General features: G+C 43.5%; 1 protein-coding gene across 2 annotated transcripts; it reads right to left on the reverse strand.

Annotated features, from left to right (window-relative positions):
* Nucleotides 1-32,771: 32,771 nt before the first annotated feature.
* On the reverse strand, nucleotides 32,772-90,926 carry LOC147455656 (glutamate receptor 3.1-like). Of its 2 annotated transcripts, XM_086514385.1 has the most exons (7): nucleotides 89,905-90,926; nucleotides 88,135-89,534; nucleotides 87,673-87,953; nucleotides 81,095-81,126; nucleotides 80,595-81,001; nucleotides 33,687-33,827; nucleotides 33,268-33,404 (listed from the first exon to the last, which is right to left on the reverse strand). In XM_086514385.1, the coding sequence occupies exons 1-6, from the start codon at nucleotides 90,188-90,190 to the stop codon at nucleotides 33,714-33,716; spliced, it is 2,520 nt and encodes an 839-aa protein (XP_086370511.1). In that variant the 5' UTR covers nucleotides 90,191-90,926; the 3' UTR covers nucleotides 33,268-33,404; nucleotides 33,687-33,713. The 2 variants fall into 2 exon arrangements, with proteins under 2 accessions (XP_086370510.1, XP_086370511.1); XM_086514384.1 differs by lacking the exon at nucleotides 33,687-33,827 and having other exon boundaries at nucleotides 32,772-33,404; nucleotides 89,905-90,916.
* Between the last annotated feature and the right edge of the window lie 53,253 nt (nucleotides 90,927-144,179).

Genomic DNA, 144,179 nt, shown 5'->3' on the forward strand with positions numbered 1-144,179 from the left:
TCCATTCCACCTCTTCCACTAGCCCCACCACCTGATCGCCCTGTAAACATCATAAGGCTAGAAGAGAAAGGAAAAGCCGTAGTAGTGGATCCACCCAGAGCAAAGGAGAGGGACAAGGGTAAGGAGAAGGTAACCTTTTTAGAACCACTTGAAGCCATGACTGTGAAAAGAGCTAGGAGGGAGAAAGCTACACAATCAGATGATGAGAGAATCATGAGAGGAGAAACTAGCAAGAGGCCATCCAGGCCACGACAGAAATTGGGCATCACCGACTTCCAGCTAGGGGAAAGTTCTAAGCCCTATGATCTAACATTGGATGTGGCAGAGCAAGGACCGAAGATTACATGGCCACAGCTGCTACATCTTGCACCAAAAGTAAGGCGACAATGGTCTAAAATGGTAAGTACAAGACGCTCCAAAACAAAGGTAGCCGGAGCAATTTCGGGATGCAACATGGATGACATACTTCCAATTGTCGACGTAAACATAAAAGGAAAGAGGGTTGGAAACACCTACATTGATGGAGGTGCACAAATCTGTGTAATGAGCGAAGCTATGATGCTTTGATTAGGGCTCGAGGTTGACAGGCCTTCTCCATGCAAGGCAAAGATGGCAAACAACGCAAAAGTAAAGTGTGTGGGTGTGGTAAGTGCCGTGAAAATCAAAGCTTTCAACACTGAGGTAGAGGTAGATGTTTTTGTAATGCCTACTAAGGGGGAGGGCTATCCACTAATTTTGGGAAGGCCATGGTTGATGGCCATGAAGGCAAAACAGGACTGGGGTACTGGCCTTCTACGCATGACCGGTAAGAAAGGGGAGACAATCTCCTACGACATGAGGATTGGCAAGCAGAAGCAAATGAATCTGGAAACATCGGCAGATGAAACCACTAGCGAATCTTCCAGTTCTGAGGAGGAGACCACATCCACCGACGAAAGTGACAGTTCCATTGATGTGATGGGTATCATTATGAAGGATCCACCAAGGGTAAGCACAATTGGTGATCCATCACCAAAAGGGAAACCCAATGAAGAGGAGAGAAAATCACCTGGCCTAGGAGGAAGTAGGTTGAAGGGTATGTTGTCTACGGAATTAACACTTGAGGAGAAAGATAGTTTTTTGCAAATGTTGATGGGATTTCCTAACCTGTTCATTGACAACTATGAAAGAATCACAGGCATTACAGTGGTGGAACATCATATTAAGCTGAAGGAAGGGGTAAAACCAGTTGTGCAAAAGCTACGACGATTGGGGGTCATACAAGAAAAGGCACTCTTGGCCGAGGTAAGGAAACTGCTGGAGGCGGGATTCATCTATCATGTAGAAAACTCAGAATGGGTGTCACCCGTAGTGGTGACGCCTAAAAAGAATGGTAAGTGGAGGGTCTGTGTTGACTACAAACCACTAAATGCAGCTACAAAGAGAGACCACTTTCCTCTCCCTTTCTTGGATGAAATTCTGAATGAAGTAGCGGGTTTTGAATGCTATACCGTCTGTGATGGTTATTCTGGATACTTTCAAATACGCATAGCCTTGGAAGATCAGCTAAAAAAAACTTTTATCACGCCATGGGGTTGTTTTGCATACAGGGTTATGCCATTTGGTCTCACAAATGCACCTGCCACATTCCAAAGATATATCACATATGTTTTTCAACCGTTCTTTGGAACATCCATAAGAGTGTTCATTGATGATTTTTGTATATATAGCTCCCGTATTTCACATTTAGAAAAGGTAACTGAAGGTTTGGCCAGGTTGCAGAGCCTAGGTGGGCAATTAAATGTGGATAAATGCCACATTGGGGAGAGTAAAGTCATTCTACTAGGCCATGAAATTTCAGCAAAAGGTATCAACGCCGATCCAAGTAAGGTGTCTGCACTCATAGCCCTACCTTCACCAACGACCGCACGTCAACTGGTCTCTTTTCTACAGAAGGTGAGGTACTTAAGTAGATTCATACATCTACTATCACAACTTGTTCTACCACTGCAACAACTCACTCAAAGATCAACTTTCACTTGGGACGAGGAAAGCGAACATCACTACAACAAGGTAAAGGAGGTCTTAGCCACTCTGCCAACTATCTCACCACCTAAGTGGGATGAAAAATTCTATGTCACCTCAAGTGTTGGTGATGACTCATTGGGGGCTGTGCTACTCCAAAAGGATACGACGACATCTTTCATGAGGCCAATCTACTTCTCTAGTCGAATGATGACAGCAGGAGAGAAAGGTTTCACCCATGTGGAACACTGAGTCCTAGCTCTTAGATTTGCAACTACAAAGTTTAGGTCATATTTGCTGCCTAAGCAATTTGTGATTCTAACCAAGGATGAAATATTTCCCTATGTTGTACAACACATGGATGTGTCTGCTAGAATTACTAAATGGCTAGTTTGTCTGCAAGAGTTTGACTACACGGTACAGGTAGAAAGCACGACAAGGGAAAGTTTGGGGGGACTCATGACCTACCAAGTCTTTGAAAGGAAGGAGAAGCAATCTAAGGAAGGAGAAGTCCGATTACCTCCGGTACCACCGATGGTAGAAGGGGCATACTCTCTCTACTTTGATGGAGCCTACAAGAGAGCGTCCGACAAAGCAGCTGCAGGCATAGTGGTCTTTCATGACAAAGGGACAAAGGTATTTTCGTTGGGCCAATTGTTAGATTCACATTCTAACAATGAAGCTAAGTATGCAGCACTAACCAAGGGTCTACAATGGTGCGTCTCACAAGGTGTACAATGCCTTAATGTATTTGGGGATGCTCTACTTCTGGTAAGGCAAGTAAATGGAGCATGGACATGCAAGAATCCTAGTTTAAGGACTCACTTAAGTGGTCTAAAAACCTTGTTGGGTAAGTTTGAAGAAGTTCAAATACACCATATCCCAAGGGCTCAAAACCAAGAAGCAGATGCCCTAGCAAGTGAAAGACTACAGGAAGTGGTGGTTGGAGCAATAAAACTAAAGCTCCCTCTATTTCAAGGAAGTGATGCCTTGCCTGACATCATGCATTTTTTGGAAACAGGGGAATGCCCATCAGATTTAACAAAGGGACAGAAACAATGGTTGACGCGGAAGGCCACAAGCTATCGACTCATCAATGACGGTTTGTACTGTAAGGGTAAGGACCAAATACTCAGGAAGGTCCCTCTCTCTCAGGAAATCACGGGAGTAATTGCTAGCTGTCACGACGGGGTTTGTGGTGGTCACTTTGCCCTAGACATAACAAGTAGGAAAATCTTGCAGCAGGCTTCATATGGCCTAGCCTCAACCGTGATGTATTACCACTGGTGCAAAACATGTAAGTTGTGTCAAAAGGCCGGCACTAGGTCACTTATGCCTGAACCACAGACACCTATTCTCTCATATGGCCCATTTGAAAAATGGGGTATCGATGCCATTGGGCCATTACCTAGGGCCGACTCAGGAAAATTCTACATTATCATGGGGGTCGACTACATGACTAGATGGGCACAGGCTACAGCCACCACTAGAATCACAGCGGTAGAGGTAGCTAAATTTATCTACGAGCACATATGCTGTAGGTTTGGCACACCTTTAGAGATCATCTCTGATACAAGGCCAGGTTTCAGAGCAGACTTGGTAGGAGAATTAATGCAAAAACTGGGCATTACAAGGAGGCACTCTTCACCATATTACCCTCAATGTAATGGCTTAGTTGAAAAGGTAAATGGAATGGTTTCTAAAATTATTACCAAGCAGGTAAACAATCATCCTGGAGACTGGGATAAGTATCTACTACCAGCTTTATGGGCCTACAGAACTTCATTTCGTACATCCTTGGGATTCACACCGTATCATCTAGTATTTGGTAAGGAAGCAATCTTGCCCATTGAAGTGCAACTACAAAGTCTCAGAGTAATGGCAAGCCAGCTTCAACAGCCCAACATGCATTTGAGAGATCACATCATCAACTTGGAAAGACTGCAGCTGGACAGAGAAGAAGCAATAAATTATTATGCAGCACAAGCAGAGCATAGACGGCTTAGCTTTAACGAGCATCTCCGGAAAAAAGAATTGAAGAAAGGAATGTTGGTGCTCCGCTACGACAATCGCTTCGACATGCGAAAGGATAAGAAACTCCTACTCCGATGGGAAGGTCCTTTCATCGTCAGGAAAAAGTATGCCAATGGAAGCTACCAGCTTATGGAGGCTGATGGAAAACTTCATAAAACCAGGGTAAATGGTTGGTGACTTAAACCTTATTTTCTTCGATTTGACCAGGCTCCACCTATTGACATTCCAGATGAGGACACACCATCAGCCGCCACCTCCGACGATAATGATCAAACAGATGAGCTAGAGACATGAATGCCTCTAGCCAAAAGGGGAGGGCTAATGATGGGGGCTTTTCACAAGCCAAGCTCCCATACCCCTCTTCTCTCGTCCCCACCCCATGAAAACCCCCTCTTATGGAGGGAGTGATAAAAGGCATTGGAAAAAGTAAGAAAAAAATAAAGTATGATTATGTAAATATATGAGAAAGGTAAAATAGGCCACCTCATGCCTGCGGGGCAGCCCATCCCCACCTTGCCTCCTTTTTCTTCATTGTTGCCCCGCCGTGTGTCCCTTTTCCTCTCCTCCACTCAAAAGGTCAACCCCCTCTCTCTTCCCCTTGTCCTTTCTCCTTTCTCTCTCCCCTCAAGCTACCCCACCTCTCACCAATAATGCATTCTAACTCACCAATAATGCACCCTAACTCACATGCAACTTACCCTATCTTCCAAAATAGTATACCCCACCCCAGCTTTCTCTCTCCTATCATATCCCATGACCCAAATACCCCCCCCCCTCTCTCTCTAAAGGGCGCCATGTCTCTTGTCTTGTAGCTAACTAACCTCCCCCACACTCACACACACTCGGTTTCACTAAAAAAGGTGCCCACAGACCCATCCCCACCCGGTGGTTACCTGATTTTTCTTGTGTTCACACACATCTGCACACAGATTCACCTCTGAACACACTCCTCTCTCTCCCCTCTTGTAATTACTTTATTCTCCATGTCACCTCTCACTTTTTTTCATCAACCCATCTCTCTCTCTTAGTCTCTCTCTCATGAGACTGCTGTTCTGGCACATATACACACAGCCAGACAAGTGGGGCCCACAGTCACATGGCCTATGTAGATAATGATTTCTTCATTTCTAAATTCTAGAATTTCTCCCCCCCCTCCTCCCCTATATAAAGAGGGGTCAAAATCACACAAAACACACACAACATCACCAAAGAACACACTATGCACTGTGTGTGCCTAGTGCACACACACACACACACCCACACCATCACCATCACCGCAATCACCATGCTTGTCTTGAGCATGACCTCTACACCCTTGGCTATGGAAGATGAAGGGCAACTAAATGAAGGATGATGTCCATAATCCTCGTGCGAGTCTTCGCCATCAACTCCCACCTATCCGCCATGTGCTCTACCACTCTCTCCCTTCTCATTCCCCTACCCTATGCTCCCCATTTCATCGCCTAATTCTCTAAATAAAGCTTGAGGTTTTGTGAGTATGTTTTCTTGCAATGTTTTGCCCATGTGAGGTGTGTGGAATCGCCACCTAGTCTTGTGTTTTGGAGTGAGCTTGTGTATGTGTGAAGGGTGTGCGGATTCGCCATTCTTTTGTGATGCCTAAGTACTAAGCCGCTATACCCCCTCCCTCACTCTCTCTCTCTCTCTCTCTCTCTCTCTCTCTCTCTCTCTCTCTCTCTCACTTGATCTCATTCCCTTTCCTTTTCATCATTACTCCCAAGCATCCATCTCTCTTGGATGAAAACTTTGTTATGGTGGTGTGTTGTTTGCGTCCTAGCCGCCCCGCTGAAGCTAGGTGGTGCCCCCCTGTTTGCTTTACCATGACAGGCTCGAGGCGCGCCATTCGGTCCCCGGTGTTTTAGAGGCCGTCGGGGTTCGGGGTTCGCTTTGCTCCCGTCACTCCCATACTCATGATTATGTCTCCTAAAATTGATTGCATTTCTTTATTGATGTGGGAAGATTGAAATACTACTTTATCTCCATCTCTCTCAAAATAATATAAGCTTCCCAGTGGCCTATGTTTTCGTGCATCAAAAGGTAACTCCTCAATATGAATGTCTACTTGTGGCATACTTGAGCTATGATTTTGAATGTTAGTTACACCTGCAAACACAATGTCATGGAATTTTTGGATTATCTTCCACAAAGGGACATATCCTAGAATAATCACATTGGAAATGTTTTTCTCACCACATTCAGTCCCTTGCTCTCTTCCTTTAGCTTCCAAAAAGGGCCACATCCTTCATTGATCACGTTGGAAAAATATGTACCTTTTCTTCTCACCACCTTCAGTCCCTTGCTTCCTTCCTTAAATGATTTTGGATTAGCTTCCAAAAAGGGCCATATCCTACGCCATATCCTACACTCATTACATCGAAAAAATATGTCATCTTCCAAGTGGCCTATATTTTTGTGCATCAAAACATAACTCCTCAAAGCGGATGTCTACTTGGCACACTTGATCCATGATTTTGAATGTTAAATACACCTTCAAACACAATGTCATAGAATTTTTGGATTAGCTTTCAAAAAGGGCCATATCCTACATTGGAAAAATGTGTACCTTTGTTTTTCTCACCACACCTTCAGTCCTTCCTCCCTTCCTTGAATGCTAAATTGTATTAACTTAAAAAAGGGCCACATTTTACATTGATCACATTGGAAAAATATGTACCTTTGTTTTTTGCACCACCTTCATTCCCTTGCTCTCTTCTTTAAATGCTTTTGCACTAACTTCCAAAAAGGGCCACATCCTACACTAGTCACATTGGAAAAATATGTACCTTTGTTTTTCTCACCACCTTCAGTCCCTTGTTTCCTTCCTTGAATGCTTAGGCCTTTGTTTGTATTCTGTGTAGCTTCTCCTATCCCTTTGTCAACTTTGTCTTCTACCTGCTTGGTTGCAGCAATATCTTGGAGCTCTTCGTTGGCTTCATCTTTCTTCTCACTACCCTCTACATCCTCATCTCTTAAAGGCATATTGTTAGTGTCTTTAATCATGTCATTTTAAGATTTTGGAGAATTTTACCCAACAAGATCACTTTGATGCTCTATCACCACCATCTCCTCTTGATTATTCCTAGTGTTTCTTTCATGAACCTGGGCAGGGATTTAATATTTACATAATTACCAAAAAATTTGTCTGATCACAAGGTCTTGTTGACATATTTACATAATCACAGTTAACATGATCACAAACAAGCCAGTTCAAAGCAACCTGGAAACCCACAAAAAGCCCGCCGGGCTTTTACATTTTCCCTACGGGCCCGTCGGGAAAACCCTAAAGCCCGGTGGCCTACAACTTAATATATAGAGGTCCCTAATCAGGCTCATTGGGTGTTTTTTGTTGAGCCACACACACACACACACACACACACACACATAAAGAGAGAGAGAGAGAGAGAGAGAGAGAGAGAGAGAGAGAGAGAGAGAGAGAGAGAGAGAGAGAGAGAGATCAATGACTACCTTTGTTGTGGGAGCTACCTAGTGTCGCCACAATTATAATGACTACTTGCACGCAAAAAAAAAGACATCATTTGATACACTTACAACCACAAATAGCTCGTAGATGCGTTAGCACACGTGCTCGGGTTTGCAAGGATTGCTTGGCATTGTTGTGTAGCTCTCTCTGAGCCAATTGTGATGGTGCAGTTGAATCTCCAATGCGATGAGCAAGCAAGAAGTAGCGTCAGAATGAAGCTCACACTCTCTCTCTTTCTCTCTCACACGATCAATGACAGCTTAAAACTTTGATTATGATTAAGTTCTCTTTACTAAATGACCTAGATACCTTATATACTAAGACTACCATAGGTTAAATCAAAATAGAGTTCAAGGGGTCAAATGGCTTTGTATTTACAATCTGGAAGTGCCATTGCACCCCGGCTTCTACAACTAGAATAACTACTCATTATAAATGATGTTTTTAATCATAATCCGTATCATTTCATAACTATCAAAAAAATAAGACTTTGGTATGGAAATTCAGTTATGTCATGTTGTTGGCCCATGGGTCAACACTCCCCCCCTCCGAATTCATGTCGTCCCTGATATGACCTCATTGTCAATGTCGGTGCGGTCTTTGTTGTCATTTTTCTTTCTTGTGCTTTATGTCCTTCACTTTGCTTCCATCCATCATTCACTTCAGTAAATCTGGCAATTTTGAGTATTTCTCATTCTCAAAAACAACTTCTACAATCTGTAGAATTGAATGATTGTCTTTCAGAGCTTATGAACCAATGACAACTTTGTAAGGATTTGGAAGAAATTGTCTAGCTAAACCTTCAACTTGTTTAGGCCAAGTTGTACTCCAATACTAAGTCTGTTTGTCAGGCCAAATCTGGGAGATAATTCTTTTGATTTGAGATTCAAAACCCATGTTTGCTAGGGGCTTTTTAATTTTTTGCCTACTTCGTATCACTTGTGCCGACATTTTTCTCCATTGCTTTCAATTTAATACTGCAGACGTAAGAACTAGATGTTTAATTAAAATAAATAAAAAACTTTGCAATATATATTAAAAAAACAATCACTAAAAAACAGTCAATCTACACAATATGAGATTTGCAATGCACTCTAGTCAATTCCACATATCGAACACATATGTTCTGAGCGAACATACACATCGCAATGCACTCTCTACATGGCATTATGTGAAAGGATAGGGGAACTGAACATGCTCATCACCACCCAGCCATGCCCTATATAGGCCCTTGGCCTTCTAAATATAGGGACCCCCTTGACTGCATGTCTGTCCTTGCCCTTGGCCCGGGCTGGTCCTACCCTTGTCCTGACATTACTCCCTTCTTGGAGAAGCGTTTTCGTTCGCAAAAACACAAGTGATGGTATCTTCATAATAACACTAATGTTTTCTACTGTAACATCCCACATGAATCCAACGGTTCATTTGAGAGGAACCCGGTTCATTAGGAGGTTCAATGAAACCAAGAGTAACATCTTGATTTTCTACATTGTTGTCCATTTGTAACCATCTGATGGTACCGGTTCCTATCCAAACATAGTGTGTAGACTCCATTTAGAACGCTCATGAGCATGGTAAACGAGTTTATCACAAGTGTACCAAAAGAGTACCTCTTGTCACTTTCCATGAAAGTAACTTGCTGACATAACTCATCGGCCAATTTTAAGTCCTTGACTTGGTCCCAATTTTCGTCGTCAGTAAACAATCCCACCCTAACGAGTGTGCAAGGTTGAGAACCTGAGTTATACATGAAGAGACTACCTAGTCGCAACATGTGTTAACTGATAGTAAGTAAACTCCAAAAAGAGCAATAAATGCTTATGAATTTGATTGGTTGGTGCTAATGTACGCATTTTGCATATCCTTTAGCCCAAGATTACACTTTGTAATCTGTCAATCCCCTTGGATACTGACAGTACTGAGGTGTGTTTCCCCCACGGTTTACAGAGTCTTCCCAGACGATTGGTAAACGGGAAAATCACAATAGCGTATAACATTGTTGAGGAATCAACAATGTGCGAAATAACCATCGTGGTAAACTTAAAAAATCCACAAACACCCAAACCGAGCCATGACCTCTATTGGTGATTAGTAGACTCAAAAGTAATCTCATAGAGATAGTGCACATAGAGTGCAAAATGCTTCATAAGCAACAACCTAAGGAATATGCATGCCGTTCCAAATCAGCCTTTGCTAAACACTAGGGCCCATAACACCTAGTGTGCATGCATTTAGCAAAAAACAGATCCGAACCTGTATTTCCATGATGATCCTTGCCAATATTTATGGCAAATGTGATGCGCCTAGCACACATTAAAAAGGAATGTAAATAGTTCTGAAAAGAAACAAAATACTTTCAGTTGCAATCTTTTGCAAGCCTTGCTGAAACGTCTGAATCACAATAGAAGGTGAAACATTGATCACTTCTAGATACAGACAATGAAACTTTTTCATTAAGAATTTATACCCTTGCTATATGTATAAACAACCATCTGGAATGTTGTTTAGCAATACTTGTACCTGGACAAGTCATTCTAAGTATCCGACAATTTCTGGCCACGAAAGGGCTCCTGATACGTCGTGCTGAAAATGGTCTAGAACCCATATTTGACCAGCACCTAGTTGGACTTTTTCATGACACATAATTGAAATAATGGCGCCAGTGTCAGTCCAGAGACTCATATTCTCCACATGTGGAATATGTCTCATGTAAGGATGTGTAAAAAAGAACATCCTTCAAGTACAAGATGTACTTGTGTGTGGAGGTAACTCTAAATACTCTACGACAAGGGTGAGAGGGACCCTCATTCATTCCTCCACACTGGCTAAACCAAACTCCTTGAGTCCCTAGACCATGTTGTATCCCATGTGACAACATGTGCCAAATTGAACCCTACAAGTAGGTTCGTAACAGCATAAGGCCGAAAGATAGATTGGCCACTGGGCCCAAAATACTTTGTGCCGACATGCCCTTGGCATGGTTCTGTAACATTCAAGCGTACTTAGACGTCTTGAAAAACCAAGCAAAGCATACTAAAAATGGAATAACACCAAATCAATATATGCGTACCTGGAGATTTGAACGTAATGTTCACTTACCCGTATTCAAATGGAGAGGAGCACGTCCCCTACCTGAAAAACAAACACCAGTGCTTGCAATCCCAGCCCTTGGATTAGAATCTACGTAGTCAAATGCCTTGGTAATACCCGTTGTAGAACTGCACAACTAGCAGGTAACGGTAACCAACCGTGTACAGAATGATGAGAATCAAACTTAAAAATTTGAATTTGTCTGCTACCCCATGGTAGATTACTGGCTTCTTTCCTTGAAAGTAGAACTGGGATATATCAAACTATGATCCTCAATGCCTATGGGGAGATGTAGCAATACCCGCCGGGTCTTACCCCAAAACAGTGATGCCATAGACACTCGTAGTGCTATAGAGAGAGCAAGAAATCCACACAAGTAAAATTCCTAAGCCGTGTCCACAGCCATGCTGTCTCAACTGTTTGCTACCTCTAGACTCCATGGTATAGATCAACTGATGTAAGTGTAAGAGTATCAAAAACTCAACTTGAGCATCGCACTAGAAACATATAGTGCAAAAATGACACCCTAATCCTCCGAAATAACAAGACTCTTGCTCGTCCATTAACATCGATATGTTCGATGTGTACTCCACTGGGCAATCTGTTCGATCCTAAGAACAATCACCCAAGGAATGCCAATAGTTGGGCCTTACCCAAGATCTGACAATGGCTTGTAGCCAGCCTGTGTGTGGCTCCTAGCTCTTACGGCCATTAGTGTTCAATCGATAAACTGATGAAAACTTACGTGAATGGCATCTTGGCCCATTTCAATCGATAAACCAATGAAAACTAATGTGAATGGCATCTTGGCCCATTTCTAGCTGAGTGTTAGAGCACCTTGGCTCATGCTGACTCTCAAAACATGTATGAAATATTCTCATAAATTTTTTGTTATTCTTGAGAGGAATAAGAAAAAAAGAGAGAAGAAGAGCATGCTGGGCTGAGGAACACTTTCCTTAAATTTGTAGAGTGTGTGCCCAGAATGTGTGCTCTTAGAAATCTTAGGCCCGAATTGCAGCTTATCCTATAAGCATTCCACAATCTCTCTGTATGACGCTCTCATTGAGAGAGGCAACAGAAAACCCAAGTTAAATCTTGACCATCTACCGTGTAGGGTCATGACTGTATGAGGATGACTTGAAAGGGGCACCTTGCCGGTGAATCTAGTCAAAATTTTAGGTTCTTTTTAGCATTGTTGAGTGTTGATAACAACCAACAATCCATCCGTACTCTGTCCTTGATAGAGTTGCGAGTGTGTTAGCGAAAGCGTAATGCATGAAGCGGCAGAATTGAATTTACGTCACTAGCATGCCTTGCATAAAGAATGGTAAGCCCTTGCGCAGAGTGATGGCCTCAACCGTGAGAACAAAATTGTAAGTACCTTGCATAATTTAGACTGATAGGGATTCTATGAGCTGATATCCCCTATTTTTCCAGTTCCCTGAAGTCGGGCTTCCTATAAAATTTCCAAGTAAAGTGTAAACAGGAAGAAACGAAAAAAACTTAAACTTGGCTAACCTGGTCGTTGTTGTTGCAACCAGTTGTCATGAAATTTGGAAGGAAAAACTCGTTCCAAAACGGCTTATAGCCTTATCTGCACAGACACCATCGTATATCCTATACACCTGTCTGGTACATAATGAAATAACCTGCAATATGAATTAACCTGCAAACACATTGCCTATTTCTTTGCAATTTTGTATGGTCAAACCATATGCCAAACGTGCGAAGTCTCCATACGAAATTGAGCAATTATGAAAGCTGTGCTTCACATAAATACTTCTATGCTCATAGCGTAGAGATATGCTTGCCAATTTACAGAGCAAAAGAAAGTCGACGTTGTTGAGCATTTACTGATAATCAACCTTGTTGAATTGGCCCTATGTACTGAAAGGTAGAAAAACTTGCAAAATATGTATTGTGTACCTGCTTGGCTTGATTACGTTGGCTTTGGGATATACGTAAATATTATCCTTGACATATGTAGATATGGAGCCCTCCTTCCAGAATCCTTGCTTCCCCCAAGTCAGCGACCGTGGCCGCGGTCTTGCCCTTACTTGCTAGGTAACTTTTCCCTGTTGGAGCCGTGTTCGTTGTGAAAACATAATGGAAGTACCATCGTGCAGCTTATGATGGTGGTATATCAAAAGTAATTCCCACCACTCTGTGGCTTTGTCAAGCAAAATGCCGTACCCAAGGCATATAAATACTTACCTTAAGGGCACAAAGAAAGCGTAAATGAAAAACATAAAAATAAAAAGAATTAGTCGGTCATGCCAACGTCTGTACCATACCCATTGCAAGCATTGCATGTACTTTCCTCCCTTGCATGTCAGTGGCATTTGGATGAATCTTCCAATCCAATGACAAGCTGGTCGTTTGTTATTTATGTGTAGATTGCTTGCAAAAACTGAGGAGCTTCCTTGCCACATGAGTGGCATTCCAATTTCTGATTGCATGTGATTGACAGCTTCTGAACACGAGGTTGATTCTATGGTCATGATGTCCTGACATCATGTCGATGGATTCGCAAAAGTGGCATGCGCCGTCGACTTCATGATGTATTTGCTTACCGTCCTTCCTTGAAATGCTGCAGACTCGCCCTCCGTGCTATCCGTGTCCTTGCAACATACTATTGGAATTAGGGTTGCAGAGAAACGCACACAGCTTGGAGAAGACGAAGGAATCTCAAGGCACACAATAGAGAGTGTATTACTTAGTGTGCAATGGAAAGATGGATAGCCCTAGAGTGATCGGCGTATATACAATGCACGGGAGAAAAAACCTCCTAAAGAGGGAAAAATGCCCCGGCGGTCCTAGTGTGTTCACACACATCACTACCACATGTGTATGGTAACAAATCCCCCCTGGAGTGATGCGGTGAATGAGAGCTAGGACATGAGTAAAGGGAAGTGCCATGCCCTGAGGACATGATCAGTCCACAAAGGGGAGTAAGCCCAAAGCTTTGCGGAAAGCTTCAAGCTTCTCACGGGACAATGCCTTTGTGAAAACATCTGCAAGGTTTTCTTGTGTTGGCACATAAGCCAAGTTGATCTCTCTTGCTGAGAGCCTCTCCCTCACATAATGGTAATGCACCTCAATGTGCTTTGTGCGAGCATGAAAAATTGGGTTCCTCGCAATTGCCAATGCTCTCTCACTGTCAGTGTAGATAGTTTTGGTAGTGTCCTGTCCAACACCCAAATCAGCCATAAGGCGTCTGAGCCATACACACTCAACCGTAGCTGTGAAGACTACCCTGTACTCAGCCTCACAACTTGAAGTGGCCACAGTAGGTTGCTTCTTGCTCAACCATGATATACATGAACTGCCAAGCAAGAAACAAAAACCACTTTTGGACACTCGCGTGTCAAAATAACCAGCTCAATCTGAGTCTGAAAAGCATGTAAGTCTGGCGGCAATGATCCCCCCTTGGGATAAAACAAGCCAAGATGTAAAGTGCCACTAAGGTAGTGGAAAATCCTCTTGACAGCGTGCCAATGCTTAGACCCTGGGCTATGCATAAATTTGCTGACCTGTGAGACTGCAAACTAAATATCCGGCCTCGTGTTGCATACATAAATGAGGCAGCCAATAGCAGTTTGATAAAGAGTGACATCAACAGGATCGCCAACATCATGTAGACTCAACTTCAAACTTGGTTCCATGGAAGTGGCAATAGGTTTGCAATCCTCAAGTCCAAACTTACATAGCAATGTTTCTAGGTAACTTTTCTGACACAAGGAAATACCACCATCGCACAGCTTAAACTGTATACCCAAGTAACGATGCAACAGCCCCAAATCTTTCATCTTGAAAGTAGCATTCAAATCAGCCTTAAATTCAGCAATATGTCTCTCATTTGGTCCAGTGATCAGCAAATCATCAACATAAAGAACCACAATGAGAAGTACATCACCCTCACGCTTTACATACAATGTGCTTTCTGTTGGACTGTTACAAAAGCCTTGTTTGACCAAATGAGTGTCAGCTTTTTCATACCAAGCACGAATTTCTTCAAACCCATACAAATCCTTGTTACATTTGCACACTTTGTCCTCTTGTCCTTTTATGACAAAACCGCGAGGCTGCGTTACGTAAACTTCCTCAAAAATGTCACCATTCAAGAAAGCAGTAACAATGTCTGATTGATGTACATCCCAACCAAAATGAGCTGCCAATGCACATAGAAAACGCCTAGTAGTCATACGACAAGTGGGAGCAAAAGTCTCTTCATAATCTATGCCTTTTTGCTGTGCATAACCCTTTGCAACAAGTCGAGCCTTATGGCGATCAATCTCACCATCCGGCTTGCATTTCAACTTGTAAACCCACTTCGTACCAGTGGCCTTTTTTCTAGGAGGCAAATCACATAAAGTCCATGTGTCATTTTCTATAAGTGCATCATATTCTGATTGCATGGCAGCCATCCAATTTTCTGAATTCTGTGCTTCATCAAAAGACAGAGGCTCCTCAACATCATGTAAACTAGACACAGCCAAAGCATAACAATCTGATGCATAAGATGCATGGCGAGAGCCTAAACGAGTACGACTAGACAAAGGTGCATCCAATTTAGTGTCACGCAAAGTGTGCACCAACCATTTTGGCATACCTCTAGCCTGCTCATTTTCATCCCTTTCCTCATCAAGTAGATCATGTACATATGCTTCAGTAATAGGCTGATCTAGAACATTTTCAGAAACCCCCATAGGCTGTATATTTGCTCATTGGAGGCACTGAAAAGAGGCAAAAAAGTGTCATAAATGTCATGTGAGCTTACATTACTGTCTCTAGTACATGACAGCAAGGGCTGAACAGATTCTTCCACAAACACCACATCCCGAGAAACCAGAATAAGTTTTTTTTGCGGATGATACAACATGTAACCTTTTCTTTCAGCACTATAAGCAACAGAAATACATTTGACAGCCTTATCATCCAATTTTCTGTGCTGCACTTGTGGCACCAAAGCATATGCCAAACAACCAAAAACATGCATGTGCTCAATAGAAGTCTTTCTATCATGCCATGCTTCATATGGAGTAATAGACTGCAAAGCTTTCGTAGGACACCTGTTAAGTACATAAGTGGCACACATGATGGCCTCAAGCCAAAAAGAATGCGGCAATGCTTGACTTTTGACCATACATTGTGCCATTTCCATCAGTGACCTGTTTTTCCTCTCAGTAACACCATTTTGCTCAGGTGTATAAGGCACTGTACATTGTTGATTTATCCCACGACTAGCCAGAAATGCATTAAATTCATGAGACATATACTCCCCCCCTCGATCGGAACGGAGGGTGCCCATAGTACATTTCGAGACATTTTCAGCCATAGCCAGAAAGTTTTTGAAGTACATAAAAACTTCGGACTTCGCTTTAAGCGAAAATACCCATGCATGCCTGGAGTAATCATCAATGAAAGTCACAAAGTATAGGTAATTGCCCAAGGACGGAGTTTGCATGGGCCCACAAACATGACTGTTGGAATTAGGGTTACAGAGAAACACACATAGCTTGGAGAAGACGAAGGAAGCTCAAGGCACACAATAGAGAGTGTGTTACTTAGTGTGCAATAGAAAGATAGATAGCCCTAGAGTGATGGGCGTATATAAAATGCACGGGGGAAAAAACCTCCTAAAGAGGGAAAAAATGCCCCGACGGTCCTAGTGTGTTCACACACATCACTACCACATGTATATGGTAACAAATTCCCCTTGGAGTGATGCGGAGAACGAGAGTTGGCACATGAGTAAAGGGAAGTTCCATGCCCTAAGGGCAGGATCAGTACACAAAGGGGAGAAAGCCCAAAGCTTTGCGGAAAGCTTCAAGCTTCTCACGAGACAATGCCTTTGTGAAAAGATCTGCAAGGTTGTCCTATGTTGGCATATAAGCCAAGCTGATCTCTCCTGCTGAGAGCCTCTCCCTGACATAGTGGTAATGCACCTCAATGTGCTTTTTGCGAGCATGAAAAACTGGGTTCCTCGCAACTGCCAATGCGCTCTGACTGTCACTGTAGATAGTGTTGGCAGTGTCCTGTCCAACACCCAAATCAGCCATAAGGGGTCTAAGCCATACAGACTCAACCATAGCTGTGAAGACTGCCCTATACTCAGCCTCACAACTCGAAGTGGCCACAGTAGGTTGCTTCTTGCTCAACCATGATATACATGAACTGCCAAGTATGAAACAAAAACCACTTGCGGACACTCGCGTGTGAAAACAACCAGCCCAATCTGAGTCCGAAAAAGCATGTAAGTCTGGCGGCAATGATCCCCCCTTGGGATAAAACAAGCCAAGATGTAAAGTGCCACTAAGGTAGCGGATTATCCTCTTGACAGCCTACCAATGCTTAGACCCTGGGCTATGCATAAATCTGCTGACCTATGAGACTGCAAACTGAATATCTGGTCTCGTGTTGCATACATAAATGAGGCAGCCAACAACAGTTTGGTAAAGAGTGACATCAGTAGGATCACCAGCATCATCTAGACTCAACTTCAAACCTGTTTCCATGGGAGTGGCAATAGGTTTGCAATCCTCAAGTCCAAACTTACATAGCAATGTCTCTATGTAACTTTTCTGACACAAGGCAGTACCACCATCACACTGCTTAAACTGTATACCCAAATAATGATGCAACAGCCCCAAATCTTTCATCTTGAAAGTAGCATTCAAATTAGCCTTAAATTCAGCAATATGTCTCTCATTTGGTCCAGTGATCAGTAAATCATCAACATAAAGAACCACAATGAGAAGTACATCACCCTTACGCTTTACATACAATGTGCTTTCTATTGGACTATTACGAAAGCCTTGTTTGACCAAATGAGTGTCATCTTTCTCCTACCAAGCACGAGGAGATTGCTTCAACCCATACAAAGCCTTGTTACATTTGCACACTTTGTCCTCTTGTCCTTTTATGACAAAACCGCGAGGTTTTGTCAGTGTTACATAAACTTCCTCAAATATGTCACCATTCAAGAAAGCAGTAACAATGTCTGATTGATGTACATCCCAACCAAAATGAGCTTCTAATGCAGATAGAAAACTCATAGTAGTCATACGACAAGTGGGAGCAAAAGTTTCTTCATAATCTATGCCTTTTTGCTGTGCATAACCCTTTGCAACAAGTCGAGCCTTATGGCGATCGATCTCACCATCCGGCTTGCGTTTCAACTTGTAAACCCACTTCGTACCAATGGCCTTTTTTCTAGGAGGCAAATCACATAAAGTCCATGTGTCATTTTCTATAAGTGCATCATATTCTGATTGCATGGCAGCCATCCAATTTTCTGAAATTTGTGCTTCATCAAAAGTCAGAGGCTCCTCAACATCATGTAAGCTAGACACAGCCAAAGCATAACAATCTGATGCATAAGATGCATGGAGAGAGCCTCAACGAGTACGACTAGACAAACGTGCATCCAATTTACTATCACGCAAAGTGTGCACCAGCCATTTTGGCATACCTCTAGCCTGCTCATTTCCAGCCCTTTACTCATCAAGTACATCATGTACATCTGCATCAGTAATAGGCTGATCTAGAACATTTTCAGAAACCCCCATAGGCTGTACATTTGCCTCATTGGAACTTACATTCGTATTTCCACCACCGAAAAGAGGCAAAAAAGTGTCATAAATGTCCTGTGAGCTTACATTACTGTCTCTAGTACATGACAGCAAGGGCTAAACAGAATCTTCCACAAACACTACATCCCGTGAAACCAGAATATGTTTTGTTTGCGGATGATACAACCTGTAACCTTTGCTTTCAGCACTATAACCAACAAAAATACATTTGACAGCCTTATCATCCAATTTTCTGCGCTGCACTTGTGGCACCAAAGCATATGCCAAACATCCAAAAACACGCATTTTCTCAATAGAAGGCTTTCTATCATGCCATGCTTCATATGGAGTAATAGACTGCAAAGCTTTCGTAGGACACCTGTTAAGTACATAAGTGGCACACATAATGGCCTAAAGCCAAAAAGAATGCGGCAAAGCTTGACTTTTGACCATACATTGTGCCATTTCCGTCAGTGACCTGTTTTTCCTCTCAGCAACACCATTTTGTTGAGGAGTATAAGGCACTATACATTGGTGTTTTATCCCAGGACTAGCCAAAAATGCATTAAATTCATGAGACATATACTCCCCCCCTCGATCAGAACGGAGGGTGCCCATAGTACATTTCGAGACATTTTTAGCCATAGCCAGAAATTGTTTGAAGCACATAAAAACTTTGGACTTCTCTTTAAGCGGAAATACCCATGCATGCCTGGAGTAATCATCAATGAAAGTCACGAAGTACAGGTAATTGCCCAAGGACGGAGTTTGCATGGGCCCACAAACATCACTATGCACAAGCTGCAACCTGCATGTGGCCCGAACTAAACAATCCTTTGGAAACTTAGAACGCTGCATCTTACCCAAAATACAGCCTTCACAAACATGTTTGAAAGGTGCTTCAAGAGGTGGCAAAGAAGCAACCATACCAGATTTTTGCAAACGCAGCAAACTGGCAAAATTCAGATGACCAAAACGTGCATGCCAAAGTTTTGCATCTGAAATAGCCCTTGAATCTGCAACAGCATTTGCAAAAATTTGTCCACACTTGTCATACAAAGTGAGCTTATACAACCCACGGCACAAAAGCCCAGATGCAACAATTTCATCACCAAAACTGAGATCATGAATTGTACATCTGTCATCCACAAATTTGACTACAAGTCCAAGTCTAGCAAGTGCGGATACAGACAAGAGATTCTTCTTGATCCCAGGTACATAAAGTGCATCAACAAGTGTGAAGGAACTACCATTAGCAACAGTAGTGAGCACAATCTTTCCAACTCCCTGAACTGGATAAGAGGCGTTGTTGGCACAAGTGACTGAATTCCCATGAGGGACAGACTCAAGAGAGGTAAACAATTCACGATGTGAGGTAATGTGCTTTGTAGCACCACTGTCGGAATACCACACATGTGAATCTGCAGCAACTGACAAGCATGCATCATGGATAGCAGGATTGTAAGTGCACTCTGCGCTAAAAGCCCATTCTGCATCAACATCAGCAACACACTCTCCTTTCACAAAAGACTCAACAATGGCTGCATTTGTAGTGGAACCAGCATTTATAGTGGAACCACCCTCTTTCTTCTTAGCCTCTTTGGCCTTCAACTAAGGACACGACTTGATCAAGTGATCATTGGCTTTACAATAATGGCAACGCATCTTCTTTTTCGCCTTATCACCAGAATTGCCAGACGAAGTACTGCCAGCAGAAGCATTAGGAACAGAATTTTTGCCACTCGCAGCAGAACCATAAGAAGTGGCTGCATTACTGTTACCACCCTTTCTTTGAGAAGCAATAAAAGCCTATTCAACCTCACGCTGCCTAGTCCTATTTTTTCTAGAAAGTGACTCTTGCAACAGCAATGTGCATAATGCATCAAACTTGACAACTTCAGGATTTCCTTGGGTCATCAGTCTCCAAGTACTAGCAAAAGTCTGGTATTAAGGCTTCAAGAACAGTCTCCACAAGGGAACTGTCTGAAATGACTTCACCTGCAGAAATAAGTTGCTCATTGATATCCTTGACACTAGCAAGAAAAGTGTCCATATCATCTTTCTCATGCATAATCTTTGACTCCAGCTCTTTACGCAGCAAAGCAATTTTAGCCTCATTGCGGCTTGCATAAAGACCTGCTAAAATATCCCAAGCCTATTTTGCAGATTTTGTTGAACGGATGTGAGGAACAATGGTGCACTTCACAGAAAACGCAATCAATGCATGAGCCTACGCATCCTTAACATCCCAACGAGCTTGTTCTGCCGTAGGCAAAACAACTCTAACAGCTGCAATCCTTGCAGCAAGACCTGCAACATCCTCAACATCGCCTACATCATCAGAACCAGGACGTACATCAATGCCCTGCACAATGTTCCAGATGCCCTTTGACACAAGAACATGTTGCATCATATAAGCCCACATAGGATATTTGTCCCCATCCAACCTGTCCTCAGCAGCAAACATCTTGAACACATCTGTGTTGTTGTTGTCAACCATGGTAAATGTTGCACCTGATGTGAAAACTGCCCGAAAATAGGAGAAACGAAGCGGGAACAAACTGTGCTATATAGCAAAAACTATAGAAGACTATAAGGCACCTGTAATGCAGGAAACAACACTGACATAAATTCTGCACAAACTGACGAAATAGCATGTGCAGTACTGCCTGTAGTGGAAACGGAGGCCGAAATGAGCTCAAATCAAAATTCTGAGCAGATCGAGCACTTCGAGCTCTCCCAAAATATTTGTCGACCTGCGAACACTCGCCAAAGCTCACTGAAATCGGAGAAAGTGAGCAGGCGTGTGCTGGAGCAGCTGGCGACTAAGCCCCGGAGGACATGACCTGCTCTAATACCAATTGTTGGAATTAGGGTTGCAGAGAAACACACACAGCTTGGAGAAGACAAAGGAAGCTCAAGGCACACAATAGAGAGTGTGTTAATTTGTGTGCAATGGAAAGATAGATAGCCCTAGAGTGATGGGCGTATATACAATGCACGGGGGAAAAAACCTCCTAAAGAGGGAAAAAATGCCCCGGCGGTCCTAGTGTGTTCACACACGTCACTACCACATGTATATGGTAACAATGACTATGCACAAGTTGCAACCTGCATGTGGCCCAAAGTGAACCAAACTTTGAAAACTTAGAATGCTGCATCTTACCCAAAATATAGCCTTCACAAACATGTTTGACAGGTGCTTCAAGAGGCGGCAAAGAAGTAACCATATCAGATTCTGCAAACGCAGCAAATTGGGAAAATTGAGATGACCAAAACGTGCATGCCAAAGTTTTGCATTTGAAATAGCCCTTGAATCTGCAACAGCATTTGCAAAAATTTGTCCACACTTGTCATACAAAGTGAGCTTATACAACCCACGACACAAAAGCCCAGATGCAACAATTTCATCACCAAAACTGAGATCATGAACTGTACATCTGTCATCCACAAATTTGACTACAAGTCCAAGTCTAGCAAGTGCGGATACAGACAAGAGATTCTTCTTGATCCCAGGTACATAAAGTACATAAAGAACTACCATTAGCAGCAAAGCACAATCTTTCCAACTCCCTGAACTCGATAAGAGGCATTGTTGGCACAAGTGACTGAATTCCCATGAGGGACAGACTCGAGAGAGGTAAACAATTCACGATGTGAGGTAATGTGCTTTGTAGCACCACTGTCGAAATACCACACATGTGAATCTGCAGCAACTGACAAGCATGCATCATAGACAGCACGATTGTAAGTGCACTCTACGCTAAAAGCCCATTTTGCATCAACATCAGCATTACAGTCTCCTTTCACAGAAGACTCAACAATGGCTGCATTTGTAGTGGAACCAGCATTTGCAGTGGAATCACCCTCTTTCTTCTTAGCCTCTTTGGCCTTCAACTTAGGACACGACTTGATCAAGTGATCATTAGCTTTACAATAATGGCAACGCATCTTCCTTTTTCCCTTATCACCAGAATTGCCAGACGAAGTGCTGCCAACAGAAGCATTAGGAATGAAATTTTTGCCACTCGCAGCAGAACCATAAGAAGTGGCTGCATTACTGTTACCACCCTTTCTTTGAGAAGCAATAAAAGCATGTTCAACTCCACGTTGCCTAGTCTTGTTTTTCCTAGAAAGTGACTCTTGCAACAGCAATGTGCATAATGCATCAAACTTGACAACTTCAGGATTTCCTTGGGTCATCAGTCTCCAAGTACTAGCAAAAGTCTGGTATTAAGGCTTCAAGAACAGTCTCCACAAGGGAACTGTCTGAAATGACTTCACCTGCACAAATAATCTGCTCATTGATATCCTTGACACTAGCAAGGAAAGTGTCCATATCATCTTCCTCATGCATAATCTTCGACTCTAGCTCTTTACGCAGCAAAGCAATTTTAGCCTCATTGCGGCTTGCATAAAGACCTGCTAAAATATCCCAAGCCTGTTTTGCAGATTTCACTGAACGGATGTGAGGAACAATGGTGCGCTTCATAGAAAACGAAATCAATGCATGAGCCTGCGCATCCTTAACATCCCAACGAGCTTGTTCTACCGTGGGCAAAACAACTCTAACAGCAGCAATCCTTGCAGCAAGACCTGCAACATCCTCAACATCGCCTACATCTTCAAAACCAGGACGTACATCAATGCCCTACACAATGTTCCAGATGCCCTTTGACACAAGAACATGTTGCATCATATAAGCCCACATAGGGTAGTTGTCCCCATCCAACCTATCCTTTGCAGCAAACATCTTGAACACATCTGTGTTGTTGTTGTCAGCCATGGTAAATGTTGCACCTGATGTGAAAACTGCCCGAAAATAGGAGAAACGGAGCGGGAACAACACGTGCTATATAGCACAAACCGTAGAAGACTATAAGGCACCTGTTATGCAGAAAATGGCACTGACAGAAATTCTGCACAAAATGACGAAATAGACTGTGCAGTACTGCTTGTAGTGGAAACGGAGGCGAAAATGAGCCCAAATCAGAAATCTGAGCAAACCGAGCTCGAATAGCTCTCCCAAAATATTTGTCGACCTGCGAACGCTCGCCAAAGCTCACTGAAATCGGAGAAAGTGAGTAGGCGTGTACTGGAGCAGCTGGCGACTAAGCCCGGGAGGACGCAGCCTGCTCTGATACCAATTGTTGGAATTAGGGTTGCAGAGAAACGCACACAGCTTGGAGAAGACGAAGGATGGTCAAGGCACACAATAGAGAGTGTATTACTTAGTGTGCAATGGAAAGATGGATAGCCCCAGAGCGATGGGCGTATATACAATGCACGGGGGAAAAAACCTCCTAAAGAGGGAAAAAATTCCCCGACGGTCCTAGTGTGTTCACACACATCACTAGCACATGTATATGGTAACACATACCTTGCGCAATGTGCGTATCTGGCTGCCATGGTTCAACTCCCGGACTGGTCCGAAGCTTTCATAGCCCGTGGGCCAACACCCCTAATTGGGGGTGGTTAAATTTAGGGCAAATTTACTTTTTTAAAAAAATAAAAATAAACTGTAAGCTTCCATGGTGGGGGCTCCCGCTACAGCGCAGGGGAAAAGTTCGAACGCAGGGGGCAATGGGGTCCTCCCCGGGGCTTGGTAGTGTGTCGAAAAAGGATCGCAATGGCATGGCGCTCCTGGTTGGAGCCAGCGCCAATCGATTCTCTGAAGTCACCGAAGGCGGACCCGGTATGCAGGGGACGGTGCCCGCGCGCCCTCTTCTTCATCGTCCTCCATGCAAGCGGCCTTTCCCGCCATGCAAGCTTGCATGCAACCTCTTGCACCCTCGTGGGTCATGCCCCCCTCCTTGGCGAAAACCATGCTCCGCCATGCCAAGGTCCACGAACGAGAGAGGGAGAGAAAATCCGAGAGAGAGGGAGAGAGAGAAGAAAACCATGCTTTCTCTCTGTCATGGCTCCACCCTCCTTCCTCCTCTCCACCTTGCTCTGATACCAGTGAAAGGACAGGGGAGCTGAACATGCTCATCACCACCCAGCCATGCCCTATATAGGCCCTTGGCCTTCTAATATAGGGACCCCCTTGACTGCATGTCCGTCCTGGCCCTTGGCCCGGACTGGTCCTACCCTTGTCCTGACATTATGGATATAATTTTTTTTTGAAATTGTCAATGCAATTATAAATATAATGATTTGTTATACATCCTTTGCGATCTGAAAATAATAAGACACGACTATTTTCACATGCTACAAAGAACCATCAACATTTACATTGAATGATGATAATTATTTGCAAAACACACATGAAAGAAATAACGTTGATGATTGACCATCTCATACACTAACAATCTTTTATAATACATAATTCACTCCCTATATAAACCAATGCATAAAACAAGGCAATGAAATCTTCAATACAATTACACAATTGAGGACTACTTGTATCAAATCAAGCATTGTAGCCCCCTTATGCATCCAATTCAATATATAAAAGCTAATTTCACCCAATTAAGGATTATAGCTCTCATATTGTGCAGTGGCAATGTATATCAACTCAAATCTATGATGGTGAAAAATGCAAGACTTCAAGGATCTTTATAAACCCAGAACACTAGTACAGGGCATCTCACCCTTGACTATCAACTTGTTATTTAAATATGCTCATCTTCTAAAACCAACTTCAGCCTTTTTATGGACCAATGGCTTCGTCACAATGAGCATGACTCTCCAAATTCTCAATTGTTTTGGTTTCATACCTTTATGTTCGGTGAAGGGTTTAGATCTTTTTAGAAGTGGTTACCAAATTAAGAATCATGTTTGGCCCAAAAAAATAAGACATGTGACTCTGTAACCTTAGGTCAATTCACAAGGAGATGACTATACCCGGCGCTCGGATACACTCCCCAGGGATTTGCCTAGTTAAAATGCCAAAGTAAGAAGATTTTTACTATATACAGTCGGGCCCGCCGGGCTTTTTCATTTTCCTGGGGTCTGTCGGGAAAACCCTATAGCCCGGAGGAACCCACCGGGAAACCCCTATAGCCTGGAGGGACCCGTCGAGAAAATGAAAAAGCCCGGCGGGCCTACCAGCTCTATTGGTTTCTGCAGGTCACTATCAAGATCACATTAACAATTAACATGATCACGTGATTTTTTTGTGTAAATACTAGAGTTATTAACGTAATCACACGATCATGATTACATCAATGAAATCCCTGAACCTGGGTCTCTCTAATGGTGAGTAACATTTCCCACTCCCTTTAGTCATGTCATTTGAATATTTTTGAAAGATTTGTGCAACAAGATCACTTTCATGCTCGATAACTCTTAAGTAGATACAGCATCGCCTTTACGAAACGGGGTCTCTCCAACAATGATGGGCACTTGTTGTTCTGCTTGAGTCATGTTACCTTCGTCTTCTATTTTGTTTTCTTCATCTTAGAGATGGAAAAATCCATTGCTATCTATTTTTGCAATAGTCTAGTGGATTCTGATAACCATAGAATCCATTTCATTTCCATCTAACCTAGGGTTTTATGCTAGAAAGGCTCCATTGAGCCTCTATGTGAAGTACCTTTAGTGATTTTGTCACGCTTTAAAAAACTTGAAGCTTTAAAGCGACTCTACACTTTTGTGAACAAACCCTGATCATAACACCTATCGTCTCATAATAGGTTTTATGAACAATTTTCAAAATCTCAATGTAGGGGTCAAGTGATCTGACGAAGTTAGTGGTGTCTACAACTATTTTTTTTTTTAAGTTTAAAAAAAAACATATGTTTTGGACATAGTTTTGACTTCTCGTAGCTAAAACCTCTTAGACTCAATGAGTGAGGGATGCACCCCCACCAAGCCCCTCCCTTAACCCCTTTCTTGGCATGCATGTAAAATTGTCCTACTTACAATATGTAAAACAATAGGAATTTAGACTAGAATTTTAACCTCAAAGAAAACTATACAACTAACTAGGCTACAACTTGAAGTTTGATACATCGTTCCTTCCTCAAGGCTCGAGCTTAAGTTTGAGCGACCCATAATTACTTTGAGGACTCACCTTCTTGTACACTCAAACTCTTGAGATAGTTCATTCTTATCAACTTAGGTTTGAATTAAATCTCATCATAACTTTGCCGTAGAAAAAAATTGGACTCAATTTTGGGCCTTGTAAGAAACGCCAACTCACCATAGTGAGAGGTAATCCTTGAAAATACAAAAGTATTTTTTTTGAAGTTTTATTTCTCATAGTATATACGTAAAAGTTTGCTCGATTACTTGATGCATGCTCATACAAAATTCTTTTCAAAAGCCCAGCTTAAGTGTGCACAAAAATCCATTTCCATGAAGCATAATGAGTGATGTGATGTGCGATGAGAGAAAGCACAAACGATATGTCTTCAAAATACAAAAAGAATATCATGGATGCATCCAAAACGTCCAAAAACCTTAGGATAACACTTTAAAACTCTCAAATATGACATCTCTAGCTCAAGATATAACCTTTTTAAACTTAGGGCCTCAGGAGGTCAAAACCAAGCGAATAGAGGCCTTCGGGCGTCTCGTGGGCCTCTATTCGCTTAGTTTTGAACCCATCACAGTTTAAATAGTACCTATCAATCGCTATCAAGTACGATACGTTTGAATTCAAATTGCAACTAGTTGATAAAAAGGCAATTGATGCTTGCATGAGATGCACACTTACAAGTACCTCACTTTAGAGGAGAGCAACAACAGATCATAAAAAGGCGCTCGGCGCTTGTGCAAGATGTCACCATTAAGCGCCTTACTTTTCTAGTGATAGTGAAAATTTCAACAAAATGGCTTTTAATGGACATTTTCAAAAATGAGAGAAAGGCTTTTTCTATGTAACGTAATCATTTTTCCTATTGGTTGAGGAGCATTCTCTCAATAGAGCTAAAAGGCCAAAAAATGAGTCCATTTCTTTTCTAATGGCTCCACCTTGTAGCTCTTTAGCTGTATATTGCAGCTCAAATGTCAATTCCAATTCGAGCCTCCTATCAAATTGAAGGCTACTACAATATAGCTTGGGTTTTTTCTCACACCTCTTGCTTGTTATAGATGTTGGGTTAAGGTGGATGGGTTAGTGTGCCATTCATGTCATTAACATGATGAGAATAGGGTTAGCTTAAGACTTGTTAATGGACACACAGTGCAATACAATGTAGTTGCAAAGAAAAGGATAGACATCATATTATTCAGCATAATATGCCTCTATATAGGTATATACAAATAGACAGCCTTTTGACACATGAGGCGAAGATGTGGCTGCCTATGCACAAATACAAGTGGCTAGTCTCTACACAAGGATTGTAAACGGTTCTGCACATGGGTTATTGGCACATTACTTTTCTAGGTGGAAGGGATTGTTCACATAAGAGATACAACAAAAAGCCCGCATCCCAAATCCTCCCCTATGTGGGTTTTGGTTGCATATCACTCACACAAGATTATCCTCCCCTTAAAACACACTAGGGTGAGGCATACAAAACACAAGTCTCCCCTTGAACACAAATTTGCCTCCCCTAGACACAAAGGGTGTAGGCATACAAAATATCAGGGTGTAAAGACACACACACACACAAGCCTCCCCTAGCACAAATAGAGGATAAGGTATAAATGAGAGAATGCTCACATTATATCATCATATACCAAGCCCATATTTTTGTCATTATTTTCATCAGAATCTTTAGTGGTGTGGCAAGGTTGACTTTTGATTTTGTTTTAACTTTGAATTCTCTTGTGATTGGTAACATGTGAAGATATCAATTTCAATCCTTGTGTAAAGACCAACCACTTGTATTTCTTCATAGATAGCCACATCTTGTACTCATGTGTCAAAAGGCTGTCTATTTGTATGTACCTATATAGAGGCATATTATGCTGAATAATATGATTGTCTTTTTCTTTGCAACTACATTGTATTGTATTGTGTGTCCATTATCAAGTCCTCAACTAACCCTATTCTCATCATGTTAGTGACGTGAATGGCACACTAACCCAACCACCTTAGCCCAACAACTGGGATGCGGACTTTCTGTTGCATCTCTTATGTGAACAATCCCTTCCACCTAGAAAAGTCATGTGTCAATAACCCATGTGAAGAACCTTTACAATCCTTGTGTAAAGACTAGCCACTTGTATTTGTGAGTAGGCAACCACATCTTGTGCTCATGTGTCAGAAGGCTCTCAATTTGTATATACCTATATAGAGGCATATTATGCTGAATAATATGATGTCTATCTTTTTCTTTGCAACTACATTGTATTGCATTGTGTGTCCATTATCAAGTCCTAAGCTAACCCTATTCTCATCATGTTAATGACATGAATGGTACACTAACCCATCCACCTTAACCCAACAATAGATTTCTAGCACTTGGATATACATATAGGCTCAAACTTGAGTTCGATCCTTCTACCAAATTCCATGGGTGCCTCAATGTAGCTGAAGCTCCATCTTGCAACTCTTGCTAGCTATAGATTTTTAGCACTTGGATGTACATCTAGGATCAAACTTGAGTTCAAGCCTCCTACCAAATTTCGTGGTTGCCTCAATGTAACTTGGGCTCCATATTGCAACTCTTGCCAGCTCTAGATTTCTAGCACTTGGATGTACATTAAGGCTCAACCTTGAATTGGAGCCTCTTACCAACTTCCATGGGTTGACTCAATGTAACTTAGGCGTCATCTTGCAACTCTTACCAGCTATAGATTTCAAGCACTTAGATGTACATCTAGCCTCCAAATTTAATTCGAGCCTCCTATAAATCTCCATGGGTGTCTCAATGTAACTTGGACTCCATCTTGCAACTCTTGTCCACTATAGATTTCTATCACTTAGATGTACATCTAAGCTCAAACTTGAGTTTGAACCTCCTACAAAATTACATGGGTTGACTCAGTGTACCTTTGCTTGAATTAAATGGGATGCAAGTGCTTGACAACATCATTAGTGTAGCTTGGGAATATGTTAAAGTTTGAGTTCGACGTTTCAACATACAATTTTACTTACATCTCTTGATTTTCTCAGGAGCTACAGGGTTCAAAACAAGGTGATTCAACATTTCTTGTTGAAAGTTTGATTCAGTGTTCCTTGTTGATGGTTGTCTTAGGAAGACTCGTGGGGTTATCCATTCCGTTGATGCATCTCAAAGTTGTGGTTTCAAACTGATGGCGCAACATGTCTGGTGATACATGTAATAGAAAATTTTGATGATATGTTCCTAATTCCATTCATCACAATGAATACAAGAACTATATCTGAAGCAATCAAAAGCATCATGAACCATATCTTTAAGGACAAAGGCAACACTAACACAATAGATGAGGATTTTCTTGTTGGTCAAGAAGATGGCTTGATAGATAGGGAGAGTGGGAAAGAAAAAAGAGTCATCCTTTGCACTAACAATAGATCTACAAAACTTGGTAATTGAGTGGTATTGCTGGTTCACCCATATGAGGCTATAAATTATAGACAAGAGTAGCTTGGATGTCATCGTTGAAGGATATTTGCATCCAGGTGTAAGTGATATTTCAAGTTTGAATTTGATTAGCTGGCTTATGAGGCAACTCACATTTGAGAATCAACAACCCTTAATAAAAGACATTGAATCTTCTTCTACCATTGAGGGTACATATCAAATGTCACATAAATCAAGGACAACTGTGTACGGGACTCTCAAAAGTCAATGTGTTCTGCCATCAAGGTACAATGGCAAGTGGACATTTTGCATGAAGTAAATGACACACTTGTCACATTGGAATATAAAACATTGTCACAGCCAACATTCTCAAGGATGGAACACAGTCTTCAAGACAATCACTTTATGGAAAACCAATATCTTCTCTAAATGCAACAATTGCACATCAATATAGGTCAACCACCAAAAATCAAGTAGATCATGCTAGATACATGGCACATATGAGAGTACACATTAAAAAATGAACCAAATTTGTACTATGCTTGGAGAAGATCTTCAACTATGAACCCAACCAAGTTCTTCTACATTATACATGACAAGATGGATCAAAGTAAGACTAATATACCACAAATTAAACCAGTTCCTAAATCTCTCAATGGACTTGAGAGGCTTTCAGTATCCTTGACAAGAATGCTCACACATGGACATGGGCAAACAACTTATGGTCACTTTGCATCGGGGGGGTTATGGCCAAGTGATACCAACCTCACAATGGCATCTCTGTCAAAATGTCTAAGAAACTTAGAAAGAGGACCTAAAAACATGTTTGGTGACTTGAGCTTAGAAAACTCAAATGCACCACGAACAGATCTTTTTCATTGTGTTTTTTTTACTACTACCTTCTATAACCATGTGAAAGTGGTTAAGGAGAAAAACCAGTACTACAAGCAACAAAGTGCTTAGAATGAAGAGGCAGAGATTGATCTAATCACGAATGTGGACACCGAGAATATTGTGTCTAGAAAGGAAAATGAATGTCCAAGGATGCAATCACTCTTTCCTACTAATTCACATGTATAAGAGGAAGGCAATGCCTTTGGGTTCAAGAGATTACGAAGAAAATTGTTGTTATAACTTGGAAATTGCGGTCCGAAAAATAAGAATCGATATGTATTTGCTCACCTATCATTGTTGGTTGCACGAGGAGTATTTGACACATTGCAACTTGACTCTTTTATGGTTGGTCACACTCATGAAGACATTGATAAATTGTTCAGTTGCTTTGTTGAGAAGCTTAGAAAACAAGCCATTTTTTGCATTTTCGCATTTGATGAAGATCTTCAATGAGTGTGTTAGTATGCATCTAGCACCTTTTCCACTATAGAAGGTGACAAAATTCAAAGGATTTGTATAGGGGTGCTTACTTGATGGAGCTGATAGCTTAGTGGGTTATTCAAAGCCATTGCAATTTAGGTTCTATATGAGTGAAGTACAAAGTACACCCTAAAAATGTTGATTGAAAACTTACCCGGAAGTCGTATAGAGTTATGGAAGAGAAATGATCAAGGAAGACCCAAGCTCCTGAGGTGTTCCCAAGGTAATACCACCCTTTGAGTACGTTAAAGATAGTGAGAAAGTCGTGGAGGGATTAAAGAAGAGCACTTACAGGAGAATGGAGATGAAAGTGAGTATGCTAGGTGGATCAACCCAATCCTCCGTGTATTGGGAGAATCTTATGCAAGCTATCCAAACCCTTGGTGCAAGCAAAGACACTTTCTTTGATGACTTTTGGCCAAGGAGTGTATGTGGACAAGCTCATCCTCTTGACCTTCCATTGGAGGATAATCCAAATGATGTAAATGAGGGCCACTATTGTGGTCCAATGTGCAATGAACCTGATGAGGAGTTCAACTCAGCTCTTGATGTGGCAAAGTGAGACTTTGTACTTGTACAACCTTGTGATGCAAATTATCCAATTTGCCTAGGAGTGACAACAATAGATGTTGATTGCAACAACGAGTCAACAAACTACTTACAAGCTGGGATACTGAACAGGTATCGACAAGAGAACATAAATGATCCTCTACATTGGGAAGACACTAGCGACATCATTTGGGCATGGAAGCCCAATGGTGGACGAATTCTAAAAAAATGAAGATTCCAAAGGAAATAATCCTCAAGGTCAAAGAGAGCCAAACAAAACTTGATGAACATGAGACACCATTAAATGTTAGTACAAATGAGGAGAAATCATCCCGGGGCGTTTACTATGTAAAATTTTCCTACATCACGTGCGATGGATTAAAACCACCTCTTATAGGCCTTATGTACACATGTTTCTGTAGCTTTACAAAAATATAAAATCCCTTTTCTTGAATGCACATGCTATGTTACATATACTTTAATGAACTTGGGGAAATGATTGCTTAGCATTGACATTGCAACTTTGTAATTTTCTAGCAATGCTTCAAGTTAGTAGACTCATAGTTAAGAGTCAGTGTCAACATTGTAATCTTCAAAGAATCTCATTCAATATGAATGGTGTTCCTTTCATTTACTCACTCAAGTCTCTCTTGCAACTTACATTTTAATCATTTTGACTCTTGACAATGAAGCATGTGTAGGTGGCAAACTTAATTTTGAGAGTGTGTGTGCGTGGGCGTGCGTGTGTGTGTATTTGTAAACTATCATGTGCAAACACACCTTAATGTATAGTATGATTTTTAACAACACACAATATTAGATCTTGCATACTCATTAGCATCCATTAATCATTGACTACATCTTTCTTGTGCAACAACCTATCACAACACAACCTCACCTCTGGTCCATATGACAAAAAAATGCTCCATATTTGTGCATTTTTTTCTATTTTTTAAATTGTAGTTGTTTCTATAAAAGTTAGGTACATTGATTATTAGATCAAGTGTACTATATTTTTGGAAAAGAATACTCTATTTGGGCTCAAAAAGGAATGTACGTCTACTTTGGACTTGGTTTTTTTATCCAACATATTTAAATAAGAGTGTGAAAGACATGCTCACAATCAAATTGGGGCATGATTGAATCCAATCTCATGTTGTTTTCTTTCATTTCATTCCAATTCTTTGTGTGGGCTGTCTTTATACTACCTTCAATGTTGTTGATATGTAACACAAGCCCTCAGAATCATCGAAACATTTTAATTCGTATAATAATACACAACTTTAGAGAGAGAGAGAGAGAGTACACTTTCATTGCATCTATAAAGAATTTCTCTTGGGTTATAATATCTCACATTTTATAAAAAAGGGATGTATGTGTTGCATCTAGTCTCTAGTCTAGCTATAAAGAATCTCGAATGGAAAACTGTAAGCGCGTACGTTACACACTCGTCGAAGTGTGGGAGCTTGTCATGCATGAAGACGATGCAGAGCTACTCCTTGCCGAGGTCTTGTGGTCACAAGCAGGCTTGTCCAAGAACACCATGAACTGCTTGATGTGCCTCAAGCTCCCCGCCGGCCGCAGGACCACAGACTCTTCCTGCTGCTGCTTGATCCTCATTTCCTTTCGGTACTTCCTGAAGACGAATATCATGTGTATGAGCACACACACTATCGACGCTATCCCCGATATGAGGAACAGGCCCCAGAAGCTTCTCAAATCTAGCTGGGTCGCCTCCACTGCCGCATTCCTCGCTACCTCTTCGCAGATGCTGTCCCTGAACCAGTAGTCTTTTATATGCTGTAGCTCCCCTGATTGTGACATTTTCAATATTGCTTCCGACAGGTCTGCTGTGATGTCAGAGCCCCGCGGAAAAGCCTGCATTTTTCATCAATGTAGCAGGTCAGGGCCTGGCTTTTTTATTTCTCTCATAATGAAGACTTGGTGTGCTTTAGAATGCATGATAAAATGTTGTTGTCTTATGTCAACACTACACCCATAACAAACACCATGCTCAAAAGTGACAGTTTGTAAACAAGCTCCAGATAGAATGATCTTGATTGACACGTGAAACCATGGAAGCGAGGACCATTGGAGCATTAATTTTGCAATGTATCATCTTGTTCAGCCACATACAAAAAGTTGTTTGTGTAGTGGTACCTTGCTTATCAGGATATAGTTTCATTTTCACACCAAGGCAGGCCTTGCCGATATGCACCAAATTCTTGTCGAAGGGGGGTCAATGGGCTTGATGCTACAAGCACGCACCCTAGGCAAAAGCCAAGATATGCTGAAGCGCAGCTGTTGAATGTCAAGATAGGTAGCAAAATGTCATATGAAACGTTGAATTATCTTGTTCTTATTAAGATTAAACATTTACCTACCCACCTCGATTGGGACTACTTAGGGTACTTTAAGCTTAAATCAATTCATTAAGTGACGTTTAGGCATTAATTTATGAAGAATCGTGGAGGCTTTGAATTAAAACTACTCAATCCACTTGTCCCTGCATATATACGCAGCCTAGCGCCAGCATTTCCCAGTAGATTGCATGAGTGGATGGCAGTCTCAACAGTACCAGCAAGCCATCACAGCAGCAGGACCAGATCAGCGTTTTCAGCACTATTCAGCCAGCATTTTCTGTGTTTTCTAGCTCAGAAATCAACGGTTTTCGGCAGCACAGCCCAGCGTTGGAGTTTCCTCAGCACCTTCAATGTTCCCAGCATCGCCATCAACAACCCCCAGCGTTTTCAGTATTTGAATCAGTATCAGCAACCTGGCCTCTTGCATTTTCCTCTGGGATCACTCCAGAGCCAGCGTTTCTACCGAAGTACCCAATACCCAACACTAACATCAAGTACCCATCAGTACCAAGCATCAGTACAAAGCACTTTCAGTACCCAGTAGTACCCGCAAATTGTTGCAATACCCAACACTTAGCCTCTCAAGTACCAAGCATCCACCGCAGTACCCCTCAGCACCTACCGCAGTACCCTTAAGTATCTCAGCAGTACCAAGCATTTGCATGAAGCGTCCATCAACATCTCAACATCTAGGATCATTGTATCAACATTTGTACAAGAAATAAAGAAAGTACTTGCTTTGGCAACAGAGCAAGGGGGCCCCTTGAGGGTGGTTGGGACCCAACATACGGTGTCGTCTCTTCTCTTCTCTCTCTCTCTCTCTCTCTCTCTGTGTGTGTGTGTGTGTGTGTGTGTGTGTCTCTCTCGTTCATTGTCTTCAATTCAGTTTCTCTTTTCAAGTGAAGTAAAGTAACCTTGCGTTTGTGCGGAGTACTAGATCCGAGCTAAACCCTTTAACACTTCCGCTGCACCTGACACTCCTTGAACTTCGTAAAAGCAGTCTTCAGATCCTGTATAAAATGATGTGCTTCAAAAAAATCTTGTCCTTGGTGCACAACATAGAAGAAACCTTTTTGCACCCTCGTCAATCTCAGAAGGTGCCTTCTTCGTCAAAGTGTAAACAATGTTGTTATAGGCAAAACTTCACCAATGGTAAATACTTCTCCCATTGAGACCCATTTTGTCACGTGACACATCCAACCCTATGTGTCCGTGGATAAGCTACACCATAGCAGGGTTCCCGTCAGTCCAGTCAGTTTAGATTAGAAGTGATATGGCACTTTTGTGAGTCTATTCGTAGACCGTGCATGCCCAATCACTTAGTGTAGATGTATATCCTCTGGTTGCACACTGCATAAGCATAAGCATTTCCATCAGATTCCATCATAGTCAGTTTGGAGATTTTTCAAGTGACTTTGTCCTATTTTTAACATTTTTCACTTATTTATTAAGTGACTTTTGTTGGGAACTCAGCAGGGCAAATTGGGTAAGTTAATATATAAGCAAACCCAAGTTAGCACAATTGGGCAGATGAGCAAAGAGCACAACAGGCTTCCCCAAGCAACAGGTGCTCCCTCCCTCTCTCAACAAGAACCTCGTCAAGCCGCTTGGTGAGGCCACTCCCCTTCATGCCCTAGCGTTTTGGGATCGCCTAACTTCCTTCATGCCCTGGCGTTTCTATCTCCAACAGCCCCAGTTCCTGGCGTTTTCCCCGCGACAATCAATCCCAGCCCTTAGCGTTTTTGGGATCGCTCGCCATTTAAAACGCAGCTTTGTCTTGCTATGCATCAGCGTTTTTCAGCCTACGACAGTTGCCCTAAAAACGCAGCCAGATAGAGACATATCCTCAGCGTTTTTGCTACCGCATAACCCCCGAAAAAACCAGGGATTTTCAGCCATAAAAACAGCAGTGAATCAGTCATTTTCAGCCTCCCAAAGTGGTGCAGATTCTCAGCCAATACCTCTTTGTGGACAGTAGATAGAAGAGCATCGAATTCAGCCCTAAAGTCTTCATCGTCGTCATCGACATAGTCCCCGTTTGCATCAGCCAATGCATCATCATTGTACACCTTTGTGCAATCAAAAGTAGACCACTCTCGCCGACGAGAGTGGGGCCTTCGGAGGAGGGTTTTACAAACTCTCGGGTGTCATATCTCTCTTCTCTCTTTCTCTCAGTCTCATACACTTGCACGCAGAATATGCACTCACTTTGTTCATGATCATAGCACTCTCCATAAAGACGGAAGGCTCTCTCCTTCCCTAAGAACTAAAAGGAACCTTGAGCAAATATAGATCACTAATCTTGAGAAAATACAACATTGATTCCACTGCACCTTACACATTTTCAGAGATATATCACTTCAACAAGTCTGAAACCACATAGTTGGTAATCCTTGACTACCCATTAATTTGTGAAAAAGAGCATTTGAGCATAATGTCCACATTCTCGCGCACTGCTCTAAAAAACAAGTAAATCGGGGTCTCTATCGCATTAAATGCTCTCTGTGTTCTGTCTTGGAACTAGAGCAAACAATGATGTCATCAAACAACATTCCCACAAAGCGGCGATAGTCTCTACAGATCCAATCCATTATCTTGTTAAACTTGTAGAAGCATTTGCGAGCCCAAAAGGCATCACCAAATACTCGTACAATCCAAAGGATGTCCTGAATGTGGTCTTGTAGACTTCTCTAGGAGCGATCCTGATCTGATGATCGTCACTTTTAACATCGATTCTGCTAAAACAAGTAGACCTTGTAACCTGTTAAGTATACCATCGACCTTGTATACTTCTCTAGGAGTCATCCTGAACTGATGATAGTCACTTTTAAGATCGATTCTGCTGAAACAAGTAGACCCTATAATCTATCAAGTATAGACCTTGTAACCTGTTAAGTATACCATCGACCTTGTATACTTCTCTAGGAGTCATCCTGATCTGATGATAGTCACTTTTAAGATCAATTCTGCTGAAACAAGTAGACCCTATAATCTATCATCGACCTTCGGTATTGGAACCTATTCTTGATGATAACCTTATTGAGAGCCCTACAATCGATGCACATCATCCAAGATCAGTTTTTCTTTGGAAAGTTGGTGATGTGGCATGCCATGGGACCTAAACCCATAAATGTTTTGGGCTGATTTCCGCGTTTTGCACTGACTTGATGATGTGACAGGCTGTATGGATTTCTGCATTTTCTGTTGGCAGATTTTGGTAGTTCATCCGTGGGCTTCAGAGAGCAGATGCTTTTGGCTACAATGTGCTTTTAGAATTGATGCTTTTAGGGCTCTGCTTTTGGGCATCCCTTGTAAGTTTATAAGTGCCTAGAGGGCCACTTCTTAGGGAGAATCTGGACACAAAGCCTCGGAAAGAGTTGGACCCTTGGGAGTTGTACCTTTGCGAAGCAATATGTCATTGCGCATGGCTCTGTGTGCCGCGTGGACATGCTTCATTGACTTCAAGAGCCAGTTTACCCCTGCTTCCTAGATAAGGATACCTAGAATCCTAGGAGGATAGCATTGTCAATTTTGTGAGCCTGTTCGCAGGACCTGCATGTCCGGACAAGTCCAATAGATTAGGTTTTCTAGTTTGGAACCCTCTTGCATAAATGGTTTGTAGACGCGTTTTGATAGATGTTATTACACTATGGTGGACATCTGGCATGATTTGCATATAGTTTTAGGTTAGAGGAATCCAACGAGCCATTCCCCACGTCGATCGGATTCTCGGGTGGGAGATGTGCGACGGTTTCACCCAAAACTAGACTCCTGGCCCATTTTTAATAAATCAATTATTGATTTATTTGTTGGGGAAGTTGGTGGACAGTTGCCCTACCTAAGGCCTAAAAAGCTTATAAGTGGCAAATCTCACCTATAAAAGGCCTCAAGGAGCTAGCGCCAGAAGACATTGGAGGAAGCGCCAAGAGAAGGAGAAGAAGCTGCCCAGCGTTTTCTGAAATCAGCCCCTCAAGCCAGCGTTATCAGTTTTCAGCCACAGCGCTCTCAGCCAGCAGCAGATCAGTCCAGCATTTTCAGTTTTCAGCCCTCCTCCCCGCAACAGAACGGCTCGAAAACTACTCTTGCTTGTTTTCCGTTGCGGTCCGGTACTTCGGCAGTCCATTGAGTCCTCACCTCGGCCATTCCCTCGCCGTCATCGAATGCTCCATTGTTGTCCATCATCGGCATCATCAAGATCTGCATTTCAGACCTTCATTCCTCTCATATCGGGAGTGCAAATCAGCTCCTTGGTGGCCATCCGCAATCCCACATCGAGAAGGATCCAAGGTGCATCAAATCAGCCTCGAAGGTGCCTCTTTCTGAGGGGTTACCGCAGAGATTGTCATCATTCGAGTCAGTAGAGTCTGCATTGAGGTATTGCATTGTATGTACATTCCATTTACGCAATCAAAAGAAAACACCACATCAGCAACGGTGTGGGGGCCCCTTGAGAGGGTTTGTTGGGACCCCATCAGGTGTCGCTCTTCTCTTCTCCTCTCTTTCTCTCTCCCTCTACCCATCTCTATCATTCTCTCAACCCCTCTCTTCAGTAACCTTCGTGGACATCGGCGTTGGCATGTAACAAACTAGACACACCAAGTCTAGATTCTACCGCGACACAGCAGAGATTCACTATAAAACAGTTCACAAAGACGACAAGGCCGGACATAGTTCCGTGCCAAGAGGTATTGGCCTCAAAGACTGGCGTCCTTTCGGTATTTCTTTTTATATTAATGTGTGTGCAAAGTACAAGGGAGTCTGTGGGAACTCACACTCAGACTCTGCGTCCAGATGCTCTGAGTACTTAGGCCCAAAAGACCTATTTATTGTTACAAGGATTGCCCAAAGGCAGAGCCCCAAAATCTTTTAAATCAAAACTTCTAATTCAAAAGCTTTTACTCAAAAATTTGCCAACCAAAAGCAGCTAGTGCAAATTACGGGCGTCCGTGCATTGCCACATCAGCATGACCAACGAAAATTATCGAGATTCATACTGCCTGCCACGTCACCTGTCAGCGTGTTTTTTGACGGGTTTTGTGGCGCGTTTTTTGGGCAGCTGCCACGTCAGCAGGGTGTGTGTGTGTGTGTGTATCCGGGGGCCTGCCACGTCACCAGTTTGTGACATACCCCCCTCTTGAAAGAATTGTAATAGCCCTCGATTACGCCTGCTGTCATAAACGGGAGCGCATAACAATATAAAATCTACTCGGATAAATAGAATTTATCACTTAATACTGAAGCCAAAGGATATAGAGAGAAATAAATAGAGAGAGAGAGAGAGAGTGAGAAGATCGACACAGTACTGGGGACCAGCCCCCCCCTTAAAGAGAATCCTTTATTAGGGAGAATCTTTTTACAAGCACAAGAACCGGAGAAAACCCCTCCGTTCTAAATCTCTGACTCGATGGTCGTTCCTTCCCATAAGGGAAATCCGAGAGACAAGCTCTCAATCCTTTTTCCGTCTGTACTCGGAGTTGAGACTCCGCAGACGATTTCCGAATTCCGTTTCCGGCGGAATTCCCAAGCGTAGGCCGAAGCCTTCTCGCTTCTCCTTCACGATGAAGTACTTGCAAACACACACGCAAACAATTCGTGTGGCGAATCCACAATAGATACCTGTCGCTCTTGCACGGGAAAAGCGACTTCCGTGCTTCGTAGTCTCGCGCGATCTCTCGCGTCTTCTGGCGGCAGAGTCTTCTCTTGCTGGCGTTGGTAACCTCCTTTCAGTGAGGGCATGTGGTGCTTTTATAGCTCCTTCGCCACGGCACGAATAGCTGCTCGCATAGAGATCGTGGCCGTTTTTTTTTTTTTTTTTTTTTCAAATTTGTTTTTTTCGATGTTCTGCCAGAAAAAGAGAGAGAAAACGCTGGCTGATCTATTGCCTTATTTATCAGATGGCTGCCCACTTATTAAATGGGCGGGCGGCGTATTTTAAAAATAGTCTAAATCCGCCCAAAAACTCAATAAAACCTTATAAGTTAAAAACAATGCTTTCACAGCACTTCCCAGGCGTCCCTGGATGCAACCACATGCACGAATGCAATGCAAACATAGATTCCCCGCGGAAAAGCGTCTGCTCTTCCGAGAAAACTCGTTAAAATATTCCGCTTTTTAAGAAAAGCTTCTTAGAACCCATCTTTATTCTTATGCTTGCGTCTTTACGCGTATTCCTCTTTCCAGTTCGGATTTTCTCTCGACTGGATATCCCCTTTCCGATACACCCGTCACCCACCTTGTGACGCATCAGGAATACCCATCACCTAGTCCTTTCCTGCCGAACTTACGGTACAATCTCCTTCACGATGCTCTATGTCACCCATCCTATGACGCATCAGAGATGTTCCGTTCCCGGATGGTCGGATACTTCTTTCCGATGCTCCCTGTCACCCATCCGATGTGACGCATCAAAAGTACCCGTTCCTGGTGGCCTTACAGATATGTCCGTTCTCAGTGCTCCCGTCATTACTTTGAATGACGCACTAGGAATACTCTGTACTCGGATGTCTCCAGTGAGAAAAGCCCTCTCACTTAAAATTATAATAATTAATTTAGAATTATTTTTCTGTAAGATAAAGCCAATTTAGCAACATCCCTCTCACTTATAACCAGTTGTCTTCAACTGCAGAGGTCCAATTGAACTGCAGGGGAGAAACCGAAAAGATTCCAAATCTTGCTCAATGGTGAGTTGAGCTAGTCCTTTCTCAAAAGAGAACTTAAAAATTAAATTAAACAATAACTCAATAATTCAATACTTACCTTACCGGTTTATGTCTTTCCTCTAGTACCGTGAGGATATCCTTCATCTTTCATTAAAGTTACGAGCCATGTAAGAACTCGTCATTCACGTCTTTCCAACAGATTGGAAGTTTCCTCATCCGAGAATCTGTTAACTCAATTCCACCTTCTCAATTCCGACAAGAATAATCCTCCTAGAAATCAATCTAGGTCTATGTCCTTGTGCATAATCGTGCGTTGTTAGTCCAAAGGGTATTAAACCTCTTGTGTCCTCCCACATAGGGAATGCCCAAGTCATAGAGCATTAAACTCGATGTCTTTCTTTCACAAACATAGTTTGCGATAACATTAAAGAAGGTTCTTGTTCCGGACTATCGCTCAACGTAGGCGGACGGTTCCAATCCGAAGATTCCTTGTGCACGGAGGCACTTCCTTCCAATCTTTTCCTCCTGCAAGTTATTACCACCGGCAGTGTTTTCCCGACGCCCATTAGAATCTCTTTCTTACCAAATCATAAAAAATGATTCACCTTGTGAGCATCAATGACGCCTTGCAAAATCTTAGGCAGATAGGATTCTAGCCATAGAACGTACGTTCAAACCCGGTTCATAATTCCTTGCAAGAGAGTATAACAAACTCTCATCCAATTCCTTGCAATAGGTCTGGATCTTCATGTGTTATCCATGTACCCAAAGGTGTACATAATTCTTAAGCTGAAAGTTTTGGTGAACATGGGAAATTACCTTCCCTTCGTAAGATCCTTAGAGCGAAGATGCTCAATCTGACGATCCCTTGGCTCGAACTTAGATCAAAACCGGCTCATCAAATAATCTAGGATTTCAATCCTTGGATTCCTCGAGCACAGGCAGTAGTCGTCACTTGTTCCTTCCTCGTAAAGAGAGTGTTCATTCACTTGTGCGAAAAGCACTACCATGTCTTCCCTGACCGGGTAGGGGGTGTTGGTTCATAAGCTTAGTGAAAGATTTTCTTGGTTGAAAGCTCGGAATGGTTCCTTCCTTTCTGCCATCCTACCCGCAATAGCAAGTATTTAGTTGGTGAACTACTGGATACGAGATCAATAGTTGACATTTCGGATGGTTGAGCAAACCAATTCATCTCAAAAAACAATGTTTCAAATTGATCCTACTCTCATAAATACTCGAGAGTGATTGTCCTGGTTAGATACATGCATATCTCGTGCATAAAAGCAATACGCAGTTGATGAGTTCCTAAAGATTTAACTTTGATCAAAGACCTGCCCTCTCACTTGAAGTTTGAGGGTCTTTATTCAAAAACTCAGGAGTTAGATTGAATTCCCTTACTCCAAACTTTCTCCGAATAGCAATGTATCCTTCGAGGAGAGGTAACAAAAATTCGTTGTTTCTGTGTTCAATGGTTCTCATCCCACTGCGAGGATTGTATTCTATGTACACTAAGGTGTACACTTTCAGCTCTTATTGCTGACTCCATCTACTGCAAAGTATCTTGCAGATGGGTTCGCAAAATTCGGACAAAAGTCCTTCGTTGAATTTCTTCATCTTTCCTTCCTCAGAGAGGGTCAAGACTCAAGAGTGGAGCTACCTTGGCAAGAGTGAACCACTACTTGCTTGGACTCGCTCATATTTCTATTGGGCAAACCGATCCCAATCTTCTTGGATGCCTTCCTCAAAGCGTAGAGGAAAAAAATTTTGTTGGAAAATTCAGCCTGGAATTGAATCCAAGTCTTGTTGTAAGTTCCTTGCAGAGCTTTGGTATACCACCAAGTACTTGCCATCCCCTTGAGGTGTTTGGTCACAATACCTCACCTTCGACGCTTCTCAGAAATTGCCGTTTGCAAAGGCAACTTCAAACTGTTGAATGAAAGCAGTAGCTTTCAGGACATCTTCCCTTCCGTCAAAAGTATCAAACTTGATTGGAGTATTCCTAGGTCTAAAGACCTTCATATTCTTCCCGAAATGACGGGATTTCTTGGCTATGGTTATGGTTTGATATTCATGGCTATTTTCTGGATTCTGAAGGATCTTGAGCATTCCGCTCCTTGGATTCTCTAGGTTCTTGAGCATCATGCTCTTGTCGCCTTCTCAGAGAATCCCAAGTCTTGTGTCGACTTCTTGCAGAGAGAAAAAAAATTTCCCAACTCTGCGAGCTTTTCTTGCAGGACTTAGGTTTCCGCCTGCTTACTTCTCTCTTGGGTTGTCATGGCTTCTGCCCGTATCTTCCTAGAGTCGTCCTCCTTTACAGAGAAAGAGAGTAGACCATGCTTTGATACCACTGTCACAAACGGGAGCGCATAACAGTATAAAATCTACTCGGATAAATAGAATTTATCACTTAATACTGAAGCCAATGGATATAGAGAGAAATAAATAGAGAGAGAGAGAGAGAGAGAGAGAAGATCGACACAGTACTGGGGATCAGCAGATGGGCTGGTCCCCCCCCCTTATAGAGAATTCTTTATTAGAGAGAATCTTTTTACAAGCACAAGAACCAGAGAAAACCCCTCCGTTCTAAATCTCTGACTCGATGGTCGTTCCTTCCCATAAGGGAAATCCGAGAGACAAGCTCTCAATCCTTTTTCCGTCTGTACTCGGAGTTGAGACTCCGCAGACAATTTCTGAATTCCGTTTCCGGAATTCCCAAGCGTAGGCCGAAGCCTTCTCGCTTCTCCTTCGCGATGAAGTACCTGCAAACACACACGCAAACACACGACAACAATTCGTGTGGCGAATCCACAATAGATACCTGTCGCTCTTGCACGGGAAAAGCAACTTCCGTGCACAAAACCTCACGACCCTCCAAAGGTTGCAATCCAATTACACGACCGCCTCAAGTGCTGTCCACAATTTGCACATACATCTAGGCAGTTGTCCATAAGGACCCACATCCCTTTATCATTCTCTGCCTGTAGAATAGACATATTTCACAAGAATTGGAGCATAGGAGCACTTGCTCCACCGTGGCGGCACCAAAACAATGTTAGCGTGCAAACGGCAAGAAAAACGAGTGCCTCTATAGCCTTGCATGAATCACACCGTTGGAAGGAAGAATTATTGCACCACCAAAATCACATATGATAAACACCTGTAGAGATTTATGAAAAACCCTTCAAGCATGGAACACACTCGAAATTAGGAAAAACTGAGGACATCATGACGAACCTCGTCCCGTGGAGATGTCCGTAGAGTATCCATAGACAAAAAACAGATGAAAGGTGAAAGAGTTATGGCCGCTCGAAACGAGGGTTGTACTCTTTCTTGCTAAAAAAATGAGCTCTCCGGAATTTTTGCATGTGTTGCAGTTATTAAAATAGGGGCTTCCTTATCTTTTATTTCCCAAAAATCCTCTCTCTTCTCAGCTGACAAGGCTTCCTTCGTAGGCATCTTTTAATTGGCTCATTTTTTGCCTTTTCTGGGCATAAAATGAGGTGTCGATGACCCTTTGACCAAGGGAATGGGGTGGGGGTAAGTGGCCGGGGACCAAAATGAGATGTGAGACGCCTGTCCAGCTAGGTATGAACTTAAAAATGCGCCCTTTCTCCCAAATGAAACCCACGAGCCTCTCCATAGCAAGCCTTGAGAGCTCCTCACAAGGTGATACACCCATAATGGCTCCCCCTTTAGGCTATATACCCCCCACTTTCCACTTTTCCCATTCCTATGTGGAATAATTTCCCCCGCCACATGGCAACCTCCTCCTCAATCCTCCCAAACCGCTTGTGCCCAACAAATTTACTTTCCCCAAAACAGGAGAGCTTCTCGAACAAACTTCCCCCAGCATAACTAGCTTCTCCGGTCACCGAATGACCCATTGTAACACATGGCGTGGAGCCCAAGTCTTCGGCTACTTCAAGAATTCTCAAACCTCAACATTTCTAATTCAAATTATCAAGTTGGCCACTTGCCCTTGTCGCATGCACCCGCAATCACTTTCTAAGTTGAGACTGCCTACTTCGGATGCTCATAACTCATGATGTACAAGTCCGATTCACGAGCTATAAAGCACGGCTGGAAATATTTATTAAAAACCATGTTTTTGAGACTTGAACAACCCAAAACATTAGCATTCAAGCTTAGAAAAGCATACCTTTGTACATGAATTTTTACATGGTCACTTCCAAGACTTGTAGGGCTATGTACACATACATACACGAGGCTAGTGGGCAAGCTTTTTGGCATGACTTAGTGACTTTATGCTCATCCAAAAAATGCCTGACAAAACCTTCCAAGGGCATTATGTAAAAGACCTCGTGCCCCAAATACCGCTGACAATGCAACCGAAGTTTGCCAATGACGTGTACTGGCTATGTCCCGTCCGGGTGCCACTAGAACTGCATCTACTAATGGCTCCAAATGTCGGGTGTAATCTCGATCCGTGCCTCCAATTCAGACGAAATGAAGTTGGCCTTGGCTCCTCCATTTTAGAAAATCGGGGCTTCTTGATCTTTCTTTCACTTTGCCCCAAGCTCGGTAAATTTATGTACTTTCATCAATCAGGCTTGGGTCAGTACCCATGCAATCTGGTACTAGTCCTGCTTTCATCTTGCCTTTTTTGCCATGTTCCTCTGCTGCTCTCAAACTCTTTGGCCTGTCTTCAGTTTGTTCTTGCCGTGTCTTTTTGGGGCACTTTGCGGAGATGTGCCCATGTTTCCCGCAACCAAAACACTTCCCTTCTTTAATGTAACTGGCCCTCTCTCAAAGAGTGAGCCGGGATCGTGTATCCTTATCTTTCTTTTCTTGGGAACTCTTTCTCTTTCTACTTTCATTGTTAGAGGTCTGTTGGGTTCTCTGAGTCAAGATCTTATTAGTGAGGTAAGTTAAGTTTCCCGAATGTAGACACAACATCAAGAAACAGCGTCCCCCCCCCCCCCCCCCCCCCCCCCCCCGCGCGCACAGCTCCCTCGCCACTGCTCCCGCATCCCCCCTCCTCCCTCGCACTGCACGCTCCCCTGCTTGCTGCCCTGCCCGCCGCTGGCCAGCCCCCAGTGTGCTGTTGCGCAGGTACAGCCAGCCTCTGCGCCCCCATTTGCTACCACTTCAGCCCCCCGCCCCCTGGCCTCAGCCCTCTTACACCCCCCGCCCCCTTTTTTCCACCCCTTTTTCGCCTTCTTCGAGCCTATAGGCTGTTTTTTCAGCTTGCTGGCATTCGCCTCGCCACCAACGACCCTATCCTCTCAGTAGCAGACACAGAATCGCAGCCTCTGCTCCACCTCAGAGGGACTCCACAAAAGCCCCTAGCCCGACACCGCAGAGCCGACCCTTCGACTTGTTCTTTCGCCAGAAGAGCAAGCGAGCTTGATGGCCGAAGTGGAGCACTTGTTGCAGGCCACTTCGGTTATCTATAAAATCATTGGCACTCGGCCCAGTCAAGCGAAGTTCAAGATTTACTGCAGGCCCGTCTTCTCTCTGATGTGGGCAAGATTACAGATGTCCAGATCCTCGGGAGAGGGTACTACCAAGTCAAGTTCAATCCACCGACATAGCGACCAGAGTGATCTCGATGAGCCCGTTCGGCATCAGAGCAGCTCGAGCTTACTTACGACATTGGCATCGCGGTTTTGACCCTACTACAGATGTGCTCGAGGAGGAGGCAAACTTGCCGATTTTGGTTTGCTTTCCAGGCCTGAGGCGAGAGTACCATCCCCTCCTACCCAGGATTGGTTCCATGTTTGGGACAGTTTTGGAGTCTCCACGCACGGCAGCTTCAGTTGTGGCCAAGGCAGCAGGTCTACCTACTGTGCAGGTTCTTGTTCGTGACACTCCCTCCCCAAGGTGGTACTGCTGCCTAGGGTGAGTGGGGGATGGATTAGACAGAGTGTGGAGTATTCGGGTCTCCCGAACCAGTGTTTCATTTGTAGACAGATGGGCCATATGGCAAAGGCCTATCCTCGCAGGAGACCTCGACCCACAGCGCATGCGCAGCCGCCCAAGGCTGAGCATGCCAAGCAGCCAGGTACACAGGATACACAGGCTGGTACTTCGACAGAGACTAGTAACCAAGACTAGTGACCAGCCAGCTGATGGTTGGCAGCAGGTGCCTGGCCGCCGCCGTTAGGGGAGAGCTCACTCCACTGCTCCCCCTGGTGGCCGACCTGCTGTTGCAGCTCAGCAGCATTGGGTTCCGACTGGGAACTGTTTCCAACCCCTTCAACAGGATCTGCTTGAGGAGGCCCCGTCCACTTTTGTTCCTCCACTGCTGCCTCCTCCTCCCTCAGCCGCTGCCGCCCCGCCTCCTTCCCCCCCCCCCCTCACCTCCACCTTCGTCCCCCGCCCCTCCCCTCTCCTCGATGGGGCTCATAACCTAGTCTCCGGACGCCTCCGCCACTCCTCCTCAGACACAGGGTATTGGCCACACTTCTGCCGCGAGGCGTTCTCTTGGTAGTGCTTTCGCTACGAGCCGTGTGGCTCGTGAGGGATAGCCCCACTTGAGGTTGCCTTTTTTGGTGCTCACTTCTCCCTTTGCAGCGATCCCTAGAGGTCTGACCAGCTTCGACATTCGCAGACGCTGGGATTTCTTTGATTACAGCTTCACTCGGTTTCTGGGTGATTCCTCTTCCGACTTGGAGGAGGCCAGCTTTCGAGTCCATGTCCTCTTTCTTGCAGCTTGAGGCACTGAGGCCCTGAACACAACGGTGGGTTTCTCCTTTCCGTTGTGTGGTAGGGATACCACAGAGTGGACCCAGCACACAGTCTTGGACTGGCTCCAGACACAGGCTATTGAGTTCTCACACCACACACGGGACTTAGCAGTGACAGATCTAGTACAGACACTTTGGCCTCTTTCCAAGTTCAGCGTGACACCTCCAGATGCAGCAGGTTGCAGGCACATTGTGGTACACTTGTTTGTTGACACTCAGTGCCCTCCGTGTTATGTTTTTGTGCATGAGGATTCCTGGACAGAGGATGTAGCCCTTTGGGCTGCACTTTCGGCTTGGGCCTGGGCGGGACGGTCACTTCTTGCACGCTTGTCTAGAGGTCGTTCGGATGCGGATTACTCCCCATCCAAACCGGCCTCAAAGATAGCGAGGTTGGCTGTTGTTGCAGCATCTCTTTCTCCATGAGGATCATCTCATGGAATGTGCAGGGATTAGGAGGGCCCCAGTTTCAGCGACAGAGGGGTCAACTGCGTCACGAGCAGCAGAGATGCCTTGTGGGTGGTGAGATTGACATTCTTATGCTGCAGGAGCATCATCTTTGTGAGAGCCACATTCGGCGTTGTGGTCAAATTTTGCGTGGTCGCTATGAGACTTTCTGGTCAACTACTTTTGGACCTGGAGGCATCCAGGGTGGGGTATGTATGATTATTGCGGAGTCTCTACAGCAGGCTATTGTGGGCAGAGGGATTATTGTGCTAGGCAGGGCTCAGTGGATCACTATGCAGGTTCAGGGTTGCCTTCTGGGCTACCTGAACATATATGCGCCCAATGTGGCGAGTGCACGAGCAGAGTTTTGGTCACAAATTGTTGAGTCTCTGTCGCAAGCAGAGCAGTGGTGTATTGGGGGTGACTTCAACATGTTGGAGGACCCTTCTGACATGATTGGTGGTAGCCATGCTACTGTGGAGGGAGTTGAGCTGGTAGCTTGGGAGAGGTTTTGTATGACTGAGGGTTTCAGATGTGTGGCAGCACTCTAGCTTTGTGAGGCCCCCAGACAGCCTGGACTTCTCTCGTTCGGACCGCAGAGTGGGAGAAGTGAATCTATCGCGGATAGATCGCTTCTACACTAGTGCCTCTTCTGTGACTCGGGCGGGACAGTTGGCATCCTGGCAGGGACTTCCTTCTCGGACCATGCACCAGTGATCCTCACAGTGACAGATAGGCAGAGGCGGGAGAGCACGATGCTACATATCCCTGAGAGGGTTTGTTGGACTATGCACTCAGAGAGCAAGTAGAGGATCTTTGGACAGAGAGCTTGGACATGCAGGATTCTCCTGCTGACAAAGTGGCCCCAGGACTAGCTCAACTTAGTCGTTTCTTTCTCCAGGAGTCCTTGACTCGCCTGACTGCAGTGAGAGAGGAGGAGCAGCGTCTCAGACGGGGCGTTGCTTCCTTACAGAGGATGCAGGAGCAGCATCCAGACAGTCCTTGGTTGGAGGAGCAGTTACAACACGCTCGCCAGGAGCTTGGTAGTACAGAGGAGCGGCGCCATGAGTTTGCTTTTCACCGACAGGCATCTCAGTGGACGCAAGTGGGTGACAGAGTGACTGGTGCTTTCTTCGAGGCAGTGGGACCTCGACATACGCATGCCAAGGTCAGTCAGTTGAGGAGGCCCGACGGGTCAGTTGCTTCTGAGCCACAGGACATGCGTGCAGTTGCTACTGACTTTTACCATGCGTTACAATCTGCAGAGCCTCAGTCAGAGAGTCGGGATGCATGCAGGGAGCACGTGTGGGCGCAGATGTCTTGCCTTGTGACTGAGGAGATGCGCCAGAGACTTGAGCTTCCACTTCAGCTTGAGGAGTTGCACACGGCTCTTAGTGCACTCCCCCGTGGTAGCTGTCCAGGTGAGGATGGCTTGACTCCCAGTTTTTTCTTGGAGTACTGGGACTTGCTTGGCCCTGATCTTTGTAGTGCTTTCCAGTACATCTCGCACACAGGAGAGATGCCTGACAGCATGAGTGAGGGTCTGATCTACCTCGCTCTCAAGGAGGGTGGCTCCTTGGATGAGATTCGACAGTGGCGCCCCATCACCATCCTCAACTCAGCCTACAAAATTCTTGCCAAGGCTCTGAGTTTGAGGATCCAGCCACTTCTAAAGAGCCTTATACATGGGACCCAGACTGGTTTTGTCAAGAAGCGTAGTATCCTTGACAACATCTTTACTTTTTGGGAGGCTTCTACCTTAGCGAGGCTTCATGGTGAGGATCTGGTGATTCTTCTTCTCGATTTTGAGAAGCCTACGATAGAGTTGACTGGGACTTTCTGGAGGGCACTCTACGCAGGATGGGCTTCTCAGATGCTTGGATCAGAGGGGTGTCAGCTTTGTACAGACGAGCACACAGTCGGGTACTTTTGTCTAGAGACAGAGGCGATCGCTTCATGCTCACACATTCGGTCAGACAGGGCTGCCCTCTTGCCCCCTTCCTCTTTCTGTTCTATGCTGAGGCGATGAGCAGGTTCTTGGTGTCGCAGCAGGTTGGTTTGCGAGGCTTAGCACTTCCTATTCGGGGAGATGAGCTTCTGGACGCTTAGTTTGCTGACGACTCAGTCTTGTACTTGGATGGCCAGGAGGCCAACCTTCATAGGTGTGAGCAGGCTCTTGAGACCTTCTGTTGTGCATCTGGCGCACTGATCAACTGGAGAAACACAATGGCTTTCTCGGTTCGTAGTGCTCCTGTGCCTGATTGGATGCCAAGAGAGGGTTTTAGGTGGATCCCCCCAGGGACCGCAGTTCGGTACTTGGGCTGTCAGGTTGGTCTGGACTTGTCTCCCGAGCAGTAGATTGCTCCCCTCCTCCTATCTATCAAGAGGAAGTTGTTACACTGGAGCTCAGCACGACTTTCTTTGGCTGGCAGAGTAGTAGTGGCCAACCAAGTGTTGTTGGCGACTATGTGGTACATCAGTTCTTGTTGGATCTTCTCGTGTTCTTGTATCAGCCAGGTAGAGAGGCCGATCAGAAACTTCCTTTGGTCAGGACGTGACACTCAGATAGCCCGAGCCAAAGTGGCTTGACAAGTCATCACTCTTCCTTGTTCACAGGGAGGGCTTGGGATCATTGACCCAGCACAGCAGAGCAGAGCCCTTCTTGGGAAGTTCATAGTCAAAGGACTTCTTCCAAGTGAGGAGCCTTGGAAGGAGTTCTTGCTACAGCGGCTTCGTGCTAGGGTGCCTCAGGCTGGAGGCCCCTGGCGACCTTCGACCAGATGGATCTTCACAGAGATGCGCAGAATTGGTTTGAGCAAGAGACTGGAGGACCGCTTCGTTGTGAGTTTGCTTCGATCTTGGGAGCACTTGCGGCGAGGCCTAGAGCAGCGACAACCTACTTGCACGGAGGAGCGCCTACGATAGCCCCTTGTTTGGAACCCCATGGTTAGCACTCAGAGAGGCCTCTTGGTTGGTAGTCTGCCTCATGTTTCCTGGGGTCCCATGGCAGATGGTCCAGCGCGCTCTCTAGGTGACTGGTTAGAGTTTTCAGGCTTGTCAAAGGAGTTGCAGGGTTTCCAGCTACTACAGGGCATGAGAGGGGTGCAGAGCATGTGCCAGGACATCTCAAATGCAGTTCCAGCTGAGTGGCTCACACCTCTCGAGCCAATAGCACCCAGGTGGATGGGAGCCTTCACACGACTGGAGGTTCTCATCTCAGTCCGGGCCTGCTCAGAGACTGCTCCATCCCTCTTTTCGAGTTACAGGGTGGGGGACGCTTACAGCGAGTTGCAGTAGAGGCCCCGCAGGTGGCAGAGTGCTGTTTTCAGAGGATCCGAGTGGTGGGCATCTATGGGAGGACTTGTGTCATTGATCCCGACCCAGGAACTCTAGAGACTGGACACTGGAGACTGTAGGCTTGGGAGTGTTGTCCACTGGCACGAGTACAGTGGGATCCTGGAGAGTGGCTTTGGAGGGACCCTTTCTCTTTTGTAGACCACCCAGGTGTCCCGTTCTTTCAGTACACTGTTCGACTGGGACATCACATACTAGCAGCACAGAGAGAGGCCCGTCCCGCTGCAGCACCTCATCGGCAGGAGGAGGGTCTCACAGCTGAGTTCTTGGCAGCCTTTTGGGAGAGGTTGTGGGACTCCAGACAGCAGAGACGAGTCACCTTGTTTCAGTGGCTGGGCACTACCGACCACCTGTGTGGCTTTTCCCTCCTCCCATCTCTTGATTTAGCCTCATTGTACATATGCTGTTTTTTCATTGCGAGAGTCTCCCCATCATGGTTGTTGTAGCCCTCTCTTGAAGAGGTGGTTGTAGCCCTATGGGCAGTTTCATTAACTAATAGAAGCATCTTTTTCTCGGAAAAAAAAATATTTCCCGAATGTATCACAAAACGGGGTTTCGCATGACCCATCAATTCTTGAATAGAATTTGACTTTTGTTCTAGGCAGTAGTCTCCGATCTTTGTAGGAGTTCCACAACAAAACCGCTCAATCTGTTCCTTAAAAGAGACCTTAAATGAAGAGGTCGGTAGAAAAGAATTCCTAAATCTCTCACAATAAGCATCCAAAGAATCTCCCTTGGACATCCGAAGATGATTCCAAGCGGTTCGTATATCTCGTTCGTACTCCCGAGTCAGCCAAGAAGAAATAAAGAGCCTTTTGAATTTTAACCACTTAAATGGAGCTTCCTTTCTCGGAAGAAGAGTGGACCACCATGTTCGAGCATTTCCTTTGAAGAAAGATGTAGCCCTCCTAATCTTGGAGTGCTCTGAGTAGTGCCTTCCAGAGAAGGCTATGCCAAATTACTGAATGAAGGCCAAAGCCCTCGGAGCATCTCGAAGCCCAGAAAAGGATTCAAATTTAATCGACTGTCCACCTTCTTTGAATTCTTTTACTTTCTTGCTTTTGTCTTCGAGGAAGTCATATTGGTTGGCTATGTAAAAATGTGTCTTCTTTGCATAACACATACGGTCATCGGAGTCCAAACTGTCAGAGGATGACTCCTCTGTAGAACTGTCAGAAACTAGGCAAAATCTGGGTTTCTTTGCCTTTTTCTTGCCCTTTCCGAAGCTTTTGCTTTTTGCTTCGGTTTTTGCCCTCCTCGCTCGAGTCAAAAGAGCTAGAAGAACTGTAAGAAGAAGAAGAAGAAGAAGAAGAAGAAGAAGAAGAAGAGTTGGATAGTCCTTCAAATTTTACACGCTTCTTCTAGTTTCTTGCAGATGCAAAAGAAGATTGACGGCCCAAATAACGAGGGTAATCAGTCCCCTTCTTGCGCTTTTTCACTTGCTTTTTGAATTGATTGTTCGCGTCCAAAAGCTGACTGATCTGTGTCTGAACCACCTCCTATAAATCTTGCTCTGTAAACATCCTCGGAGAAGGAGGTTTCTTGATTGCCGGTTTGATGGGTGGTTCTGTGGCTTTTTGCCACTGTGCACTTCTCCGATGGATTGCTGAGACAAAGATTTTGCAAACTGAGGGTCCTTCGCAAATTTAATCATCTCCTTTGTGTACTCATTAACCTGCTGTTGACGTTCCATCTCTTGAAGTTCGTATTGCGTAGGCTGAGGTGGCCCATACTCTTCCTCTGTTAAGTCATCAAAGTCTTCTTCCTGATCCTCCCGCATTAGCAGATGCAGAAGAAGTCGACTGATTCTTGTTGGAATCCATAAGTGTCGCGAGAAGACGATCGGATTTCCCGATAGAAGACAAATTGGCCGCGCTCTAATACCACTATATCAAACTTGGACAAACCAAGTCTAGATTCTACCGCGACACAACAAAGATTCACTTTAAAACAGTTCACAAAGACGACACGGCCCGGCGTAGTTCCGTATTGGCCCCAAAGACTGGCGCCCCTTTCGGTATTTCTTTTTATATTAATCTGTGTGCAAAGTACAAGGGAGTCTGCAGGAACTCACACTCAGACTCTACGTCTCTAAGGACCAAAAGACCCATTTATTGTTACACGGGTTGCCCAAAAGCAGAGCCCCAAAATCTTTTAAATCAAAAACTTCTGATTCAAAAGCATTATGCCCAAAAGCTTTTACTCAAAAATCTGCCAGCCAAAAGCAGCCAGTGCAAATTACAGACGTCCGTACATTGCCATGTCAGCATGACCAGCGGAAAGTGCGGAGGTCCATACTGCCTGCCACGTTAGCTGTTTTGCGGCAGGTTTTGCGGCGCGTTTTTCGGACTGCTGCCACGTCAGTAGGGGGTGTGTGTATATCCGGGGGCCTGCCACGTCCCCAGTTTGTGACATGGCATATCCAGCCATTTGCTCTATGAGCATCCATCCGGTTTGCAGTTTGGTTTACACCATCCGAGTGAGGGCAGCAAAGGTTATTGTTGGCCGGCATCGTTGATCCAAGAGACAGTCCATTGTTTGCGAGTAGATGCATTATCGCCATCCTTGTGTTTTGGATATTTCCACATCACCCAAGGGAGCCACTCTCTCAAAAGTCGCCGTGGAGGACATCATCTAGCAGGAACTTCATCAGAGACCATCGTATGGGGTGCACTCCACGTATGGGGTGCATGGAGTGCAGTACCAGTACCTCACCTTAAGCAAGAGGGGATCTCAGATGCACATGGCTTTGTGTGCCACGTGGACATGCTTCATCGACTTCCAGAGCCAGTTTTCCCCTTCTTCCTAGATACGGATGTCTAGAATCCTAGGAGCATTAGTACCAGCAATTTTGTGAGCCTGCTCGTAGGACGTGCATGTCCGGACAAGTCCAGTCGATTAGGTTTTCCAGTTCTGGAACCCTCTTGCATAAATGGTTTGTACACGGGTTTTGATAGATGTTATTACACTATGGTGGGTATCTGACATGACGTGCATATAGTTTTAGGTTAGATGAATCCAACGAGCCATTCCCCGCATTGATCGGATTCCCGGGTGGGGAAATATGCGACAATTTCATCCGAAGCTGGAACCCTTGGCCCATTTTTAATAAATCAATTATTGATTTATTTGTTGGGTAAGTTGGTGAATAGTTGCCCTACCTAAGGCATAAAAAGCCTATAACTGGAAAATCTCACCTATAAAAGGCCCCAAGGAGCTAGAGACATTGGAGGAAGCACCAAGAGAAGGAGCAAAAGCTGCCCAGCGTTTTCTGCAATCAGCCTTCAGCCCAGCGTTTTTTGAAATCAGCCCCTTAGGCCAACGTTTTCCGTTTTCAGCCACAGCGCTCTCAGCCAGCAGCAGATCAGTCCAGCGTTTTCAGTTTTCAGCCCTCCTCCCTGCAACGGAACGGTGCGGAAACTACTCTCGCTTGTTTCTTGTTGCGGTCCGGTACTTCGGCAGCCCATTGAGTCCTCACCTCGGCCATTCCCTCGCCGTCATCAAGTGCTCCATTGTTGTCCATCATCGGCATCGTCAAGATCTGCGTTTCAGGCCTTCATTCCTCTCGCATCGGGAGTGCAAATCAGCCCCTTGGTGGCCATCCACAATCCCACATCGAGAAGGATCCAAGGTGCATCAAATCAGCCCCGGAGGTGCCTCTTTCTGAGGATTTACTGCGACGATTGTCATCATTTGAGTCAGTAGAGTCTGCATTGAGGTGTTGCATTGTGTGTACATTCCATTTATGGAATCAAAAGAAAATACCACATCAGCAACGGTGTGGGGGGCCCTTGAGAGGGTTGGTTGGGACCCCATCGGGTGTCGCTCTTCTCTTCTCTCTCTTTCTCTCTCCCTCTACACATCTCTATTGCATTCTCTCTGCCCCTCTCTTCAAGGGAAAGTAAGAGGAACCATCATCTAAGCTAAAAGGAATCACTAACGCAAGGAAAGAAGGAGAAGGATTGTGGAAGTGTAAAACTAGATCTTCACCATTGCAATTCCACTGCACCTGATACAATAATAAAGAAATACCGAAAGGGGCACGAGTCTTTGGGGCCAGTGCATCTGGGGACGGGACTTCGCATTTCCGTGTTGACTCTCCTCTTCTCTCTCTCTCTATTCAAGTTCGGTCATCTATTTGCAGTTTCTCTTCGTGTGTTGCTATTGATTTCTCGCTTGGAGTGTTCAAGCCTGTAGCAACAAGTAATACCGGAGAAAAAAAAGGTGATGTATTGTGTTGGGTCAATCCTTTCTCCAAAAGGTCATGTACTTGGCTCATGATCTCTTCTTGTTGAGCACGGTCCACTCTGTAAGGAGACCAATAAAAATCCAAGAACAAGATCTTCCTCTCTAAGGATGACCCTCTTCCCAAATCCAAACTTCAAGGAAGTCAAGAAGGTCTCTCTCTCAATCTTGTTGAAAATTTCTTGGAACATTACAATTCTTTAAGAGATTCTAGCGATCCCTTTCCAAATTTGTTAAGTCAAGGAGCTCACTAGCTTACTCTGTTTGGGCATTCCAAGATTAGATGGGCAGCATCCTTTTTGAAGGGCAATGCACGGACATGGTGGTCCACTCTTTTGTTAAGAAAAAAAGCAGTGACAAAGTAGCTGAAGTTTAAGAAACGCTTCATTTCTTCATGGCTCACTCAAGAATACAAACGGGATGTGATTACTGACTGGAATCATCTTCCGATGGTCAAGGCAGAACCGTTGGATACTTATTGTGAGAGATCATGGGATGTTTTCTTACCTGCTTCCTTCTTTAAGAAGAAGATTCAAGCAGCAAATCGAGCGGTTTTGTTGTGGACTTCCCAAAGAGATCTGAGACTATTGTCTTGAGCAGAAATCCGAGTCCATAAAACAATTTATGGGACATGCTAAGCAAGGATTTGCTATACATTCGGGTAACTTGACTTGCCCACCAAATGAATCTTCAATAAGTTAGAACAAAAACAGACGATAGAGAGATACACGATCTCGATTGATAGAAGAACAGAGAGATGAATATAGCGGAAAAGTGTTTTGAATGTGGAGAACAGGGACATACCCCTGCACAGTGCCCCAAAAAGGCACAAGAATGAGAATGATTGATAGATAGAACGAGGCGAGGAGATACTCGTTCTAGAACAAATACTAGATAGAAAATTATGGATGAACTAGCATTATTTTGCTTTATGAATTCATGAATGAAATAGGACTTTTTTTTAAAGATGACTTTGATTTATGTATGAAACTAATGTTTTATGGAAGAACCTGATATTTGTGAACAGATGACAGGATTGAAAATGAGATGATGATGAATTCGGAGCAATGACAGCTCCAGAATAAACTTGACAACGATAAGGATCATGAATTTTGAATCATGACTTATCAATGGAACTGTCGTGCGCGCATCGAGAGTTCCTGCGGGATGAGATGGCCACACAACTAGAGTTGAATGGTTGAACCACTCTGTTCAGTATGAACTCAGTGTGTGATTGATGGATTCAAATCACAGGAAATGATTACTCGCACACGATAGTGCTCGAGTACAAATGGAATGATTAACCATATGACTGCAACATTTCGGTCTTGAGAAAATTATGGACATGATCGCAATATGGGATTAGTCAATCCGACATCAGTGAGATCCAAGGTTGGATCAAAACGTACGTACTGATCCGTTCCGTACCGTACGGACGTTATATACAGATCCGTACCGTACATAACGATCCGTACGTCCTTTTTTTTTTCGTGGTTGGTTTTGGGGGGGTGTGGGAAGCCCGTACAGTGCTGATTTAAAATAAAAATCCAAATCTCTTGCAATAGTTACACAGTATATGGTTGTCTTGTAAAACGTGTCTTTGAATGTCTCTATAAGTTGTTGGCTTCTCTCTTGTTTTTTATTGGAAATGTCCTAGAAAATTTAGTACTTTGCGGTTTTTTTACAAGAGTACGTATTTTTACGTACGTAAAAAATTTTCCTGTACGGAACAACGTACAGTACATACATATACGCCACGTACAGTACGTTTGGTACCACCTTGGTGAGATTTGGGATAGATCTAGATGCGATTGCTAAATACGTTCCCAGGAATCATGGTCCTAGATCAGAACGAACTCTATGGACGTGATCGCAATATGGGATTAGTTAATCTTGCATCGCGGATCTAGATGCGATTGTTAAATACGTTGCCAAGAATCATGCTCCTAGATTCTATACAATATGATCTGAATGTGATGTGATGTGACTATCATCTTTGTAAAAGTGTTGGATTTGTGTTATCTAGTGCGTCAATACTTTTTTTTTTCCGAGAAAAAGATCCTTTTATTAGTTAATGAAACTTCCGATAGGGCTACAACCTCCGCTACAAGAGAGGACTACAAAAATCATGATGGAGAGACTCTCCCAATGAGAAAACAACATATGTACAATGAGACTAGATCAGGGGATGGGAGGAGGGAAGAGCCACACAAGTGGACGGTAGTGCCATCTGAGCACACCCTGGTCCATGGTGTGTAAGGTGCAGCGGAATGAGTGTTTGGACTTTGCTCAAGATGAGTGCTTCGTGTTGGAATTAGGGTTGCAGAGAAACGTACACAGCTTGGAGAAAACGAAGGAAGCTCAAGGCACACAATAGAGATTGTGTTACTTAGTGTGTAATGGAAAGATAGATAGCCCTGGAGTGATGGGCGTATATACAATGCACGGGGGAAAAACCCTCCTAGAGAGGGAAAAAATGCCCCGGCGGTTCTAGTGTGTTCACACACATGACCACCACATGTATATGGTAACAAATCTCCCTTGGAGTGATGCGGTGAACGAGACCTGGCACATGAGTAAAGGGAAGTGCCATGCCCTGAGGACATGATCAGTCCACAAAGGGGAGTAAGCCCAAAGCTTTGCGGAAAGCTTCAAGCTTCTCACGAGACAATGCCTTTGTGAAAGATCTGCAAGGTTGTCCTGTGTTGGCACATAAGCCAAGCTGATTTGTCTTGCTGAGAGGTGATAATGCACCTCAATGTGCTTTGTGCGAGCATGAGAAACTGGGTTCCTCGCAACTGCCAATGCTCTCTGACTGTCAGTGTACATAGTGTTGGCAGTGTCCTGTCCAGCACCCAAATCAGTCATAAGGCGTCTAAGCCATACACACTCAACCGTAGTTGTGAAGACTGCCCTGTACTCAGCCTCACAACTCGAAGTTGCCACAGTAGGTTGCTTCTTGCTCAACCATGATATACATGAACTGCCAAGCATGAAACAAAAACCACTTGTGGACACTCGCGTGTCAAACCAACCAGCCGAATCTGAGTTCGAAAAAGCATGTAAGTCTGGCGGCAATGATCCCCCCTTGGGATAAAACAAGCCAAGATGTACAGTGCCACTAAGGTAGCAGAAAATCCTCTTGACAGCCTGCCAATGCTTAGACCCTGAGCTATGCATAAATCTGCTGACCTGTGAGACTACAAACTGAATATCAGGCCTCATGTTGCATACATAAATGAGGCAGCCAACATCAGTTTGATAAAGAGTGACATCAGTAGGATCGCCAACATCATGTAGACTCAACTTTAAACCTTTTCCATGGGAGTGGCAATTGGTTTGCAATCCTCAAGTCCAAACTTACATAGCAATGTCTCTATGTAACTTTTCTGACACAAGGCAATACCACCATCACACTGCTTAAACTGTATACCCAAGTAATGATGCAACAGCTCCAAATCTTTCATCTTGAAAGTAGCATTCAAATCAGCCTTAAATTCAGTAATATGTTTCTCATTTGGTCCAGCGATCAACAAATCATCGACATAAAGAACCACAATGAGAAGTACATCACCTTCACGCTTTACATACAATGTGCTTTCTGTTGGACTGTTACGAAAGCCTCGTTTGACCAAATGAGTGTCAGCTTTCCATACCAAGCACGAGGAGATTGCTTCAACCCATACAAAGCCTTCTTACATCTGCACACTTTGTCCTCTTGTCCTTTTATGACAAAACCGCGAGGCTACGTTACAGAAACTTCCTCAAATATGTCACCATTCAAGAAAGCAGTAACAATGTCTGATTGATGTACATCCCAACCAAAATGAGCTGCCAATGTACATAGAAAATGCACAGTAGTCATACGACAATTGGGAGAAAAAGTCTCTTCATAATCTATGCCTTTTTGCTGTGCATAACCCTTTGCAACAAGTCGAGCCTTATGGCGATCGACCTCACCATCCGGCTTGCGTTTCAACATGTAAACGCACTTCGTACCAATGGCCTTTTTGCCAGGAGGCAAATCACATAAAGTCCATGTGTCATTTTCTATAAGTGCATCATATTCTGATTGCATGGCAGCCATCCAATTTTCTGAATTCTGTGCTTCATCAAACGACAGAGGCTCCTCAACATCATGTAAGCTAGACAAAGCCAAAGCATAACAATCTGATGCATAAGATGCATGGCGAGAGCCTGAACGAGTACGACAAGACAAAGGTGCATCCAGTTTACTATCACCCAAAGTGTGCACCAGCCATTTTGGCATACCTCTAGCCTCCTCATTTTTAGCCCTTTCCTCATTAAGTACATCATGTACATCTGCATCAATAATAGGCTGATCTGTAACATTTTCAGAAACCCCCATAGGCTGTACATTTGCCTCATTGGAACTTACATTCGTATTTCCACCACCGAAAAGAGGCAAAAAAGTGTCATAAATGTCCTGTGAGCTTACATTACTGTCTCTAGTACATGACAGCAAGGGCTGAACAAAATCTTCCACAAACACTACATCCCGTGAAACCAGAATACGTTTTGTTTGCGGATGATACAACCTGTAACCTTTGCTTTCAGCACTATAATCAACAAAAATACATTTGACAGCCTTATCATCCAATTTTCTGCGTTGTGTTTGTGGCACCAAAGAATATGCCAAACAGTCAAAAACAAGCATGTGCTCAATAGAAGGCTTTTTATCATGCCATGCTTCATATGGAGTAATAGACTGCAAAGCTCTCGTAGGACACGTGTTTAGTACATAAGTGGCACACATGATGGCCTCAAGCCAAAAAGAATGCGGCAAAGCTTGACTTTTGACCATACATTGTGTCATTTCCGTAAGTGACCTATTTTTCCTCTTAGCAACACCATTTTGCTGAGGAGTATAAGGCACTGTACGTTGGTGTTTTATCCCACGACTAGCCAGAAATGCATTGAATTCATGAGACATATACTCCCCTCCTCGATTGGAACGGAAGGTGCCCATAGTATTTCGAGACATTTTCAGCCATAGCCAGAAATTGTTTGAAGCACATAAAAACTTCGGACTTCGATTTAAGCGGAGATACCCTTGCATGCCTGGCGTAATCATCAATGAAAGTCACGAAGTACAGGTAATTGCCCAAGGACTGAGTTTGCATGGGCCCACAAACATCACTATGCACAAGCTGCAACCTGCACGTGGCCCTAACTAAACCATCCTTTGGAAACTTAGAACGCTGCATTTTACCCAGAATACAGCTTTCACAAACATGTTTGACAGGTGCTTCAAGAGGCAATAAAGAAGTAACCATATCAGATTTCTGCAAACGCAGCAAACTGACAAAATTGAGATGACCTAAACGTGCATGCCAAAGTTTTGCATCTGAAATAGCCCTTGAATCTGCAACTGCATTTGCAAAATTTTGTCCACACTTGTCATACAAAGTGAGCTTATACAGCCCACGGCACAAAAGGCCAGATGCAACAATTTCATCACCAAAACTGAGATCATGAACTGTACATCTGTCATCACAAATTTGACTACAAGTCCAAGTCTAGCAAGTGCGGATACAGACAAAAGATTCTTCTTAATCCCAGGTACATAAACTGCATCAACAAGTGTGAAAGAACTGCCATTAGCAGCAGTAAGCACAATCTTTCCAACTCCCTGAACCGGATAAGAGGCATTGTTGGCACAAGTGACTGAATTCCCATGAGGGACAAACTCGAGAGAGGTGAACAATTCACGTATCACGTGACACATCCAGCCCTATGTGTCCGTGGACAAGCTACATCATGACCAGGGTTCAGTTCAATCAAATCAATCTAGATTAGAAGTGTTCTGGCACTTTTGTGAGTCTGTTCGCAGACCGTACATGCCCAGACACTTAGTATAGATGCATATCCTCTGGTTGCACACATCATGATCATAAGCATTTCCATCAGAATCCATCAGAATCCTTCAGGGGAATTTTCCAGTGCATTTAGCCTATTTTACCTATTTTTGACATTTTTCACTTATTATTTTTAAGTGACTTTTGTTGGAAAGTAGGCAGGGCAATTTTGCTAAGTTTGTATATAAGCAAACTAGAGCTAGCACTATTTGGCAAAAGAGGCAACAGGAGCCAAGCTCAGTAGGCAACTTCTCACAAGAACCTTGGTGGACTTTCCCCTCCAAGCACCAGATTCCCTCACCTAGCGTTTTTGCACAGCATACCCAACCTGGTGTTTTTGCATCAGATCTGCATCGCCAATAGTACCCAGCACCTAGCGTTTTTGCAAGGATCAACCACTGCTAGCGTTTTTGGTCATCAGCTCCATTGGCGTGTTTGGATTTCAGCAGCCAGCAGATTAAGACTGGCAATATTCACCTAAAGTGTAGCAGATTTAGCCCGGTAAAGACCTCAGTTTTCAGCCATGAAGAACCATCAATTTTCAGCCATGAAGAACCTCAGTTTTCAGCCTTAAACTTGCAGATTTTCAGCATCAAAGATCCACCAAAAACAGCCCCCGAATCAGCGTTTTTAGACTAGTTGCAGATTTCAACCCATAGCATTTTTGGACAGTAGTAGAAAGATTGTAGATTTCAGCCCTTAGGTCGACTTCGTCATCACCGTTGTCATCGTCGACATAGCCTAGACTTTCATCAATCCCATGCATACCATTTGTACCAAATTGTGCAATCATAAGTAGACCACTCTCGCCGACGAGAGTGGGGCCTTCGGAGGAGGGTTTTACAACGTCTCTGGTGTTGTATTCTCTTCTCTATCTCTCAGTCTCATGCACTTCCATTCACTGTGTCCATTCACTTTGTTTGTGTCCATTGCACTCTCTCACTAAAGGAACGGAAGCGCCCTTCCGTAGGTAAAAGGAACCCTTGAGCACAGTTTGAAGCACTCATCTTGAGCAAAGTGCAAACATTAATTCCGCTGCACCTAACATTGGTATCAGAGCTTTGACAGTGTTCTGTATCACTCAAGGAAAGAATCACAAGAATTTTTTTGCTTGTTGCGATCGCATGAACCCAAGTTCGCTTGGGCGTGTTGATTCCTAATGATGTTTTTGAAGAGTGACAGGAATTCCAGGAAAGAAGGGCTTGTCCAGCCTCCCCTTGTGTCTCTTTTCACTCATTGAGAGCGGACCGTGCACTTAGCGGCCGGCCAATCGACGTGAGGTGGGAAAAAGCAACATTGGTGTGAGCGGAAGGCCGCCAAGGGGTGCGCCCGCAGAAAAGAGCAGAACTCGGGTGAGGAGAAGATCCTTCTCAAACACGGTTTGCAAGTGAAAGAAAACCCTCAAGAACCTCAAGAACCAAGACCACAAGAACCCAAGTTCCTCGTGAACTTAAGAACTCAAGAACCGCAAGAACCCAAGTTCCTCGTGAACTTAAGAACCCAAGACCACAAGAACCCACGACTTCAGAATGGTCATCACTCGAAGCGGAATGGATACTTCACTTAGAGGTGATGAGCATGAGAGAGGCGAAGAAGAATTTTTCCCACCAGGAGGTTTTTCCGACCCTCCCCCTTCAATATCTACGCCAAGGATTGCACTAACTCCTATGGAGGCTTTGAAGCAGTTGTTTTTGGAAAGAAAGTTTGAACGCGAGGAAAGAGAAGCAGAAAGAAAGGCCTACGAAGAAGAAATGGCAGCCATAGATCGTGAATACGAAGAAAGCATGGCAGCCATAGAGCGTAAGTACGACTTGGAAGCCAAAGAAAGACAAGCCAAATTGGATCGCGAGAACAAAGAAAGTCGAGCCAAATTTGATCGCGAGAACAAAGCCATCAAAGAAAAGAGCGACCAACACATGAAAGAGTTCTTGCGACTCTTTTCTCAAGTTCGGGTACAGATGCAAGAGATTCGGGAAAAGGAGACTCTCTTACTCCCTTCTTCTCCAAAGCATGATACACAAGATTTGCATGATGATAAGCATGATGATTTGAATAATAATGATGAGCATGATGATTTGAATAATAATGATGAGCATGATGATTTGAATGACAATAATTTGCATGAAGAATTGCATGACAATGACAAACATGATGATTTGGTTGACAATGACAAGCATGATGATCAAGATGTGATTTCTCACAAGCATGAGAATTTTCATGAAGATGATGTGATTGTTCACAAGGATGATGTGTTAGTGGATGCTTTTTCTAGCGAAGCTAACCTCGTTGCAGAATCAATCAATCACGAAGAATCGATCTTGACTTTCGAGTCGAGCTCCACAGAACCCCCACAGGAAGATTCGATAGATTCCGAAAAATCGATCTTGGCTCTCGAGTCTAGGCCCAAAGAACTCTCACAGGAAGTATTATGTGTTCGCATGATTGATACGCACGCATTGTTCGAATGTTTCATTCGTGACCGTTTCCTGTATTTTAGTCCCTTCTTTATATGATCCCTTTTACTAGGCATGACATATTGTACATTGAGCACGTTTCACTCATGAATGAGCATAAATGTATGCGGATTTTTCATGAAAATCTAAAAAGTATGCATTCACGGAAGTCACATTCCATGTCTCTTCCTTGACATGACACATTCGTAGAAAGAGCACATGAAAGTATGAGCATCAAGCATGGGCATTTCCGTTGAGAATTGCCACAGTTGATTGCTTTAGATCAGAAAGACAAGACTCGATCTCATTGTTTGTGTGTGTGTGGTGAACGGTTTGGCACTCCATCTCTTTGTTCATCTACATTGCATGCACAATCTTTGAGGAAGACAAGATTTTTTCCATTCACTTTACATGGAATGGGTATGTTCATGGTTTTGTGTTGGAAACGTTTTCAGGAATTTTCAGCCATGGAGATTCTTGAAGAAGAAAGAAGCATGACTCTAGACAAAGTTGAAGCATCGAAGGAGCGTCAGAACCCTTTGAGTCGCTTTCGGCGCAGCCCAAAGAAGCAAGCGTTGCAGACCTTTATGAAGTTCAAGTACCGCACGACCCACACATCAGAGTGGGCCGGCGAAGAGTCCCTTCCACGATTCCGGATGCTATAGGCGATCTCTCTGGACGCCATACAGTTCGGTACCAGTACCTCACTTTGAAAAGGAGGGGATGTCACGTGACACATCCGGCCCTATGTGTCCGTGAACAAGCTACATCATGACCAGGGTTCAGTTCAGTCAAATCAATCTAGATTAGAAGTGTTCTGGCACTTTTGTGAGTCTGTTCGCAGACCGTGCATGCCCAGACACTTAGTATAGATACATATCCTCTGGTTGCACACATCATGATCATAAGCATTCCCATCAGAATCCATCGGAATCCTTCAGGGGAATTTTCCAGTGCATTTAGCCTATTTTACCTATTTTTGACATTTTTCACTTATTATTTTTAAGTGACTTTTGTTGGAAAGTAGGTAGGGCAATTTTGCTAAGTTTGTATATAAGCAAACTAGAGCTAGCACTATTTGGCAGAAGAGGCAACAGGAGCCAAGCTCAGCAGGCAACTTCTCACAAGAACCTTGGTGGACTTTCCCCTCCAAGCACCAGATTCCCTTACCTAGCGTTTTTGCACAGCATCCCCAAGCTGGTGTTTTTGCATCAGATCTGCATCGCCAATAGTACCCAGCACCTAGCGTTTTTGCAAGGATCAACCACTGCTAGCGTTTTTGGTCATCAGCTCCATTGGCGTTTTTGGATTTCAGCAGCAGATTAAGACCGGCAATATTCACCTAAAGTGTAGTAGATTCAGCCCGGTAAAGACCTTAGTTTTCAGGCATGAAGAACCATCAATTTTCAGCCCTAAACCTGTAGATTTTCAGCGTCAAAGATCCACCGAAAACAGCCCCCGAATCAGCGTTTTTAGACTAGTTGCAGATTTCAGCCCATAGCGTTTTTGAACAGCAGTAGAAAGATTGCAGATTTCAGCCCTTAGGTCGACTTCGTCATCACCGTCGTCATCGTCGACATAGCCTAGACTTGCATCAGTCCCATGCATACCATTTGTACTAGATTGTGCAATCATAAGTAGACCACTCTCGCCGACGAGAGTGGGGCCTTCGGAGGAGGGTTTTACAACATCTTTGGTGTCGTATTCTCTTCTCTATCTCTCAGTCTCATGCACTTCCATTCACTGTGTCCATTCACTTTGTTTGTGTCCATTGCACTCTCTCACTAAAGGAACGGAAGGCTCTCCCTTCTGTAGGTAAAAGGAACCCTTGAGCACAGTTCGGAGCACTCATCTTGAGCAAAGCGCAAACATTAATTCCGATGCACCTAACATCACGATGTGAGGTAATGTGCTTTTAGCACCACTGTCGAAATACCACACATGTGAATCTGCAGCAATTGACAAGCATGCAACATTGACAGCAGGATTGTAAGTCCACTCTGCGCTAAAAGCTCATTCTACATCAACATCAGCATTACAGTTTCCTTTTACAGAAGACTTAACAATGGCTGCATTTGTAGTGAAACCAGCATTTACAGTGGAACCACCCTCTTCTTCTTAGCCTCTTTGGCCTTCAACTTAGGATACGACTTGATCAAGTGATCATTAGCTTTACAATAATGGCAACGCATCTTCTTTTTGCCCTTATCACCAGAATTTCTAGACGAAGTGCTGCCAACAGAAGCATTGGTAACAGAAGTTTTGTCACTCGCAGCAGAACCAAGAAGTGGCTGCATTGCTGTTATCACCCTTTCTTTGAGAAGCAATAAAAGCCTATTCAACTGCATGCTGTCTAGTCCTATTTTTTCTGGAAAGTGACTCTTGCAACAGCAATGTGCATAATGCATCAAACTTGACAACTTTTGGATTTCCTTGGGTCATAAGTCTCTAAGTACTAGCAAAAGTCTGGTAAGAATCTGGTAAGGCATCAAGAACGGTTTGCACAAGGGAACTGTCTGAAATGACTTCACCTGCAGAAACAAGTTGCTCATTGGTATCCTTGACACTAGCAAGGAAAGTGTCCATATCATCTTCCTCATGCATAATCTTCGACTCCAACTCTTTACGCAGGAAAGCAATTTTAGCCTCATTGCACTTGCATAAAGACCAGCCAAACTATCCAAAGCCTGTTTTGCAGATTTTGCTGAACGGATGTGAGGATCAATGGTGCGCTTCACAGACAACGCAATCAATGCATGAGCCTGCGCATCCTTTACATCCCAACGAGCTTGTTCTGCCGTAGGCAAAACAACTCTAATAGCAGCAATCCTTACAGCAAGACCTGCAACATCCTCAAGATCGCCTGCATCCTCAAAACCAGGACGTACATCAATGCCCTGCACAATATTCCAGACGCCCTTTGAGACAAGAACATGTTGCATCGTATAAGCCCACATCGGGTAATTGTCCCCATGCAACCTGTCCTCAGTAGCAAATATCTTGAACACATCTGTGTTGTTGTTAGCCATGGTAAATGCTGCACCTGATGTGAAAACTGCCCAAAAAGAGGAGAAACGAAGTGGGAACAACATGTGTTATATAGCACAAACCGTAGAAGACTTCAAAGCACCTGTAATGCAAAAAATGGCACTGACAGAAATTCTGCACAAAATGACGAAATAGCCTGTGCAGACCTGCCTATAGTGGAAACGGAGGCCGAAATGAGCCCGAATCAAAAATCTGAGCAGACTACACTCTACGAGCTCACCCAAAATATTTGTCGACCTACGAATGCTCGCCAAACCTCACTGTAATTGGAGAAAGTGAGCAGGCGTGTGTTGGAGCAGCTGGCAACTAAGCGCGGGAGGACGTAACCTGCTCTGATACCAATTGTTGGAATTAGGGTTGCAGAGAAACGCACAGCTTTGAGAAGACGAAGGAAGTTCAAGGCACACAATAGAGAGTGTGTTACTTAGTGTGTAATAGATAGCCCTAGAGTGATGGGCGTATATACAATGCACGGGGGAAAAAACCTCCTAAAGAGGGAAAAAATGCCCCGGCAATCCTAGTGTGTTTACACACGTCACTACCACATGTATATGGTAACACTCCGTACTATGCTCAAGGTTCCTTTTATTCTGATAGAAGGGAGAGCCTTCCGTTCTTAATGAGAGAGTGCAGTGATCACAAACAAGTGAATGGACACTGTGCATGAAAGTGTATGAGAGTGAGAGATAGAGAGAGAAGAGAATACGAGACCAGAGACGTTGTAAAACCCTCCACCGAAGGCCCCACTCTCGTTGGCGAGAGTGGTCTACGATTGATTGCACAAATTGGTACAAAGTGGATGCATGTGATTGATGCAAGTCTAAGCTAGACCGATGTCCACGATGGGGATGACGAGACCGATCTAAGGGCTGAAAACTGATGCAAACTTACTGCTGTCCAAAAACGCTACTGGCTGAAATCTCGTGTAAATCTGTTGCTGTCCCAAAAACGCTAATGGCTGAAAATGTCTGGAACCAAAAACGCTGATGTGGGTTGGTCTGTGCTGGCTGAAATCTGCTGGTTTTGAGGTGGTCAAAGGTTGAAATCTCTTGATGCTTTATCTGCTGAAAACGCCATGCAAAGGGGGGGCGATTTGGGGTTTCTGGAAATGCTAGGGCTGAGGTTGTCTAGCGATGAAGCCTTGATGAAAACGCTAGGCCTGAGGTTGTCTGGCGATGAAGCTATGCTAATGAAAAACGCTAGGTGAAGGTGAGGTTCTTGCTTGGCCACCAAGGGGATCTTGTTGAGAAGTTGTCTATTGAGCAAGGTGCTCCTGCTGCCTCTTTTGCCAATTAGTGCTAGCCTAGGTTTGCTTATATACAAACTTACTCAATTTTCCCTACCTACTTTCCAACAAAAGTCACTTAAATTAATAAGTGAAAAATGTCAAAAATAGGAAAAATACGTTAAATGCACTGGAAAATTCCCCTGAAGGATTATGATGGATTATGATGGGAATGCTTATGATCATGTTGTGTGCAACCAGAGGATATGCATCTACACTAAGTGCCTGGGCATGCACGGTCTGCGAACAGACTCACAAAAGTGCCAGAACACTTGCTAATCTAGACTGACTGGACTGACGGAACCCTTGTCGTGCTATAGCTTGTCCACGGACACATAGGGTTGGATGTGTCACGTGACATCCCCTCCTTTTCAAAGTGAGGTACTGGTACCGGACTGTATGGCGTCGAGGGAGAGCGCCAATAACATACGGAATACGGGAAGGGACTCTTCGTTGGCCCACTCTGATGTGTGGGTCGGGCAGTACTTGAACTTCATAAAGGTCTGCAACGCTTGCTTCTCTAGGCCGCGCTGAAAGCGACACAGTCTTGTGTGGCTCCTTCTCAATGCTTCAACTTCGTCGAGTGTCATGCTTCTTTCTTCTTCAAGAATCTCCATGGCTGAAAATTCCTGTAACCATTTTCAAAAGAAAACCATGACCATACCTATTCCATGTAAAGTGATTGAAAAAAATCCTGTCGTCCTAATAGACTGTGCATACAATGTAGATGAACAAAGAGACGGAGTGCCAAACCGTTCACCACAGAGACACAAACAATGAGATCGAATCTTTCTCTTATGATCTAGAGCAATCAACTGTGGCAATTCACAACGGAAATGCTCATGCTTGGTGCCCATACTTTCATGTGCTCTTTCTACAAATGTGTCATGCCAAGGAAGAGACATGGAATGTGACGTCCTTGAATGCATACTTTTCAGCTTTTTATGAACAATCCGCATACTTTCGTGCTCATTCATGAGTGAAACATGCTCAACGTACAATATGTCATGCCTAGTAAAAGGGATCACATAAAGACGCTGACAAAAATACAGGAACCGATCACAAATGAAACACTCGAACAATGCGTGCGTATGAATCATGTGAACACATAACACTTCCTGTGAGGGTTCTTTGGACCGAGGCTCGAGAGCCAAGATCGGTTCTTCCTGAAGGGGTGCTTTGGACATAGGCTCGAGAGCCAAGATCGGTTCTCCCTGAAGGGGTGCTTTGGAGCTAGGCTCGAGAGCCAAGATCGATCCTTCGTGATTGATCGAATCTGCAACGAGGTTAGCTTCGCTAGAAAAAGCATCAACTAACTCATCATCCTTGTGAACAATCACGTCATCTTCATACAAATCATATGCTTGTGAGAAATCACATCTTGATCATGCAAATCATCATGCTCATCATTATCATCCAAATCATGTCATTCAAATCAACATGCAAATCCCGTGTGTCATGCTTTGGAGAAGAAGAGACTGAGAGAGTCTCCTTTTCCTGAATCCGTTCAATCTTTGCGTGCACATTCGCAATGAGGGGGAGAATGAACAACTTGCTCTCCACGAATAACAATGGGGAGTCACTTTTGACATTGAAAGTGAACGTATTTTCCGCCCAATCAATGAGAGGGTTATGCTCACGAAACCATCGAATGCCCAAAATCATATCACATCCCGAGAGAGGAGAGACCAAAAATTTTCTACTAAAAGCAGCTTGTTGAACTGTAAACAACACATCAAGGCACTCTTTCGTGATGAGAGAGTCCATACCGGGAGCAAAGCCAGAGACCTCGAGAGGAGATTTCTGACTAACCTCTAGGCAAGCTCTATCGACAAGAGAGGGACTGATCACATCATGCATACTACCTAGGTCAAACAATATGACAAAACGCTACCCCGTCATATGACCGTAACATTTAATGAGAGACTCATCAATGGGAGGGTCATGAGAAACTTGGGGCACACTCGTATTGTCATTGATTGCATTGACAGAGGAAGTGGGTTCTGTGGATTCTTTAGATTCATTAGAGTCAAGCTTAGGACATGTTCTTTTTATGTGACCCTTAATGTGACAATGAAAACAACGACCTTCTTTAGAATAAGTGCTTTGCTCTTCCGACGTGATGTATCCTCCTAAAATTCCTTGTGCTACCTTTTCATATGGAGTGAGCTTAGGTTTAGCAATTGTGTTAGCCTTACCCTTAGGTTCATTGGAAGAGTTCTTTTCTGAGAGACTGTTGGAAGATTGGTTAGAAGAGTTACCATTCTTACCGTTCTGAGGGTTCTGAGAAGTCTGAGAGGTACTTATGGAAGTCTTGTTCTCCTTAGGCTTTCCCTTGTTGTGCTTCATCTCCTGTGCGAGAGCAATCGCTACCGCCTTGTTGAGATCGATTGGATCGAGCACTTCGACATCGTACTTGATATACACGCCCAATTTATAAAGAAATGCCTCCTTGCGCTCATTATCCGACTTGCGTAATTGGGTATCTAGTTGCAAAACACGATTAGAGAAAGACATAACTGGCATATCATTTTGCTTGAGAGCGCACCAATCGTCCTTCAATCGTGCGAGGTACTGAGGTGGCATAAACCGCGCCTTGAGCTTGTCTTGAAAATCAGCCCAATTGAAGGAAAGCGGCGTGAATTCGTCGGCTTCCTCTAGGTGCGCGGCTAACTGTGCCTCTTGCCACGCGTGGTACCAATTGATGGCATCACTGGCAAGGTACATAGCTATCGTCAAAACCTTGCTATTTCCTGTCTTCTTAGTTGTCACAAAATAAGCATTAAATTGATGCAACCAAGAATGAATAACCGTAGCATCCATCTTACCATCATACTTACTGAAAGTCAACTTCTCTGTGACTGGGTTGTTGGAGTTCGCATCCCGGCTTGCGCCATTTGAGGAACTATCAACATCTTCGGCTGGTTCAAACTTTGAGGCAAGAACTTGTCGAACCAATTCTTGTGTGTGTAGGTCTCTTTGAACCTCCCGATCGGCCTCCAATGACGAGCGTGCGGCGGTGTGTGCAAGTGAAAGAGCACGCGAGAAAGTGCAGTGTGTGTGCAGAGAGGGGAGGCAAAGAGCAGCAGGAGAGGAAGCGCTAGCAGAAGAAGAGGGAGAGAGAGAGAGCTCACGTTTTTGGGGAAAACTCAATAAGTGAGTTTTGGGTTTTCCCACTTTTATTATAAGTGACCTTTAAAAAATGTGTCCAGGTTCAATCTGAACCTGTACAAAGTATAAAAATGTACAAAAAGGGGTTATTTAGGCCTTTAACCCAACAACCTCCCACTTAAAGGCATAAATGGCGCCTTTAAGCTACGTGACTCCCACCATCTCTATGCATAGATGATGTTGTGCTTTGGGTAAGCACTTAGTGAGAGCATCGATTGGATTTTGTGATGTATGGACCTTAACCAATGTAATAAGGCCATCCTCAAGCACTTCTCGTACGAAGTGATACCGCACATCAATATGCTTTGTGCGTGCATGAAACATGGCGTTCTTTGCCAGACATATGGCACTCTGGATATCACAACCAAGCATAGGTGCCTTGGCAGGCAAACCAAACTCACTGCATAGGCGTGCTAACCAAATAGCTTCTTTGGAAGCCTCAGTGGCTGAAATATATTCAGCCTCTGTCATAGACAATGCAACAATTTTTTGCAATCTAAATCACCATAAAACAACACCTCCTGCAAGAGTAAATACATAGCTACTTGTGGATTTCCGTGTATCCATATCACCAGCCATGTCAGAGTCACAAAATCCCTTCAACTCCATTGGTCCTTTACCATAGCAGAGGCATTTGTTTTTAGTCCCTTTCAAGTATCTCATAATGGACTTCACTGCATCCCAATGCAACATGCCTGGATTAGCCATAAACCAACTCACAACTCCCACTACATGTGCTATGTCAGGCGTAGTAGCAACCATAGCATACATAAGTGAACCACAAGCTGAAGCATAAGGCACACTTTGCATGTCATTGGCTTCTTCCTTTGACTTGGAACAATCATCCTTGGAGATTTTAACATATGGCTGTAATGGCACACCAAGAGGCTTTGCTTCAGCCATGTTAAATCTGTCCAGCACCTTTTCAATGTACTTTTCTTGCGACAAATACAATAGGCGCTTGTCTCTTTGCCATGTAACACGCACTCCAAGTATATGTTCAGCTGCCCCAAGGTCTTTCATTGAAAACGCAGATTTCAGCTGCCCTTTAAGAGCATCAACAGTGCTTCTTTTCTTTGCAGCTATCAACGTATTGTCTACATAGAGCACAAGAATGATAGGGCTGCCATCCTCATCACGTTTGGTATACAAACAATGGTCTGCATGGCTTCTTTTGTAACCATGTTCAAGCATGAAGCAATCAAACTTCTTGTACCACTGTCTACATGATTGTTTCAGCCCATACAAGCTTCTATTGAGCATACATACCAAATGTTCCTTGCCAAGGATAACAAAACCCTCAGGTTGCTTCATGTAAAGCTCTTCTTCCACATCACCATGCAAGAAAGCGGTATGTACATCCATTTGGTCCATTTCCAAATCAAGAGCAGCCACAATGGCAAACAATACACGCAAAGTGGTCATCTTCACAACAAGAGAGAACACTTCTTGAAAGTCTATGCCCTTGGTTTGAACATATCCCTTTGCCACAAGCCTTGCCTTATACTTGGGTTTTGCATCAACAGTCTTGATTTTATACACCCATTTGTTAGGAATAGCCTTCCTTCCTTTGGGCAATTCAACCAAATCCCAAGTATGATTAGCATGTAAAGCTTTAATCTCTTCTTGCATAGCAAGCTCCCACTTGTTGATGTGCTCACATGTCTTTGCCTCTTTATACATGAGAGGCTCTCCCTCATCTGTCAACATAATGTAATGCAAAGAGGGGTCATATCGACTCACAAGCCGTCTTTGACGAGTAGACCGCCTCACCCAATGATCCACATTATCCGGTAATGGGTTTACATCAGGTGGCACTACAAAATCATCAACAATGGGCTGTTGTACATCATTTTCAGCACCATTTTCAGCATTGTTTCTTGGCTGCAAATGCCCTTCAGGAGCCTCAATTTGTTGTCCAACATCATCTGACTCAAACACCACCTACATTTTCAGCCATTTGTGGAGCATCCTGAGGGTCAAAAATAGGCCTAACAGGTGGTTGGTCATGCTGAAATTTCACCCTTTTATGGTCATGCTTTGAGGCACAATTGTTTTGAAGTAGCCTTGCCTCATTAAAAACAACATCCCGGCTGCGTACAACCCTTTTGAGCTGAGGTAACCAAATCCTGTAACCCATTTCGCCTTCTTTACCATATCCCATGAAGAGGTCTTTAATGGACTTCGCATCTAGTTTACTTCTCAACTCAGGTCTAACATGCACAAAAGCTTCGCAACCAAAAATGCGTAAGTGATCATATGAAGCAGGCTTGCCAGACCAAACCTCTTCAGGGATGTCACCTTTCAAAGACATGTGAGGGGATCGATTGCATATATGCACTGTAGTTTTCAAAGCTTCTCCCCAAAATCCATGAGAGAGATTAGTTGTGGACAGCATGCATCTCACCCTCTCACAAAGTGTCCTATTGAATCTTTCAGCCACACCATTAGAAGAGGGGCTGTATGGCATAGTAAGCTCCATCTTAATGCCCAAATTTTCACAAAACTTGTTAAATTCAGCACTTGTGTACTCCCTCCCATTGTCTGTACGCAAGCATTTTAGCTTTCAACGAGTTTGGGTAGTCACAAATGCATGAAATCTCTTAAATGCAGCAAAGGCTTCATCCTTAGATTTAAGCAAATAAACCCAAATTTTCCTAGAATGATCATCAACAAAGGAGACAAAATAACATGCACCACCCATAGACTTAGTAGGCATGCTACATACATCAGAATGTACAAGATCAAGCACACAAGATTTACGAGAGACACCAGAGTAATAAGAACGCTTTACTTGCTTGCCATACTGACATTCATTACAAAAGTCAAGCTTTGTGCCTTTAGCATCAAGCTTGTTCAAAGTACAAAGCTTAGAAAGGCCCTTTTGGCTCATATGGCCAAGCCTCTTGTGCCACAACTCCATGTGAGAGTTAATTTCAGCCAATGCAATAAACTTGCCCAACACGGCCTTTCCATGCATGCAGTAAAGTGTCCCTTTCTTTGTGCCCTTTACAATCAGCCTTGAGCCTTTGGTCATTTTCCATGATCCTCTCTCAAACAAGATGCTGTAACCATGCATATCCATCTAACCAACAGAAAGCAGACTCTTCTTGATTCCCGACACATATCTAACATCATGCAAGACAAGCTCATTCATGCCATCTATGGAGAGATGCACAGTGCAAATACCCTCAATGGAACATGCATGATTGTTTCCAAGGTATACATGGCCACGCTTGCCTACATCAAAAGTAGAGAAACACTCCTTGATAGGAGTCGCATGAAATGAAGCACCGGAATCAACAATCCAAGTCTGGGACAATGCATCATTGACAGTCAAGAAAGCATCAATAAGATCACTCTTGGTGATCTGCATGTCCTGTGAATGAACATTTAGAGAGGCATCAAAGTCCAAGCATCATCATCTGACAAAGTGGCACACAAGATGTCCTCTACATCTGACAGCTCCTCGATCACGACACTAGAAGCCACATTGGCCTTCTCTTTGTCCTTTGAGCTATCCTGTGCATCTGCCTTGACTTCCTTCTTCTCTTTCTTTTTGTCTCCACCATTCTTTTTTCTTTCTAACTCAGCTTTATAGTACCTGCAATTGGGTTTCTTGTGACCTTTCCTGCCACATTGATAGAGCAAGTCACATCACCCTTGCCTTTGCTTGCATTTCCCCTTTCTTTACTCTTACTCTTACTCCTGTGTGCATAAGCATTCTTCTTTTTTGTCCTGCCTCTAACCATGTTGGCAGAGCTGCCTCCCTTTCCACTTGCTTTCCTCCTGATTTCTTCATTCAAGATAGAACCCCTAACACCATCAAAGGTAAAATTGGGGTTATTGGACAACGAAAACCACCAAAGTTTCCCATGACTCAGGTAAGGTCATAAGCAAGAAGATAGCTTTCAGCTTATCATCAAAAAGGGGCAAACCAGAATCCTGTAACTGCGACAAAGTACCTGCGAACAATGACAAGTGCTCTGCCGCGCTCTTGGACTCATCTAATTGCATGCCAACAAGTTTTCGCATCAAGTGCACTTGGTTGACAGGCGTTGTATTTTCATACATTCCCTTAACTTCTCCCACACATCAAAAGCAGTCGTGAGACCTTTCACATTAATGACGGTCTCATCTGTCATGGCCATTTTAATGTATGTAACGGCTTTCCTGTTCATGCTAACCCATGCTTCATCTGTCAACAAGTTTTCGCATCAAGTGCACTTGGTTGACAGGCGTTGTATTTTCATAGATTCCCTTTAACTTCTCCAACACATCAAAAGCAGTCGTGAGACCTTTCACATTAATGACGGTCTCATCTGTCATGGCCATTTTAATGTATGTAACGGCTTTCCTGTTCATGCTAACCCATGCTTCATCTGTCATATTTTGTGGCTTCACCTATTCAAGTGCCCCTTCGCAATCCTTAAGAAATAGGATTCCCTGAATCTTGTCTTTCCAAAGATCGAAACTTGTACCATCAAACCTCCTAATCTCGAAGAGGTTCTTCACATCCGAAGAAGATGAGGCCATAGTTGTACGAAATAAGAGGGATAATACGCTGAATTTTTTGGGCAAAATGCGCAAAAATTGGAGTATAGCCTCACAAAGATGTGCACTACAGCTCCAAATGGTCACAGGAGCAATTTGGGGCAAAATAGGACGTTTTGGGCACAAAATTCAATTTCTAAAATTTATGCGCAGAAAATTTCAGCGAGCGAATTTGTGCTCGAAAACAACGAATTTAGTTGTTTTTAACCTCAAAAGACATACATAAGGCTAATACACAGCCTTTAGAAGTATGTAAGCGCAAAAGCCCCAATTTGTAGCATCAAAATTTGCATGAAATTGAGCCACAAATGGTCATACATCGACAAAATTTGTCAAATGTGTGTAAATTGCATCAATTTGCACTTTCCCGAATGTAATCGCACCATAAAAACACTTGCAAAAACCTGCGTAAATATGAAATTTGCTTAAAACACTTGTTTTAGGGCTTGTTTTTCGGCAATTTCAAGGTTTTCGGGTAGCGGGGATTTAGCAAAAGTATTCCCACACCTTAATACATCATTTGCAAAACCTGTATTTTCGCCGTCATAACCTGTAATTTCCTGTTTTTGACCTAATTTCAGCCTGTTCTAGGTCAATTTGGGTTGCCGGGAGCTCTCTAGTATCCGGGGACGAGTCCTTTGGCGACGAAATTGCAAAATCTCGCGATAAAGTTGACCTTCTTGGCTGAAATTCAGCGTTTGCAGGTTTGGGAGCAAACCCTAATCGGGCTCTGATACCAGTTGATGAGCGTGCGGCGGTGTGTGCAAGTGAAAGAGCACGCGAGGAAGTGCAGTGTGTGCAGAGAGGGGAGGCAAAGAGCAGCAGGAGAGGAAGCGCTAGCAGAAGAAGAGGGAGAGAGAGAGAGAGCTCACGTTTTTGGGGGAAACTCAATAAGTGAGTTTTGGGTTTTCCCACTTTTATTATAAGTGACCTTTAAAAAATGTATCCAGGTTCAATATAAATCTGGACAAAGTATAAAAATGTACAAAAAGGGGCTATTTAAGCCTTTAACCCAACATCCAAGGCCGCTCGTCTTGCTTCGGCTTCCTCCTTTCTTTGTGCTTTTCTTTCTTTTCGTGCATCGTGCTTGCGTTCCAAAGCAATGCGAGACGCTTCTTGTTGTGCCAACGCAACGCGGTTCTCTTCTTATTGTGCCAGCGCAACTCAAGTCGCTTGTGCCAACGCATCTCGATTCGCTTCTTGTTGTTCTGCCATCACAACTCGATTTGCTTCTTGTTGTTGTGCCATCATGTCCAACATCGACTTGACCATCGCCTGCATAGGATGTGGTACAATTCGTGGCGTAGATGGAGAAGGGGGAGGGTCGGAAAAAACCTCCTAGTGGGAAAAATTCTTCGTCGCCTCTCTCATGCTCATCACCTGTATGCGAAGTATCCATTCCGCTTCGGGTGATGACCATGCACTATGATCTTTGGTTCTTAAGTTCACGAGGAACTTGGGTTCTTGAGGGTCTTGGATTCTTGGGTTCTTGAGGTCTTGAGGTTCTTGAGGTTCTTGAGGGTTTTCTTTCGCTTGCAATTTGTGTTTGAGAAGGATCTTCTCTTCACCCAAGTTTTGCTCTTTTCTGCGGGCACACCCCTTAGCGGCCTTGCGCTCACACCAAGGTTGCTTTTTCCCACCTCACGTCGATTGGCCGGCCGCTAAGTGCACGGTCCGCTCTCAATGAGTGAAAAGAGGCACAAGGGGAGGCTGGACAAGCTCTTCTTTCCTGGGATTCCTGTCACTCTTCAAAAACACGATTAGGAATCGACACACCAAAGTGAACTTGGGTTCATGCGACCGCAACAAGCAAAAAAATTCTTGTGATTCTTGCGGTTCTTTCCTTGAGTGATACAGAACACTGCCAAAGCTCTAATACCAATATAAGGTGCAGCGGAATGAGTGTTTGAACTTTGCTCAAGATGAGTGCTCCGTACTGTGCTCAAGGTTCCTTTTGTTCTTATGAAAGGGAGAGCCTTCCATTCTTAATGTGAGAGTGCAGTGATCACAAACAAGTGAATGGACACTGTGCGTGAAAGTGTGTGAGACTGAGAGATAGAGAGAGAAGAGAATACGACACCACAGACGTAAAATCCTCCTCTGAAGGCCCCACTCTCATTGGCGAGAGTGGTCTACGATTGATTGCACAAACTGGTACAAAGTGGATGCATGTGACTGATGCAAGTCTAGGCTAGACTGATGTCGACGACGGGGATGACGAGACCAATGTAAGGGCTGAAAACTGATGCAAACTTACTGCTGTCCAAAAACGCTACCGGTTGAAATCTGATGCAAATCTGCTGCTGTCCCAAAAACGCTAACGGCTGAAAATGTCTGGAACCAAAAACGCTGATGTGGGCTGATGTGGCCTGGTTTCTGCTGGCTGAAATCTGCTGGTTTTTAGGTGGTCAAAGGCTGAAATCTGTTGATGCTTATCTGTTGAAAACACCATGCAAAGCGATTTGGGGTTTTTGGAAACGCTAGGGCTGAGGTTGTCTAGCGATGAAGCCTTGATGAAAACCCTAGGGCTGAGGTTGTCTGGCGATGAAGCTATGCTGATGAAAAACGCTAGGTGAAAGTGAGGTTCTTGCTTGGAGGGAAAACGCCACCAAGGGGATCTTGCTGAGAAGTTGCCTGTTGAGCAAGGTGCTCCTGTGCCCTCTTTTGCCAATTAGTGCTAGCCTAGGTTTGCTTATATACAAACTTACTCAATCTGCCCTACCTACTTTCCAACAAAAGTCACTTAAATTAATAAGTGAAAAATGTCAAAAATAGGGGAAATAGGTTAAATGCACTGGAAAATTCCCCCGAAGGATTCTGATGGGAATGCTTATGATCATGCTGTGTGCAACCAAAGGATATGCATCTACACTAAGTGCCTGGGCATGAACGGTCTACGAACAGACTCACAAAAGTGCCAGAACACTTGCTAATCTAGACTGACTGGACTGACGGAACCCTTGTCGTGCTGTAGCTTGTCCACGGACACATAGGGTTGGATGTGTCACGTGACATGGTGAAAAATGGCCCAGGACACCAAAGTCGAAGGAAAGCCTCTCTGCGCTCTCGCATGCAGTCGGAACTCCCCTGGAGCCTCTCGAACTCCCGAAGAGTCTGCTGGTGGTACAGGGCGAGCCTCGAAGATGCGGAAGCAACGGGCCCGCCAGATAAACCAGAGTGTCAAGCCACTGATGAGCTCCCAACACCTCTCTCTCACTGCACCACTCCCGTGGAGTGAGCTGTGTGCAAGTTGGAGTGTAGGTGTCGCCCCCCCCTGCATCACTATCATCCTGCTGGTGGATGATAGCTCAAACTGAAGTGCCGGGCCCGTGAGAGTGGACCAAGCAGCTGCCCCCCAAGTGTACTGCCGAGCCGTGGAAAGAGCAGGCATCAGCAGAAGAATACGAAGCCACACCTGTTGTGCCAAGGGACAGTCCCAAAGACAGTGACGCTGACTCTCCACAAGGTGGTCACAAGCTGTGTATGCGGACGAGAGGCCACTATGCGCAAGCCAGCTCCCAACTGCTGTAGCTCTGTGTGCGACCTAGTGCGTCAGTACTTAGAGTCAGTGTCTACTGAACTGGTTTATGGATTATGTCTTGCAAGCGTAATCGAGGGCGATTACAATTCTTTCAAGAGGGGGATATGTCACAAACTGATGACGTGGCAGTACTGCCTGGACAAAGGCTGACGTTGCAGTAGAATAGTACAGACACTGGCGTGGCAGCAAGGTAGTACGGACGTTGGCATGGCAACATGATTGTGTTGGCTGATGACGTGGCATACTATACGGATTTTTGCAAATTGCGTTGATTGCTTTTGGTAGTTTTTGGGACCAGATGCTTTTTGAGACATCTTGCTTTTGGGTTTAGAAGCATTTGAGGTATCCCTTGTAAGAATAGATAAGCCGAAGAAGCCTCACTCTTGAGAGCATCTGGATGCAAAGTCTGAGAGCAGAGGACTCATCGGGTATTGTACTTTGCTCAAGCATTGATATAGTAAAGAAAAACCGAAAGGGGCGCCAGGTTTTGGGGCCAACACCTTTGGCCACGGAATCACACCGTGTCGACTTAAATTTTAAAGTTATGAAGTATTTTAAGTGATTCTCTCGTGTGTCGTGCCGGATTCTGGACTTGGGGTGTCCCAAGCTTGTGACATCTTGCGTCAAAAATTGCCATGTCATCAACGTAAATTTATGGGTGCCACGACAGCAAACCCGTACGGTTGGCCACGTCATCTTCCGCTATCTCTCTCTTTCACAATCTCGGCCGGTGGGTTATGTGCCACATCATCACTTTTGTGACACTTCTGAAAACTCCTTGAATATGAAGATAAACAAAAGAAGAATGAAACTTTCTCTTATGAATGTATGATCTTGACTATCTATGTATGAATATGAATGAACGAGACACAATATGATCGATGGCATGCTTCCATCTCATACTAAGAGGTGGATGCACACTTTGGTGGCTCCCTAATTGGATAAACGATCGCATCCAAAGATATGGCGTTCTAGGGATGATGTGGCTTTGCGTTGACTGTCACACTCAAAGATGAATAATGGCCGCGAATAGACTCTCACATCTATCGGAGGTGATTGTAGCTTCCACGGATTCACATTGCCACGACATATAACACAAGGATGCATGATTGCATGTGAGCACATAGTGTACATGTTTTTGATGTGTGTGTGCTATTTCCTTTGCTTGACCACCATTATTTCCTCCTCAGAAGTATACCATTCAGTAAAATCATTGGTCAGGTCATTTAGTCAATTTGATTTTATACACTTCTGTAGATTTCACATTTATTTATGAAAACTCAAATAAATATTTTATTATTGATTTAGAATTTAAATTAGTTTGCTGAGTGTGCAAAAGAAAAGAATTTAGCTGATACTTACAAATCCCCATCCACTTTTTGTAAACTCCTGGCCAGCAATTATGTACTGTTTGCAGTTAGACTGATGAAATAATTGCACATAAGGAAGCTCATCCACAATGGCTGCCACACCCCCTCCATTGGCCCCCAGCTCCAGTGCCTTCTCATACATTTTGAGAGAACTGAGTGGCTTTAATCGTGCTGAACTCACATGGAGACTTTTCAAGTAATCTCGAACAAATGATCCAGTTTGATAGCCTATGGGCAGGTTTGATTGGATTAAGCTCTCAAGCCCTTGAATGGCTGGAGCTAAGTGTTCAACTGTTAATATTGAAGTAAGGTTTGCAGTGTAGCTGGAATTGATAATTAGGATCACAAATAACCATACAATCAGGACTGCTCGGCCTAAAAAACTTCGAGCATCTTCCCCTGCAAGTCGTAAAACCAAAACTTTAGTGCTTTCTGTGTACTAAACTATCAACAACTTGAGGCAGTGAAAGAGAATATGGCGCAGTGGCTTACGATGCGCAAAAAACAAGGTGGAGAAAATGAACCTGCATCAATAAGCCTGCATTAAAATCTGGCAGTGATTTTGATCAAAGGACTCAAAAGAAGACAGATAGACAACTTAATACTGCACCTAGGAGTTAGGAGAACAGCTCAATACATTAATGGATGCTGCTAGTGCTGAGTCTCGTGGTTTGCATTTCTGGGTACGCACCAATGCATGCATGTGCATGTGTGTGTTTTATGTGCACGTGAAGGTGTGTTGAGTATGTGCATGCATGTATGTCTGTTTGTGCAGGCACATACATGCACACCATGTAAATTGTGTTTAAAAGTTGGAGAACTGCTCAATGCAAGACTGGAAAGTTGACAGTGTAGAGCCTCATGACTCGTGTGTTTGCGTGCATGGATGTGGATGTGTGTGTGCATGCGCATGCATACACGTGCACACATACGTGTGTTGGTGCTGCATATTGCGAGTCAATAGTCAAGTTTTGTTGTTCAGCCAGAGTGAGGGTCAAGGCCAGCAGTGAATGTAGAGTGGTACATGTGTCATGTATAAAGACAACACGATCACCAAGACGACTTAAATAAAGGATAATCATCTTTGTGTGCATACAGCCGAAGGGGTTTATGCATGTCCTCTCTCTCTCTGCCCGCTGCCCACCCCTTGCGCTCAGCCCCGCTGCCCCCCTCACCCCCCCCCCCCCCCCTACTCCCTCCCCGGGCCGAAAGTGCAGGAGGTCCTTTCCGTCAGATGTTTCAGATTTCAGACTTAAGTAACTCAGAGACCCTGCAAAATTAAAAAATTCAGCGGTGCAGGAAATTTTCAGATATTCAGTAATTTCAGAATTTTCAAAATTGCAGAGAATGTAGATGGGTGTGGCATAAGCATGTATCCATGATGTGGGAGTGCAATACACGTGTATACATAATGTGGAAACATGTACCTACATAGTGTGGTCTTCTCTCTCTCTCTCTCTCTCTCTCTCTCTCTCTCTCTCTCTCTCTCTCTCATTGTGGTTCTCGAATATGAAGAAGCAAGTTGACAAGGACGACCCTCTGGAGCAGGCCATTCAAAAATGCAAAGAAGAAATGTGTGAGACCATCAACAAGATTAACCGCAACCTCCTTAGCACAATAAAGACGCTTGAAGAAAGCGTGTCGGCTCAGGAAAGCAAGATAAGCATACTTAAAGGTCATGTGATTGCCCAAGATGAGGAGATTGCATTACTTAAGGAGCGTGAAGAGGTGCGATCACGAAACATACTTGAAGAGGGAGAGCTTCAACCCTTAGTAATTGAAGAACTCAACATGATTAAAGAGTAAGTGCAGGCCATCAAAGAGGGGGAGGAGCAACACAAAGAAATGACGACTTCTTGGGTGGATATTATTACAAAGACTCAATAGAAAGCGGAGGAGACTGAGAAATGGATCAAGATTGCCAAGAAAGGAAAAGGCAAGGAAACAACATCCACACCCACCATTATTAACTTGACACTAGAAGAGGAGACGTGTGCATGAGAGTTTGAATCCCTTAAAGACAAAGATAATGTGGAAAGAGAAACAAGAGGAGGCTGGACAAGCCCTTCTTTCTTGGGTTTCTTGTCACTCTTCAAAAACACGATTAGGAATCGGCACGCCCAAGTGGACTTGGGTTACGTGCGACCGCAACAAGCAAAATAAATAAATTCTTGTGGTTCTTTCCTTGAGTGTTACAGAACACTGCCAAAGCTCTGATACCAATGTAAGGTGCAGCGGATGTGAATGTTAAACTTTGCTCAAGATGAGTACTCCAAACTGTGCTCAAGGGTTCCTTTTAACTACGGAAGGGAGAGCCTTCCGTTTCTTTAGTGAGAGAGTGCAATGGACACAAACAAAGTGAATGGACACAGTGAATGGAAGTGCATGAGATTGAGAGATAGAGAAGAGAATACGACACCAAAGATGTTGTAAAACCCTCCTCCGAAGGCCCCACTCTCTATGGTGAGAGCGGTCTACTATTGATTGCACAAATCTCTACAATGCAATGGACTTGCCGACGATGTCGACGACAAAGAGGACGACGACGAGACGGGCTGAAAACTGAAAACGCTAAGGGCTGAAATCTGCAAATCTAGTATCTGCTGAATTCTGACTCTATGTCTGTGACGATGGCGATGACGACGATGCGGCGACGACGTGCTGAAAATGCAGATGCTGAAATCTGCGAATAGTGGGCTGAATCTACAATTGCTGGTTGATCTGATCGTGTGGCGAGGATCTGCTGCTGCGGGAAGGTGAGAACTGCGAAATTTGGGGGCTGTGGTACGGAGGCTAGCTGCTGAAAATGCAAAACGTTAATGCAAATGTGAACCTGTCGCCGGAAACTGCAAATGCTAGGGTTGGTCTGCTGTTCCAAAAAGGCTAGGGCTGAAAATGTGTCTGCTGCAGAAAACGCTAGGAGATCACGCCAAGCTGATCTGCAAGTGGCAAAATGCTGCGGCTGATCTGCACTTGATGAAAACGCCAGGCTGATTCTGATGGCTGAAAATGGTGGTCTTGCTGAGAAGGTGCACTGTCAGACTTGTGGTCTCTGCTGCCTCTTCTTCCAAAAAACACTAGCGCTAGCTTTTCTTATATACCTACTTGGTCAAATTGCCCTACCCAGTTTAAGTGAAAAATGGCTAAAATAGGGAAAATAGGTAATCTGCACTGTAAAATGCTCTTGATGGAATCTGATGGTACTGCTGATGATCATGATGTGTACAACCAGAGAGTATGCATCTACTCTTAAGTGCCTGGACATGCACGGTCTACGAACAGACTCACAAAAGTGCTAGAACACTTCCTAAGCTAGGCTGACTGAACCCTTGTCATGAAGTAGCTTGTCCACATGCACATAGGGTTAGATGTGCACGTGACACTAGGTGTTGGGTGTTGATGCTAATGCTAATGGGTTGTGCAATCAAAGGGTATGCAGCTACTCTAAGTGCCTTGACATGCACGTCCTGCGTATAAGCTTACAAAGATGCCAGAACACTTCCTAGGCTACCTAAACCCTAGAAGTAGGTACAGCTTATCCACATGCACATAGGGTTAGATGTGCACATGACAAAAACCATGCCGCCCCTTTTGGTATTTCTTTATATTGCTTTACAAAGGTACAATTGCCGGGGAGCTCTTCCTCTGCTTCAGCATACGTGAAAATGCCAAAGTGAACCCCCAAGGTTCATGTTCAAAGGCCCTTGGCCCCAAAAGGAACCGATATGAAAGTTGCCCTCCCAAAAGCTCTCACGCCCAAAAGCTAGCGCCCAAAGTTTACTTTCACATTTTGCGGATCATCCGTACAGTTTCGCGTTTTATGATGAAATATTTAGGTGTCGCTGCGTCAGCATGTTTTAGGGTTTGTTCTTGTACGGACGGTTTTGTCCATGGTGGCCCCCCTTGGGGTCATGCCATGTCACAAACTTGTGAGAGGTAGTTATGTGGTTGCACGCATGATTGCATGTGGTTTGAATGCCAAATGTGTACGATCTTGCCTTGCGAGGTTCACGACAGAACTCTAGACAAGATAGCTATAAGCATTTGTCCATTATGTGGATGTTGGCTAATCTGTGTTGATAAATGCTTTATGGTGTGTATGCCATACTGTGTAGTGATCCACTGACACGATGATTCGTATACATGTTTGTAAGCCACGGTTACTAAAATTGTATGTTGTCTATAGGTGTAATTGGGAACGATTACTCTTCTTTTAAGGGGAGGGAATGTCACCAATTCAGCCCATAGCTGTGGACAAGGCTAAATATCTGCAAGTGTTAAATGTATTTGATATGCTTGTTGAAATTTTGCATGAACCACTTGAGAAGTTGCAGGAGAACTATTCTGCTACATAGACTGACAAATAATTCATAGAAAGGGACACAAAAAGGGGCAAGACTACGGGCGCCTAGCAACTGGCAGATCATGTAGGGAAGGTGAACACTCGGTTGGCCCATGGATCGCACCTGCAAGGCAGGTGGACACTCCGATGGTCCATGCAAGTCAAGTTTCAACTGGAGTTCATGCATGGCTGCTAGTAGTCCATGTAAGTCAATTGGAGTCCATGCATGGAAGGTGGGAGTCTATGCAAGTCAATTGGAATCCATGCAAGGCAACTTGAGTGCACGCATGGTAGGTGGCAGTTGCACCATGGCAAGAACCAGGCGACCCTAGTGAGGGCAATTCAAGCATGGCAAGTACCAGGCGACCCTAGAGAGGGGCAGCGCTTGCATGGCAAGTGCATGACAACTCTGAAGCTACCATTTTCAGCCAAGGCAACCACACACATAGATGAGGAACTGTCACTTGTCCAAAACAGCCCATTAGAGGAAAGTGTGGACACTTAGCATTATGGCTTTGTATAAACACAAATTAAAGGGCTGATTTAGCCAATTGTAGGGATTTTCCTCGGCACTCTCTCTCTCTCTCTCTCTCTCTCTCTCTCTCTCTCTCTCTCTCAGAACATCTTTGGTGAAGAGGCTGTCTAGGCGATATCCATGTCTCTCGTGTATAGAGCTGCCATAGGTCTTGTCTCAATACTTTATTCCTCTCATTATGAGAGATGGATGTGGTGCATCCTTGTCATACTGGAATGGTGGTAGACGGTCAATGTCTAGTCCATGCTGTGAGAACCAATGTGTGATTTGTTCATAGCATGACCCTCTATCTCCTGCCTCACCAAGCTGCCTAGATGCCGTAAAAGCTCTCTATGATAGTCTATCTTGTGGCATCTCGTTGAATCTGTCTATGGGGCATATAATCTGAAATATGGCATCTACCATCATAGGAGGCACAAAAAAATCTGCTTGGATAATGCCATGAGATACTGACGGTTTTCTACGTATCGTGCGTTGTCATGTTGCTCTGATTCCACGAAGGGAAAAGTGAAAGGCGACACATTACAAGGTTGTTTGAAGTGTATATACTACTTGTGCAGAGATAGGACACAACTACGGACAAGAGTAGACGAGTATGCATGCAAAAAGTGATTAAGTGAGCTTTTGATGCCAGTGAGTTGGGTTGCTTGGAAGTTGTCAAAGTGCAGGTTTATGGGTCGATTATGTAGTGTTCAAAGTGCTCTTAAAGCTTGCCTTTACGACTCATTGTTTGAAGCCCGGATGGGGAAGTTATGAGTATTTTAAAGTTTCCCGAGGACTGCCTCTAGATGTGTGCTAGGTGATCAATTTCAATTTGCCAGAGTTTCGGATGATAGCCACTGATGCAAGCTTCAAGGCGTGCTTTATGGTGTTCAAAACGGATTCCATTCGACCGAGATATGCTCAATTTAGTCCGGTTTGAATGGGATTTTACCAGGCTTGGGGGTCTTCGAATGAGGAAAATCAATGCAATGATGGGCTTTTCCTCATTCAATGAGTTAAATTTGTTAATTTGGCTAACGTTGGGATGCACGGGATCTCCTTGGATTTTACTGCACCCTTAAGGGTTTAAAATGTAGAAAAAGTTTTTTCTACCCTCTTAAGAATTTGTTTCAATGGAAGCTTGAGGTTCATCTGGAGGGAGGAAAGCCCAGCGGGTGCCACGTGTCATAGATTAATCCCATACGCGGATTTTTGGAGTAGCAATATACGCTATATAATGTGGAAGTGAAACTTGATATGGACATGAAGTGAAGAGCTTCCTTGGCTATGGCATCAGAGCGCGCGCAGAGGGAGGCAATGGGTATTGACATTGCCCTGTCGTACGCGATGTCGTGGGTGGTGGTGATGTGTTGCTCTCCATCAGCGGTGGCAGCCACTGCCTATTTCTTTATTGAAGTGTTCCCTTGCCTCACGGTTGGCCCAATGGGGACCCCATGTAATGGGGGGGGGGGGGTGCAAAAAATACACAATTTTGCTCTATTTTGGGAGAAAAATGAAAGAAGTTTTAGGCCTGTACAACAAAAGTTGAGTTTTTTTACGAGCAATAAAATAGAGATTTGGCGTGTGTGCATGCTTGGGAGGTCAAGGTAGAGAAAGAAGCATTTTTTTGGTCGAAGAATCAGGGGTTTATTCTCTCCCGAGCAAGAAGGCGGGCAAAGAGAAAGGTTTTATATCTCTCTCAGCTGATCCATACACTTCGAGGACAGTTCAAGAGGCTTCACAGCAGCTCCGACCGTAAGCGGGAGCGGGAGCGGGAGCAGCCATGAGGCCTTCCTACGGCTTCGGCGTCCAGGGCCTTTGTATACCATGTCCATGGGGCTCCTAGATGGCACTACCAGCCACCTGTGTGGTTGTTTCCTCCTCCCATCTCCTGATTTAGCCATCTTTGTACATATCTCATTTTTTAATTGGGAGAGTCTCCCCTCATGCTGATGTAGCCCCCTCTTGTCGGGGCAGTTTGTAGCCCGTTGGGCAGTTTATTAACTAATAGAAGGATCTTTCCTTGGGGGGAAAAAGAACTACTAAATTTAATTAGCTACATCAATGCAATTGGCACAAAAGAAGTTCAAAGTTTACGTAAAATCTACTGTCAGCACCACAAGTTGTATGACAAGCAAATAGAGACGAACTGATAAACCTTGATTCGACATTTCATAATCAAAGCACTAAGCATTGTAAAGCAAGACTTACGTCAGCACGGTGACTAATTGTGCCCGTGGAGGACCTCGAAACTCTTCATTCACTTTGTGCTCTAATATCCAGATGACTGTACCAGTAAAAACAAACGACAATAGCACTGTCATCCATAGTTGTGCTTTGAATGGTCTAAGAAACGCCCAGGGATTTTCCTTCTTGTTGTTCCTGACAGGTACCAAAACCACCAAGCCAGATTCCAGAAATGGTTGAGTGAAGTCGACTATTCTTAAGCGGTCTGCCAGTACAGCCACGTCTCCAACAACAGCATCATACTCCTGCCAAGACAGGTGAGCAGCAACAAAACCTTCAATATATGATTGAAGGGAACTTGTAAGAGAGAATATTGTAAAAGTCTAATGGGCATTCATGTGCTTCTGTGAATCAAATGATTGTATAGAGTTGAAGCCTGTCTGTCTAGAATTATATAATTGAAGCCTTCGGATTCAGAATCCGCACCTGGTTGGCCAACTTTTGGATCAAATGATTGTATTCTGGTGTTGTCACACCGTCGCCAAGCGTTTCATAGCTGTAAGGAACAGCATAATGTAGGTACTTGAGTGCAGTTTCAAACACTTGGATACAGAACCCGCTATATGTTGTCACATTGTCAGCATCAGTAGTTACTTTTACAAGGTCTGTGTAACCCGCTTTTCGAGGGACACCAATCTTAAGAGGCTTTCCATTTTTGGGTAGTACCCAGCCCTGTGGGACAATAGTACTTCCACCTGACCAGATTATAGCCATCTTAGTAGAATTTGCTGGTTTGCCATCATGGGATAAGAAGAAGGCATTGTCCTCTGGGGTGCTCAGGCTCGCAAGCTCAATGTTAGGAGGGGGCTCTGGAGAAACACCAGAGTTATTTGCCCACCAATACCCCACCACATGAGGGCTTTTCCCAACCATGTTGACATACTCAAACGCTGCCCCTACAAGATCTCCTGTTCTATCAAATTTTATGAGACCAGATGCACCAATAAAGCTGGTATTCAACACATAGGTTTTCATAACTTGCCCTCCTTCAAACCTCCTCATTTGTGCTAGCTCAGATCTACCTCCTGACTCGGTGGGCAGCTCAGCGGCTTTAGTGAAGTTGACTTCTTGCTTGTCATTCAGATAAGATGAAATGGCACGGGCAACCGCCCATACAGCATCATAAGCGTACAAACCATAGGCATTAATCTGACTGGTGTCCAAGTCAAGAAAGTCACTGGGAAAGCTCTTTTTCCATGAACTAAGCAAACTTTTCAGCTGCGGAGACTGGCTAATATGCCTGCGTACTCCAATGATGCCCTGCGTATAGAGTTGTCTGCGTGGATCACGATTGGGGTAACCTAAATCCGTAGTAATTATATCTGTAACAATCCAAACATACCCAGAAACCATCATGTTAAGGTTGTATGCTTCCTGAAGGATCGACAAGCCGATAGCTGCATTGGTATGCACGACAAATATTCGTGTCTGTCTATTTGCTAGCCGAGCAAGATCTTTGTCTATTCCAGGCTTATCTATCCCCGGAGCAAAAGCCACTTTGTCCACAAGTTTGCTACCTCTTGATTGCAGAGAGTCGCTCAAGGTGGAGGCTCCATTGGTGCCATAGTCATCATCCATGTGAAATATGACCACTTCTCTCCAACCATAATTGGCAATGAAGGCGGCTACAGCTTCCATTTGTAGCACATCACTTGGCGCGACGCGGGTGAAAAACGGGTACTGCATCTCTGAGAGATTTGGGTCTGTTGCACCAAAGGAGACCAAGGGGATAGTGGTTTCTTTCCCTATATGAGCTACAAACTGTGCGACTGCTGAAGATTGAGGACCTACAACAGCTATGATGCCTTCCTTCACAAGCTCCATCGCTGGAAAATGAGAAACAAGGGAGGCGGTTTTGTGAGTAAAGGCTACAACGTGTGAAATGCTGACAAGTGAGAAACAAAACACAGTTTGCAAAAAAAAGGCGGCACATGTGTTATCCAATGCCACATCTACAGCATTTGGTTAAACCCTTACAAGTGCAAGTTTATGGTTTAGACAAATAGGAGCACCCTTTGAAGGTACTACCAACAATCTTTCTGTGTAATTTAATAAGCAAGGTAAATGTTGATTGTTTGAAAATTTCAATAAAAATGAAAGAGGAATCTGTAACCTTTAATGGCAAGCTGGTCCTAAGTATCAAAGTATCAAAGGCTTTCCTTCAATGCAACAAAGTAGAAGACACAGAACACATACCAGAAGCAGCTCCTTGTATGGGAGTACAGCCGGTATTGTACATTTTCAGGTCTAGCCTTGTTCCGTTTAAGACATCCTCTGCATTATTTACATCCTGTACAGCAAGTTCTATGGCTTTTCTAGCAAATTCTCCTATATTAGTGTTGAAAGCTAGAAGAGCCCCAATCTTTACACTGGGAGGAGGCCACTGATTTGTGTGGTTGGATGCGGAAGACGCTGCGGTGATTGAATAACACCATTCGCGCATGAGCAATACACAACAGACAACAGTATGCAGGTATTGCATTGTTACTCCTTGCAAATTTCTTGATGCAGCACTTCAGAATTAGCAGAATATAGTTGAATGCGTTATCCAGTCCATGAGCAAGCTCCAGGAATGGTGCTATCTTCACAGAATTCATGCTGATGAATAAGTGATGATTTGTCCACACTTGATCGCTGTTGCTGAGTGGAAATGGAAGCTCGCTGTATATCCGATGAGCAGAAACAATCCTCTATTGCCATCTACCCTATGTTTACAACTCATGGCAAAGACTTGTATGAAGGAGCAAGTATGCAAGGGTAAAATTTAAGGAGCCTGAAGATGCAAAGCTTGCCACAAACAAATACATACTTTAAGAATTGAACTGGCGGCGGCGTTTTTACGGACTTGCAACGCAGATAGTAACTGCTCTTCTTGCAATCATGCCGTGTAGCAGCGCAATTGATCAAGACTTGGGTTAGGCATGTTATGCTATGGGCATTGCATAGATAATTTAGCCGGGAAAAGCTCAATCTTTGCCAATTGTTTCTCAAGGTTTGATGGAAAACCGCAGTTTCAGTATGAGGAACAATGACGGTGAGTTCCTTGTGATGACTTTATACATCACATTGCTGGGGATCTAGCTCCAAGTCGAGCAGAGCTATGGTGGTGTACGTAAGCAATAGAGTAGGCGAGCTGTGGAGACGTGACTAATAAATAACATTGGGAGAATAGCTAACTCAAAAGGAAAAGAGATTAAACAACGATGGAGATGGCTTGAAAGTTGATCAGCACTCTTCACATGATTCACGTCTATTTAATCACTGGAAAGTTTGCAAATTTGGGTCGTCTGGATGTGTGTGTGTGTGTGTGTGTAAGAGAGAGAGAGAGAAAGAGAGAGAGATTACTTTGAATTGTGATCACACTTTACAAGTGGTATGATAATATGTACGGACTACATACCAAGAGCCACGAGCGAGTGTGATGAGAAAGAAGAGAGGAGAGAGACTGTAGTTAGTGACTGTGTGTGTGAGTGTGTGGACTGTGGAGAGAGAGAGAGAGAGAGGTGAAATTCCCTTTCCCAATCGGAGGTCCACCATTACACATGGTGACATGGCGCATACAGAAAGAGAGAGATTCTATTTTTCATTACATAGGGGCCCCATTTGGGACAGCTCCTTTGCACTTTGCATGGGCTTGAAAAAGGGCAGATTCGCACGCAAATGTGGCGGGGGTAGAGCTCCCGTCAGCAAGTCTATCGTGTAGTTGACTACGAACTTGAGGCCACTCGTCCTTTTCCTCTCAAAGGCGGAGGTAGACTCCAACTCTGCCGAAATCGATAGAGTTGAGCAAGCCACGCACAGTTGTTGACGCACACAAAGCGGGGGTAGAACTCCAGCGTGCAGATCCACCCAAAGTTGAAAACTTGGAAGTTGGGGAGGGCTCCCCCATGGGCCCTCCATATTGGAGGGCAGCGGGCCCATAAGCAGGCAGAGCCTTGAGGGTCCTCATGCTTTGGAGTGCGTGCTCCATACAAGTGACAGCCTCTATAAAAAGGAGAAGCGACATACAGTTGGTTGTTAACATAAGTAAAACTGTCATATGGTACTTGCGAATTTGGCTACAGCTTCTAAAAATGGCGATACGTTCAACTAGGAGTGCACCCCTCATCGAAAATGCAAGGCGGTCTTCCAAATTTTGCAACATTGCAGATATAAAAGGTAATACCCTTTATGGGGTGGTTGTTGCAGCAAACCAAAGCCCCTCCATTTTCACTTGTCATGGGCCTTGTTACAGTTCAGATTCATGTCTGGTGGTGGCTCGGGTATCTCCCAGGAGCAGATTAGGGAGTGAGGGTTGTTTTGTGACTGAGCCCCGCCGTATCTGAGATAGACGTACCTTTCTCAGTGGTGCAGTCCATGAAGTTGCTCACCCGGTAGGCTAACATGAGGCGGGACCCCCGTTCCTATGGTTTCTCATGGTCAGAGTCTTGAGTGCTTTGCAGTTTTGCTACTAAATATGTGTGTCATGTCATTTTTAGTGAGTTTACATATTTCTTAGCATTTTTAGGGCCATTTATCAAGATCGTGGGATTTTGTTGTAGGTAGGGCAATTTGGCAATTTGCCTATATATGCAACCCCTCCCCCCCTTCCCTTTTACTTTTGGCATGTTGTGATCATTGCAGAGTATGAGTGTTTGGGCTCTCTCTCTCTCTCTCTCTCTCTCTCTCTCTCTCTCTCTCTCTCTCTCTCTCTCTAGTGTTTCCCCTTGCTAGTGTTTTTTAAGTGTGCGGCCTCACGCTGTCTCTAGCATTTTTCCTCACCATCGATCTCTCTCTTTGGCATTTTTCCATATTGACCCCTCTTCCTCTTGCAAGCACTCCCTCTCCAGTGCACACGTCCTCTTCGGTCTGTCATTGCTTGCAGATTGTTCTCGTTTTTGTACGGTGGGCGGTTTGCGCTAGGAGCTTGAGTACGAGGAGACCTATCGTGATAGATCCGAGATACGTTGGCTGCCTGGTCCCGAGAGGAGGTTTTCTCACGGTAGAAGATAGGTTCATCGTCCGATTTTGAAGAGTGTGTGCGCAGATGTGTGCCTGCATGGTGTGGATACGGTGCGGTGTGTGCATGTGAGAAGGGAGGAGCGAGAGAGTAGATGTTGTGTGGGTGGAGTAGGGCTCAAAATGAGCTACTCTTTATTGTTGTATATGGCGCCCATAGCCTGGACGACTGGGCGGCAAGGCACATACGTCTTTTCATGTTGGAATTAGGGTTGCAGAGAGACAGACACAGATTGGAGAAGACGAAGGAAGCTCAAGGCACACAATAGAGAGTGTGTTACTTAGTGTGCAATGGAAAGATAGATAGCCCTAGAGTGATGGGCGTATATACAATGCACGGGGGGAAAACCTCCTAAAGAGGGAAAAAATGCCCCGGCGGTCCTAGTGTGTTTACACACATCACTACCACATGTATATGGTAACAAATCCCCCCTGGAGTGATGCGGTGAACGAGAGCTCGCACATGAGTAAAGGGAAGTGCCATGCCCTGAGGACATGATCATTCCACAAAGGGGAGTAAGCCCAAAGCTTTGCGGAAAGCGTCGAACTTCTCACGAGACAATGCCTTTGTGAAAAGATCTACAAGGTTGTCCTGTGTTGGCACATAAGCCAAGCTGATCTCTCCTGCTGAGAGCCTCTTCGAGGTTTGCAATCCTCAAATCCAAACTTACATCACAATGTCTCTATGTAGCTTTTCTGACACAAGGCAATACTTTTGGAATTAGGGTTGCAGAGAAACGCACACAGCTTGGAGAAGACGAAGGAAGCTCAAGGCACACAATAGAGAGTGTGTTACTTAGTGTGCAATGGAAAGATAGATAGCCCTAGAGTGATGGGCGTATATACAATGCACGGAGGAAAAAAACCTCCTAAAAAGGGCAAAAATGCCCCGGCGGTCCTAGTGTGCTCACACACATCACTACCACATGTATATGGTAACAAATCCCCCCTAGAGTGATGCGGTGAACGAGAGCTGGCACATGAGTAAAGGGAAGTACCATGCCCTAAGGACATGATCAGTCGACAAAGGGGAATAAGCCCAAAGCTTTGCGGAAAGCTTTGAGCTTCTCACAAGACAATGCCTTTGTGAAAAGATCTGCAAGGTTGTCTTGCGTTGGCACATAAGCAAAGCTGATCTCTCCTGCTGAGAGCCTCTCCCTGACATAGTGGTAATGCACCTCAATATGCTTTGTGCGAGCATGAAAAAATGGGTTCCTCGCAACTGTCAGTGTAGATAGCGTTGGCAGTGTCCTGTCCAACACCCAAATCAGCCATAAGGCGTCTGAGCCATACACACTCAACCGTAGCTGTGAAGACTACACTATACTCAGCCTCACAACTCGAAGTGGCCACAGTAGGTTGCTTCTTGCTCAACCATGATATACATGAACTGCCAAGCATGAAACAAAAACCACTTGTGGACACTCGTGTGTCAAAACAACCAGCCCAATCTGAGTCCGAAAAAGCATGCAAGTCTGGCGGCAATGATCCCCCCTTGGGATAAAACAAGCCAAGATGTAAAGTGCCACTAAGGTAGCGAAAAATCCTCTTGAAGCCTGCCAATGCTTAGACCATGGGCTATGCATAAATTTGCTGACCTGTGAGACGCCTTGTGTTGCATACATAAATGAGGCAGCCAACAGCATTTTGGTAAAGAGTGACATCAGCAGGATCGCCAGCATCATGTAGACTCAACTTCAAACCTGTTTCCATGGGAGTGGCAATAGGTTTGCAATCCTCAAGTCCAAACTTACATAGCAATGTCTCTATGTAACTTTTCTGACACAAGGCAATACCACGATCACACTGCCTCTGTGCTTCATCAAAAGACAGAGGTTCTTCAACATCATGTAAGCTAGACACAACCAAAGCATAACAATCTGATGCATAAGATGCATGGCAAGAGCCTGAACGAGTACGACTAGACAAAGGTGCATCCAATTTATTATCACGCAAAGTGTGCACCAGCTATTTTGGCATTCCTCTAGCCTGCTCATTTTCAGCCCTTTCCTCATCAAGTACATCATGTACATCTGCATCAGTAATAGGATGATCTGTAACATTTTCAGAAACCTCCATAGGCTGTACATTTGCCTCATTGGAACTTACATTCGTATTTCCACCACTGAGAAGAGGGCACAAAGTGTCATAAATGTCCTGACCAAATCTTCCACAAACACTACATCTCGTGAAACCAGAATATGTTTTGTTTGCGAATGATACAACCTGTAACCTTTGCTTTGAGCACTATAACCAACAAAAATACATTTGACAGCCTTATCATCCAATTTTCTGCGTTGTGTTTGTGGCACCAAAGCATATGCCAAACAGCCAAAAACACGCATGTGCTCAATAGAAGGCTTTCTATCATGCCATGATTCATATGGAGTAATAGACTACAAAGCTTTCGTAGGACACCTGTTTAGCCCCACACATGATGGCCTCAAGCCAAGAAGAATGCGGCAAAGCTTGACTTTTGACCATACATCGTGCCATTGCCGTAAGTGACCTATTTTTCTTGTCAGCAACACCATTTTGCTGAGGTGTATATGGCACTGTACATTGGTGTTTTATCCCACGACTAGCTTGAAATGCATTAAATTCATGAGACATATACTCCCCCCCTCGATCGGAACAGAGGGTGCCCATAGTACATTTCGATACATTTTCAACCATAGCCAGAAATTGTTTGAAGCACATAAAAACTTTGGACTTCGCTTTAAGCGGAAATACCCATGCATGCCTGGAGTAATCATCAATGAAAGTCACGAAGTACAGGTAATTGCCCAAGGACGGAGTTTGCATGGGCCCACAAACACTATGCACAAGCTGCAACCTGCATGTGGCCCGAATTGAACCATCCTTTGAAAACCTAGAACACTGCATCTTACCCAAAATAGAGCCTTCACAAACATGTTTGATAGGTGCTTCTAGAGGCGGCAAAGAAGCAACCATATCAGATTTCTGCAAACGCAGTAAACTGGCAAAATTCAATGACCAAAACGTGCATGCCAAAGTTTTGCATCTGAAATAGCCCTTGAATCTGCAACTACATTTGCAAAATTTTATCCACACTTGTCATACAAAGTGAGCTTATACAGCCCACGGCACAAAAGCCCAGATGCAACGATTTCATCACCAAAATTGAGACCATGAACTGTACATCTGTCATCCACAAATTTGACTACAAGTCCAAGTCTAGCAAGTGCAGATACAGACAAAAGATTCTTCTTGATCCCAGGTACATAAAGTGCATCAACAAGTGTGAAAGAACTCCCATTAGCAGCAGTAAGCACAATCTTTCCAACTCCTTGAATTGGACAAGAGGCATTGTTGGCACAAGTGACAGAATTGCCATGAGGGGCAGACTCGAGAGAGGTGAACAATTCACGATGTGAGGTAATGTGCTTTATAGCACCAGTGTCGAAATACCACACATGTGAATTGCAGCAACTGACAAGCATGCATCATGGACAACAGGATTGTAAGTGCACTCTGTGGTAAAAGTCCATTCTGCATCGACATCAGCATCACAGTCTTCTTTCACAGAAGACTCAACAATGGCTACATTTGTAGTGGAACCACCCTCTTTCTTCTTAGCCTCTTTGGCCTTCAATTTAGGACAGAGCCTGATCAAGTGATCATCAGCTTTACAATAATGGCAACGCATCTTCTTTTTGTCCTTATCGCTAGAATTGCCAGACGAAGTGCTGCCAACAGAAGCATTGGGAACATAAGTTTTGCCACTCGCAGCAGAACCATAAGAAGTGGCTGCATTGTTGTTACCACCCTTTCTTTGAGAAGCAATAAAAGCCTATTCAACTGCACGCTGTCTAGTCCTGTTTTTTCTTGAAAGTGACTCTTGCAATAGCAATGTGCATAATGCATCAAACTTGACAACTTTAGGATTTCCTTGGGTCATAAGTCTCCAAGTACTAGCAAAAGTCTGGTAAGAATCTGGTAAGGCATCAAGAACAGTCTGCACAAGGGAACTGTTTGAAATGACTTCACCTGCAGAAATAAGTTGCTCATTGATATCCTTGACACTAGCAAGGAAAGTGTCCATATCATCTTCCTCATGCATAATCTTTGACTCCAGCTCTTTACACAGCAAAGCAATTTTAGCTTCATTACGGCTTGCATAAAGACTTGCTAGAATATCCCAAGCCTGTTTTGCAGATTTTGTTGAACGGATGTGAGGAACAATGGTGCGCTTCACAGACAACGCAATCAATGCATGAGCCTGCGCATCCTTTACATCCCAACGAGCTTGTTCTACCGTAGGCAAAACAACTCTAATAAATGCAATCCTTGTAGCAAGACCTGCAACATCCTCAACATTGTCTACATCCTTTGAACCGGGACGTACATCAATGCCCTGCACAATATTCCAGGGGCCCTTTGACACAAGAACATGTTGCATCATGTAAGCCCACATAGGGTAATTGTCCCCATCCAACCTATCCTCGGCAGCAAACATCTTGAACACATCTGTGTTGTTGTCAGCCATGGTAAATGTTGCACTTTATGTAAACACTGCCCGAAAAGAGGAGAAACGTAGCGGGAACAACACGTGCTATATAGCACAAACCGTAGAAGATTGTAAGGCACCTATTATGCAAAAAATGGCACTGAAAAAAATTCTGCACAAAATGACAAAATAGCCTGTGCAGTACTGCATGTGGTGGGAATGGAGGCCGAAATGAGCACGAATCAAAAATCTAAGCAGACCAAGCTCTACAAGCTCCCTCAAAATTTTTGTCGACCTACGAACGCTTGCCAAAGCTCACTAAAAGCGGAGAAAGTGAGCAGGCGTGTGCTGGAGAAGTTGGCGACTAAGCTCGAGAGGACGCAACCTGCTATGATACCAATTGTTGGAATTAGGGTTGCAGAGAAACTCACACAGCTTGGAGAAGACGAAGGAAGCTCAAGGCACACAATAGAGAGTGTGTTACTTAGCGTGCAATGGAAAGACAGATAGCCCTAGATTGATGGGCGTATATACAATGAACGGGGGGAAAAGAGGGGAAAATGCCCCATCGGTCCTAGTGTGTTCACACACATCACTACCACATGTATATGGTAACAAATACCACCATCACATTGCTTAAATTGTATACCCAAGTAATGATGCAACAATCCCAAATCTGTCATCTTGAAAGTAGCATTCGAATCAGCCTTAAATTCAACAATATGTCTCTCATTTGGTCCAATGATCAACAAATCATCTACATAAAGAACCACAATGAGAAGGACATCACCCTCACGCTTTACATACAATGTGCTTTCTGTTGGACTGTTACGAAAGCCTCGTTTGACCAAATGAGTGTCAGCTTTCTCATACCAAGCACGAGGAGATTGCTTCAACTCATACAAAGCCTTCTTACATCTGCATACTTTGTCCTCTTATCCTTTCTTGACAAAACCGCGAGGCTGCGCTACACAAACTTCCTCAAATATGTCACCATTCAAGAAAGCAGTAACAATGTCTGATTGATGTACATCCCAACCAAACTGAGCTGCCAATGCACATACAAAACGCGCAGTAGTCATACGACAAGTGGGAGCAAAAGTCTCTTTATAATCTATGCCTTTTTGTTGTGCATAACCCTTTGCAACAAGTCGAGCCTTATGGCGATCGATCTCATCATCCGGCTTGCGTTTCAACTTGTAAACCCACTACGTACCAATGGCCTTTTTGCCAGGAGGCAATCACATAAAGTCCATGTGTCATTTTCTATTAGTGCATCATATTCTGATTGCATGGCAGCCATCCAATTTTTTGAATGCTCTGCTTCATCAAAAGACAGAGGTTCCTCAACATCATGTAAGCTAGACACAACAAAAGGATAACAATCTGCATAAGATGCATGGCCAGAGCCTGAGCGAGGATGACTAGACAAAGCTGCATCCAATTTACTGTCACATAATGTATGCACCAACCATTTTGGCATACCTCTAGTCTGCTCATTTTTAGCCCTTTCCTCATCAAGTACATAATGTACGTCTGCATCAGTAATAGGCTGATCCGTAACATTTTTGAAAACCCCCAAAGGCTGTACATTTGTGTTAACCCTCACGGCTCACGGCTCACGGACACCCCATCACGTACGACGGACGTGTATTATGTATTTGATAGAGTCAGGTACTGGGCTTGTCGGACCAATAGGAAAAGGGTAAGAGTGATCGCCGATGAGAGGCGCACTCTAATTGGGACATTCAAGGGATTAGTTGGCTAAGCATGGGTGCCCATGTGTGAATGGGGTGAGCTCATATAAAAGCCAACTAAACCTAAAATTCACTCATTCTCTCATTTGTGCAATAGAAGAGTGCTCTTGCTCCATCTCCATCTCCACCTTCTTCTTCTTCACCTCCTTGTGTGTGTATGTATGTGTGAGAGAGAGAGAGGGAGAGTGTGTGTGCGATCGAGCATTACGAAGGCACGACGGCGGCGAAGCGGTTGAGCGCGGCACGACTGCAGCTTCTTCTTCATCGCGGCGAGGAATCCACCACGAAGGCGAGCGTAGAGCGGTGAGTGACACACCCTTTGCTCTCTTGAGCTTGCTAGTTTAGACTTGTTGTGTGCTTGGAGCCATTTGTGGCTCGCACACGGTGTATCGACAAGTCCTTTGCTTCGACAGTGCGGCAAGGAGCGCACATTTTTGGCGCCGCTGCTGGGGAAATGCCCTACACTAAGCTCGGTTAAGCACTTTACGCTTTCTTGTGGTGCAATTTCTATCATAGGAAAGGTAGGGAATGAGTGTGTGTAGTTGTGTGGAGAAGGATTTGTGAAGAAGGAAGGTGTGTGGTTGTGTGGAGAAGGTTTTTTGTTACACTGTACTGTCTTTTTTGTGAATACAAAAGAATGCCGCACTAATGCAAAACAGTCAAGGGAGTGCATTGGCAATGCCAATACTCACTTGTAATCGTTGTGGCATAGATCATTTGATCGCACAGTGTCCTAACAATCCAAACGCACCGAAAATCACACCATTGAACATAATAGAGATTGTTGATGGGACACCACCAACTATAAACATAGCACCAATGAATGCACTCACACGGTCGATGCTCCAGAAGCAAAATTACATCCTCGAAGAGAGAGATGCTGCGTCCATTGGCCGAGCGAGAAAGAAGAAAACACGAAGAAAGAAATCCCTTAATGCTTCTAGCTCAAAACCTAGTTCAAAGACTAACATAGGGACATGAGAGGATCCCGTGTATATGAATGACCCTGAGGATGACTCAGATTCGATAGAGACCACGGAGACCAAAACTGTTACTACAAAGGAAAAAGCCAGTGAGGAGGATCACGAGAGGGAATTACGACGAACACCAAAAGAGTATTCGAAGTTAAACTACCCAATTGAGAACCCCCAAGATAAGCCACGAGAGACAAAAAATGAGGATTGCAAGAGAAAGATTGGAACCTATCCAAACCCAACAGTGGAAATTGAACGAGTCCAACAACTGAGGGGTTTGGTGGAAGAAACTCAACGAACATTAGAACCTGAACCCAAACACATCCAGATGTCGGACACAGTGTTTCCCACACAAGTTCAACCTCACAAGAACTACAGGCCGTTAGCTATACCCAGTATCATTCGGGAAGAGAGTGAGGGTAGGACATCTGAAAGTGGACACACACCTTTCCTACTAGAGAGAATGTTTGGTGAGGGAATGCCCGACCCCCTTGAGGAAGTGGAGATTCCATCTTCACCATTCTCTTGTCAGGGTTCTACGTGCCACAAGATGCCATTAAATGTTGCCAAATTGATGGATTTCATGTCTTCAGAAGTTAGAACCACCATCATGTCCAAACTATATAAAGACCCCGAGCTAGTCTCAGCTCTTCGAGCCTTCCTCAATGGAGAATTATAGGCCGGATTACCATAGTTTGCACATATGAACAAACCTGACTCGGTAATGAATGATGAGGAACATTTAGCACCACCATCTGACCTAGCGGGACATGAATCTGTAATTGAAGTACCCGTTAACAAGTTGGGGCAATACTTTGAAGGTGATGAATCTAATGCTACTCTACCAATCACCACTAAAGGATTAACTGTAAAGGGAGTCCTTGACGGTGGTGCGGGAGTCAGCATGGTGACAAAGAGTTGTTGGGAGTCTATGGGGCGACCTCACCTTGAAGCCACAAGCGTAGTGGTAAAAATGGCTAATGGATCTATTGTTACGCCTATTGGAATGCTTAAGGATCTCAGGATCAAGGTCTTGGGACACAAGGTAAGGCAGACTTTCATTGTTATGGATTTTTCCAAGCATCCTATGTCATTTGAGATGATCTTAGGGCGTCCATTCATGAGGGAAGCAAAAATGGTGCATGACTGGTCCAAAAACCACGTCTACTTACAGTTCCAAGACTCTGTCATTCGAGTTGATCTTTTAAGTGGTCAAACGCATCCTCTAGGAAATAAATTCATCATTGATAATCGATAAGACACAACAATTCACTCAGCTCCATTACAGTATTGTTACACGTGTAACGAAGACACGGATATTGGGGAGAACTCTCCTTATATGGATATCCTACCCGGAATGGCTGAGTCAGACAATGTCGATTGGGTACACCTAGCGGCAACTATAGATACATGGGGAGCTAGAGGAACAACCTGGGTAACACCAGATGGGGAAGAGATACCACACATTGCACCAGTAAACATGTTAGGTGTAGCGCATGTAACATCCGATGATAAGAAAGAGGCACACCTACCTGAGAGTGAAACCGATGATTCCTCAAAGGCTTCAGGCCAATACACATCAGAAACGGAATCTCAGGGAGAAATGGATTCAGAACCTAAGGAAACATCGAGTGAGCCAAGTATAGAAACTGAACACTCAAGGTCTAGTACGACCATCTATGGTAATTTATATGAGAGTGAAGAAGATACAAGCGAAGACCTATCAAGCGAGTCGAGTTCAAACATTTACCAAAATCAAAACCTTAACAAGAAACAAAGGTCATATAAGAGACGACGATATCGAGCGAATGTGAGAGCTAGGATAAACAAGGAAAGATCTACTGCAGCATGGCTTAGCTATCTAGGGGCATGTGATGCTCATCGAAAGCTAGTAGACAATTGGGGTGAACATCTCCAGAGTGTCATGTGGTGCAGCCCGCGACCCATTGACCTCGCTCAATTGGAGGTTACAAAGCCGAAATTGAGTCGAACTATAAGAAGACGTCAAAACCGAGAGTTAGCACAACAACAAAAGGAGGCAGAACTAAAAGAAAGGTCTCCGTCAGGACAAGAGCCTGCTGACTTACATACGGCTCCTGAACATTTTAAATCTTATACCACGGGGGAGCGAAAGGTTGTGTATGACAAATCCCAACGAATACCTACCAATGGAAGCAGTGGAGTCTATGATGGTCCAGCGGTAGTTAAAGAGATAGAATTAGCAGAACCAGGTGAGGAGTCTAAACCAGTCTTTATTGCTCAAGACCTTACTGAAACTGAAGAGGTTGTACTTAAGGAGCTCCTCAAGGAATACAAGGATATCTTTGCTTGGACATATCATGACATGAAGGGCGTTCCACCTTCTGTGGTGCAACATACAATTCCCACGATCAACACTGCTAAACCCGTCCAGCAACGACCCTATCCAATGAATTCTAAGTACGCCAAAATTGTACAAGAGGAGATTGAAAAACTTATCCAGTGTGGATTCATATACCCTATTGAGCACTCAGAATGGGTTTCTCCAATAGTCATTGTGCCAAAAAAGAATGGGAAACTAAGAGTGTGCGTGGACCTCAAGAAAGTTAATGCAGCTACTAGGAGAGATCATTATCCCTTGCCATATTCAGAACACGTGCTTGAAAGAGTTGCAGGCAAGGAAGCTTATAGCTTTTTAGATGGGTACTCTGGTTACAATCAAATCACAATTGCATTAGAGGACCAAGCTAAAACTGCTTTTATCACAGAGCTTGGAGTGTTTGCATTTCGTGTTATGGCTTTTGGCTTAACGAATGCACCTGCTACATTTCAACGATTAATAAACACTGCGTTTAAAGAATTTCTAAGGGAGTTTTGGGAAGCTTTCCTAGACGACCTTTGTGTTTATTCTTCTTGGGAGAAGCATTTGTTATATCTACGAAAAATATTTGAAAGGTGCAGATTTTATCGCATCTCATTGAACCCTTTCAAATGCCAATTTTGGGTTAAGCATGGAGTCATTCTAGGGCATATAGTGTCCAAGAACGGGATATCCACCGATGAGAGTAAGATTAAAGCCATTGCCGATTTGCCACCACCTACGAACTATAAAGGAGTTCAAAGATTTATGGGCCATGTTGGTTATTATAGAAGATTTATTTTAAACTTTGCCGAGATAGCGCGTCCATTGTACAAGCTTCTTATCGAGTTTCACTGGACGGAAGAATGTCATCAATCTTATGAGTTATTAAAGAAGGCCCTAACAAGTGCTCCAATCCTGCGAACACCCGATTGGAATGTACCTTTTCATGTGCATATCGATGCATCAAATTTTGCTATTGGGTGTGTTCTAACTCAACCAGGAGAACATAAATTGGACTACCCTATTAGCTTTGCAAGTCGCCAATTAAATGATGTCGAGATGAACTACACTACTATAGAGCGCGAAGGTCTAGCTATGATTTACGCAGTAAAGAAATTTCGCTATTACCTTCTTGCTACCAAGTTTGTGTTTTATGTTGATCATCAAGCATTGCTATATTTGGTAAACAAGCCGTGTTCCACAGGTCGAATTACACGATGGTTGTTAATTCTTCTTGAGTTTGACTTCACCGTTGTTGTGAGGCCTGGGAGGAAACATGTCATGGCGGATCATTTATCTCGTATCCCTAATGGCGAAGCTCCTACGGGGGTTGATGATGAATTGACTGATACTCCTGTGTTCATTGTTGAGACAATGCCTGAATGGAGTGAAAAGATTGTTAACTTCTTAGTTAATGGTTTTCCACCCAAGGAACTGCGAAAAGATATAGCTCGAAAATTAATCAAGGAATGCGAACCCTATTGCTTACTGGCTGGAACTCTCTATAAGAGAGGAAAATATGATGTTCTTAGACGCTGTGCCCGCGAGGATGAGTATTTATATATTCTACAAGAGGCACACATGGGTGTAGCTGGTGGTCACTTTTCAGGAAACTTGACTGCCCGAAAGATCTTACAGTCAGGCTATTGGTGGCCCACTCTGTTTAAGGATGCATCACTTTTTGCAAAGGGATGTGATGAATGCCAACGCTTCAACAAGCCACAAAGAAGGGATAGGATGCCTCTACATCCCATCAAGGTAACCCAACCATTTGAAAAGTGGGGCTTAGACTTTGTAGGACCGATTAGTCCGGCTGCACGTAACACGCAATCACGATATATCATTGTGGCTACAGACTATGTAACCAAATGGGCTGAAGCAAAAGCAACACGAAAGGCGGATGCAAAAACAACAGCTAAGTTCCTCTTTGAAAACATTATCACACGTTTTGGATGCCCCTTTGAACTTGTGAGTGACAATGGAACTCATTTTATAAATGAAGTAATAAAAGAACTCACATCAAACTTCATGATATCTCACCACAAGTCTACACCCTATTATCCCCAAGCAAATGGCCAAGCTGAGAGTACCAACAAAACTCTCATCTCCATTTTGACAAAGACAGTTGAGGCTCATCGCACTGATTGGGACCTAAAGCTTACATTAGTTTTATGGGCTTATCGTACTGCGTATAAAGTTGCTATTAATTGCACACCATTTAAGATGGTGTATGGCCAAGAAGCAGTTATGGCATGGGAGTTTGTCATTCCTAGTCTTCGAGTAGCTTCTCAAGAAGGTTGGGATGGTAACCCCTTAGTGGAGCGATTATATATCCTGGAAAGGCTAGATGAAGAGAGGCAATTAGCTGTGCGAAATGCTCTAGTGGAGAAGGATAGGAGAAAGAAGTGGTTTGATAGCCATTTAAAGGATAAAGACATCAAGGTTGGTGATAAAGTTCTTATGTACGGGGTACGTAATGAAAAGAAGAAATTGAAATACTCTGGTAAGGGACCATATCGAGTGTGTGAAATTACCCCGCAAGGTACCATTCGCGTAGAGACTCTAGATGGAGTTGAAACCATTGGATTCCTTAATGGGAGTAAATTCAAAAGATATTATGATCCTCTAAGCAAGGAAGAGTTGCAAGCCATCCATCAAAAGAAGGCTGCCAAGGAACAAGCAGAGCTTAAAAAAGTCCAAGCAAGAGTTGAAGCTCAAGAACGACAACAACGTCTTAGACGCCAACGAGAGGCTAATCTGGGAATCATGTAAGCATTTTTCGAGGACACAGATGACGACTCATTAGAATCTGAGCCACCCCTACGATACCCAATTGAGCTAAATAGCCCCTATGGGAAAGTGCTATACAATGCCTTATTAGATACGGGAGCTAAACACAATTTGTTATCCTATGGAGTTTGGTGTCAATTAGGGAAACCGACCCTATCCCCGAGTACGATTCAAGTCAAGGGCATTAATAAAAAGAAAACTGCTATTCTTGGAGTCCTTCAGACCCCTGTTGTCTATGACAATGGAAGCATAGTGCAGAGGTTTCTAGTCATGCCCGTGGGAGCTATGGAAGGCCACGTAAACTTGGGACGCACGTGGATGTTGGCAACCAAATGCACTATTGATTGGGATACTGTTAGTGTCACGACGCGACCACCGACTCTTACCCCTATCATTCAAGCAAAGTCACCTACGTTGCAAACTCTAGCAAAGTTGAAGGATAGCCAACATTCACAAGCCAAGGTGGTTAACTCGTCTTTGCCGGCTACCCATGAATCTAGCACTTCAACACTTGTAGTTGCAGCAAGCAGTAATATTGCACGTACTCAACCTGCACGACCTAAGAGTACATATCAATGGGTCCCCAAGGCCTTACTTCCAACTACCTCAACCCTCCCATCCATTCCAAGAAAAAATTTCCTGGGAAAACCAAGAGCGCGCCCTAAGAGAGTCAAGACCAAATCACGATGGATTCCAAAACAACTATTAGAAGCCCAAGGCTACTATGATGGAAATGAGCAAATTTGGGTACCTAAACGTAAAATGTGTCCTTCCCTATCGACAACAAACCCATATGAGTCAAACAGTGTAATGCTAAAGCCAATGGCAGACCGTGGGAAGGGAAAGATCACAGAATGCTACACACCTAGTCCAAAGCTAGTTTGGGCTCCAAGGCAAAACCAATTTATTGCACCTAGCTCAGGAAGGGGGGAATTCCATGAAGCTTCTAGCTCCTCATGTAATACATCCATACAGGTAAAATCTTCTACACAGCCTCCATCTATAGTAATGGACCTCCATGAAGCTACAAAAGAGTCCACACCTCCCAGTGTTCAAGAATCACCTGATGAACCACTTCAAGTTCGATCCTGGAAGAGTACCTTACCACCCTTGCAACTTGACGAGGCACCTAGGGTAATAGAAAACTACTGGCAAAAATCCTCACCTATTACCAACTGGAACAATTGGTTTCAAAGGGTGACAAGCTCATTTCAAACAGTATGATCTGCCCAAGGAAGGGGGGAGTGTTTGTGGACATCCATCATTCACTTGCTTCCCTCTCAACCTTTCTCCCTGACCTCTTAATCTCCGATCTTAGGGAATGTATATATAAAGCCTTATACTCACAAAAACAAGATAAAAAAGTAAAAGAGCAAGAGTCATAACACAAATCATAAAAACAAATTATGCACAAGAACACGACCCTTGTAATATTTGCACTCTAACCATCATCTATTTGCGTGTACAGATATGGCTAGTATGCTAGAGTCATCCACTCCTGCCTTGGGTGAGAGGTACCCTCGTTACTTTTCACAAATATTTCACATGGTCTATCCAGTGCTTGCATGCGAATGGGATTTGATAGGGACGCTAGCATGTGAGAGGAATTTTGAGGAGTTAGAATGGCTGATACGTCTCTTGACCACGTCTGATCCATACTTAGAAGAGAGCGTTTCTCCCATTGCACAAGCCTACCCTTTTGACCAAGATGACTATAGGAGTCTAGTGACCTTCTTAGTAAACATGGGCACCTATGATGAAGAAGAAAATTTACACGACTACACGGATGGCACATATGGTCTCATGGATGATGACTTTGTTTATCTCGACGACGAGGATAGGGGTTTAGCCTTAGGGTTTTCCCCCAACCTCTACAATATCCTATTCCCTTGACTCTCTAGGGGGAGTGCAAATAATTAGGTTAGGGTTCCTTATGTTTTTTGTTGTGTTCAATAAGTGTTGGTACCTTTTTCCACTAATGTGCCTCCTGGAGGTATTCCTTTTGTTTCCTAGTGTGTACAGGAGTGTGTTGCTATTGGTAGGATTTGGACCTTCATGGAATCTTTATCTCGACTCACTCTTCAAATCAAGCGCGACCATCGACACAAACAGGTGTTTCTTGTCCATTAGCATTGCCCCTTATCTTTTTGCATCCATGTTTGTCTGCTTTGATTGTGATTGGTAGCATAATATTCAGTGCATTTGCTTAGTATCAAACATTTAATTCAATGTAATCTTTTGTCATAATCAGTTGTCTAGGTTTAAAACTCAAGCTGTCCGACTAAGCTAGTTTGACCAAGTTAGGTGTTAGAGATCTTCTCTTAATACCATGGGGAATGCCTTCCTAATAATCAACGGTTACTTAGGTTCTTAATCCGATTTAGGCAGCATTGTGTGAAATATACTAGGGCTTTCTAGTGGGCTTGACCCTATTGACCTTTAGCTTAAGTATTATAAAGGGAGTTTACTAGTGTGATGAGCCTGGGGAGGTGTACCAGTGTTATATGACCCCCCAAAGTTACAAAATTAAAATGTTGAAAATGAACAAACAAAAAGTCAAAGTGCCACACTGTAAAATCTTAAGCTGGAAGAGAAATCTCAGCTTGATTTGGTACTTCACTCACATGTATTGCCTATGGTACTAGAGCCCTAGAGGTTCCCAGTGTGGGCGCTTTTCCTTGAAAAGCAAAAAACCCAAGGCATACAAAATAAGCACACACATCAAATTGAATCACTGTGAAAAGACTTTGGGGGGTCAAAGAAAAAGTAATCAGTCAGGCGATGATTTCATGAGAAATTCCTTTTATGGTAGCTTAACTACAATTAGGTCTTCTAGATATAGCCTCTAGTCAGCCCTCGAACATGAATACTTGGCTCTCACGATTAAACAACTTAATTGACCACAGAAAATTAAGAAGCTTACCCATGGTATAAATATTCGATCTCTAGTTCCTTTCGACCGTCAAATTAGCGACCCCAGACTTGTTTAATTTTTGTACCTTTACATCTGTTTATGCATTTGATTACATTGCAATTTAATGTTCATTGCTGACAAATTGTTTGAAATTATTTTACCAATCAATGTGTCTACCTAAAACTGCATATGCTTTTTAATCACTTATGAAAATGCAATTACCGTGCCAATGTTGTTTGATTTTGCAGTGACTGAAGAAGGCTAAGGACATTCATCTCAAATGCTCTTCCACCTCGACGAACGAGCTTCAACTCAATAGCTTCCGAGGACGGAATCTACATCAGGAAGGGGGGCATGTTAACCCTCACGGCTCACGGACACCCCATCACGTACGACGGACGTGTATTATGTATTTGGTAGAGTCAGGTACCGGGCTTGTCGGACCAATAGGAAAAGGGTAAGAGTGATCGCCGATGAGAGGCGCACTCTAACTGGGACATTCAAGGGATTAGTTGGCTAAGCATGGGCGCCCAAGTGTGAATGGGGTGAGCTCATATAAAAGCCAACTAAACCTAAAATTCACTCATTCTCTCATTTGTGCAATAGAAGAGTGCTCTTGCTCCATCTCCATCTCCACCTTCTTCTTCTTCACCTCCTTGTGTGTGTATGTATGTGAGAGAGAGAGAGAGAGAGAGAGAGGGAGAGTGTGTGTGCGATCGAGCATTACGAAGGCACGAAGGCGGCGAAGCGGTTGAGCGCGGCACGACTGCAGCTTCTTCTTCATCGCGGCGAGGAATCCACCACGAAGGCGAGCGTAGAGCGGTGAGTGACACACCCTTTGCTCTCTTGAGCTTGCTAGTTTAGACTTGTTGTGTGCTTGGAGCCATTTGTGGCTCGCACACGGTGTATCGGCAAGTCCTTTGCTTCGACAGTGTGGCAAGGAGCGCACAATTTGCCTCATTGGAATTTACATTCGAACTTCCATCACTGAAAGAGGCAACAAAGTGTCTTAAATGTCCTGTGAGCTTACATTACTGTCTTTAGTACATGACAACAAGGGCTGAACAAAATTTTCCACCAACACTACATCCCGTGAAACGAAAATACGCTTTGTTTGCGGATGATAAAACCTGTAATTTTTGCTTTCAGCACTATAACCAACAAAAATACATTTGACAGCCTTATCATCCAATTTTTTGCGTTGTGTTTGTGGCACCAAAGCATATGCCAAACAGCGAAAAATACGCACGTACTCAATAGAAGGCTTTTTATCATGCCATGCTTCATATGGAGTAATAGACTGCAAAGCTTTTGTAGGACACCTGTTATGTACATAAGTGGCACACATAATGGCCTCAAGCCAAAAAGAATGCGGCCAGGCTTGACTTTTGACCATACATCGTGCCATTTCCGTAAGTGACCTGTTTTTCCTCTCAACAACACCATTTTGCTGATGTGTATAAGGCACTGTACATGGTGTTTTATCTCACGACTATCCAGAAATGCATTAAATTCATGAGACATATACTCCCCCCCTCGATCGGAATGGAGGGTGCCCATATACATATCGATACATTTTCAGCCATAGCCAGAAATTGTTTGAAGCACATAAAAACTTCGGACTTCGCTTTAAGCGAAAATACCCATGCATGCCTGAAGTAATCATCAATGAAAGTCATGAAGTAAAGGTAATTGCCCAAGGATGGAATTTGCATAAGATTTCATGGGCCCACAAACCTCACTTTGCACAAGCTGCAACCTGGATGTGCCCCTAACTGAACTATCCTTTGGAAACTTCAAACGCTGTATCTTACCCAAAATACAGCCTTCACAAAAATGTTTGACAGGTGCTTCAAGAGGCGGCAAAGAAGAAACCATATCAGATTTCTGTAAACGCAGCAAACTGGCAAAATTCAGATACCCAAAACGTGTATGCCACAGTTTATCATCTGAAATAGTCCTTGTATCTGCAACTGCATTTGCAAAATTTTGTCTACACTTGTCATACAAAGTGAGCTTATACAGACCACGACACAAAAGGCCAGATGCAACGATTTCATCACCAAAACTGAGATCATGAACTGTACATATGTCATCCACAAACTTGACTATAAGTCCAAGTTTAGCAAGTGCAGATACAGACAAGAGATTCTGCTTGATCCCAGGTACATAAAGTGCATCAACAAGTGTGAAAGAACTTCCATTTGTAGTAGTAAGCACAATCTTTTCAACTTGCTGAACCGGATAAGAGGCATTGTTAGCACAAATGACAAAATTTTCATGAGGGACAGACTCAAGAGAGGTGAAAAATTTACGATGTGAGGTCATGTGCTTTGTAGCACCACTGTCAAAATACCACACATGTGAATCTGCAGCAACTGACATGCATGCATCATGGACAACAGGATTATAGGTACACTCTGCACTAAAAGCCCATTCTACATCAACATCAGTATCACAGTCTCTTTTCTCAGAAGACTCAACAATGGCTGCATTCGTAGTGGAACCAGAATTTGCAGTGGAACCACCCTCTTTCTTCTTAGTCTCTTTTGCCTTCAACTTAGGACACTGCTTGATCAAGTGATCATTAGCTTTACAATAATGGCAACACATTTTATTTTTGCCCTTACCAAAATTTCCAGACGAATTGCTACCAGCAGAAGCATTAAGAACATAAGTTTTGCCACTCACAATAGAACCATAAGAAGCGGTTGCATTGTTGTTACCACCCTTTCTTTGAGAAGCAATAAAAGCTTGTTCAATTGCACGCTGCCTAGTTCTTTTTTTTATGGAAAGTGAATCTTGCAACAACAATGTGCATAATGCATCAAACTTGACAACTTCAGGATTTCCTTGGGTCATAAGTCTCCAAGTACTAGCAAAAGTCTGGTAAGAATATGGTAAGGCATCAAGAACAGTCTGCACAAGGGAACTATTTGAAATAACTTCCTGCAGAAATAAGTTGATGATTGATATCCTTGACACCACCAAGGAAAGTTTTCCATATCATCTTCCTCATGCATAATCTTCGATTCCAACTCTTTACGCAGCAAAGCAATTTTAGCCTCATTGCAGCTTGCATAAAGACCTGCTAGAATATCCCAAGTCTGTTTTGCATATTTTGCTGAGCGAATGTGAGGAGTAATGGTGCAATTCACAGACAATGCAATCAATGCATGAGCCTGCACATCCTTTACATCCCAACGAGCTTGTTTTGCCGTAGGCAAAACAACTCTAATAGCAGCAATCCTTGCAGCAAGACATGTAACATCCTCAACATCGCCTACATCCTCAGAACCAGGACCTAGATCAATGCCCTGCACAATATGCCCTTTGACACAAGAACATGTTGTATCATATAAGCCCACATAGGGTAATTGTCCCCATCCAACCTGTCCTTAGCAACAAACATCTTGAACACATATGTGTTGTTGTCAGCCATGGTAACTGCTGCACCTAATGTGAAAACTATCCGAAAAGAGGAGAAACAAAGCGGGAACAACACGTGCTATATAGCACAAACCGTAGAAGAGTTTAAGGCACCTATCACCCAAAAAACGGCACTGATAAAAATTCTGCACAAAATGACGAAATTGCATGTGCACACCTGCATGTAGTGGAAACGGAGGCCGAAATGAGCTCGAAACAAAAATCTGAGCAGACTGAGCTCTACGAGTACCCTCGAAATATTTGTCGACCTACGAACGCTCGCCAAACCTCATTGAAATCGGATAAAGTGAGCAAGCGTGTGCTGGAGCAGTTGGCGACTAAGCCCGGGAGGACGCAACCTGCTCTGATACCAATTGTGGAATTAGGGTTGCAGTGAAACGCACACAACTTGGAGAAGATGAAGGAAGCTCAAGGCACACAATAGAGAGTATGTTACTTAGTGTGCAATGGAAAGATAGATAGCCCTAGAGTGATGGACGTATATACAATGCACGGGGGAAAATGGCTCCTAAAGAGGGAAAAAATGCCCCGACGGTCCTAGTGTGTTCACACACATCACTACCACATGTATATGGTAATATTACCCTAACAATCTCCCACTTAAAGACAAATGTGCTAATAAGTGGGTCCTACTAGCTAAACTACTAGTATGTACAAGAAAACAAGTGGAGACTCTCAACCTACGCCCACTGGCTCGCTCATTCGATCTACATGCAGTCATATCGACCCTAGTGATAGGCGAGCGTGTGTATCCACGCTAAGAGCCTGCATGTAAATCCCACAGACAATTGTGTATGGATCGCTCATTCAATCTACATGTAGCCGTATCGACCCTAGTGATAGGCGATAGTCCACGCTAAGAGCATGCATGTAAATCCCACAGACAACTGTGTATGGTCTACAAAACTCCGCTATGCATCATGCTAGTGTCAGCCACTGTATGATTGACAATCCCTATTGCAAATGCTCCCATTATAGCTACTAGGTTGGGCCTCTACACTAGTAGGTCGTACATGAGACACTCGAACGCTGACAAAATTTGCACAAACCTTGTTGTCCTAACCTCCCCTGTGCTATTTTCATGTAATGTATCATCATAACTACTCATCGCATATGGATGTGTCAATGTTGACACTGGGATGGCTATGTCCCTCTCATCCATAGGTGGAACTGTGTGTCGTGGAACCAACTCATCAACCTCTAGAATGAGCATATCAAAGAACCATGCCCGTCATCTCTACCTGTGTCTCTAGGGAGCAGACCCGCTCTACCTCTGCCTGCAAAGACCTTGACAACACCTGTTGTATCTCACGTCTCGTCTCGCGCTCAAAGCATGCCAATAACAAAACCGAGACTATGTCGTCTTAAACCTCAGATACATGTATAAGATATACCAAGTCATTGCGGGATCCTCTAGCAATCACTAATGATCCGTAATGCATCTGGGAAGAGTGCTCTCTAAGCAATGTTTGACACCCACAATCTGCTAACTGTCTCACTAAGATCAAGCTATGTTTCTGCTGAGGAACATAGAGTGCATGCCGTAGCGTATATGATGCACCACTAGGCAATGACAAGCAAACATCTCCTGCACCTGCAATGTCAAACATTGAATCATTGGCAAAAGTGTAGACAACCAAAGCTCCCACTAGAGAAGGTACTAAACCACTCACGATGCGGTGTGATGTGGAAAACTACATCCTCATCTAGTAACCAATGGGAGAAGTGTCACCTCTCAAAGACATGTAATCAAGAGGAACGCTAAGGCAAATGTGACATCACCGTCACTGGCATATGAAGCCATTGCTCTAGCATCTGTCAAAACCTCATGTGTATTACACATAGATCTCTACTGCTGTCTCATACGTCTGAAACAATGGTGTCTAATGTGTCTTGTATGACCACAATGCCAATAACGCATATATCGTCAGCTACAAGAGCGTCGTATCTCATGAGTCATCACCATAGACTCTAAACTCTCACACTTGTCTGCTAAGTGGATGCCAAGAAATCAAAACTAAGGCAAGAAAACCTGAGAGAAATCTGGCAGAGTCTCTCCTATAAACTAAGCAAAAAGCTCAAGAAAAAATCTCAACCATAGACAATACCAAATTGGCAACAAAGTGGGAGATCCCTCGACCACTACACAATCATGAAACCCATGATCAAACGCATCAAAACTGATGTTCAAATATGCATAAAATAGCTCCACAATATGTTATTTGCAAGCATACAATATGGGACAAACAGCTTCACCAAGCGTAAAGCGCATAACCATATATGCAAGTAGTGAGCAAACTAGCTCAAAACGTGCCCCACAAGAGAAACCGCCTGCAAAAATTGCAAAAAACTTGTGAAACATGTGAGTGGCAAAGTCTGTAGCCACACGAGCATATGCAATCCTCACTCCTATGACAGTGGATACAAGAACACTAAACCGTGTCCAAGTTGACAAAACCTGTCAAAGTGGGAGTCAAAACTCGACTAGTAACCATCAGAGAGAGTAAAATTGTAGATATGTATAAAACATGGCAAGAATCTGGGAAAAATCTAGCAGAGTTTCTCCTGTAAATTGAGTAAAAACTCAAAACATTTCATCCATAAACAATCGGCAACACAAGCAATGTGTAAAATGCATCAATGAAGCCATTTCAGTAATGCACAAAACAGAGACTCGGTCTCTCATCCATAGATGTCATACACCATGTCAAAAATGATTAAACGCTCTCCAACCATGACGGAGAGAAGCAAGACAAAACCTGTGGACCGTAGGCATAAACCTTTCGAGACCAATCCATCTCAATCACAAATCCACATATGGCATACATGTACCATAAGCATGGGAACCGAGATCACTCCTACACGAGTAGCTCTATAGAAAACTTCACTTGTTCGAAACACATGTATATCTGTGAGCTTGGTATCTACGAGCTATACCTAGCTCAAGTTGTATCCGCAAATACATATATAGTATGATCTGCACAAAACCGTGCTAAAATCACTCTCCAGAATGTCCCACACAATCATACACAATCTTCACTGCAAGAAAGTGCAACTTGTGAGCAAAGTGGTTGAGAATCTCGTGCCCTACCTCATCGGTCTAAAAACATGTCTACTAAAAACCAAACACATAGCACAATCAACCAACTACATGTGGTTGAAATTGTCGTCCAAGAGCCCAGCTCATCAGAAAAATTGCTCCGGAATGCTCCGTCGGAGCCGCTATGCATCATGTGTGCCATCAAAGCAGGAAAACTATGCTAGAGGAGAGTCAAACCTCTCTCTCTTGCCCTCGCTATGTCCAAGCTGAGAAAACCCTTGATGTCACCTTCTGCCGCCGGACAAAAGCACCGATCGATGCCGTAGCCAATGTCGAGCCATCAATGCGAAGCCGAGAAGAGAACTGTCGAGATGCCGAGCCATAGAAGAATATCGAAGAGAGAACCGCTGATGTTGGGCTTAGTCATCGACACTCGCACGCGCTGAGAGCGCACACGTCCTGTCTCTTTGCTCTGCAACCAAAAAAGAACGTTCAAGCCGTGTCTCTTTCTCTTGCTTTCGTGCCGATTACAAGTTGTCAAAGCTCTGCAACTGTCAAAGTGGGTTCTTCCTTCTCTGCATTGAGAGTGTGTGTGTGTGTGTGTGTGTGTGTGTGTGAATGTTCCCTTACACACACATATACAAACACACACACACCCTTAAGAGAAGATTAAACTAGTATGGTTTCTTCTGTTCGATTCTACCAGCTGCTTCTTCTCTGTCAAAAAACTTGCTCTGAGGCTTTTGATTGTGTGTGTGTGTGTGTGTGTGTCTGTGTGTGTGTGTTTTACTGAAAGGGCGGTGGTAATGCGTGTGCTAGTCTCCACCCAACCGTGCTATCTTATAGCCTCTCCCTAGCATACACACTGTCCGACTGTGCTGATAGCCTTGCCCGTAGGACCCATGTCCTTATAATATCCCCCCCGCCCCCTTCTCAAATCGTTTTCGTCCTCGAAAACAAACGTAGGAAAACATTTCTTAAGTGCGGAGACATTCTCCCATGTAGAGCCTTCTTCAGGTCTATCTAGCCATTTTACGAGCACCTGTCATCTGACATGATGTCTGATGCAAAGCTCATGAGAATCAAAAATCTTTTTGGGCTCATGAGGGATGCTTGGCGGTTTGATAAGATCAACTAACACACCTGTGTCAATGACATTATCATTTTGTCCTAGTTGTTTTCGTAAACGGCTAACATGAAAAACAGGATGAACTCGTGAGTGCTTTGGAAGAGCTAACTCATAGGCCACTTGGCCTATACGTTTGAGAATGGTAAACGGTCCACAATAGCGTGGTGAAAGTTTAGCAACTTTTCCTGTCTTCAGACTTTCTGAATGCTCCGGATTGTTTGAGGAAAACCTTGTCTCCTTCTTTGAAAGTAGCAAGATGACGATGCTTATCTGCGTACTTCTTATATCGATCTTGAGCTTGCTTAAAATTCTGTCGAGCAACTCGAAGCATGTCAAAATGGTCTTGGAGAAAATCCTTCGCTTGTTGTATCTTCTCCTTAGCCAACCCCACCGTAATGGGTGATCTAGGTTGAAATCCATACAAAAGCATAAATGGACTAAACCCCTGTAGTCACATGCTTTGAACTATTATAAGAAAATTCCAATATAGGTAAGTAGTCTTCCCAATTGGTTTGCTTCTTGCTAACATACGCTTGTAGCATATCTTCTAGCACTTGATTAACTCTTTCTATTTGACCATCCGTTCCTTGATGATCAGCCGTACTTAGATTAAGTTTTGTTTCCAACTTTTGGAACACAGCTCTCCAGAAGTGATTATCGAACTTTCGATCTCTATCACTAATGATACTAGCTGGAAGACCGTAGAGTTTATATACATGCTCTACAAATAGCCATGCTAATTCCGATGTCTTAACCGTAGTCTTAATGGGCATGAATCGGCCCATCTTGGTGAGACAGTTTACAATTACCCATATGGCATCATGGCCACGATTTGTAGTAGGTAGTCCTACTACAAAATCCATAGAGATACTCTCCCACTTACCTTCTGGAATCTCTAAAGAATGTAAAAGGCCACCTACCTTGAGGTGCTCTACCTTATTAACTTGGCACTGTTGGTAGTTTAGTACGTACTCTTGAACATCATGATGTAAGCCTAGCCAATAGAATTGCCGTCGAACTAAGGCATACATCTTACGAATATCTGGATGATTAGCACTTGGACTATCGTGACACTCAAATAAGATTTGGCGTGTGGTGTCTGAGTCCTTTGGCACACATACTCTCCCTTTGTGGAGTAAGTAGCCATCATCAATGAAAAAATTCTTTCATCGCTTAAGCTCTTCCTGAGTAGGGGTGGAGCTCTGTGTGTTAAAGTTTTTATCTGCGCGTGCAGAGACATGTTGATCTGGCTGTACAGAGACATGTGAGTGTGAGGGATCCATTTTTAAAACTGCACTCCACACTTTAGCATATGATTGATCTTGTGCACACTTGCCACGTAATGACTCTAAAAATCCACTCTTTATTTCTGTGAAAGCAAGTAAATTAATATGAGGCATCCGATTTAGTGCATCCGCTACTACATTATATCGCCCCTTGCAATATCATAGCTTACAATCGTAATCTTGAAGGATTTTGACCCATCTAGATTTACGGCCCTTCAAGTCCGTTTGAGTAGTAAACCATTCGATACTCTCATGGTCAAAAACTACTTCAAACTCGGTACCATATAAATAGTGTCACCACTTTTGTAAAGCGTGAATTATGGCATAGAGCTCTCTCTCATAGACATAATAATTCTATTGAGCTCTATCTAACTTTTTACTTTCAAAGACTATAGGTCTTCCCTCCTGAAGAAGTACCGCACCAATTGCTTTATCACTAGCATTAGTCTCTACCACAAATGGCTTAAGTGGATCGACGATTGCTAGGATGGGAGTAGTGGCTATAGCTACCTTGAGCTGTTCTAAACTGCGTTTTTGGGCTTCTTCCTAAGAAAAGGTCTTATCTTTTGCTTTAAGTTGATCCGTCATAGGAACAACAATTTTGGCATCATCACGAATATACTGTCAATAAAATCCATCCATGCCTAAAAATATTTGAAGCTCCTCAACCATGTTGGGATGTGGCCATCGAAGAATGGCAGCGACCTTGTCAGTGTCCATTTTGATGCCAGAATAAGAGATCACATGACACACACACACACACACACACACACACACACACACACACACACACACACACATATGTATACATATATAGTAGTTTGATTATATATATATAGAACAAAAGAAACATATATTTTTTTCATACATAGATCCCTTGTGGAAACATTTTTTTCAAATTGAAAACGGAATTAGTCGGTGTGGTTTTTTTTCTTAAATGGGGGGTAACCCTTCTCCTTCTAAACACCCCATGGGAACCCACCCCTTAGGAGATCTTTTTGAGGTAGTGACTTTCATTACCTTGTTAACCCTCACGGCACACGGACACCCATCACCTACGATGGACGCATATTATGTATTTGGTAGAGTCAGGTACCGGGCTTGTCGGACCAATAGGGAAAGGTAGAGTGATCGCCGATGAGAGGCGCACTTTAACTTGGACATTCAAGGGATTAGTTGGTTAAGCATGGGCGCCCAAGTGTGAATGGGGTGAGCTCCTATAAAAGCCAACTAAACCTAATTTTTACTCATTCTCTCATTTGTGCAATTGAAGAGTGCTCTTGCTCCATCTCCATCTTCTTCTTCTTCACCTCCTTGTGTGTGTGTGTGTGAGAGAGAGAGAGAGGGAGAGTGTGTGTGCGATCGAGCATTACGAAGGCACGACGGCGGCGAAGCGGTTGAGCGCGGCACGACTGCAGCTTCTTCTTCATCGCGGCGAGGAATCCACCACGAAGGCGAGCGTAGAGCGGTGAGTGACACACCCTTTGTTTTCTTGAGCTTGCTAGTTTAGGCTTGTTATGTGCTTGGAGCCGTTTGTGGCTCGCATACGGTGTATTGGCAAGTCCCTTGCTTCGACAGTGCGGCAAGGAGCGCACATTTTTGGCGCCGTTGCCGGGGATATGCCCTACACTAAGCTCGGTTAGCACTTTACGCTTCCTTGTGGTGCAATTTCTATCATAGGAAAGGCAGGGAAGGAGTGTGTGGAAGGTTTCTGTTTTTTGCGTTTTCTGCAATTGCTGTCAAGTTTCAATTTCTGCTATTGTCTGCGTTTTTTCAATTTCTGCAATTTCTGCGTTTTCAAGTTCGGCGTTTTCAATTTCTGCAATTTTCCGCATTTCTGTCAATTTTCTGCAATTTCTGCGTTTTTTCTGCATTTTCTACAATTTCTGCGTTTTTTCTGCATTTTCTGCAATTTTTGCGTTTTTTCTGCATTTTCTGCAATTTCTGCATTTGCTGCATTTCTGCGTCTTTCTGCATTTTTTTCAATTTCTGTATTTTCTGCATCAACAAAAAAAATAACTTAAAAAATTTTTTGGAAAAAAAAAAGTTTTTTGAAAAAAATAATAATAATAATAATTTTGAAAAAAAAAGGAAAAAAATTCGGAAATCAAAAACGCGAGCGAGTGGGCGGCGATATTTTTCGAAAATAAAAAACGTGACTCTTAAAACGGACGGGTTGGTTTGTATAAAAGATAGATCAGGATCGGGATCATTTTCCCAAGCCCAAGCCCAAGCCCAAGCCCAAGCCCAATCCTCAGACCTCAGTCTTATGATATATACTAGACTCACTCTTATATATATACCCTACTCCCTCAAGAGAGAATGAGAGCATGTGGGACAAGTCCTCCACTCTCCTCCTTTCTCTTCCCACTTGCACCCTTAGACTTTCTAGTTTGGGCCTAGTTCCCTACTGGAAATTGACAGTTTTAGGGATTTCGAGGGCATAGAGTGACCAAACGGAGGGCTGTAAAGCACGGCACGACCCTCTGACCGATATGCTCGTTTCGAGCTATCACACGGCCCATTCCACGACACGCTCTAAAAAATCTAGCAAAAAAACAAACAAAAAACACGCTAAAAACTAGTCACAAGGCCTCCTAGAGCAGCTTTTTGACACCTAAGGGTATCAGAAGCACATGCACTTACGCTCTGGGCGGGTGCTAGAACACGAGCATATTGAGGGTGCCTCTGTTCATATGGACACCCATTACCCATCCACGATAAGCTCTAGACCCTCAGCGGGGACACAAGGTAGCACCACCCAAGACCCTAAAATAGCCGCTAGTGATTCCTCCTCCGACTCAAAAATCATGGAAGCATACCCTAACCAAAACACTGAGAGAGAAGGCCATGCACCTCCCGAAGCTCCACAGCCTAGTACTAGTATGTTTAGCCGTTTCATGGAAACATTAGGTAGAGCTACTCGCTCGGAACCTGATGCAAATGAAGCACACGAAGGGGGTGGGGAAGTGGAATCTCCTTTCACATCGCACGTGGACCCCACACCCCCAAAGAGTGTCCATGTGGATATCCTGCCAACTTCTTACCAAGAAGGCCCTGTTGAGCTGCCTCCTTCAGAAGTTCCCTCTAGAGTACCGTTGGTGGCAAGTAAAACCACGGGGAGCCACATTGCTTCTACCTCACAAGAAACCATTAACACGTCGACTCTAGAAGGATTGTTCATTAATGATCATTGGACATATGACCTCCACACTGAGGTGTTGACGGATCTACACTCTGGCCACGCCTACCATGTAGGATGGATAGAGATTGTACAATCCACCTCTAGTGCCACGAGCATCGAAGATCAACAGAAAATGATCTGTAATGTTATCCATGGCATTATTCAATCAGAAAGGCAAAACCGAGGGGTAAATATACTCTCAACTGGCCCCATGAGATTTCTGGATACGAGCAAGGCTCAACAGCCTACTCTATCACAAATGGAGACTCCTCTAATGAGCCCCATGGACCCATCTTACGTCATTTCACCTGGGGTCTCTATGCAATCTGAGCCTCCGAGCGACAACTTTAGCTTCCCTAACTTGGCTCAACCCTCTATTAAGGAAAACACAGTGCTCACTCCAGGGATAAGCCTGACAGAGAATGTACCGATGACATCTACGGTTAGCGCAGTGCCACTACCTAGTGTCGTAGTACCTAATATGGGGCCTCGACCATATGTGCCTCTAGCCCCTTATGCACACATGGCCCCCACACCTCCAATTGTACCACTTGCTTATGCTCCTCGAGTGCCGCTCCCTAGCTCTTATCCGAGTGGACCTATGCCCGGTTATGTTCCATATCCTGCATCATCCACACATATGCCAAGACCGATACCCGTTCCTCTCCCACATATGATTCAGAGTACCTCCACCGGCCCTACCTCCTCACATAGGTGACTTGGCAGCGTTTGCTCAAACCATAGGTCGATCTATCGCGGAAAATATGCGTCACGCATCTGATAGAGAGCCTAGAAGTAAGGCAGTACAAATTGCCAAACTCACGCAAAAATTCAATGGGGACGAAGATGCTAGGAAACACATTGAAGTGTTTGAACAAGTATGTGATTCCTTAGGGGAACGCAACGAACTACATAAGTGCAATGCCTTAAGCTTGACATTAAGTGGGAAGGCTGGAGATTGGTATAGAACCCTAAGGGTGGACGAGAAAACAATCTACCCTACCCTTCGAAGGTTGTTTCTAAAGGAGTACATACGAGAAGGTGTGCTTTGGGGTGTAGCATCTCAGCTACAGAAGGCCGAACGTAAGGAAGGAGAGTCAGTAAGGGACTTCATTAGTCGTCTAAAGCACTTAAACTCTCGCTGCCCTGTAAATGAGCGCTTCAACAATAACCAACTGCTTGATCGCTTCATTCGAGGGTTGAGGAATGAAGGAATCTATAATGGACTAGTGATTAGAGGTATCACAACCTGGGAAGATGTCACTGCCAATGCAATCCAATTAGAGGACAACTTGATGATAGCAGGCATGAGGGTGTCTACTGACACGAGATCCACTAGCTCACAAGCCATTGAGTATGAACCCATGACTGCAAAGCCCATTGCCAATGAGCCAAAGGTATTTGAGACATTCTTGACAGACCTCACCAAGGCAATCCAAGAGTCTCTTAAGGATAATCGACCCCCTCAAAATAGTCACATGTATCCAAGAAGGGAGCAACAATGGTGTTCCATTTGCTTAGGTCCACATAGCACTAGTGAGTGCCCTACGTTTAGAGTAAAATTTAATGGAACTTGCAACGCATGTGGTAGGTATGGTCACCAAGCTAAGGATTGTTTAATGATCAAATGTATGATGGCAAATAGACCACCTGTAGCCTGGACGGATGCGCCTCGAGCTCCTGTATTGATGCCTACTCCACCTGTTGAGCAACTACCACAACACATGGTCCCTAGATCTCAAAATGTTGTACAAGCTACACCGCTACCACCTCCTGTGCTAGGACCGCAGCCCCCGCATCCAAGAGTCGCCCCTATGAACCAAGTGGGTTGCGAGCCATCAAATGCTTATCCAGATGGCTGTGAGGAGGAAATAGACACTAGTATTGCCTACGAACTTGATACATTGGAAGAGTGTCCTATATACTACATGGAAGATTGTTGGGGACAAGTCAAGCCGGTTTATCAAGCTGCTGCTCTCGCATCCAGAGGTCAAAATATCAACACCCAGGCTAGGAGGCCACCTCTTCAATGCTACGAGTGTGGTGGACCACATCGAGTAGCGGAGTGCCCTATTAGGCTGCAAAAGAATGCTGCACAGATGCAAGTGAATCAAGGGAGCACGTCTGCAATGCCAATACTCACATGTAATCGTTGTGGCATAGATCACTTGATTGCCCAATGCCCCTATAACCCAAATGCGCCTAAAATCACACCCCTGAATTTGGTCGAAATTGCTAGTGTGACATCGCCAATACCGCCCGTCGCACCCGCTTATGCGATTACACGGTCCATGCTTCAAGGGCCAGGACATATCCTCGAAGAGAGAGATACCATTTCAGTTATCCAAGCAAAGAAAAAGAAGACACGAAGGAAGAAGTCGCAGAATACAGAAAATTCAAAGCCAAGTTCCAAAACAAACATAGGAACAGGAGATGACCCCGTGTATATGAATGACCTCGAGGATGATTCAGATTCAGTCGAGACAATGGAGACTAGAACCAATACCACAAAGGGAAAGACCGACAAGGAAAACCGTAACATGGGACCAAATGAAAACCGAATAAGAGAAAACCATAAAGAGCCTCTGAAAACACCACAAGTGTTTCCAAATCCAATCCAAGACCCCCAAGATAAACCGCAGGGGCAAAAAGGGAAGAATCGTAAAAAGAAGATTGGGACGTACCCAAACCCAGTAGACGAGATTAAGCAGGTGAAACATCTAAGAGGTTTAGTGGAGGAGACTCAAAGGAAACTAGAACCAGAACCCATGCAGGTCAAAATTCATGACACAGTGTTTCCCACGCAAGTTCATCCACCCCACATGAACCATAGACCGTTAGCCATATCTAGTATCATCCAAGAAGGGAGTGAGGACAGGACATCAGAAAGTGAGCATACACCCTTCTTGTTGGAAAGGATGTTTAACGAAGGAATACCTCATCCCATTGAGGAATATGAGATTCCATCCTCACCAGTTCCTAGTCAAGGACCTACACCCTGCAAAACGCCAATGAATGTTGCCAAACTAGTGGACTTCATGTCTTCTGAGGTCCGAACCACGATCATAGCAAAGCTGTTGGAGATCCTGAGTTATTCCTTGCACTTCGAGCATTCCTTAACGGAGAGCTACGAACGGGATTACCGCAGTTTGCGCAACCAAATAGGCCTGACTCGATTATGATTGATGAGGAAAATCATGTGCAATCACTTGACTTAGATGGACACGAGTCTGTGATTGAGGTACCCATTAACGAATTAGGGCAGTATTTTGAAGGCGACGAGTCTAATGCGACCCTACCCATCACTACCAAGGGATTAACTATAAAGGGAATTCTTGATGGTGGTGCGGGAGTTAGCATCGTTACAAAAGATTGTTGGGAATCCATGGGAAAACCCCGCCTCAGTGTTACTAACATTGTGGTAAAGATGGCAAATGGTACCATAGCCAAACCTATGGGGATGCTCAAGGATCTTAAGATCAAAGTTCTAGGACACAAGGTACGACATACGTTCATTGTAATGGATTTCTCTAAACACCTTATGTCATATGAAATGATTTTAGGACGACCATTCATGAGGGAAGCACAAATGGTTCACGATTGGTCTAAAAATCATGTCTATTTGCAATTCCAAGACTCTGTCCTTAGAGTGGATTTGGTGACTGGTAAGGTACACCCCTTAGGGAGTAAAACCATTATTGATCATCGCTCTGACACCACAGTTCACTCGGCCCCACTACAATATTGTTACACTTGTAAGAAGGATACAGACATTGGCCAAGATTCTCCTTACATGGATGTGTTACCGGGTATGACGGAATCAGACAATGTAGACTGGGTCCACCTAGCATCAACCATAGACACTTGGGGAAATAGGGGGACGACCTGGGTAACACCTGAGGGGGATGAAATGCATGTACCCTTAAATATGCTACAAGCAATGCGTATCGCTTCCGACAAGACTCATCCTAAGGTCACAAAGAAAACATACAAGTGGGTCCCTAAAGCTTCTTTAGTGACCATAGCTAGTGCTAAAAAACAGAAGCCTTGTAAGAAACGTACCACTCGCTCCAAGAAAAGTAAGAAAATGTTGCGATGGATCCCTAAACGACTATTGGAAGCCCAAGGCTACTATCAAGGAAATGATCAAATCTGGGTGCCAAAACGTAGATTGTGCTCTTACCTAACACCTGGCCCATGTAAACCCAATCCCGTAGCTCCAAAACGAATCAATGATCGTGGAAAGAAAAAAATCAGAGAATGCTACACACCCGCTCCCGAGCTAGTTTGGGTACCAAAGAAAGAACGATTTGATCCACCTAGCTCAGGAAGGGGGGAGTCCCATGAAGATTCTAGCTCCTCATGTAATACATCCATAGAGGTAAAAGCTTCTACACCGCCTCCATCTATAGTAGTGGACCTCCATGAAGCTACAAAAGAATCCACACCTCCCAGTGTTCAAGAATCACCTGATGAACCACTTCAAGTTCAATCCTGGGAGAGTACCTTACCACCCTTGCAGCTTGACAAGGCACCTGGGGTAATAGAAAACTACTGGCAAAAATCCTCACCTATTACCAACTGGAACAATTGGTTTCAAAGGGTGGCAAGCTCATTTCAAACGGTATGATCTACCCAAGGAAGGGGGGAGTGTTTGCTGACAGTCATCATTCATTTGTTTCCCTCTCAACCTTTTTCCCTGACCTCTCCATTCCGATCTTAGGGAATGTACATATAAAGCTTTATACTCACAAAAAAAAAAAAAAAGAGCAAGAGCAATTAGCAAACGAGTATGCACATTAAAGTCAAAACATTGACTCGGACCTACACATGTCACATCTGGTACAGTGAAACAGAAACCTATGCCATAAAACACCTTTGATCCTCATCACTTGAGTGATGGAGGGTAAGTAAAATTAGTACGATAGGAGTGTTTCTGTTTTAGAGTTGAGAGATTAGCGAAGTTCTCTTTTCCCACTGATGTGCCTCCTGGAGGTATTCCTTTTGTTTCCTAGTGTGTACAGGAGCATGTTGCTATTGATAGGATTTGGATCTTCATGGAACCTTCAAATCAAGCGCGACCATCAACACAAACAGGTGTTTCTTATCCATTAGCATTGCCTTTATCTTTTTGCATCTATGATTGTCTGCTTTGATTGTGATTGGTAGCATAATATTCAGTGCATTTGCTTGGTATCAAACATTTAATTCAATGTAATGTTTTGTCATAGTCACTTGTTTAGGTTTAAAAATCAAGCAGTCCAACTAAGCTAGTTTGACCAAGCTAGGTGTTAGAAATCTTCTCTTAATACCATGGGGAATGCCTTCCTAATAAACAATGGTTACTTAGGTTCTTAATCCAATTTAGGCAGCATTGTATGAAATGTACTAGGGCTTTCTAGTGGGCTTAACCCTATTGACCTTTAGCTTAAGTATTATAAAGGGAGTTTACTAATGTGATGAGCCTGGGGAGTGTATCAGTGTTATATGACCCCCCAAAGTTACAAAATTTAAATGCTGAAAATGAACAAGCAAAAAATCAAAGTGCCACAATGTAAAATTTTAAGCTGGAAGAGAAATCTCAGCTTGATTTGGTACTTCACTCACATGTATTGCCTATGGTACTAGAGCCCTAGAGGTTCCCAGCGTGGGCGCTTTTCCTTGAAAAGCAAAAAACCCAAGGCATACAAAATAAGCACACACATCATAATTGAATCAATGTGAAAAGACTTTGGGGGGTCAAAGAAAAAGTAATCAGTCAGGCGATGATTTCATAAGAAATTCCTTTTATGGTAGCTTAACTACAAGGTTTTCTAGATATAGCCTCTAGTCAGCCCTTGAACATGAATACTTGGCTCTCGCGATTAAACAACTTAATTGACCACAGAAAGTTAAGAAGCTTACCCATGGTATTAATATTCGATCTCTAGTGCTTTTCGACCGTCAAATTAGCGACCCCAGACTTGTTTAATTTTCTACCTTTACATCTGTTTATGCATTTGATTACATTGCAATTTAATGTTCATTGCTAACAAATTGTTTGACCAATCAATTTTTCTATCTAAAACTGCATATGCTTTTTAAGAGAATGCAATTACTGTGCCAATGTTGTTTGATTTTGCAGTGACTGAAGAAGGCTAAGGACATTCATCTCAAATGCTCTTCCACCTCGACGAACCAGCTTCAACTCAATAGCTTCCGAGGACGGAATCTACATCAGGAAGGGGGGCATGTTAACCCTCACGGCACACGGACACCCATCACCTACGATGGACGCGTATTATGTATTTGGTAGAGTCAGGTACCGGGCTTGTCGGACCAATAGGGAAAGGTAGAGTGATCGCCGATGAGAGGCGCACTTTAACTTGGACATTCAAGGGATTAGTTGGTTAAGCATGGGCGCCCAAGTGTGAATGGGGTGAGCTCCTATAAAAGCCAACTAAACCTAATTTTTACTCATTCTCTCATTTGTGCAATTGAAGAGTGCTCTTGCTCCATCTCCATCTTCTTCTTCTTCACCTCCTTGTGTGTGTGTGTGTGAGAGAGAGAGAGAGGGAGAGTGTGTGTGCGATCGAGCATTACGAAGGCACGACGGCGGCGAAGCGGTTGAGCGCGGCACGACTGCAGCTTCTTCTTCATCGCGGCGAGGAATCCACCACGAAGGCGAGTAGAGCGGTGAGTGACACACCCTTGTTTTCTTGAGCTTGCTAGTTTAGGCTTGTTGTGTGCTTGGAGCCGTTTGTGGCTCGCATACGGTGTATTGGCAAGTCCCTTGCTTCGACAGTGCGGCAAGGAGCGCACATACCTTAAACATCACTCCTGCTTGGTCTCCCTGTCTCACTTAACTACATTGCAAAGCGTACAATACCCCCTACACTGGCTCTCTCTCCCTCTCAATGCCCCGTATGTAAGCAGGTTTGGCCATAGAGACAGCTTTGGAGGCAATAGCTACTGAGTACTTGATCGTGGAAATCTTCACCTTGAACATGCCAGGAGGTGCTATATAAGGTGAGGGTGCTTTGGCCCCTCACTTAGTCTGTGGGTTTTTTTGCCTCTGCGTGTGTATTTCAAGGAGAGGTGTGAGGGCTTTTTTGATACTAAGCAGCTATGGAGGTTATTGGGCTACCATCTCAGGTCAATACTCACCTTGATGACATACATTAATGGTTTTTCCTGTTAAATTGTACAGTTACCGACTAGTGGTACCTGGTTTTTTCTTTGATAACTAGGCAATTGAAGATGGCTTGAGTACATTATTGTTTGATGATCATACTGATTATCACTGTTGGGTTTTTTGGTTATTTTAGGGTAATTAGTTTTTGGATTTTTTAAAGCTTGTACAACGTCTGTAAATCATTTTTTATAAAGATATTTTGATAGCCATACACAAACAATGAAGTGGTGCTTGATGTGGCAATATTTAGACATAAAAATGGGGAATATTATACTTGATATTGTTGTTTGTCTGGCCTAATGTCGAGGCTATTTTACTCTCTATCAAACGCATGGAATTATCTGCATATTACTGCGTAGCGTAAAGGGGTTTTGTTTCTTATGAACAAAAGGTTTTTTTAGCTTGTACAACGTCTGCAATTCATTTTGGATGAGGATGTCTTGATAACCAATGCAAAACCAATATAGTGGTGCTTAACGTGGCAATACTCGGACATAGAAAAATGGGGGACCTTATACTTGATATTGTCATTTTTCTGGCCTAGATTCGAGGCTGTTGGGACTCTATATCAGACACATGGAAATATTTGCATACTATTGTGTAGTGTAAAGGGGTTTTTTCCTCCCTTATGTCACTTTTGGGATTGTTACATTTGCAAAGGATCTCGTCTGTTAGCTTATATTGCATGACGTTGACAATGCTGGTAACATATATGGGTTTTATGGTACTTAGGAATTTGGGCCTGACAAATTGGCAAAACAATATCTGAAAGAACCTATGGGTTGAAATGGGACACTTGGATCAAAAGGGGTAATGGCCTTTTGATCAAAATGAGATATATGTTAAATATCTATTTAAAAGGCCTTTCAAAACATTGGTCTATAAAGAAACCATACAATCACTGACAATAAATGATTAAATAAACTTTTTTTCACTAAAAATAACTAAAAGACATGAACATTTAGGACAATGGTTTTAAGTTAAAAAAGGTTGTAAGTTGGACATGGATATAATAACCGATATAGTCAATTCACACCTGTAATACACATCCAAGGCTAACAAGTTTGTTGTCTGGTTTGGATGAATGCAGGTGTGGACTCTATCCTTTCTTGGAATTTATTTTGGCCTAAAGCTATTGTCTATCAGATAGTACACCTGCTCATACCAGTTGGGAAGTAATTCTTTATTGGATCACTATCATTATATACTAAAATGAGGCTTCATTCTCATATTCCATGTACAAAGACAATTCTAAGACTGAGTTGTTTTTGTACTAATTTTTGCCTTTTCTCTAAAGCCAACTGTCTTTTGAATGTAAAAGTTCATTTATGTCTTATTATATAAGTTAAAACATCTACACACACACACACACACACACACACACACACACACACACACACACACACACACACACACACACACACACACACACACACACACACACACACACACACAAAACAAAACACAACACAGAGAGATACAATTTCATCCTCTGTGAGAGTAGGGTAGGAGGCCCTAGATTGATGGGTCTCTCATTGACAATGGCTTTGGTTTTACTATGTTGCTTTGGATTGACGATGGATTTTGTTTGATTATGGATTTCTCTCTCTCTCTCTCTCTCTCTCTCTCTCTCTCTCTCTCTCTCTCTCTCTATTCAGTGTGTGTCTTGCTCACACATGTACACAATAGTCATTTCTCTTGAGGGTGGTAGGGTAGTAATGAGTTGCTTGAAAATGGATTTATCTAAACTCTGTTGCAGTAATTAAGTCTCTCTCTCTCTCTCTCTCTCTCTCTCTCTCTTCCCCCCCCCCCCCCCCCGACACACACACACACACACACACACACATGGACACCCCCCTTCAATAGGCTTTTGAATAGAACTATGAAGATTTATTTGCAAAATACATATTGTACCATCATGTCAACAAAGAAGTTCTTCATCACCACCAGGAACATGTACGCAATCAAACATTGCATGGAGTAGGTGTTTGCCATGAAGTTTCTCAGAGCAACGAATATTTTCCTTCAAAGAAATGAGAGAAATAGAGATGGAAGAGAGAATTTCCCTTAGAGTTCTCTAATCAGATGGTGGTTTGCAAGAAGTTCATGAGATATTGACAAGCAGCCACAAAGGGGCTAGATTTATAAGTGCAAAGGGATACTTTCAATTAATTGCTACACTGACCAACTTTTCAATTGCTACAACCTTCCACACCTTGCATCACAAAATTGATTTCAAGAAACATCCATGTACGCTAAAACAAGTAAAATTGTCCCATGCTATAGAGGATTTGAAGTTTAAGAGAGTAGCTTGCATGATGATTGTTAATACTGATAGCAATGCATTGAGTATTAGTCAATCTTAAGTGGCACAATTGTTGGGAGAGCATCATAGAAATCTTGTAGCTATCAATACTCGCTTGAAGCAATGTGAGGAGGGGTCTTTCTCATTGTAGTTATGTGAGTGACAATGGCCTCAATGTACTATCACCATAGAGATTAAGGAACTTGTTTATGAGTTATGGTATTCGGAGACACAAGTTTTGTTAGGGTTCAGGCCAATTGGTCGGATACTCTACAAGGGCAAAATTGGTGTGTAGATTGTGTAAGGAATTTTATGGACTAAAGCAGGGCCCAAGATAGTGATACATGAGTTTGACAAGTACATGCAGTCCCAAGGTTATGAAAGGATCCAGGAAGATCATTGCTTGTATATCACGAAGTTAAACAATGGTTCACTTACCATCTTGATACTCCATGTTGATGATATGCTCATTTTGATGAAGTCTAAAGACAAGATTTCCATCTTGAAGAAGTCACTTAGCATGCACTTTTCTATGAAGTATTTGGGAAATGCAAATCACTTTCTTGGTATGCATATCAAGAGGGATTGGAAACATAAATATTGAAGTTGTCTCAAGGAATGCATATCCACAAGGTCTTGCAACATTTTAACATGTGGGGGGGGGGGGGGGGGGGGGGGCTACATTGAGTACCGCAATGCAGGCATATTAGAAACTTAGCAAGAATGATGCTCCCAAGGTTGATGTAGAGAAAGAAAAAATGTCTAAGGTGCCATATTCTTCTGCAGTTGGCAGTCTTGTGTATGTCATGGTAGCATTTGTTCGAACATTGCTTTTGCAGTGAGAGATGTTAGTAAAAACTTAGCAAGAATGATGCTCCCAAGTTTGAAAGGAAAAATGGCTAAGGTGCCATACTCTTCTGCAGTTGGTAGTCTTGTGTATGCCATGGTAGCATGAGTCCAAACATTGCTTTTGTAATGGGATATGTTAGTAGATTTATGGAAAATCCTAGCAGAAAGCACTGGGAAACGATGAAGCAGATTTTGAGATGTCTAAAAGGTACGACATGTGCATTGTGAATAGTGATGCATCCATTGTGGGTTACACGGATGTGGATTATGCGGGTTGTGTGGATAGTCAAAGATCCACGTATGGCTATGTTTTTGTTTACTGGAGCAACTGTGTCATGGAGACTATGTCTCCAAAATTGCACATCATTTTCCACCACTGAGGCAGAGTATGTGGACGTTTCTGATGCTAGTAAGGAAGCTATTTGGTTAGCTCGCCTAAAGGAAGATCTTGACATTACACAGACTCTAGCATTACATTGTGATAGTCAGAGTTTGATTGTTTTAGCAATGAATCCTCTGTTTCACTGCAAGTAAAAATGCATGAAAGTCCTTTATCATGTGATACAAGACATAGTGGCTAGCAAGTGCATTGAGCTAGTCAAGGTTCATACAAATGACAACCTTGCAGATGCTCTCACAAAGGACCTATCCTTTGATTTGTTTGCACATTGCATGGAGATGCTGGGTGTAGGGTCAAGCCACATGTCTGCTTCACGCTTGTACAAATGTACATACATAGGCCACTTGGGCCACATTGTCCTTCAAGAGGGATATTGTTAGGGTTCAAGCCAAGTGGCCAGCCAACCGGCCAGACACCCATCACACTGACCCTACTTACCTTGTTTGTTATTTTTATCATATAGAACAATAAGGAGTAGTCATATCATTCCCAAATTCTCACTAATAGCTCCACCCAGATTGTGCTCGTGTTTGCTCTTCCTCTCTCTCGCACTTTGCACACATCACACACTCTTCAACTTTATCCTAACAAGAAATATGTATGTCAAAAGTGCATGGGCAAAATATTTTATCTAAAACATCCAATGCATCTCCTTGATGAACCTTAGGTATGCCACTAAAGGCATACGCATAAAATCTCTTAGTACTTGGATTTCTTCCATACTTCTCCACAAATTGTTATGTAGGATCATATCAAAGTCTTGAAGTCCACAAAGAAAAAATGAAATATTCTATCCAGAACACGAAGAGTAACAAAATGGCCAATGATGCTATGAAGTTGACAAAAGCCCACTTGTCCTTTGGTACACTTGCTACTAGTTTAGTCCATTCACTCAATTTTATTACCATTATGCACCCTGATAACTTTTTCATTGGGGTACATGATCATTATAGCCCGATAGTTCTTTATATTCTTTACATCCCCTCCTTTATGCAAAGGCTTGACCCAATTAGTGCTCCAATCATAAGGCATACCATGTTGAAGTGCAAGGTCGAACATATCACACATCCAATGATGTGATGAATCTCTCATCATTTAATCATTTTGAGCTTAATACTTTGAGAATATCAAAGTTTGCAAGTGGCCAACCTTTTTAATCCATTGCATACGTCTCCAGTATGAAAAATGAGGGGATGTATCAGAGTGCATCATAGAATGACATCTTTTTCCACATTTAGTTGCTCATATAGCTACCTGCAATGCGTGTCCATATCCATAAGACTCAAGTTACCAAAACTCTCAACTCGCTGGCTTTTTAGGTTTCCCCAAATCTTCCACATGTGCATGCCTTTTCTTGGACTTAAAAAATTTACACTCGACTTTATCTCTTCTTTTTTTTTCTTTCAAATTAGTTACTTCTATGCATCAAAATGACTTGGATGTTTATCTCATAGCTGAATTTTTCCTTAGCATGCCATTTAGTTTCCAATAGTGTGTCATGTTGGGGCTTTGTTGTCCATAACGTTTGCTCAACCATTCCAATATACATCATGCTTGTTTGAAATTCATACAAAGAGACAAATTTTCTTCACATTGGGTAAGATTTTTTTGACTATTTGTTTATTCACACATAAGGTCAATACATGAGGTCCAATGGTGATTTTGGACTCCATTGGCCAAGCATAAAACTATTTATGATGGCTTTTAAGAGTAGCATATAATCAATCACATGCTCACTATTTTGTTTTCTACATATAAATCATTGGTTCCAATCCATAAAATGTGAGATCTACCGACCAATATGAGTCTCATATTCCTTTAATGAGTCTTTGACCTTGTTTCATAGATTGAAAGAACCAATGGCCATTGCCCTTGCTACAGCTACAACTTTAAAGCTTTAAGCATGAACCATTAATGAAGGGTTGGCCATATCTCGCATTGCAAAAACTGAGAAAAAACTATAACCCAAAAATTGATGTCCTACTTTATATACTCTATACATATACCACAGGGTCATGAGTCTCAACATCATAGATCCTCAAAGCAAGAGGCACGAATTGTTGAGCTTCACCATATTCTATGGCAGCAGACACATTTGAATAGAAGTTAACTTGGAAAATGCATACTTTGGAACAACTTTCCTTGACTCTTTTTATTCCTTAGCTTTCTAAGGCATGACATTGGCTAGGCTAACAAATGTTATAAAAGAAATCTTTGGAAAGCTACCCAATCTATTAGATCCACTTGTCTATAGAGCGTTGCCATTGTGGAATCATTCTCCCACTTTCCACACCATACTCACATTACTTTGCTTTTCTTTTTTAATTATTAGTACATTGTGAGAAACACTTAAGTTCTTTTATTAATTTATGACACATATTTATTCCAATAGCCTTTTAAATAGTACTTGAGAAAATTCTCTGGATACAAAGGAGTTATATCATTTTTCTCCAAAACACTCTTGGAATAGGTTTCTCTTGAGAATTTCTACTTGTACAATCAAGCCAGATCTGTATATACATAATCAAAAACCCTTGCCATCTAGCTCAACAAGTAACATGTTGAGCCAGCTTGGGTTCATTCTTGCTATATCAATAGATGTACCAACCTGGATGTTGTCTCATGCCACAACAAAACAAAACAAGAAGTCTGCAATATTTTGCTACTCTCACGTAGATGTACTCTTGTCATAGCAACAATAGTGCACCCTGGGCATCATTTCACACAACAATAACTACCACCCGATATCAATGTTTGTAGGTAAAGAGCCTAAGAGAATTCATACCAAATTGTTTGGCAATCATAATTTTCTAATCAACCAATCTATTCCAAATTTTTCATTCCTAGCTTATAATCAAAGGTCGTGTGATAAACCCTATGTTTTGGTCAATGTTAATTGAAGTTTTATGATCACGCATACAATGTATGCATATATTAAATGACATTGCTACTTTGTACAACATCCACAATAATAGATATAGCTTGCTCATGCTCCACTCGTGATGCCAAGTTGCTTTGGAACCAGATTCATGGTCATTTTCCACTCGATCTTCTCTTTTATATGGTGTCATAGCATATGTAGATGGTAGCTACTACACTTAGATCACTTTCTTAGTCTCTTCTATTTTCCTATAGTAGCCAAGAATACACTAAGGCTATCAAATACACTCTCATAATTTTTTGTAATTATTTTCTTTATTTTAGGGCTAGCTTTATTATATAAATGGCTAATGTATAGATTTTTATGAGTAAAGTAGGATCTCTAATAATTACCATAGGTAGATATAGCCAAGACTATCTTAATAACAAAGAATTAAACCTTTGTTATTGACTCTTTTGGCTACTTCTCTCCAAAAGTGTTGAAGAGAGTCTCCTCCGATATTGATAGCCATGGGACCAATGGGTAATAGAGCTCTTGAAGTAGCTGGTTGACTCCCCCCAATCTAGTGCTTGTGATGCTTTGGCACATTTGTGCACTAGTTCACTTGTGTTGCCGCCGAGCTTCACGTTGGACCAAAGTGGAATGAGTAATTTTTTGTGGATTCCTACTCCTTTCCATTCCCCCCTTGGGAGCATAGCATTGCTTTGTTTATCATATCCCATGCCATAATGGCCCAGGCTTGATCTTGACTTGTTAGTGACACCATAAGCTTGGCACACAGGGCCTTCACATCCACCACTAGGTTGAGAATCCCAATTTCCCCCCTGTTTCGCAGGTCTACTAATCCACTCCCAATGTGCCCACTTCCACGATATGAAATCTTTGGATTTGTTTTTCCATACAAACCATTTCATAGGTTTCAAGAACTCTTTCCAGTTTATTTTGGTCATCTTGAAGATTGGCAAGAAGAAGGATAAGTATGGGGGACTAACTTTACTCCTAACTCTACTATGGAAGCGGAGAAGCACATACTCCCACCTTCTCATCTTGTTCCTAATTCTGTCCTAGACCCATTGACACTTTTGCTTGTCCGAGACTCCTACCCTTAGTGGCGTCTTGAGGTGGAAAAATACCATACCTTTAGAAATAATTTCTCCTGACCACTTTGATGGGACAAACAAATCATTCTCTACAAACAAGATCAACCTTGACTTCTCAATATTGCATTTAGAGCGAAAGTTTGTGGCAAATTTTTGAACTATCTCAAGGATCCTTTTGAGAATTGGGAGAGGATGCTTTAGGAATATCAGGGAATTATCACCAAAAAGCTTGGTGATAAGTTGTTTGTTACTTGGGAGAGGAAGGCTTTGAATATCCCCTTTCTCAGTGATTGTTTCTAGCATGGTTGCAAGGGTGTGAGAGCTGATCACAAAGAAGAGAGGCACGAGAGGACAATCTTGTTTAATTGATCTTTTGGTTTTGAAGTCTTCAACAACTCTGTCACTTAAAGAGAAGTTCTAAGGAGCTACTCATTCCTCTGTTGTGTACCATCTTACACATACGAGACCAAATCCTAAAGCCTTCATGATGTCTTCCATCTAGACTAGGATATTCAATCATACGCTTTGTCAAGGTCTAGTTGGAGGAGGGTACAATCTTTTTTGGTGAAGTTTGTGTACTCTAGTCTGACCATTGCCGCAAGGATATTGACCTACCTTTGATAAAGCCATGTTGGAAAGGGGTGATCACCTTATTCATGATAATAGACATTCAAAGGGAGATAACATTAACAACGATTTTATATCTCACTGTCATCATTGTTATCGATCACCAGTGCTTGAGTTGGAAGCAGTAAACCTGTTTAGCACTCTCTTGTGCTCTACCTCAATAGTCATCCCTTTTTGTTTTTTGATAGTTAGCGGTTCCACTTCCTTGTTATTTTTTAGTAGGTTGATTTCATGATCATTCCCTATCCTAGGCCCTATTATTTTGATTTTCAATTGGATATCCTTAGCAAGATTGTCCCAAACTCTAGGGTTATCTATGTTTGCATCTTTTTTGAGCTTGCTAAGCGTTGATTTGACCAAGCTTCTAAAAAGAGGCTCCTTGAAGAGGTGTTTGCCCCCAACCAGATTCTTCTTTTTTCCTTTGGGGTATTGGGCTTCTTCTTTGGTCATTCCCAGTTTGATTGAGAGCGATGAGTGATTAGAGAAGCTCTGAGATGCATCCACCTATACTTTGACCCATGGCATCAGTCAATCTGCTTGATGGGAGTAGTAGAATCTATCCACCAGTCTGGAGGTTGTGTTAGCGTATTAAAGGCTTGTGCCAGTAAAATCCGATGTGTTATCCCATGGACCCATAGATCATAGGTCAATCATAGCCCACTTCTCATAACAGGATTTCCTGTTATCTTTTTCCAAACCCATCAAGAGGCTTGACAAGTGTGTCTTTTCCTTTCTAGAATCCACCATGTTAAAATCCCCCATCAAGCACTAGTCCCCTTCCACTAGGGAGTCCATGAGATCAACCCATAGTTTGGCTCTCTACTTAGCAGTGAAGGGGCCACAAACATTAACAATGGTTAATAATTTCCCTGTCCAAATGATCCTAAGGCCTAGGATTCTTTCTAAGGCATGATTCAAGACCACCTAAGGCTTCAAGTCTATATCTTAAGGACTTTCCCTCCACTCGGGAGTCCCTGAGATCCACCCATAGTTAGCAATGGTTAATAGTTTCCCTACCCAAATGCTCCTAAGATCAAGGATTCTTTATGAGGCATGATTTAGGATCACTTAAGTCTTGATGTCTCTACGAATAATGGTAAGGGTGCTATTGAATCCACTCCACAAAATACCAGCTTCTTCTTAAAGCTTGTTTTCTTGCTACTAGTGTGAGTGCACGTGCAAGTAGTGAGCACACATGCCCAAAATGCATCCCACAAGAAAATTGTCTAGAAAGATCTGCATAAAACCCTGTAAAGCCAGTGATTGCTTGCATTATAGCTACACGAGCATATGCAAATCTCACTCCTACAAGAGTGGGTACAAGAACACTAAATTGTTTCCAAGATGAAAAACCCATCAAAGTGGCGACTACTAAACCATCAAAAAGATATGCTCAAGCTTGGCGAGAATCTGGTGTGCGCGTATGTTGCACGTGTCAATGCAAGGAACTTGTTGATACACCGTGTGCGAGCCACAAATGGCTCCAAGCACACAACAAGCCTAAACTAGTAAGCTCAAAGAAGGCGATGGTGTGTCACTCACCGCTCTACGCTTGCTTCGTGGAGGATTCCTCGCCGCGAAGAAGAAAGAGCCGCCGCTATGCCGCGCTCAACCGCTTCACCGCCGTCGTGCCTTCGTAATGCTCGATCGCCCACACACTCTCTCTCTCTCACACACACACACACACACACATACACACACACACACACACAAGGAGGTGAAGAAGAAGAAGATGGAGATGGAGATGGAGCAAGAGCACTCTTCTATTGCACAAATGAGAGAATGAGTGAATTTTAGGTTTAGTTGAATTTTATATGAGCTCGCCCCATTCACACTTGGGCGCCCATGCTTAGCCAACTAATCCCTTGAATGTTCCAGTTAGAGTGCGCCTCTCATCGGCGATCACTCTTACCCTTTTCCTGTTGGACCGACAAGCCCGGTACCTGACTCTACCAAATAAATAATACAATGTCCGCCGTAGGTTACAACGTCCGTCGTAGGTAATAGGGTGTCCGTGAGCGTGAGGGTTAACATGCCCCCCTTCCTGATGTAGATTCCGTCCTCGGAAGCTATTGAGCTGAAGCTTGTTCATCGAGGTGGAAGAGCATTTGAGATGAATGTCCTTAGCCTTCTTCAATCTCACTGCAAAATCAAACAACATTGGCACAGTAATTGCATTCTCACAAGCGATTAAAAAGCATATGTAGTTTTAGGTAGACAAATTGATTGTTAACAGAATTTTAAACAATTTGTCAGCAATAAACATTAAATTGCAATGTAATCAAATGCATAAACAGATGTAAAGGTAAAAAATTAAACAAGTCTGGGGTCGCTAATTTAACGGTCGAAAGGTACTAGAGATCGACTATTAATATCATGGGTAAGCTTCTTAATTTTCTCTGGTAAATTAAGTTGTTTAATCGCGAGAGCAAAGTATTTCATGTTCGAGGGCTGACTAGAGGCTATACCTAGAAGACCTTGTAGTTAAGCTACGATAAAAGGAATTTCTCATGAAATCATCGCCTGACTGATTACCTTTTCTTTGACCCCCCAAAGTCTTTTCACAGTGATTCAATTTTGATGTGTGTGCTTATTTTGTATGCCTTGGGTCTTTTGCTTTTCAAGGAAAAGCGCCCACACTGGGAACCTCTAGGGCTCTAGTACCATAGGCGATACATGTGAGTGAAGTACCAAATCAAGCTGAGATTTCTCTTCCAGATTAAGATTTTACATTGTGGCACTTTGATTTTTTTTTGTTCATTTTCATCATTTTAATTTTGTAACTTTGGGGGGTCATATAACACTGATACACCTCCCCAAGCTCATCACACTAGTAAACTCCCTTTACAATACTTAAGCTAAAGGTCAATAGGGTCAAGCCCACTAGAAAGCCCTATTACATTTCACACAATGCTACCTAAATCGGATTAAGAACCTAAGTAACCATTAATTATTAGGAAGGCATTCCCCATGGTATTAAGAGAAGATCTCTAACACCTAACTTGGTCAAACTAGCTTAGTCGGACTTGCTTGATGTTTAAACCTAGACAAGTGATTATGACAAAAAATGACATTGAATTAAATGTTGGTACTAAGAAAATGCGATGAATATTATGCTACCAATCATAATTAAAGCAGACAAACATGGATGCGAAAAAGATAAGGGGCAATGCTAATGGACAAGAAACACCTGTTTGTGTTGATGGTCGCGCTTGATCTGAAGTGTGAACGAGAGAAAGATTCCATAAAGGTCCAAATCCTAACCACAGCAACACGTTCTTGTACACACTAAGAAACACAAGAATACCTCTAGGAGGCACATCAGTGGGAAAAAGGAATTTTGCTAATAACTCAACTCTAAAACAGAAACACTCCTATTGTACTAATCTTACCTACCCTCCATCACGCGAGTGATGAGGATCAAAGGTGTTTAATGACATAGGTTTCTGTTTCAATGTACCGGATGTGAATGTGTAGGTCTAGGTCAATGTTTTGACTTTTATTGTGCATACTCGTTTGCTAATTGCTCTTGCTCTTTATTATTTATGTTTTTTGTGAGTATAAGTCTTTATATATACATTCCCTAAGATTGGGAGATTGAGAGGTCAGGGAGGAAGGTTGAGAGGAGAATGAGTGAATGATGACTGTCAGCAAACACTCCCCCCTTCCTTGGGTAGATCATACCGTTTGAAATGAGCTCGTCACCCTTTGAAACCAATCGTTCCAGTTGGTAATAGGTGATGATTTTTGCCAGTACTTTTCTATTACCTTAGGTGCCTCGTCGAGTTGCAAGGTGGTAAGGTACTCTCCCAGGATCGGACTTGAAGTGGTTCATCAGGTGATTCTTGAACACTGGGAAGTGTGGATTTCTTTGTAGCTTTATGGAGGTCCACTATTGTAGGTCGACGATGTGGAGAAGCTTTTACCTCTATGGATGCATTACATGAGGAGCTAGAAGCTTCATGGGACTCCCCCCTTGTTGAGCTAGGTGGAACAAATAATTCTTTCTTCGGTACCCAGACTAGCTTTGGAGCGAGTGTGTAGAATTCTGTGATTTTTTTCTTTCGGCGATTGTCAATTTGTTTTGGAGCTACAAGAGTGGGTTCATATGGATCAGGTGACAGGTAAGAACACAATCTACGTTTTGGCACCCAAATTTGATCATTTCCTCGATAGTAGTCTTGGGCTTCAAATAATTGTTTAGGGATCCAACGCCACATTTTCTTACTTTTCTTGGAGCGAGCGGTACGTTTCTTACAACGCTTCTGTTTTTTAGCATCAGCCATGGTCGCTAAAGAAGCTTTAGGGACCCACTTGTATGTTTTCTTTGTTATATGAGGACGAGTCTTGTCAGAAGCTATATGCATTGCTTGTAGCATATTTAAGGGTACAGGCATTTCATCCCCCTCAGGTGTTACCCATGTCGTCCCCCTATTCCCCCAAGTGTCTATGGTTGCTGCTAGGTGGACCCAATCCACATTGTCTGACTCAGTCATCCCAGGTAGTACATCCATATAAGGAGAATCTTCCCCAACATAAGTGTCCGCTTTACACGTGTAACGATACTGCAATGGGGCCGAGTGAACTGTGGTGTCAGATCTATGATCAATTATAAACCTGTTTCCTAGAGGATGTGCTTGACCCGTCACAAGATCCACTCGAATGACAGAATCTTGGAACTGCAAGTAGACATGGTTTTTAGACCAGTCATGCACCATTTTTGCTTCCCTCATGAAAGGACGTCCTAAGATCATCTCCGATGCCATAGTGTGTTTGGAGAAATCCATAACAATAAAGGTAATCCTTATTTTATGTCCAAAGACCTTGATCTTGAGATCTTCTAGAATCCCAATAGGTTTAATAATAGACCCATTGGACATCTTCACTACAATGGTTGTGGTCGCAAGGTGAGGTCTTCCCATAGTTTCCCAGAAATTTTTAGTCACAATGCTAACCCCAGCGCCACCATCAAGGATTCCCTTCACAGTTAATCCCTTAGTAGTGATTGGTATAGTCGCATTGGATTCATCACCCTCAAAGTATTGCCCCAACTTGTTAACAGGTATTTCTATAACAAGCTTCTTATCTAGGTTGGGTTGTGGATCTAACTGTTCCTCCTCTATTGGCATCTCCCCAACTCCATCCATCTGTGCAAATTGTGGTAGCCCAAACTTCAGCTCTCCATTGAGGAAGGCTCGAAGGGCTGAGACTAGCTCGGGGTCTTTATATAGTTTGGACATGATGGTGGTTCTAACTTCTGAAGACATGAAATCCATCAATTTGACAATGTTTAACGGCACCTTTTGGCCTTGAGTCCCTTGACGTGGGGAAGATGGGATCTCCATTTCTTTGATAGGATCAGGTAGTCCCTCTGTAAACATTATTTCCATCAAGAAGTGAGTATGCCCACTTTCCCATGACTTTAAGTCACTTTCTTCTTGGATGACACTAGGTATGTCTAAGGGTCTATGGACTTGGTGAGGTTGTTGTTGCGTAGGGAACACGGTGTCTGTAATCTGGATCTTCCTAGGTGCTAGTTCTAGATCCCTTTGGGTATCTTCTACCAAACTCCTTAATTGCTTGACTCGCTCAATCTCCTCTGTGGGGTTTGGGTAAGTTCCTATCTTCTTTTTGGATCCTAGCCATTGTGGCTCATGAAGATCTTCCTTGTTGGTTTCTATGTTAGTGGTCGTTTTGGTCTCCATGGTTTCACCTGAATCAGAATCTTCTTCAGCGTCGTTCATATATACGGGGTCGTCACCAGTCCCTATGTTGGTCTTTGAACTGGGGTCTGACTTCGTTGCTTTTTGCGTTCTCTTTCTTCGTGTTTTCTTCTTTTTGTGAGATTGGGAAATTGATGTCGTGTCTCTTTCCTCAAGAATATAATTTTGTTTTTGGAGCATCGATCATGTGAGTACGTTTACTGGTACCACGGGTGTACTTGGTGATGGCTCCTCGGTAACTTCAATCAAGTTTAATGGCGTGATCTTCGGTGCATTTGGATTATTTGGACATTGGGCAATCAAATGATCTATGCCACATCGATTACATATGAGTATCGGCATTGTAGACGTGCTTGCTTGATTGGTTTGCATTAGTGTGGCGTTCTTTTGTAGCCTAATAGGACACTCGGCTACACGATGTGGACCTCCACACTCATAGCATTGAAGAGGTGGTCTCTTAGTGGTGTAATTGATATTTTGGCCTCTTGCCGCAAGAGCAGCTACTTGATATACAGGTTTGACTTGTCCCCAATAGTCCTCCATGTAGTATTGTGGACTTTCTTCAAGCACATCCATCCCATAGGCGATATTAGGATCTATATCTTCCTCATAGCCTTCCAAACAAGAAATAGATGACTCACAACCCACTTGATTCACAGAAGTGATTCTCGGATGTGGTGGTTGCGGTCCTAGCACTGGAGGTGGTAAGGGTGTTGTTTGAACAACATTTTGGGCCCTAGGGACCATGTGTTGTGCCATTTGTTCAAGAGGTGGGTCCGGCATCAAGGCATGCACTCGAGGTGTGTCTATCCATGCTAAGGTTGGTCTATTGGCCATCGCGCGCTTAAATACTATGCAATCCTTAGCTTGATGACCATACCTCCCACACGCATTGCAATTCCCATTGAATTTTACTCTAAAAGTAGGGCATTCACTGGTACTATGCGGTCCATAGCATACTGAGCACCATTGTTGCTCCCTTCTTGGATACATATGATTGTTTTGCGGAGCACGATTGTCTCTACGACTCTCTTGAATAGCCTTGGTGAGATCTGCTAAAGTCATCTCAGATATCTTTGGCTCCTTAGCAATAGGCTTTAGGGTCATTGGTTGATGCCCTGATGCTTGCGAGCTAATAGATTTAGGCTCAACAGATACTCTTTCTCCTTGAATCATTAAAGTATCCTCCAATTGGATTGCATTGGTGGCGACTGCTTCCCAAGTGGTGATACCTCTAATGACTAGGCCATTCTAGATATCCTCATGTCGTAATCCCCTAATGAATATATCAAGCAATTGGTTATTGTTGAAGCGCTCATTTGGATTACAACAAGAATTCAAATGCTTTAAGCGACTTATAAAGTCTCTCACCGACTCTCCTTCCTCTCATTGGGCTTTCTGGAGCTGAGAGGCTACACCCCAAAGCACTCCCTCTCGTATGTATTCTTTCAAGAATAGTCTCCTAAGAGTAGGGTAAATCATTTTTTCTTCCACCCTTAGGGTTCTATACCAATCCCCAGCCTTTCCACTTAAGGTTAGGCTTAAAGCATTGCTCTTATGTAGGTCATTATGTTCTTCTAGAGAATCACATATTTGTTCAAACACTTCGATATGCTTTCTCACATCCCTGTCTCCACTAATTTTTTGTGTGAGCTTGGCTATTTGTACTGCCTTACTTCTAGGCTCTCTATCAGGCATGTTACGCATATTCTCAGCAATAGATCAACCAATAGCTTGAGCAAATGTTGCCAAGTCACCTAAGTGAGCAGGCACCGTGGGTGAAGGTGCTCCAGAGACTACATGTGGAGTAGGTATTGGCATTGGGCTTGGCACATAGGAAGCCCTTAGGTTCCACGTTGGGTACGATGTTGTGCCATGTGGTAGTCCATAGTTCATATGAGAGGCCCTAGGCATAGCAAACGTCGGATGTGACATGCTAATGCTAGCCGGTATAGTCCCATGGGAATAAGAACTTGTGTATTATGGTTGTGGAGCATAGGTAGTTGAAACAATGGGAGGGGTAGGGACTACATGAGTACGTGGACCCATAGGTGCATACGATTGGTACACACTTGTAGGTACTATTGCAGGCATTGAGCTACCATGTAGCGGTGCTTTACTAACAAACAAGGTCCATGGTGTGTTTCTTGGCATGCCCATCATTGGGGTAGGCATGGTATCCGTGGTGTCATCCAGGGAAAGATGAGCTAGACTTGGAAAAGTAAAGCTATCACTTGTGGGCTCAGATTGCATTGAGACCCCTAGCGAAACAACATATGGGGGATCGATGGGACTCACTGGGGGAGTCTCCATTTGTGATAGAGTGGGTTGTTTCCCTTTGTCCGTGTCTAAAAATCGCATAGGACCCGTCGAAGGTATGTTTATTCCTCGACAATGCTAATCTAAATTTGATCTACAATTAACTCATAAAACCCAATCTCAAGGCCTCAAACACCTCTTCTTTTGGTGGCAGCATTTAGGCGATGTTCTTGGATAGACCAACACTTGATTCCCTTTTCTTTCCTCACTTCCTCCCAGAAGAGGGATCTCTTCTTTTGATTGCTGATCCCCTTCACATTCCATGATTGGAGAACAATCTCTTCCATTACCGAGAGAGGGGTATGTATTCCTCCATCTCACAGAATTCTTCTTCCATGCCCTCGAAGAACCTCTAAGATATTATCTCACATAGGAAGGGGGTTTTGGGAATGTTTTTTGGTTGAAATCTCGAAGAACCTCTAAGATATTATCACATAGGAAGGGGGTTTTGGGAATATTTGGTGGGACTTCTTTCATCTGCCAAACCACCCTCACCTGGGATTTAAACCGCTTGCATGAGATGTTGGAGATACGATGCCATCCTTCATCTTACCAAATGTAGGTGACAAGACAATCTTTGGAAACACTGGGGAGGTTGTTTGTTTATGGGAGATAGACGTGAAGCGGTATCTCGGGGTTGCTTTTCATTGCTCTACTTGGCACTGGCCGGTTTCTCTACATTCTCTAGGGTTTCCTTGCCTGTATCTAGCAACCCTTTTTCTCATGCCTCTTCATTAACATTCACCATTTTGGAATCCA

The sequence above is a fragment of the Adiantum capillus-veneris genome, chromosome 6, assembly GCF_014529385.1.
Source record: "Adiantum capillus-veneris isolate H3 chromosome 6, ASM1452938v2, whole genome shotgun sequence".
Lineage (NCBI taxonomy): Eukaryota > Viridiplantae > Streptophyta > Polypodiopsida > Polypodiales > Pteridaceae > Adiantum > Adiantum capillus-veneris.

Coding starts and splice junctions, on each gene's coding strand:
- LOC147455656 (XM_086514384.1), bottom strand. CDS start 90,190: ATGCAATACCTGCATACTGTTGTCTGTTGTGTATTGCTCATGCGCGAA. Junction 81,127..87,672: donor CAATTAGTCACCGTGCTGAC/GTAAGTCTTGCT, acceptor TTATTGATGCAG/GTTCATTTTCTCCACCTTGT. Junction 81,002..81,094: donor CACCTTGTTTTTTGCGCATC/GTAAGCCACTGC, acceptor TACGACTTGCAG/GGGAAGATGCTCGAAGTTTT.